Source organism: Hyaena hyaena, unplaced genomic scaffold, assembly GCF_003009895.1.
Source record: "Hyaena hyaena isolate Hyena2069 unplaced genomic scaffold, ASM300989v1 scaffold_8, whole genome shotgun sequence".
In the NCBI taxonomy this organism is placed as follows: Eukaryota; Metazoa; Chordata; class Mammalia; order Carnivora; family Hyaenidae; genus Hyaena; species Hyaena hyaena.
Window position 1 is genome coordinate 6,800,966 of NW_024080640.1, and position 143,617 is coordinate 6,944,582.

At 41.8% G+C, this 143,617-nt stretch overlaps 1 protein-coding gene and 1 non-coding gene across 2 annotated transcripts; one reads left to right on the top strand and one right to left on the bottom strand.

Moving 5' to 3' along the window:
• The first annotated feature begins 2,716 nt into the window (after window positions 1–2,716).
• Window positions 2,717–72,805, top strand: LRGUK (leucine rich repeats and guanylate kinase domain containing). The gene is made up of 16 exons (XM_039243100.1): window positions 2,717–3,007; window positions 10,069–10,176; window positions 12,469–12,550; window positions 16,109–16,209; window positions 19,370–19,451; window positions 28,411–28,535; window positions 33,337–33,480; window positions 40,614–40,694; window positions 42,533–42,619; window positions 44,370–44,476; window positions 49,923–50,042; window positions 57,438–57,534; window positions 61,108–61,221; window positions 63,628–63,829; window positions 64,704–64,799; window positions 70,605–72,805. Exons 1-16 carry the CDS (start codon window positions 2,717–2,719, stop codon window positions 72,803–72,805), a joined length of 4,038 nt encoding a protein of 1,345 aa, XP_039099031.1.
• A 6,081-nt stretch (window positions 72,806–78,886) lies between these two features.
• Window positions 78,887–78,971, bottom strand: TRNAE-CUC. The gene has a single exon. It is a non-coding gene; the product is annotated as a tRNA-Glu (tRNA).
• Window positions 78,972–143,617: the final 64,646 nt, after the last annotated feature.

Below are 143,617 nucleotides of genomic sequence, written 5' to 3' on the forward strand. Positions count from 1 at the left end.
CACCAAGGCCAGGGGCCCTGTGCCTCACAATTACTTCCTGAGAAACTAATTCGTACTTGTGGAGAGGACAGCGTACTAAGGGTCAAGATCAGAGGCTTTGGATCCAATAAGACCTGAGCTGGAACTTTGGTGTGGACACAAACCATGAGACAGTGCAATCTGCCCAGTGTTTTGGAGCATCATTCTTCCCCTTGGAAAATGGGGGTATCCATTCCCACTTCAGAAAGCAATGGGAATAATACACTGACATATGTATAGCATGTAGCATAGGCCTCCTTTACCGTAAGCGTTGCATAAAAGGAAGCAATACTGATGTTTTATACCAGTAAGAGCTTAGACAAAATACTCCCCTCTCCTCATCTCTTCTCCCTCTGCCTAATTCTGTCTTCTCTACCTGGTAACATAACGTGTATAGAGATAATGCCTTCTCTTTTGATGCCCAGAATCCCCAAGTAGGGATTCCTTTCATACAATTCCAGTCTAGGGAGCATTTTGGTGAATGACCAAGAGCAAAGGTTGAGCAATGAGAGGGCCAAACTTTTAGCTCCTGCTTAGCTGCCAAAAACTCAGGTGATTTGGTTGGGACAATTTTTTGTCCCCGGTGGACCATCAAGTCCTTCTTCTATAAAAGGGAAAATTCAATAAGATGAGCTTTTAAGTTATTTTGCATTCTGACATGCTGTGATTCTATATGAAAGGGTCATTCGAGTGAATTCTTTTATTTATCCTTAAAACCATTAACTGATGCATGTTTTTCCTTCCAAGACCTCTCATGTCCCTTTATCAAAACTCACATTATCCACCTGCACAAATGGTAGTCGAACATTCTGGGTTTGGATTCCAGCACCGCCACTAGAATTTGGGCCAGTTACTTAACTTCTCTGGGCCTCGGTTACCTCATCTGTCAAATGGGGGTAGACACAGGGTAAATGTGAAGGTGAAAAGAAAGCACAAAGTAATACCTAACTGCAAAGGTATAGTCTTATCTCCTGCAGGACACTAACCAGTTCTGTTGTTGTTGTTTTGGTGTTTGTTTTTTTCCTTTAACTCAGTGAACTGAGTTGAAATAACTCAGTATAAATATGAAATAAATCATATTTCAGAATGCCTTTCTTTGTGGACTCTGAACATCCTGTTACCATCATACTGGTTACTTGAGGAGTTGAACAAAATCTTTCCCACGTTTCAATTTTTGTACGAGAATCAAGTTTCTAACTTTTTGAAAATTATTCTTTGACAGGTCCTAACTCTGCCTTAAGGCACAGTCCTCAGTAGATTAACATTGGCGAACCTTGCTTTGCTAGAAATGCTGATTAAGTTATTTGAAGAAACCAAAACCACATTGGGTTTCCATTTTTGTACTTTCTGCCCCCTCCTTCCCTATGTCGGTTATCTAGAGCCAGGTCCTGCAGGGGTGAGAGTGAAGAAAAATCCCTTCGAGGTGTCTCTACTGGAAAAAGAAATAAGCAAGCAGCAAGATGAGCCAAGCAAAAAGAGATACTTTCATTGTGGCCTTTACATTTATGACTAGCAAGATAATGAAGGAAGGTAATTCTGAAAGCTTTATGTCAGTTTTAACGGTCCCTCAAGCACTGAGAAAGATAATAGTCAATGGATGGTGTCCATAAGGATTTTTTTTCCTCCTCTCCCCTGACAACCATTGACAGGATCATTTTGTATTTGCAACTGCTTTCACTGAAGCATGGAGAAAAGGGCCCTGTAAGGCCAGGAAGATGAGGGCGACTTCCCTGCAAGGATTTCTATTGTCATCGCTACGGCAATAATAGTTACTATAATTTTCATTCTGCTTTTCCGTAGAGTGTCTACTTTGTGGAGCTCACGGCTATGGGATTTGGGTCACATAAAATCACACTAGCATAAAATCATGCTTTGTAATCTTGCAAGAGTATTTTATGAAACTGCACAGAGAACCTATGCAACAAGATAAAAATAATTACCAATGCAGGTCACTTGACTAATACAATTATTTATGGGATGCTAATAGCTTTTCAGAAGCTTTCAGATACAGTGTCAATTTGACAATCTTTTTTTTTTCTTCTCTTTGGTTTGGTAGACCCATAGCCCGTGTTTCTCCCCAAAGACATGGCTTATCATCTCGGGGAAGGGTTGGGGGGGGGGAAGTAAATTAATTGCAAATCAGCTCTCAGTCCTCATCTGGTAGCTTCTTTTTATTACCTGCAATTAAATAAGAAGGACAGGAACCATGTCTTCTATTTCATTTATGCCCGACCTCGTCTCCTACACCGCGGTCCGTATAGAGTAAACTTTCAGTGTTAATTAGCTTTCAAACAGACAGCATTAGACTAACACTTTCAAAGTACCACTCTGCGGGGAAAGCCTTTGTGAATGAGGCAGGTGCAGGCTCACAGGTGACCTCAGGGTGGGATGAAAAGCCTCTAAGAGGGGCCTCCAGGTCCGGAGGAAACACCTGGAGACAAAGAAAAGGGGTGCGGAGAAAAAAGGTGAAAATGAGAAACACAAGCAAAAAGAAGCAAGGCCAGCGACTGAACGAACGAAAGAGAGCAAACAAAACAAAAAGCAGAGAAGACTCAGACTTAAAGAAAGAAAACCTCAAGCTACAGGGACGGCGCAGACATTAACCGAGGACCCGCGGGGGGGCGGAGCCTACGGCCCAGAATCCCTTGCGGCTCATCCTCCCCCGGCGTCAGTCTCCTAGGCAACCCCGGTAAACAACATGGCGGCCGCCGGGAGCGATCCCCAGTGGCCGAAGCCTTCCTCTCTCGACGCCAGTTCACGACATGGAGCCCAGTCGATACAGTTGCGCTCAGAAAAAGAGCGTCCGTCTCGCTGCTCTTTATTCCCCATGGGGCAGAAGCGAAAAGGCACTTTCCACAAAGCCTCCTCCTACCTGCTCCAGCAGCTCATTCACCGCTCTGTGGAGTCGGACGCGGACGGGGAGGACTTCGAGGCCGAGGCCGAAGTGGAATCCGAGGAGTCCTCCGAGTCCGAGATGCTGAATCTGGAGGTGTGCCTTCCCCCCTCCCCTCATCCCCTCGCTCCCTTCTCCAGGCGTCCGGCCCGGCTACTTGGGCGGACCCTTCATCCTCCTTCCTCGAGCAAACAAAAAAAAAAAAAAATTACTCTGTTGATGTAATCTGATAAGTGCTAACTCAAAGACTAAGTGACTTAGAAGTTTAATGTATTACTTCTGCCAGAGGTATATAATGCATTATACAAGCAACACACGCACCCCAGAGAAAGACCCTGAGAATGTTCAAGCAGCCCGCTCACTGTGGTAGTATTTTCAGAGGTGGAGAACGTTTCTTAAATTCCCATCTGTATTGCCTGGCGTGTGGCTTTGCTTCACATTCTATAAATTCTCTCTTTTCTACAATACCTCTTCTAAACATCCCCCAACTCCACTTCTTTCCTACATTCATCATCATCCTCTTCCTTTCTTACCCTATGGCCTGGTTTTAAGGGTTTTGGGAGGGGCGGGGGGGGTCCCCATTCTACCTTTTATCACTCCCTTCCCTCGGTCTCTCATATATTGTTTGCTTTCCTTCAAAGACATAAATTGATTGCCTTGCTTTGAATAAATGATTGGGTTTTCCTCTTTGTCTTGTCTGTAGGGAAACTCAGAATCAATATTTTTCTCAATGTTAATAGTTTTGGGTTGTGTTTTTTTTTTTTTAGGTTTCTCCTCTCCCCTTTCCTCTTCCTTCATAGTATAAACTGCTTCAAATTCTTTTCTGAAGTAGATAGAATACAGAGAAATAGAATGTTTCCAGTGTCCCCTGTGACATTAATGTGACATTCTGGCTTCACTGCTTCTCATCTTTGCCCATTTTCTTAGCTCTCCTCCTCGAGGCCAAGCGTGTATTTCTTGGTTATTTATGCCTGTTCTCTTTCACCAGTTCCTTTCCTCAGTTGTCCCGTTTCTTCCTATTCACCCCTCTGTAACTTGCACTGCCCCGTGTTATTCCAGTCCTACCATTAACCACCTGTATTATTTTCCTACTTAGGTTCCCTTCTTTTGTAATGTCCTTTTGCCCACTTTCAATATTTGGCTCATTTCTCCACCCTTATCTCCCATTTGGACTTGGCTCTTCTACCTCCGTCTATATGAGCTCATTCTTAAAGTGGGCAATAGAAAATTATTACTTGTTTTATTCATCCCTTGGTGATGCACTTTGCTACCCTTCCCACCGTCTATTGCAAAACTGTAGCAATGTTTTTACAACTTTGAGATGTTTGTATGGTTGCTACCAGCTTCTCCCCCAAAGGAATTCACAGGCGAATCACCGGTTTACTTTATTATTCTAATTAACGCATGCTCTTGGGCTGTGGGGTTCATTAGTGGCGGTGCTAATCTGTCTTCAGTATGCCATTAACAAACCATAGTGGCGGGGGTGTGGGGGGAATGACTTGAACTGGTTATTCCTGGCTTGTAGGCAGGCTGTGTGTGGAAAAGTTTATTATTTCCTCCACTTACATTCTAAGTATTAATATTTATTTTGTGTTCCTACCTCCTATTTTAGCATTTTATGGTACCTCATAAGTTTTAATATGCTGAATAAACTGAAAACTTTCAAAAGGAAAGATTGAGACTTTCATGGTCAGAGATCCATGGCCATCTCCTAGCCTGGTTAAGGTTTATAATGCTATGATGGCCGTAGTGGTTCTTGAGTGCCTATCCTGTGATTAGTCTCCAGAGCCCTAGTGAACTTGAGGAGGTAAGAAGGTAGCACAGACAGGCTGTTCAGAGTACTGCCTTTGCAGTCAGCCTTCGGTTAGTTCTGAGATTTTGAGCAAGTTGTTTCACCTCTATGTCTCATCTGTAATCTGGGAATTCTAAAAATACCTTCCTCACAGGAGATGTGAGAAGTGAACAAGAATCTATGTGTGTACTACTTAAAAATATATGATTTTTACTGTTACTGAAACAAGTAACAATGCTCAGGTTTTTTATCTGCTAACTGTAGCTCATCAAGTGTTTAATTTAGCTGACTTCAAACACACCTTCACTTTATGATTGCTATGTGGGAAGCACACTCTGACTATATCGGGTCGAAGCGTGCAGGCCCACGACAGGTGTCTGACGCATGGAAATTACTCTGCTAGTAACTGAATGTGGGTAATGATACCTACTCGTGGGGCAGTTATAAACAGTAAATTGAATAAGAAAGGCTGTTAAAGCTCTTGAAGAAGAGTAGGCTCCTAAAAATTAGAGAGGTAATGCATAATAGCAATAGTAAAGACAGAAGAAGATGAGAACGTAATTGAGGACATCTGTGGGCCCTACTCTCAAGGTCAGATGGGAATATGAGTAAATCACATCTTCAGCATCTCAAGCATTATACACAGAGGTGTGTACAGATGACAACTGGTTGGCAGGGATCATGGAAGACTTCGAGGGGAGCAGACCCTTGTCTTGGTGGGCGGGGGCTGTGTGGGCAGGGACATGGCAGCTGCTCCTACTGATGACTTACAGGCGAGAACAGCTGAGGTGGGTGGGGGGGGTCAGATTGCAGAGGGTTTTGTGCTGTTTTGCAGACTGAAGACTTGGGTCTCTGAGCAGTGAGGAACTGTCCAGATTACATTAGATTAGACTGGATTGGATTGGATTGGATTGGATTGGATTGGATTAGAAGTGCCCTGATGGTAAGACTGGAGACAGGGAGATCAATGAGAAGACTCTAGCAATGTCTATGGAGGAGAAACGAGTCAAGGGAGTGGGGGTGGGGATGGAAAGGGAGCAAAGATGAAGACATTTAAAATATTTAAGTTATTAATTAAACATTGGAAGTCTAGGATGACTGCTAGGTCTGTGGCATGGTCTGGGGGTGTGTTAAGACCATTAGCCACAATAGGAAATGGGGACAGGTGTGCATGAAAGAGTCAGTTATATGAATCACATGAGACTTGAAATCAGGGAAGGGGGCCTGAGGGTAGGAGACCTGAGATACTCAGCACTGGGGACTGTAAGGCCATCTTGGAAGAGGAGATGAGGGCCGAGGGAAGACCCCAGGGGGTACAGGTATTTAAGGGGCCAGCAGATGAAGAGGAAATCAGGGAAGGAAACTGGAAAGGAATAGAGAATGAGAAGAAGAAGGAACCGTGTGATGGGAAATCACGGCAAGGAAGAGTCATAAGACCATGGAAATGAGTTGTACTGTCCATAGGTTAGGTGGGAAGAGGCCTAAAGAGTGCTCATTGGCTTTGCCCATTTGAGAGCAGTTGGCCCGTGTGGTTTCGTGATGTGGTGAAGGCAGAAGCCTAACTGAAGGAAGTTGAAGAGTGACAGGGAGGGCACCAAAGGATAAAAAAGCGACTCTGCTCTAGCTTGGTTATTTAGGGAAACTAGCTAAAGCAGCGTGTTAGATTGCAGAGACTTGCATGCAGGCTTGTACAGCTGGAGAAGTGACTGGCGTCGGGCCCAGGCAAGTGTATGGTCCTTGAGCAAGGTCCCTGAGGAAACAGGAGGCAGGGGCCCTGAGTGTGGACAAGAAAGCAGTCTGCCCCCGAGACCTCCGTGAACGGCCCTGGAGCAAGTGCAGAACGCCCAGGGGGGTGATATCCGACCACTTCTGCTTTGCCTTGGAAGCAGAGGAGTAGCGCACCTGCCGAGAGCAAGGACTAAGGAGTAGAGGCACCCGATGGCTGTGGGAGTGGATGAAGACCCGGGAGCCAAGGTGGGAGCCAGAAGGCAGCTGAGACAGAGCGAGGGGGGCTGGAACAGCACCAGGCCCAGCTCAAAGTTGACTCTGCAGTGGTACCAGCGTGCATGGTTGTGAGGCCTCTCCCAGCTCACTCAGTAGCTCAACAGCAGGAGAGGTTTATTAACTCATTCAGCCGTGTTTGAGTGCCTATCAGGTCCCAGGAACCGTATTCCCCCTACTTTATGCTTCAGCTGTTTTGAACTCCTTGTGGTTTCACCAGTGAGCCGTGCTCGCCTTTGCCTTTGGAATTTCGTACATGTTGCCCCTTTTCCGTTCCCAGTCTCCCTTCCTGCCCTTTCTTCCCCTTTGCCAGAATAACTCAGTTACTTGGGTAACTTCATTGCTTTCTCCCCGAGCAAGCCTTTGCTAACCTCCTAATCCCCACTAGAACTGACATAAAATGGATGCTTTACTTATAGTCAAAGCACCCTGCTTACTTGTATTGTAATATTTATCAAACGACTGAAATTGCTTGTGTACTTGCCTGGCTCCCAGATTGAATTGTAAATCCCTTAAGGATAGGCGCCATGTCTTATTCATAATTCTCTCCACTGAGCCCAGCATCCTGGCTGGCATGTGCCTGGCATGCTATAAAGATTTTTATCCTGAACGAATGATGAGCATGACTCAATCCCGCCTCAGCGCAGTGGTTGATTGTGAACTTGATTCAGGCTTGGGTGTGTACACGGTAGTTACAGTCAAGGGACGAGCAGTCAGAGACTTGAGGGTAGAGAGACACTGAAATTGGCCATGGTGTACCAAGTAGAGAAGGGAGGAGGAGGGGTCAGATAGTCTCTGAGAAAGGGGTAGAGAAGGGAGGAGGCGGGGACAGGTAGACTCTGAGAAAGGGAAAGCGGAACAAACTGGAGATTTCGTTCTCATAGAACAAGGGCAGTGGATGTTGGAAAGGTTGCAGGACAGGCAGAGTAGGATACCAGGGTCTGAGATTTCTAAGGTGGAACATTTCAGCATGATGACCAGGTCCAGGGCATGGCCATGGGAGTGAGTGGCGCAAGTTGGTAGAGATCAATTTAAAGTGCCTGGAGGTGAGAAAGAAACATGTATACGTGCGTGTGTTTGGGAGTAGCAGGGGCGAATGGCCATCCTCAGCCATCCTGAAGGCATCCAAGATAAAGGTAGGGCTTGTGAAGGTCTGAAAATGACCAAACATCAGAAGGAAAGGCGTGATATTGATAAATGGCAGGAGCCTCAAAGGAGGTGTGCAGGGATTGCCGTGGGGAGGTTTGGGAAAATGCTGACAGTGTGGCCAGTCTCCGTATCGGTGGCTATGTTGAAAAACAGACATTTACCTCCTATCAGTCAGGGGTGCAATATCTTCTCACATCCACGAAATAGGGGGAGTGGGGGAGGTAAACATAAGAGGTGTAGATGGAAAGTTTTGGAGGGAAGGTAACACCCCCACCCAGGCTTTATATAAGAAGTTGGAACTTTATTTAGAAAAGTGAGTGTCTGTTGTGATCAGCACTGGGTATTTATTGTATGCAGGCGATGAACCACCGAATTCGACTCCTGAAGCCACCATTGCACTGTATGTTAACTAACTAAAATTTAAATTTAAAAAATGTTGGATTTCTAACTTCATCAATTAGTAGAAACAACTCATTTATTGGGAATACTTTTATAGTTCGAGGCAAGGCACTAAGAGCTTTATATGCACTATTTTTTTTCATTGTCTCTAAAACATTGAGAGAAGGTAATAACATTTCCTATTTATAGATGAAGAGTATGGGCAAAGTCATAAATTCAAAATGGCAGATCTGGGGTTCAAACCAAGCCTGCCCAGCCCCAAAGCCTATGCACTATCTATTTGCTCCCCTGGGCTAGTAGAAAATGGGTGGGGACAGGGGAGAAATTCTTTTCAGTAGCACATACCTATGTCCTTGTGGCCTTAGTACCTGTGACCTGAGCAGCATTGTTGGTTCCTGAATGGGTATACAACTGGAAAGGGTGTTTTGCCATTATAGTTCACATGCCGGTCATGGTTAGTTATATTGGGGTGACTGGTGGGATTACCGGATTTTGTGTCATCATGCTGGTGTCAGTGTTAAAGTGTTGGTCATGGTAGAGTTGAAGGCAGCACAAACATAGCACTGTTCCGCCTGCTGTCTCTTCTGTTTGTTTGGGGGGTTGAGGGGAGAGGGCATGTTGAGTCACCACTGGTTCATGGCTTTTTTTTTTTTTTTTTAATGTTTTTTATTTATTTCTGAGAGAGAGACACACAGCATGAGCAGGGAGGGTCAGAGAGAGAGGGAGACACAGAATCTGAAGCAGGCTCAGGCTCTGAGCTAGCTGTCAGCACAGAGCCCGACACGGGGCTCGAACCCACAAACTGTGAGATCATGACCTGAGCCAAAGCCAGACGCTTAACTGACTGAGCCAACCCAGGTGCCCCTGGTTCGTGGCTTTCGACGGACCAAGGGCCAACCTTGTTATGGAAATGATTATTACCCTTTGAGTAAATCTTGTAAATTGTACGAATCCAGCAAAACTAGCTAACATAGGAAGCAAATCAAGAACTTGTTTTTTCCAGCAAGAATACCAGATTTAGAAAAGTAATTGCCTTGGGGCTCCTGGGTGGCTCAGGTGGTTAAGCATCCAACTTTGGCTCAGGTCATGATCTCACAGCTCCTGTGTTCAAGTCCCGCATTGGGCCCTGTGCTGACAGCTCAGAGCTTGGCACCTGCTTTGGATTCTATGTCTCCTTCTCTCTCTGCCCCTCCTCTACACATGCTCTGTCTCTGTCTCAAAAATAAACATTAAAAAAAAAGTAATTGCCTTAATTTGGATGTAACCATCCTTTTAGGTATAGGCAAGCAGTCTAGTACAGCGGTTGGAATTGCCCTGGAGTCAGACAGATTCAAGTTTGTACTCTGTTTCTGTCATATACTAGCTATGTGGTTTCAGGCAAATTAACCCCCATAAGTCCCATATGCTGTAAAATGGAACTAAGAGTACCTACCTCAGAGTTTTCAAGAGGATTCAGTGAGTTGATCATTGAGAGCTCTTAGAGCCCGGAACAGAGAAGCACTCAGTCAGTGTAGCTATCACCACTAAGGCTGATGTGTTCATTCACTCTGAATACCTAATGCAAGTAGCCATCTGAAATTCAGTGGCAGTGAAAGCACTGATTCGATAGATATTTATTTAATTATATGTCATATGTATGCGTCCTCAACACAGAATTTTCTTTAGGGCAGGTAAATTTTGGAGGGCTCAGCTCCTGAGTATGTAATAACAAAGTAAATGCTGGCTATGAGGAGGTGGATTGTTTCTTTCCTAATGGAAGTCCTTTGTCCACCTCTCTGGTTTTTGTTCACTTGTTTGTTTGTGGGTTTTTTTGCAGGAGGAATTTGATGGGGTCCTGAGAGAGGAGGTCGTGGCCAGCGCCCTTCACCAGTTGGGGCGCTCAGGTTCGGGCACTGAGCAGGTCTACCTCAATCTAACTTTATCAGTGAGTATGACAAGAGCACCCTGGGCTGGCTACATCTTGATCCTGGTTGGACCATATCTATTTTTTCTGGTACTCATTGCTCTCGGGGTGGCCCCAGATCTCAGAGTCTTGCATTTGACAGAGACTGACAAGAAGAGTGATTATGTAATATGGGGCATCAAAGAGCCCTGGGCAACCCAGGAATCAGGCTGTGAATTCCTTTGTTTCCATTCCCTTCAGACTATTGCTTTTATCTTAAGTAGTCTATATTATAGTAATCAATGCTTTCTTTCCAGAAGTTGAATTTAACTCTGTGAAACCAATCAAAAATTCTTTAAGAATTTTTCTCTCTGATCAGTGCCAGGACTAATATTAATATCTAGATCCGAAGGAACAAAGGAGTTTGGTATTGACTTTCCACTCCCCCTCCCGAGCATATCAAGAAACAAGTAGCTTTGAGCTATAACTCACTTTCCAAAAGATACCTGTTATTAAAGGAAAAACATATTGTTATTCATCAATTTTCAAGATAGCAGTACTAACACATAATCTTGCCTTCTCTTTTATCCTAAGAGAAGCTGTAAGCACCAAGTACTCCGAGTGTTTTCAGATTCTTCCTTTTGTTTCTCTATAGTCGTAGAAAAATAATTCAACTCTTTTTGCTTCCTCATATTGTAGAGTATCCAATATTCCTTGGAGATCCACACAATAAATGCAGATATATAGGTGAAAAAAAGCACACTGGAAATTTGCTATTGTACCATAATTTGGCTAAAGTATACATAATTCACAGCAAGCAAAGCATACCCAGTTGCAATCTTGTTCTGTCTTGGATTTGAACTTGTAAACTATCCAAGAAATGTTAAGTCCTTTTCTTCTGTGCCGGTCCTGTGACCTATCCTTCGAGGACAGCTTCTTAAGGCTGTAATCTTTTGCTGTTTTCACTTTATAACATTTTATGGATGACTCAGCCCATCGGGCAATAACTTACAGGGAACATCCTCTGCGCATTGCCCTATGTTAGGCATCGGAATGGTAGATCATTCCAGCATCCATTATAGCCCCATACAAGTCCATTTCAATCAGTATTCTACTTACGTATGTAGTGCTATGACTTAAATTGATCTACAGAAAAAAAAAAAAAAAGAAAGAAAGCAATCCTTTAAAACTTATTTCAGCTAGATAGGCTGACACTTAACTTACTTTGCCACTGACCTTATTGCATTTGAGATATTACATGTTGAATTGCTTCTTACTGAAAACACTTTCTTAGGGTTGCCTTTCCCCCCTTATAGGTTACACGTTATTTTTAAATTTTTCTTATTATGTGCATAGCCTCTCCTACCAAAGTCATAAGTTTCTTAAGGGCACGGTGTAGGTCTTCTCCACCATTGCGCTGTATTTCCCATTGTGCCCGCCTTGTACATGGTAGGTTTTCAATACACATTTATTACACTATTCTTGCAACCTTCATTGAACTTTATCATCGTTCTATTTGAGAACTTGCTTATCATGATACTTCATTGGCTGGCTGCTTCTGATTCTGACATTGCAGCATAAACCAGTAATAAGAGTCTGTTCCAAGGGACCACATTCCCCTCCAACCCACCTTGAAGTTCTCTTGAAGCAAGATTTTGTGGAAAGAATCCCAGAGAAGGATTCCACAGACTTGGATCAGCTACTTTGACGCTAACTTGCTGTGTGATTTTAGGTCATTTACATCCTTCTCTGTCCCTCATATCCAAATTGCGAATAGTCTGCGCTCTGGATCTCAGTTTTATTTGCTCACATGAGATCACTGTGAAGGAGAAGCTTTGAATAGGAGGACCCTGGGAAAGTGTAGGTGATGTCATTAATGATCTCCTGATTTCACATGAGATCCTTTAGCATTTCATTTTAAATTCCAGGCATCTGCTTTTTCTTCTACTAGAGAAAGGCTTTGGCCTTACTGCTATTATGTGATGTGTTTGTTTTGATTCTGTTTTTTAATAATAAAACTCTGCTCTAAAGGTCTACATGACACTGCTTTAATTTAATTAATTTGCCTTTTCATGTTGTATTTGTTCTTGGTAATACCACTAATTTTCCAAGCTATGTTCTTCTTCAGAGAAATGCGTTTTTAAAAGGAATCTGTAGTCGGCTTTGAGATCTTGTTAGTAGTAGGCGTCAGATTTAGTTCTCTCACTTAATTACTATACTTTTGGAAGAAATTCTGGATTTCTTTCTGACATCTGTTATTTCCAGGTGTCACGAGAAGGCTGAAGACTAACCTGTTCAAGCAACATGAAAGCGTTTTTCCTTTTATTTTCTCAGGGTTGTGATTTAATTGACATTAGCATTCTCTGCGATTATGTTCACCTACAGAAGTTGGATCTTTCCGTAAATAAAATTGAAGGTATGTAATTTTCATTCTAGTAGATTGATGGATCATTCAGTTATTTCCAAATTTGAGCTTCGCAGTATATAATACAGTTTAATTCCACAAAACTTGGTGTCAATGCTATTGTGGCGCCATTTACATATTGATGCTCTACTTGGCCTATCAAAAAAAAAGTCACCATGACTGATGAGTAAAGAAAGAGGCACAGGTCAGCACACATGCAACATTACTTTACGCTATGGTTGAAATGCACTCAGTGATGTTGAAGAGTAGCCCATGAAATGTTTGCTTTGTTATTTCCTTGAATGAGATGGCTCATTACTTCTTAAATGCTTCCTGAATATTTGATGATTCTCTTGTCTTTCCCATTAGTTTATTCAATGCAGATGAATTAGTCCCCACCGCCCAGTTTTCTCCCTTTAATGGATTCTTTTCTTTCTTTTGCCTTTGCGCACATTTTAATTCTGGCCAGCTACTTCTCTTCTTATCTGAGCACCAGGGATTCACACATTTGTTTTTTCCTCTCTTTTTCTGCTGTCTCTATACATGCAGTTAATGCTCAACTCCGCCATTCGCCATTCATAGTTCCCTGTAATGTATTTGATGTGCATCTTGCTCACATTTAATGAATTTAGCCCCATTTTCTTTGAAGCTTGATTCTTATTTCTAATTTTCTGATCTTATTTGAAGTTGAAGTGTCCAGTTTCTTTTCTTGTTACTTTGAACCTGTTTTCCTCACTGATCATCTTTCTCCTCGTTTCTTGAGCCTCTATTATGACAGTTAAATGTTGTGGATGCAGTTTCCCCTGGCAAGTGCCTGATTTCTTCCCTTCCTATAATAGCAATAATTAAAATTCAGCCTTGCTTTTCAGTGGCTAAGAAATACTCCAGCATTGTTTATTCCTCAAACTGTTTTTAACTTGTTACTTTTTTCTAGTTTTTTTAATCTTAAAAATAATTTTTTAAAATGTTTATTTATGAGAGAGAGGAAGACAGAGTGAAAGTTAGGGGAGGGACAGAGAGAGAGGGAGACACAGAATCCGAAGCAAGCTCCAGGCTCCGAGTTGTCAGCACAAAGCCTGATGCTGGGCTCGAACCCACAACCTGTGACATCATGACATGAGCTGAAGTCAGACACTCAACCAACTGAGCCAGCCAGGCTCCTCTAAATCTTTATTTTTTTTAATGGAAAATTACAAACACGTGCACAAGAGACTATTGTTAATGAAGATTCAGATTCAACATTTATTGGCTTATGGCCCATCTGGTTTCACCTATACTCCCTGTCCACCTTCCCCGGGGTTATTTTAATTTTTTAAAAATGTTTTATTCATTTTTTAAATACTTTTTTTTTTGAGAGCGAGGATCTCAGGCAGGCTCCCCACAGTCAGTGCAGTGCCTCCCCAGGGGCTCCATCCCTGAAGCGGAGATCAGGACCTGAGCCTGAGATCAAGAGTGGGTGGCTGAGCCACCCGAGCCCCTCCCCAGGGTTGTCTTAAAGCAAATCCCAGGTATCCAATCAAGGGAAAGTGTTCTCACCTTTATGGCTTGAGCTGCCCCGCCCCCCACTGCTCCCAGGTTAGTTTCATTTCCTGGATAAGGAATTGCTTCTTGCCCTGGAGGCTTCTTACCCTGGCGACTTGAGCAGGGACTACACATTTGGAATGGCGCTTTCCTCCGATCAGTCTTCTTTAAGCATTTACGGTCCATTTTCTTAGCGCATCAAGTGTAAGGCACAGTATATTAAACGTTCTGATGTAGACGAGATTTCAACTTGCATCAGAGTCACCTGGGGGCCCTGTTAAAACGCCGATGGCTGTGCCCCACCCTCCGTTTCTGATTCTGTAGCTCTGGGGTGGGACTTGATCCTTTGCATTTCTAAATTAGTTCCCTGGGGAAGGGGACCACACTTTGAGAACCACCGTTGTAGACACAAGGAACTCCTGCCATCTGGTGGACACGGAGGTCACTGCACCAAGGGGCCTGCCTGGGTCAGAAGCCCCGCAACCTAGACCGTGCATTTTTTTTTCTCTGCGGGACTGATTTGAATGCTTTGGTCATCCATGAAGTGTGAGCCCCACTCGCCATTTCCTTAGCTCCATCTCGAGGGTAGTTACTGCTCTGCCTCAGGACAGCTCCTGGCACTTACCTGCCCACAGAAAGATCAGCTCCAGGGATGTATGGGGGCCGTTGGACCATTAATAGAGTTGAGGCCCCTACTGAATACTAGAGGTGGGGCTGAGCTGGGGAGGACAAATTGACAAGACTTGCGAAGTAATGACCGTTTCTCCTTAGGTTTCCTTTTCCCGGCAGCCTTCCTCGATTCACTCATTAACTTCCACCAAAGTGTTAAAGTTTCCGTGTATTGTCTGTCCTAGAAAAATTCCATAGAGACTGGCTAAAGAAGGGTGTGACTTAGTCCAGAGAAACGAAGTAGAATTTGGCGGGGATCTTGAGAAACGGGCGGGCTGGGGGAGACTTGCTCATGGTGCCTGCTTCATCTGCTCCTGGGCAGGGCCCCAGCTGCCTTCCTCTGAGGGCTCCTAATAGCTGCTTCTATGACCTAGCCTGAAAAGAGAGGGGGATGCCATTATTAGGACTGTTTTCATGCGGAGACCGCGTTCCTGCTGAATCCTCCTCAGGGTCTTTCTCTAACAGCCTCTGCTGTGAAGGGGCGGAGAAAGGCAACACAGTGCATAGCCGTTTTTGTGTCTTATCTATACTGGCATCAGAGCCCAGTCCTGATAACTTGGCATTCGAGGTTTCGAGGTTTGCTTGGGATAAAACACAAAACTCAGACATGCTTCCAAACCAACCCAGAATCCAAGCAAAATAATAGCAATCACTGAAATCCCTTCACATAATTAATGAGATTTAGGATTAAGTCCAGCTACAACAAAATTGAATTTATATCAAAGAAAGTTCTCTAACTGTGGCATTTTCAGTCTCTCTGCAAAGACTTAATTCAGTCACCTAATTCAGTCACTTAATTCCCATCCTTTCCTCCAAGGCTGGTACTTTTTTTTTTTTTTTTAATATTTTTATTTCTAGGAGAGAGAGAGAGACAGCGTGAGCAGGGGAGGGTCAGAGAGAGAGGGAGACACAGACTCCGAAATAGGCTCCAGGCTCTGAGCTGGCAGTCAGCACAGAGCCCAACGCGGGGCTCGAACCCACGAACCGCGAGATCATGACCTAAGGGAAAGTCGGACGCTCAACCGACTAAGCCACCCAGGCGCCCCCAAGGCTGGTACTTTTTGAGGCATTTGGCTGTTAGAAGCGCAGGAGAGAGTGAGCTGGAACGTGGAAGGCGTTCCGGTCACTTGAAAACAGGGATGGGCAAGGTGGGAAGGCAGTGGGGAAGAAGGTTAAAATTAGGAGCTCATGGAGAGCTTTCTACACTTGGTGTGTTTCACACATTCCTATTTTTATCCATTTCACTTGTTCCGAATAATTAAGTGCCTGCAACTAGTGTAATTAAAAAATGTTCTGATGTAACATATGCTGTTTTTAATGACTTAGTCTCATTTTTATTTTATTGGCTTATCTTTTTCTGTATTTGTTTTTTCCCCTCAGATTTGTCTTGTGTGAGTTGTATGCCTTACCTTCTAGAACTTAATGCTTCTCACAACAAACTGACTACATTCTTCAATTTCAAGCCACCCAAAAATCTCAAGGTAGATTTTATCAATACATTCATTACGTATGTTAACCGGTCTGCAAAGTACATTAATAAGCAAAGCAGGACTAAAGTAGGGTGAGAGCATAAGATGTGGGAGTAAATGGTATAAATGCCTGCAATGAAATAAGAAGGGATGTGTGTATCACTTATTTATGAAAAAGGGAGATGGTCCATCCGCAGATAATCTCTTTAGGAAGCTTTGCTAAGACCTAGTGTGCAGACCAAAGAATGAACTTCCTGTCTCTCTCCCATATTTAAATACTGGTTATTATTTGTGTACTTTTAGCACAGTATGAAATTTTATGCCTGGGAAATCTGTGAAAATTTCCTTGGGAGCTCAGATTTTTGCCTCCTTATTTATCCAGCCTTTTGGAGCAATGCTTTCAGATCTGCTCTCGTCGCTGAGGTTGCTTCTGCCTCTGACACAGAACCGAACCCCGTGAGCTGCTTGCTCTGCCGCATCTGTTGTGTTCACGTGCACACGGATCACCTGGGATTCCTGTGAAACTAGGGGTTCCGAGCCAGGGCGGTGCAGTCAGGCCTGAGACTGGGATGTGTAACAGCCTCCTCAGGTCCCACCGCTGCTGCTGGTCCGTGGGCCACACGTGACAGAGGGGTCATAGATTAGTGGTTCCCAGACTTTTCTGCTCATTGCAGTCACATGGAGACTTTTCAGAACTAATGCCTGGATCTCAAGGCCAGAGAGTGGGGCTCAGCTCAGGGCTCTATTTCAAGGTCTGAGTTCAAATCAGGAGTCAGATGCTTAACTGAGTGACCCACCCAGGTGCCCCCTGGGCGTGGAATTTTTAAAACAACCCCAGGTGGCTCTAAATGTGTGTGACATATTTGGGAACCATTGATACAAGCTTGGAATAATCATCTAGTAGACTAAAATATTTCATTAAGTAGTTTAAGGAATGGATATCAGTTACTGCCTTTTATTACCCATTTTATTTTGTTTACAAACAAATTGCCTTAGATCTTAAATGTTCTGCTGGAGCTTGCACAAATGTGAAAATCTGTGTGAAATCAACACCTCATATTGCCAGTGAGATGCTTTTCTTAATTTTTCTTCTGTTCACTCCATTTTTATCAGTAATATTTCCCCCCTTCGAAATGGCAGTTATTGCCACAGTGACATTCCTTCGTCCAAATAAGCCACCTGAGGTACCTGTTTGTACCCAGTGTGGGGCCACATGGTCTCTTTCCCCCTCCTTTGCTGTCCCCATTCAGCTTTGTCCTGAGCCTCAGGCAACTTAGTCATGGCAAACACGGGACCCCCAGCCCTGAGAAAAACTTCCTTGGAAGTGCTTCCTTCCACACCCTTACCTCCTCCTCCCCCCAGGAGGCTTCACAAATGAACAAAAGTATCTCAGATACCCTATCCTTTAAGGTTCTGAGCTCCCCGAGAGTTATGAGCCAAATTATTGGGAACTTTTGAGAAGTGCCAGCAAATTGCCAGACCGCCCTGGTGAGGTATGTCTGCTCCATGCGAACTCCGCGTGAGCCTGGGGACCATGACCAAGGCCCTTCCTGTGGTTCAGTACATTACCTTATTTAATTCTCCCAGTAAAGCTGTGAGGCAGCTGGGTTGGTCCCATTCCACAGGTGAGGACTCTAAAGTATAAAAAGGTCAAATGATTTAGGTCATCTCTGCTGGGAGGCGGCAAGGTGGGTGAGAACCCCATGCCTGTGACCCGAAGTCTGTGCTTTCCCAGTAAGTCAGGCCTGTGTACAACATGCCACCCTCTTGATAAGCTCTGCTTCCTTTTCACTTTATTATCTGTGAGCCTGGTGCAGCCAACCAAGAAGGCATAGGAGAGCAGAGGCTCGTTCTCAAACACTTTGTTTTTCCCAGAATGCTTCTGCAATTAGCCCGGACATAAGGTTCATTTGATGCATAGGACTTTGGGCAAGGCTTCAGGTCCAGTGGAGCTCCCGGGGCGAGTCTGCCATCTCAGGACCCTCGAAGGCCTCTCAGCCCCGCTGGTATCCTAGACACATAGAGGGCACGGTATTGGCGTGTGGCCCCCGCAAGGGTAGAGTTAGAGGCGAGCAGACACAGCTGTGGCACGAGAAGAACGGTGTGCATGAAGAGTGTTCATTATAGAAAGCATAGGTCAGTACGTTTCTTTCTAGTCCCTCATGACTAGATACAGGACAGAAGTGAATATGGAACGCCATCCCGTCATGCTGCACGTGCGTGCGGTCACCGTCTGCATTTGCCCTAGTTGCGATTTGTGTGTGCGTAAAATGTTGTGTTCCCGTTGTTTGGTTTGTTCCATACTAAGAGTATTTTGTTTGCGCGTTACTATTCCTTCAGGCGGTCCGCATGTTTGTGTTTTACTATGTGGTCCTGTTGCCATAGTGTCTGTAATGGGCTTGATCCGTTTTCTTCTCTTGCCCTTTGTGTTTCCAACATGTTTTTTTTAGTTTTCAGTATGGAAAAGTTTTAATATTTAAAGTATTTCGTATTTAACACATGGATAAGGTAATCTTGGTACATGATTGGGGGAGAGATCACAGTTTTAAAAGTTTTATTTTTTAATCACTTTTGTTCATCTTTTGCTAGTGGGTGAGAAAGTCATTGCATGTTTCCTTCGGTCTCTTTTTGAATGGGAACAACTGATGTTGCCTATTGCTTTCCTGAAATAGTCGGTTTTGAGAAAGTGTGTTAAGTGGATGAGATGTAGCCCCAAGGGATGAATAGGAAAGATTTTTCTGGCACTTGGGGGTGATGTGGGAGAACTCACTGACAGCGGAGAAGAAAAGGTGCGGGAATGATAAGAATGTGAGCGCCGTGAGCGCGGTTCCTGGGCAGGAGGCAAAATGAAGGACATGGTGGTAAGAGTGAAACTGAGGGGAATCTTCAAAAGAGACTAAGAAGGTTTGAAGTAACAGCTGGGAAGGGAAAGAGGAACGGCAGGAATCGAACACGTTTGGGTTGTTATGGTGTCTCCCACAGGGAAGGCCCCCCTTGCCCCCAGCACCCCTCAGTAAGGATCCAGTAAGGAAATAGCTACGTCAGCCTTGGCATATTTTCCATACTAAACTCTTAATTGCACATCCAGAAAGGTTATTTTTCTTGTGCAAGGAATTATTGTGGTTAAGCGAACGAAAAATAAATTTTGACAGATTGTTCTTTTTCTCATCAGAAGGTGGATTTTTCCTGCAACCAAATTTCTGAAATGCGTGATTTGTCGGCTTACCAGGCTCTCACTAAACTAATTTTGGACAGTATCCTTTGAATGGGTAAAGCGGAAATTCAGGAGTCATAGAGTCCTTAATAAATGTGTACTTAGATGACATAGAGTGGTAGCAGATAAGAAATTTGCTAGAGATGGTGACTCATCTGAGTGATTAAGAATTGATAGTCACGAAATGAAGAAAGATAGTGTATTTACCAAGGAGTAAGATTTTAAGTCAGGCTTGCCAAGAGCATCTTATACCCAAAACGCTAATAAGTAAGATAGTCATTCTTCTGATAAACATAGGTTAATTTTTATTTCTAGAACCAGATAAGAAGTTCTGTTTTTTTTCTTAATGTTTATTTATTCTTGAGAGAGAGAAAGAGAAAGAGAGAAAGAGAGAGAGAGGGAAAGAGTATGTGAGGGAGGGGCAGAGAGAGAAGGAGACATAGAATCCAAAGCAGGCTCCAGGCTCTGAGCTGTCAGCAAAATGTCTAATGCAGGGTTTGAACCCATGAACCATGAGATCATGACCTGAGCCAAAGTCCTCAGTTGATTGTGCCCCAAGAAGTTCTATTTTAACCGACTCTTCAAATTTACTTAAACTTGTGCCCTATTTTATAGAAATTCAGTATCTGAAAATCCAGGCATGACCGAAAGGAAAAATAAGTAATTTTTTATTTTACAAAAGAATTTATAGTAAGCTCCCTTTGAATAGCAAACTTCTCTAGTGCACTTAAAATTTTCTTCCTTCCTTCCTTCCTTCCTTCCTTCCTTCCTTCCTTCCTTCCTTCCTTTCCTTCTTTCTTTTCTTTCTTTCTTTTAAATAAGCAAAACCAACAATTTTGATGAGCAACCAACTTGAGGAACATCTCCACTGCATGAGTCAGGCTCCCATGCAAACAGAGCATCTGCCTTAGAGCAGGCTTGCTCTGGCTTCGAGAGCCTAAGGCGTTAATTGGGGATCTGTGAGTTTAATGAGCTTCAGTCTCTTTACACCAGAGACTAATGTTTTCTGAGAAGGGAGCAGCGCCTCCTCTTTCTCAGTATCTTTTCTACCCACCTGAGGATTTTTCAGGGTCGAGTGGGGAATGAATTGATTGCCCTTGGGTGCCTCATTCCAGGGACAGGGCAGCAGTGAGAACACTACGCTTGTAATGACACTGAGATGCGGGCAGAACAGAAGGCGTGTTTCCCTGAAGCCCTATGTTGGCGGAAACAAAAACAAAAACCTTGTTCGCAGGTGATGGGACACGTAGAACATAGCGCCACGCAGTTGAGAACTGGTGTGTGAGAACGAGCCACCAGTGGGCATTTAGACGGTGCTCTTGAAGCGAGCAAGTTCTCTTGAGCCTAATGAGAAAATGATCGAAATGAAACGTTCTGATGGCAAACCACGAGTAGTACCCAAGAGCAGCACCTGGCCGTAGACCGGTCACTCGATGCACGGCCGTTGAACGTACTGAACTTGTGCCGAGGTAGAGGCAGACAGCCCAGAAGCCACCTGGCTCCGACGGCACTCACGCCCCCTAGAAGACCACTGCTGGGGGATGAATGGCCTCCGCGCCAGCAGTGCCTGGAATTTCTTAGAAACGCAGGCTCTGGGACTCTACCCCAGACCCCGGAACTGAGAACCTGTATTTTTAACAAGCCCCCCTCCCCCCGCACCAGATGATATGAGTGCAGACTAACATTGGGAAGGGCTGATCTAGAAGTTGGCTGCCCCCAAAACTCCTACCAGCCAGAAGGGAGTGAGCATCCAGAGTTCCTTCTAACCTTCAGGGCACCCTGAATGAGGACAGTTGGGCTCTGTCTCCCCGAAAAATATTCTTCTACGCGCAGCATGGAACTGCCAGAGAGAGCAGCTCCACAGTATTTTGGAGTCCAAATACAGTGTGAAGTTTAAAACGTTTCTATCACGGGACTCTTAAGTTCTATACACATTTATACTTCCATGTAAAACACTAAACACTTGTGACTCTGTAAATGTCAAATATCATGAAGAAAGGAATTAGAGTTTAGTTTTTTTTAACATGACTTTAGATATAGCGATTCAGGCTTATCTCCAATGTATAAAAAGCTGTAATTACTACATCAGAACCAGTTGAAATTCAGAACATGGACACATAATTAAAATGTCATACAGTATCATTTCTCACCTGTGGTGGGTTTTTGGATTTTTTTTTTTTAGTTTATTTATTTATTTTGAGAGCAAGCAGCAGAGAGATAGGGAGAGAGAGAATCCCAAGCCGGCTCCATGCTGTCAGCACAGAGCCCGATGTGGGGCTGGATTCCACAAGCTGAACCATGAGATTATGACCTGAGCTGAAATCAAGAGCCAGATACTTAACTGACTGTGCCACCCAGGCTCCCTTCACTTGTGTTTTTTAAAATGCAAATGCAAGTAATCAAAACAGGCCACCCTTTGTAAGCTATTAATGAAATAAACTTCTTAGCTTACCATTTTGAAAAGATAGTAAGCTCGTCTTTTAAACAGTACCAAGTATGCCTCTTTTGTTCTGTTCAAGTATGTCATACTTGTGTATGCAATTAGATTTTTGAAAAGGCTGAAAAGCTTTGCAATAAAAAAGAATTGTTAAACAACTTTCTTAATGCCAGTACATTTGAAAACTTAGATGAAGTGGATAAATTCCTAGAAAAAAAAATCACCAAAATGCTCATTTGGAAATAGAAACCCTGAGTAGTCCTGTAATGATCAATGCAGTTTATTATAAACTAAATTAAAACCTTCCTATAGAAAAATCCAGCAGACCCAAATTTTTGAGAACAAATCTTCCAATAATGAACAAATTCTTTTAAAGATTAGGAATAGAAGGCGTACTCACAACTGATACTAATGAGATTACTTTGATAACCAGAAGCAGACCAAGAACAATAAGAGAAAGGGAAATGACAGACTCATTTCACTCGTGATCTAGATGTAAAACCCCAAACACATATTTGCAAACTGAATCTGACAGTAGTTGACAGAAGTTAACATACCATGACCAAGTTGTGTTTATCTCATAAGGATAGTTGAATATTAGAAAGACCATAAATGTCATTAACTACATTAACAGATTAAGAGAAATAAGCCATATGATCAGTAGAGAAACTCCAATAGATACAGAACATTTAATAAAATCTAATTTATAATAAAAACTCTTAGTAGGCTAGTAATAGGGAATTTCCTCAACTTGATAATGTTTACAAAAATATTTGAAACAGACTTTATCCTAATTGGGGACACATTCTAAGCATTCTTTAAAATTGGGAGCAAGGCAAAGATCTTACCATTGCCACTTCTATCCGTCATTGTTTTGGGGGTTTCAGCTAGCACTATAAAGCAAGAGGGGAAAGCAAATTGAACGTATAAAGATTGAAAGGAGAAGATAAAAGTCATTTTTTTTTGCAAATGATATGATTGTCCATAGAGACTATCAAAAATAACTTGTAATAAACCACTAGAAATAATAATTTTGAGAGTTCAACAAAGCAGTTGGATATGACTTCAATAAACAGCAATCAGTTGCATTTCTCTACGTCATAAGCAGTTAGAAAGCACAACTTAAAAAAGAGACGCCATTTATAGGAGCAATAAAAATGAATCTTATTAACAGTGAAAAAGACCTGTGGCAGGAATAGAATAAAACTTCATTGAAGCACGTTAAAGACCTAACTAAAGAGAACTATATTCCATGTTTCCAGATAGGAAGATGGGAGAAGATGTATGAAAAGTAGAAAATCAGATAAGGCCAATAAACCTAGGACTAGATGTCAGCCTCATTTGTATTCAGAGAAATGCCACCCATGACCACATGAGACACTACATTCATTCAAGTGATAAAATTTAAGAAATCTAAATATACCAAGTGTTGGAGAACTTGGAGGTCAAAAGGATCTCTTTATTTCTTCCTTTGGGCACGAAATTAGGTCAACCACTTTGGAAAGCAATTTTACGCTCCCTTATGTAGCTGAACATCCAAATTCCCTGTGGCCTGGCACTTCCATTCCTACATACGGGCAGTTGAACCTGCGTGTATCTGGAGGCTTGTATAAGAATGCTCATAGCAACTGTGCTTGTAATGGCAAAAAATTGAAATAGCCCATATGCTCATTGATAAGAGAAAGTACAAATTATGCTGTACTCAGCATATCATATAGCAGTGAAAATGAATGAAATAGATCTCCATGCAGCATAAAAGGGATTACAGAATTTTAAAATCCAGACTGGACTTTGGAGATTATAACTAACTGTTCTTGTATGGAAGAGGAGGCTGAGACCCAGGGAGGCTCGGTGACTTGTCCAAGATCATTTGGTCAGTGGTCGAACTGGCACTAGTCTTCTGAATTCCCTTGTTCACCCCAGGCAATTCATTGAGTAATTACTACTACCATCATCTAGCCGTTTAAAGTGTATGTGTGTTTCATGTCTTAGATTCACTCCTCTAGTGACAAACATTTTTCACTGGCAAGGTGATATAGATCTTTCAGGATTGGTTTTGATTAAAGCCATCATTGTGGTTTTCTCTGCTAAGTGAATTGTGATGGATTTCCTACTTATTTCTTAGTAACTGTTTTCTATACCCCAGAACCATATTTTATGATTGTAGACAAATGAATAAGAGTGAATACTGAACTGGTGAATAATTCATGTCAAGCACTGCAAACCGCTGACAGCACCACCAAAACGTAAAAATATATTGTGGGGCTTTTCCCTCACTGTAAAGTTATGCTTATGTGCCTTTGGGTTTTCTTTACTCAGTTTCTGAGGACCTAAAATTCCACTGTAAAAGATTATTCACAGAAATGTAAAACTTGAGAGCTGCTATGCAGTATGATTATTTTGAGTTCTTTGAGTCTCTTTCTCCCGATAGTGGCCTTTGGAAATTAAAACATACCTCAAAGGGTAAACACAGTAAGCGAATTCATTGTAATGGCTTAGTGACTTACCAAAAGATATGTCTTCTTACTGGGAAGTCCCAAGACCTACATGAAAGAGCACAAAAGAATAATGTTTAGAGGAAGGACAAGTAACATTTCGTGAAGGTCCTTAAAATAAGAAAGTGAGACTTTAGGGAGATAAAGATATTCCTGAAAGCAAGCTGCGAACTCAGAGAGCTCTGTATGGACCAATCCTAGAGACTGACCATCAGCACTGCTGGCGGTCACAGATGATGTGACCCTGGTATTATGGAGTTGGGGGAGCTGTTGGGCCACTGTAAAAAGTACCCTTCGCTCAAGAGCCTGACTAATGTATGGTGATTGAAATTCCCCGAAATTTAAAGGGGAGTGAAGAGTTGGGAAATAGACAGTTTTTCTGAAATGAACTTATTTCTCAATGGGGACAGTTCCTCAAGTCTCTGCCCCAGTGTTGTGAGTAACGGCAGCCGTAGCTGCAGAAGCCAGGGCCACATTTGCAGCGAGGCATCTCAATTCCTTCTCCTTTGGGCCCTTGTGGTACTAATTTCATAAAACTGATTTGCTGTCTCAGTCAAAGCCAGAGATGATACCTAGAGAACTGGGGTTAGCCTCTGATGTCTTGGAAAATTACTGCATATACAATAAACCAGCTTTCCTTTCCAATCCCCACTGTCTCTTGATGGCTTCAGGATTCCTGTTTCCTCGTTTTCTGAGCCTTGCCTCCTTCCCGTGGGAATGCTTCCTGACTCAGCTACCCACAAGCATTTGTCTTTCTCTTCCCCATCGTTTAGACTATCTTCATTTGGGCTACCGCAGAACTGCCAGGACACCAGTGCCCCTGACCTAGAACTTAAACACCATATCGCTTCCTCTGCTGAAGTGAGACAGATGGCCATTTGAAGTTTTCTTTGCCTAATCTTTCTTGCCAAAGATCACTTCTCCGAGGATATTTTATTTCATCTATAGCTGTATGTGAGTCTAATCTCTCGTTTCCCCCACTTCACATCCTTTGTTACAATCTGTGTCTGCAAAAGTCTGGTCTTGATGTTCTAGAATGATTATTTGAACAGCCCAAAGAAAAGGGAAGCAGAAAGGGCATGGTGTTTGTGAGCATTAATGTTTATTTGTAGAGCTATTCTGACAGGGAGCTTTATGAAAGTCGATTTGAAAATGCATATTTGATGACCAGCAAAATTACATTTCAGCCCAAGGACTGAATCTGGAAACTTTGAAGAAAAATTAGGAGTTTCTGGTTCACTCAGCAATATTTTCTCCTCGTTGCTTCTAGTTTCCTAATTTGCCTTTTTCTCTGACCTGGGTCTTTTCAGAAAAGATCCTGGCCTTGAATCTTCCATTTTGTGCCATTTGCCAGCGGGTAGAGGATGTGATTCCTTGGCTTCGTGTGCTTATAATTTGGTAATGATAACAATGCTTTATACTTATGAGGTACTTTATGGGTTTGTGAGCCTCATTTATATCTACTGTCTGATTTTTTCCCATGATCAAACGTTTGGTTTCCATAGCAACCTGGTGTTATTCCCACATTACCGATGAAAACTCTGAGCATAGAGAAGTCACATAAAAAGTAACTAGTAGAGTTAAGATAACTACAAAGAATTATGAAGCAAAATAGATGTGGTTTTTTTTTGATACTTAACGATCCTTCATTCCCCTTTAAAACTTCTTTAAGGGGCACCTGGGTGGCTCAGTCGGTTAAGCATCCGACTTTAGCTCAGGTCATGACCTCACAGTTCGTAGGTTTGAGCCCCATGTTGGGCTTTTTGCTGACAGCTCAGAGCCTGGAGCCTGCTTCCAATTCTGTGTCTCCCTCTCTCTCTGCACCTCCCCCACTCTCTTGCCCTCTCTCTCAAAAATAAACATCAAAAAAATAAAAAAACCTCTTTGATTCTTTGATTAATGGAAGGAAATGCTTGGGGGGTTGGAGGTTGACCAGAAGAGGCTTCGAGGAAGAAATGGTCTGTCTAGAGTGGATATCAAGAATTGGAATTACTGTGACAAATTTATAATTACAGCAACACTGCCAGGTTGCTTCCAAAGTGGCTCTGACATAATGAAGCCTCGGTAGTAGGAAAGAACCTGTTCTTCAGAACCTTTCAAATATTGGCTAAACTGATAGGTGAAAATGGCATCTTGATTTGCATTCTCTTAATGAAGGGCAAACGTGTTTATCAGCCACTTGGATTTGCTCTTTTGGGAATTTTCTCAATGTATTCTTTCTCATTTTCTTTTGGATAGTTCTTTTTCTCTCTATTAAGTTATTGACATTCTTTATGTATTCCAAATAGTAATTCTTCATCTATTATATATGTTGCAAATATATTTTCCTAGCCTACCATTTGTACGTATGTAAGAAATAAGAATATGATCTTTCAAAAAGAAATACTTAAGGGGCGCCTGGGTGGCTCAGTCAGTTAAGCATCTGACTTCAGCTCAGGTCATGATCTCACAGCATGTGGGTTCAAGCCCCGCATTGGGCTCTGTGCTGACAGCTCAGAGCCTGGAGCCTCCTTCAGATTCTGTCTCCCTCTCTCTCTGCCCTTTCCTCACTCACTCTGTCTCTCAAAAATGAATAAATGTTTAAAAAAAAAATCTTAAAAAAAAAAAGAAATACTTAAGAGGTTGGGTTAATGCAAATGTTAAAGAAAGAAGTGGAATTTGAAATTAAGTCCTGAAGAATGGGCGAGATTTACAAAGGGTAGGAAAGCAATGTGAAAAAAAGATAGGAAGTCCTTGGTACATTCCAGAACTACTGAGAAGACCAACCTGGCAGAAATGGGGAATCCTCCTTGAATTATAATGGAGATGAAACTGGAGAAACAGCCTTTACTTAAAGTCAGGGTTATGAAATGCCAGAGGGAGGAATTTGGAAGTTGCCCTGTGAGAATTTTTTGATTGAAACAAGATTTCCAATCAATATCTTGAAAAAATTAACCTGACTACGGTGTGTAAAGTGATTTGAGGCAGGAAGAAATGCCTGTTAGAGGTGCTTGTCGGTCCTAAAACTGAATTAAATGAGCAGAGGAGAGGATAAAAAGGAAGGGAATAATTAAAGAAGTGTTTTAAAGCAAAACATGCCAAGTCTTGCTGATCGATTGGATGCCCTGAAGATTACAGGTGGCTGAGAGAGTGGCCCTGTCTTTGGCTACTTGGGAAGTAACCAAGGGAAGGAGCTTTAATGGAGAGGTGATACCAAATCCCAGAACTTTGCCAAATAGAGACCAGAGAGAGATGAATAGAAGTGGTGATGTTGGGATTGCAATTTTAGGTGACTGTAAAGATGGAACGCAAGAAAAGCAATTAAATTTTATAATAACTAGAGGGGGCGCCTGGGTGGCTCAGTCAGTTGAGTATCCAACTCTTGATCTTGGCTCCAGTCATGATCTCAAGGTTTGTGAGATCAAGCCTTGTGTCTGGCTCTGCACTGGCAGTGGGAGCCTGCTTGAGATTCTCTCTCTCCCTCTCTCTCCACCCTTCCCCTGCTTGCTCACTCTCTCTCTCAAAATAAATAAATACACTTTAAAATGACTAGAAACTTAACATGAGGGAATAAAGACTAAGTTCAGGCCTCATTTATCTTAAAGGGAGAGGAGAAGCCAGTATGGATCGAAAAGGCTGTTGCTGTCGGTATGGTACCCTGGTTATGAGGGTGATAAAGTTTGGTGTGTGTCCCCCACAGGGCGCCCTGTATTCAGAAGTCCTGCCTGTGGGAAGGCACACGAGCTTCTCGTAGACACCACTTAGGAACCAAGGGAAAAACTACTGCCAACAAGGCAGCTTTGAAGCACCCTGAGATGTCTTTGCTTCCTGATTAAATGTGTCCCCTGTGAATGCAAATGCCACTGAGCACACTCAAAAGCTAGGTCTTAAAAAAAAATTAAGCAGTGCCAGTGTTAACTTCTATAATGAAAAAACCTGTATTTCAAGATAGAGCGTTTGTCCTGTACGGAGCATACGTTACTGCTTTATTCATGCTGTCGTCTGATTCTTTTAATGACGGTCTGACACTGATTATTCTTCAGAATGTTCCTAATAATGTTTTCCTTAAACGGAGTCACGGCGCACAGGCAACGAGATAGAGAAGATCAGCGGGCTGGAGCTGTGCGGTGCCCTGATGCACCTGAGTCTGGGCAACAACAAGATCACGTCAATTAACGGCTTAGGCTCGCTGCCAATCAAAATTCTGTGTCTGGTGAGTCTCAGCAAAAGTCGTTTCAGATGGAATTACTAGTGAATGTTTCAGTTAAGTATATGAATGAGAACCTGGGTTGTTCACATTTATAAAGAGCTAATTTTTTTTAGGTTTTTTTTTTAATTTTTTTTTTATTTCTGAGAGAGAGAGAGAGAGCCAGCGTGAGCAGGGGAGGGTCAGAGAGAGAGGAGGACACAGAATCTGAAACAGGCTCCAGGCTCTGGAGCACAGAGCCTGTCAGCACAGAGCACAGAGCCCGACGCAGGGCTCGAACCCACGAACCATGAGATCATGACCTGAGCTGAGTCAGACACTTAACTGACAGAGCCACCCAGGTGCCCCTATAAAAAGCTAATTACTTCAGGAAACGTCACTGTCTTCAGTTTTGTGTGTTCCTTTCCATGCTGTGTGTGTTTGTTACGTGTGGTTGTGTATGCATGTAGGGTCAATATGTCATGCTATGGTAAAATGATTTTCTCATTTGGAGTCCAAATTCAGTTTTTTAAAAGATTCATGTTTTACACTGAGAAAAAAGGAATACTTCAGACAGCTTTTAAAAATACATTTTATAATGTCTCCTTGATGAAATAACATGGAACCATCTTTAAGCAGAATATTTATTGCTGTTAACACTTGATTGTTCTCAAACGAACCACAAGATGTTCTCTGGGCACTGAATTTTGGCAGCCCTTCTTTCCTAATATATGCTAGTTTCCATTCTAGAAAACCAGAATTGGTGCTGAGAATAAAGGAACAGTTCCAATCTGAAATTTGAAATTTTTAAGTATTTTCCCAGAGAGAGAGCTCTTCTTAAGCTCAATAATGTGCTCTGTGACTATGAATGAAAATGCAGATAATTTATTTAAAAATCTGAATTATAAGAGCTCCAAATATATATGTGTGTGTGTGTGCGTGTGTGTGTGTATACATATATATAGTGTTTTTGAAATCACAGTATAGCTCACTAATTTGGGAGTTGATAGTCAGTTTGTGGATTATTTAGAATTCTTCTTCCTTTCTTCCTCTCTCCCACATCTTACCCTTGGATGGCTTTGCTATTTTTTATTATATCTATCGCAAGGCATGCAGAGAGGATTTTGAGCCATGAGGTTGGTACCTTATTAATTTCTTACATGAACTGCCCCACAGGAGAGTGTTGAACTGCTGTTTAAAATGACACCTTGGGTTATCTGCAGATTTACGACATTTACAATATACTCTACCTGTCTTATTTAACCAGAGATAGCGGAAGGTTGGCTAGTGTTAATTTTTCTTTCCCCGAGCTTGGAGCATGAAGTGCTTTTTCAAGAGCCTTCATTCCTTACAGCGAGATAGGTGAGGGCAAAGGACTGGTTCCAGTACCAACCGACCAGAGGCATGGAGAGTTTTAATAATTTCCCTCAGATTTTATGTTTTATGTTCCCCCTGAGGCATGTTAGCAAAGTATAAGAGAAAATGAATTTGAGGGACTCCTGGGTGGCTCAGTCGGTTAAGCATCTGACTTTGGCTCAGGTCATGATCTCGTGGTTCATGAGTTCGAGCCCCATGAGAGGCTCTGTGCTGACAGCTCAGAGCCTGGAGCCTGTTTCAGATTCTCTGTCTCCCTCCCTCCCTGCTACTCTCTCTCTCTCTGTCTCTCTCTCTCTCTGCCCCTCCCCTGCTCTTGATCTGTCTCTCTCTGTCTTTCTCTCTCAAAAACAAACATTGAAAAAAAATTTTTAAAGAAGAAAATGAATTTGGTAAGTTGGTTGGCAAATTTAAAAATTATAAAAGAAAGTCACATTTAAAAATTATGATAATTTGAAGGAGTATTTGACAGTATGTACTATTGAATTTGTACCTTGTTAGAACCTCAGCCTTTCTGTACATCTCTCTTTGTGTCAGCATTCCCGTTAAGTGGAGCATGCTATGTGGAAAGAGATAAGGGGGTGTGCTTAAGGGAAGGGAGCTGAATTCATGATTAAACAAAACAACACATGGCAATCTTATCCTAAGAGTTTGTTTCACCAAGTAAAGTAATCCACCTTGACAATTCCATCTCAAGCACTTTTTAGAAGGAAACATAGAAGACTTATTTTTTTCTACAAATAAATTAAGGGGATTGTTCCCAGTTCCTGCCGCCCCCCATTACCCAAGATGAGCCAGAAAATATGAACTATGCCTTCATTCATTTTCCTTAAAATTCTTGAGAATAGTAAGGGTTCCTTTTACAAATATTAATGAAATACATAAAATAAAATGATACATTTTGTTTCAACAATTTGTTAATGCTTTTATCTTTTAATTTGTGGAATGAGAATACCAGTTGCTTTACTACTGCAAATAATTCATTTTACTGCTTTTTTTTTTTTTTTTTTTTACAGAGAAAGAAAAGAACAACTTGCTATACAAATATACAAACCACTTGTTAACTCTATACTATCAGCTTTCACTGTACATGTAAAGGGAAAATGTGGTTTGCTTACGGTCTGTTCTGTCAGCCACTTCTTTTAGCAAGTAAGGGCAGTGCATTCCACACTTTAAAATTCATTTTGTCTTAGTAAGAGCCACTTACTCTTTCCTTTCCAAACCAGGGAGATGAAGAATATTCCACATTTCATCTTTGAAAGAAAATAGCTTCTCTCTAAAGGCCCCCTTTTGCCTGCTAATCACATTAAAAAAAAAAAAAAAAAAGGCAAAAAGAACTGTTCGTGCTGTAACCAGATGTCTACTTTGAGGGGCGATGTATCAGTTTTTGGCATTGGAGAAAAGGTTTGAGTAGGCGACTTTTAACTCAGAAATTCTGTGATTCTGAATATTTCTCTATCCTGTAGCATAGCTAAATGAACGTTTCTCTGTCTCACTCTATCTCATGCATCTAACACTCTGAAAGCCATCAGAGATACTGTGAAGAATTATTACAGTCTGTCTTCCATAGCTACAACACTTCAAAGTTCTTTGGGAAGAAGTGTATTGTATATAAATTTTATATGTGGGCATATTTTAAATAGGATATCGAGGTCTTATTTCAGTACATTAAATTATTATGGGTATTATGTTGACTTCAGTGAAATTTTTTTCTTTTCTTTTTCTGTTACACTCTCTAGAACTTTTTTTGAACTCTAAACAGTAGGAAATTTTACTTAACTTAGGCAAATGGGGGTTATGAGCTTTTTCCCCTTCTTATTATGGAATCTTTCAAACACACATGAAAAGGGGGAAGAGATTAATGAGCCCTCCATGTATTATCACCCAGTTCTGTAGATTATCAACATTCTATGAGTATATTTTAAAGAGCCATAGAATTAAACTAAGGAATGCAAATCTTGCTCGTTATTGAAGTAAAATGTTATGAAAAATAGGGTGAAAGTGAGCTCTTGCTATTACATGTACCAGGAAACATATACCAGGAAAAATAGTGTAGATGGAAGAGAATGCTAAATTTCATTTTTCAGTTACATACTTATTAAAAGTATTAATAAGTTTAATGCTGGGCATGATATGGTATTAATTGAAACCTCAAAATTGTGTTTGTGATTCTCAACTCAAACTAAAAGTGTGATTTTACTGTGGCATCTTCTTCAAGGCTAAGGAACCCAAGGAGAACTGTATGTTGGAAAATACTCAAGAAAATGCAGATTCTTGTTGCCACTACAATTTGTTGTAATGGGTACATGAAGGTTGGGAAAGGATATTGGAATCTTTCTTTGTTTTATGCTTATTGTCTGGGAAGATGCTTATGCGTGAATTATCGAAGAACTCGGTTTAGTTCTCTATTGCTAAGTAACAAGCCACCCCCAGTGTCGTGGCATGGAGAAATGTTATAGCTAACCGTTTTATCGGCTAACAGTTCTGCAGTCTGGGCTGGGTTCCACGGGGTGGTTCGTCTGCTGGTCTTGCCCCATTCAGCTGGCAGTTTGCTTGGGGACTGGGCTCAGCGGGGAGGCTGGAATGACTGGGTTTTTCCACTCTGTTTAGTCTCAGGGCCCCTCTCCAAGTGATCCCTTCTTCTCCAGGTGACCTCTCCACAGATTCTTTCCCAAACAGCAGCGAGGGTCCTTACATGGCAGTTCTAAGACACAAGAGGAGGTGCGGCCAGGCCGCCTTCATTCATGGACTTGGCACTGGAACCCTTCTGCCGTATTCTTCTGGTTAAGGCAAGTCCTAGGCCCAGCCTAGATTCAAGAGGAGGGACATGCATAAGAGCATGAATAACTCAGGGCATGAATTGGACTACCAAAGCCTCGTGCTATGAAGTGATTACATTTAGAATGTTTCTGAAAACCAAGTGTAAGGAGAATCACACTATTCAAGTGGCTTCATGTGATGGCAATAAAAGATTTGCACTATATTTTGTTTCCAGAGATAAACATGGAGTTGCACTGTCGTTAGGCTTTAGGTAAACAGTGTTAAAGGGACATAGTATTTTTCCAAAATACTACCATGTCAACTTGTAATCTACAAAAAAATCATTGATGAGACATTTTATAACCTCTTGCTTTCCATACTAAGTTTTTGACACTGGTGTCGAAAGCTTACACTACCTAGCTTTTTGCCTTTCCTACTGATTTGAACATTCATCTTTCATTGACTTCAGTGAAAATATTACATTCTGAATCTTCCAGCTGAAAAACTGGGATTTCTTTCTGGGGTGTATGTACGTGTGTTTAGGGAGGTGATTGGTAGAAATCGTGGAAGGCAAGGGAACAAGCATGGCTTGCTGATGCTAAGACATCTCGGCGATATCGAGAATGAAAACTTGGCCTTGTACTTTTTCTTACTAGAAACTTTTAAGGCACTGAATGTATTTTACCAATTTTAGAGCAATAACCAGATTGAGAAGATCACCGGTTTGGAGTACCTAAAAGCGCTGCAGATGGTCGATCTGTCCCACAATCAGATCAGTAGCCTCCAGGGCTTAGAAAATCATGACTTCCTGGAAGTGATCAACCTCGAGGATAATAAGGTAATGTCACACTTTCCCTGCCTGGTTTTAGTGGCTATGTAAGAGGACACGTTAGAACCCATTATTGGTTTCTCAAGGGCTGTTACTGTAAATGCCAGCTTAGACATGTTAGGCCAGAAAGTCTCCTAGAGAAGTAGTTGCAAGACTGTTTTGTTTGTTTGTTTGTTTGTAATAAATACAATTCTTAAGTTTTGCAAATCTGATGATTCTTGATTACATTGATTTAAAGGTTTAAGCTGCAACCAAGTGGATGTGACTTTCTGAAGTAGATGTGTTTGTGTAAAATTTTGGGTAGAAAGGGGGCAGTGGGAGTGTCTGAAATGTCACAGCAGGGAAATTGGAGAGCCTCAGTGGGGTGCTTGGGTGCTCAGTCAGTTGAGCATCCGACTTCAGCTCAGGTCATGATCTCATGGTTTTTGGGTTCCAGCCCTGTGTCAGGCTCTCTGCTGTCAGCGTGGAGGCTGCTTTGGATCCTCTGTCTCCCTGCCCCTCCCCTGCTAGTGCTCTCTCTTTCAAAAATAAATGTAAACAACAACATCAACAAAAATTAAGAAGACCCTCAGGCTGGTGTTGCCCGGGGCTGTCGTTTAAAGAAAAGAGGCACAGGGAGTGAATTCCTGTATTCTATTGGTTACAACAGTGGATGGCCTAATCTGTAGGAGTTGAGGATTGGATTTACTCAGATTTCCATAGCTGGTTTAACACTCACTTAATTTCATATGTTATATAACTTGGCTTTCACTCTTACTTAATTACACTTTCTTTCCCATAAAGCATTTGTGCTTATAATCACAGTATATCTGACTACTCATGCAGTAAGGTCTATGAAACAACTTTTTCCTTAACTGAGTACTTTTATCATATTTTTTGGAAAGACTTCCTAAGGAAGTTGAATGTTTATGTTTTCTTGAAAATGCAAACTTGGGCTGACCCTGGAAGAGACATTGTTCTTACCTGGGGTGGGATGTGATGCTGTGGAGACATTGCTCTGTTCAGGCATGATATTGCTTATCCATTGCCTACTGGCTCTGTCTCCAGTGAACTTGCATCACTTGTCAGTTTAAACCTCAAGAAAAGGCCATCTTTAGGTCTGGGAAAAGGCAGATTTTTAGTCACTGACAAAACTGTTCCTCCTTATTTTTACTTGATTTGTATGTTAAACTCTTTGGTCAACTTCTAAAGTTAATTCCACTTTTGTTCGCGGTGCCGCATAGCTTACGAAGCCAGCACAATCTCTGTCTTGTACGGTTCTAGTATCTTTTCATGAACTTGCCATGAAAATGGTTCTCCCGTATATCTATCCAGGGAGTGTTGCAAAGCAGGAATGCGTTCATCGAATCCCAACTGACTAATGGTTATTGGTAATAATAGTAATGACTGCAGTCATAAAATAATCAAGAGATACTTGGCGAGTACTTGTGCATAAGGCACTGTTCTAAGCACTTTATGTATATAATCTTATGTAATCTTCATTATAACCCTATTATCATCACTATTTTACAGATGAAGAAACTGGGGCATGGAGAAGTTAAGTAACACATCCAACGTTCTATATCTAGCAAATAGCAGCGCCAGGATGCAAATATAGAATAGTTTGCTTCCAGACTCAGTGTTCTCAATCCTGACGGATAATACAGTAAATGAAAGGCTAATGACCCTTCCTTCAGAAAAGCGTGTAGCGTAGTGTTCTAGAAGGGTAATTTCTGATAGAAATATAATGCAAACCATAAATGTGAGCCACAAAGCAATTTTAAATTTTCTAGTAGCCACACTAAAAAAGTAAGAAGAAACAGGTGAAAGTAATTTTTACAATTTATTTAACCCAGTTTTTCCAAAATACTATCATGTCCACATGTAACCTACAAAAAAATATCATTGATAAGACATTTTATAACCTCTTGCTTCATACCAAGTTTTTGACATCTGGTGAGTATATTATACTTACAGTCCATTTCAGTTCATCCCAGCCATCTTCCAAGTGTTAAGCAGCTGTCTGTTGCTAGTAACTTCCATATTGGAAAGTGCTGGTCTAGAAAGACCTCATGAATAAATGTATCATTCTCTTCTATTTCAAGAGACATTTTGAGTTACATTTGAAAAAGTTTGAGGAAGAAAGGGGTCATCGTTTAGTGGAACCAGGAGTTTATATTTTTCAAATGTTAAAGAGACTCCACTAAAGAAAAAATGGCCATGTGTCCCAAAGCGGGAAATCCTTTGGCAACGATGGAGTCCATAACAATAACATAATTCCCTGGCTCCCCACCGGCCGGGTTGGGGAGCAACCAACAGTACTTCGAAATGTTCTTTGAGCCTTCTAAAGATTTCCTCAGAGATTTCTCTGGTACTCCTGAGAATACCGTGTCAGGGATGGAAAATTTATCATTTGACAGAAACAACATTGCTGTTGCTTCTCACATGATTAATCTGATGTTGTATCAGTAGCACTTTCATCAGTGTTATTTACTTGGTTTTAGCTGCTAACACGTTGCAGTACCCTCACACGGTCATTTCAACATCTCTGCTAACTTCCTTTGCAAATGTTTGTCATCAGTTGGTGACTTGGGGACCCTTCTCACTTTCTGTAGTCCATGTTAGATTTGACGGTTGTTTTTACCATTTAAAACGTATCCCCCAAATGTTAACTCTATTATAACCTCAGCCCTTTCTTCTAGAAGCAAGACATTGGTCTTGGAGTTACTCAGGGAATGCTGTTTTACTTATCTGAGTCTTTGTGTCATTATTTCACAGGTCTGCCTATCTACCTACCTATGAGAAAGCCTGAACAGGGGCTTTAGGTCTGGAGAGCATAGTCTAGAAGAGAATTAATTAAACTGCTCTCCCTTGGAACTCAAAGTTTACAGGCTGTTAGGGGTGGGGAGTAACCAACAGGGGCGAGGAGAAGAGGAGCATCCAGAATCTGGGCATCAGTCATGCTGGTGTGACATTCTTAGCAGCAGATGGCTGATGTACCTGTAAGAATAGAATCTTGCTGGCCGTGTTTCACTTGAAGTCATTTGGGGTGCTATACCCCACACCTTCTGCAATGCTCTGTGGCACACACGGCCTTGGGTCTTGGCATTGGAGAAGACACAGCTCTGCTGTGGGGTGAGGTCTTCAAGAGAAGGAGGGCGCATCAGGACAACCAGGATTGGCCGCATGTTGTGAATTCAGCGTGTGTGGGAACTTGAAGCCTGGCTGCTCCTACTTGCTGCCCTTTGCCCTTAACAACCTCTTCCTAGGACTCGAGGGTTAAGCTGGGTCCCTCTCCTTTGACTCTCAAAAGACCAGGTGATCTCAGCTGACATTTCAGTTATAAGTTTATGTAGTCCCTGATTATGGTGTTCATGTTGTTGGCAACATTTCAAGATCTCTCCATGTCAATCACCGTAGACGTCACCATCATCTGAAGTGGGTTCCTGTCAAGGGACTGTACTACGACTCACATAATGATAGCGTTTCTAGGAATTTAAAAAATTCTAAACTTTTACCAAAAAAATGTAAGACTGGACATTCTTGTATCTAATGTTTGCCTGTCTGATGATCTTCAGCCTAAACCTCTTGAGGTGGGAGAGCTGGTCCATGGCTTATGCACACAGAACATATCAGCGTGCCTTTTTAAGAAGAGCATGTCGATTTCCACTCCCATCAGCAGCATGTGTTAAGTGCACGTGTTAGTGAGACACGTTCACTGCAGGAAAGCATCTCCTCCTAACATTTGTGTCGGGTCCAAGCATAAGAGCGTTATGCTATGGGAAAACCAACCCAACTGTTGAAGAGTTCTGACCGAGTGGTGTGAGCCGGTTTTATGTTTCCACCTTCTTGGATAACGCAGTATTCAGAAAATGATCCTTTTATCTTGTAGATGATCCAGATGCCAACCTGATGGATCTAGTCATTGTATTGACAGAGCATACATAGCTCTGTCAATAGCATACATAGATCTGTCAATTGCTGTCAGCAGATTAATGCGTGCAGCTTCTGTATGGTCACTCAGATTTTACCTTTCATATTATGTCTTTCAAAATGGAAACCTTTGAACACAGTGCATGTGATGTTCCCCTGACTTAGCTTTGGGAGTACTTTCATTTTAGCTACATTTTGTGTTTGGAGAGCTCAGGAATTATCGGTGACTGCCTTTGGAGTGCTTCAAAGATACACACAGAAATGGCTTACGGAGAAATAGAAACGAAAATGTGATTTTTATTTTTAAAATAAGTTTTAAATTTTAATATCTACACTTGAGATAAAATTGTAATTATGCTAATTACAGGAAATTTAAGTAAAATTCTTTGTCGTTAGTGGGAAATTCAGGAACTCTGGAATCCACACTCTACCTTGGTCAAATTAAGGGACTGTCAAGCAATCTTTTATCCCCTCACTTAAAAAAAACTTTTTTAATCTTTATTTTTTATTTTTGAGAGGGAGACAGAGTGCAAGCAGGGGAGGAACAGAGATGGAGGGTGACACAGAATCCAAAGCAGGTTCCAGGCTCCAAGCAGTTAGCACAGAGCCCAACGTAGGGCTCGAACTCAAGAACCACGAGATCATGACCTGAGTTGAAGTCTGATGCTCAACTGACTGAGCCACCCAAGCACCCCTTTCCCTCACGTTTTAAAGTGGTGAAATATAACCCACACAGAAAAGGGTATAAAACCTAAGTGCAGTTTAAACAGAAAAAATTTACAGTGAACACCGTCACACCCATGTCAAGAAATGTGTCTTAGTTTTCATCTTTCCTTAAAATAATTCTCTCTTCTTGAAAAAGCCATAGCGCTAGCTACCCATGCACATGCAGTAAGAAGGCTTCACCAGTCACAGACGGCCAGGCTAGCGGAGGTAGCACTGGGGAGGGCGGGCTGGGGAGCAGGAGGGCGGGTGGGGGGGGGAGGTGAAGAGACCCAGGGAGCCCTCACATGCATTTTTGGTTCTGTTCCTCTGATTATGCATACTCAGTTATTTCCGCCTTAAAATAAATAATGGCTGAGATGAGGAACAGCACCCCATTCTTCACCCAGAGAGGGAAAAAGAAAATGGGGCCATGCGTGTTCACATTTGAGGAAGGGGCAGGCAGCAGTGTTCTTGTTCTGCATTTGGAATACCCATTAGGAAGTTGGTTAGACAGCAGAGCAATTTCTTTTTTTTTTTTTTTTTTTTTTTTTTTACAAATATTTTTTTGTCAAATTAGTTTCTACATAACACTCAGTGCTCATCCCCAAGTGGCCCTCCTTCATGCCCATCCCCCCCTCCCCCCCACATCCATCAGTCCTCAGTTTTTGTCAGCATTCAAGAGTCTCTCATGGTTTGCCTCTCTCCCTTTCCCCCACCATTTCCGCCCTTCTTCTCCCCCTTGGTCCTCCGTCAAGTTCCTCCTAATCCTCCTATACGTGCAAACATATGGTATTTGTCCTTCTCTGCCTGACTTATTTCGCTCAGCATAACACCCTCAAGGTCCATCCATGTTGCTACACATGGCCAGATTTCATTGTTTCTCATTGCCATGTAGTATTCCATGGTATAGATAAACCACATCTTCTTGATCCATTCATCTGTTGATGGACACTTAGGCTCTTTCCATGTTTTAGCTATTGTGGAGAGTGCTGCTATGAACATTGGGGTACATGTGCTCCTATGCCTCAGCATTTCTGTATCCCTTGGGTAAATTCCTAGCAGTGCTATTGCTGGGTCATAAGGGAGTTCTATTGTTAGTTTCCTGAGGAACCTCCACACTGTTTTCCAGAGGGGCTGTACCAGTTTACATTCCCACCAACAGTGTAGGAGGGTGCCCGTTTCTCCACATCCTCGCCAGCATCTAGAGTTCTCTGATTTGCTCATTTTAGCCACTCTGACTGGCGTGAGGTGGTATCTCAGTGTGGTTTTGATTTGTATTTCCCTGATGAGGAGGGATGCTGAGCATCGTTTCATGTGTCTGTTGGCCATCTGGATGTCCTCTTTGGAGAAGTGTCTGTTCATGTCTTCTGCCCATTTCTTCACTGGGTTGTTTGTTTTTCGGGCGTGTAGTTTGGTGAGTTCCTTATAGATTCTGGATATTAACCCTTTATCTGATATGTCATTTGCAACTATCTTTTCCCATTCCGTTGGTTGCCTATTAATTTTCTGGGTTGTTTCCTTGGCTGTGCAGAAGCTTTTAATCTTGATGAGGTCCCAACAGTTTATTTTTGCTCTTGATTCCCTTGCTTTTGGGGATGTGTCAAGTAAGAAGTTGCTGCGGTGGAGGTCAAGGAGGTTGTTTCCTGCTTTCTCCTCTAGGGTGTTGATAGTTTCCTGTCTCACGTTCAGGTCCTTTATCCATTTTGAGTTGATTTTTGTGCATGGTGTGAGAAAATGATCTAGTTTCATTCTTCTGCATGTTGCTGTCCAGTTCTCCCAACACCATCTGTTAAAAAGGCTGTCTTTTTTCCATTGGATATTCTTTCCTGCTTTGTCAAAGATCAGTTGGCTGTATACTTTTGGGTCCACTTCTGAGTTCTCAATTCTGTTCCATTGGTCTATGTGTCTGTTTTTGTGCCAATACCATACTGTCTTGAGGATGACAGCTTTGTAGTAGAGGCTGAAGTCTGGGATGGTGATACCTCCCGTTTTGGTTTTATTTTTCAGTATTACTTTGGCTATTCGGGGTCTTTTGTGGTTCCATACAAATTTTTGGATAGTTTGTTCTAGTTTTGAGAAGTATGCTGGTGCAATTTTGATTGGAATTGCATTGAATGTGTAGAGTGCTTTAGGTAGTAATGACATCTTAACTATATTTATTCTTCCTATCCATGAGCATGGAATGTTTTTCCATTTCTTTGTGTCTTCTTCAATTTCCTTCATAAGTTTTCTATAGTTTTCATCATACAGATCTCTTGTATCCTTGGTTAGGTTTATTCCGAGGTATTTTATGGTTTTTTGTGCAATTGTGAAGGGGATCAGTTTCTTGATTTCTCTTTCTGTTGCTTCATCATTGGTGTATAAAAATGCAACCGATTTCTGTACGTTGATTTTGTACCCGACAGCAGAGCAATTTCTAAAGTAAGTTGAAATGAGAGGATCCATTCTAGCTCCTCTTCCACTGTTTTATATTATTTGTTGTACATTTAGTCTCTTGATAATATTTTGTGTCTTTGATTAAACAGATTGCTGAGCTGAGTGAGATAGAATACATTGAAAACCTACCTCTCCTTCGAGTTGTGAGCTTTCTAAGAAATCCAATTCAGGTGAGAGATCTTTATATGGGGGAGGGGGCGGAGGGGGGGTGAGGACCTTCTTGGAACTCTTCTTCAAGAAGTACTTTGGATAAGGACCATCTGGAATATGAATACACTGTGTTTACCTTCACTTTCTGTCTCTCATGAAACAATCAGGAGGGTTAGGCAAAGTCACACTGGCTGTCGATCAGAGGGGAGCCTGGAGTTAGTTCCCTGCTTGGCGTGGTCACGTGTGACTCATCCGGGGTGGCAGTAAAAGATTACAGACGAGCTACTAAAATTGGAGCAATGTCCTTTTACATTATACATTTTTTTTAAAGGTTTGTTTATTTTTGAGAGAGAGAGCGTGTGCTGGAGAGGGGCAGAGAGAGAGGGAGACAAGAATCTGAGGCAGGCTCCAGACTCTGAGCTGTCAACACAGAGCCCAGTGTCAGGCTTGAACTCACAAACCATGAGATCATGACCTGAGCCAAAGTCAGACACTTAATGGACTGAGCCACCCAGGCACCCCTGTCCTTTTACATTATAGAATGTATGAAGCTGGAGGCATAGACACAGACTCTGGTTCCTGCTTTGTAACAGGGGCCAAAATGTTTAAGATCAGATACCTAAAGTAATTTGTATATGGTTGTGAAATTGGTGGTGCTGTAAAAAGATTATAGAAAGAAATACTGTAGTTCCTATGGATTTTCCCCTCTCTGCTATTCAAAGATCCACAGGTGTTTTTCAAGCCCCTCTCTTTCATTGATGGATCCTCTCTCCTGGCTTCCATCCATCCCTACTTGTCCATTTGTCTTTCCACCTGACTGCTATACTCTTCCCTTCCCAGAGACTGTTGAATTTATATGTATCCCCTCTGTACCTTCCTTTTTGTGTGTATCATGATGAACGTGTCTGGACAGGCAAAATAATAAAAAGCAAAAGCAAAAATGAAAAATGAGACTAAAAAATGAATCCATTCTTCGGTATGGAAATAGCAGCAAGAAACCTAAAAGCATCTCTGGCTGAAACATGCAGGGCTTACAGAGTGGCCATCAAGCTCTAGTTTCAGAGCCACGAAGAGTATTTGTCCATGTGCGTAAATAAACACCACAAACCCTTACACACACACAGCAGCAGCACCCCCACCCCCAGCTCACACACTGAAGGACATAAAAGATACCTTTACAGATTCATTTCATGTGCATTTTTATCTATGAGCTGCGTGGCTCACAAATATCTTTCTCTTCAAAGATGTAGCTTCTTATTATGAAACTTTAATTATATTGTAAAAGCCAGATAATCCTAACACAGCAGGTGGTTGGGAGCAATAAGGAATTTGTTCTATAGGTGAATGTTATTTATTATTGTAAGACAAGTTCATAATAAATGGTACAAATGAACTCAAAATAATACTAAATAAATGACAAAGTAATCCTAAGTAACGTTCATCATCTGCAATAACGAAGTTCTTTGGAGTTAGAAGATAGGGTTTGGATCCCCGGCCCTGGAAGCTGAGATGAAACACTTCACCACCCTGAGGCTTAGTTAGTTCCTCTCTAGGAATGAAGGTAATCATATCTGCCCTGCTTACGTCACAGGGAGATTAACAAGATCACAGGTTGTGAAGAGGTTTGTAAGCTCGAAGGCACAGTCTGCATTTTATAAGGGGGCTGGTGAGCATGAAGCTGTAGATAGCCTGAGGGAAGGGCGTGTGTGTGTGTGTGTGTGTGTGTGTGTGTGTGTGTGTGTGTGTGTGTGTGTAGGATATGACAGAAGCCCAAAGACCTACTCGCAGAGCGGCATGCTGGGGCTTGTTCATGTGATAAAGGAAGGCAACTGAGTATTCCTCTTGATATTTTAAATAGGAAAAGTCTGAGTATTGGTTCTTCGTGATTTTCATGCTCCTGCAATTGACAGAATTAGATCAGAAGAAAATTAAAGTGGAAGAAAAGGTATGTGATCATATCACTCCCCACGTGTATGAGGCTCTGCTACCCTTGCAGGATCAATGTCAGCAATAAACAGCACACATAGCGATATGTGAATTGACTGTTGGTTTAGCGAGTGTTTCCTTACTCTGTCGTTTAGCTGCCTCCAAGGCTGTGAGCATCAGTGCAAATGCGGCCAGAGCCCTGCCATTGCGGGGAACAGACTGGCGGTGGGGACAGACACCGTGCTCCCAAGTGTGTGCATGGCCGCGTGACGGCCATCTATTAATTTGGATAACTGTCGTCTCTGGAGGGTGTGTGATTCTCAGTTACTCTAAACATTTAATAATGACATTTACTCTATGCTGCATATAATCAAAAGGTACTCCAGTGAATCACTGTCCTGCTATTTTAAACCCTTAATTCTGCTCTTTAAAATCATGACCCCCCCCTTGGACACACAGTTCCCGAGTAGCCAGACCTCAAATGCTATCCATCTGCCTCCCTGCCACTGTACCTGGGCTGGCACATTGTCATTCTTCAGTGACTGGTGACAGCTGAAATCCACACTAATGAGGGATTTTTTACACTAAGTACAAACTTGAGAAGAGAATGAAAACAGGTGTAAATATGTAGAGGCCCAGATACTCCATTTCGTAAGTGCCTTTCTGAAATGGTGGTTAAAAATAGTTAGGGGGCGCGCCTGGGTGGCTTAGTCGGTTAAGCGTCCGACTTTTGCTTAGGTCATGATCTCGCTGTTCGTGGGTTTGAGCCCGCGTCGGGCTCTGTGCTGACTGCCAACTCAGAGCCTGGAGCCTGTTTCAGAGTCTGTGACTCCCTCTCTCTCTGACCCTCCCCTGCTCACGCTGTCTCTCTCTCTCTCTCTCCTAGAAATAAATAAAACATTTTAAAAAATTTTTAAAAAAATAGGGATGCTAGTGTGTTATTATTCTCAAACTCACAGGCACTGACTAGATTGGTCTTTAACATTTTGCAAAGAGAATGTGGTTGAAGAGCATGCATTAAGTAAAGGTGTGGCACGTGAGGATCATGTATTTTGAGGGTGACAAGGACCAGACTTTAGAGACATGTACGTTATATGGGGAAACACCCATATCTTTGACGAGAGGAAGCTTTCTGAAAGGAGAGGAGGTTTGGGTAGAAGATGAGATCATTGGATTGGTTCTTGGTGAGGTGGCATGAGAAACATATCCCTACAGTATCCACAACCTGGAATCTAGAACTATGTATTTCATTCCTTCAACTCCTACTAAAAGTGTAATCTTGATTTTTTTTTTCCCCTCCCAAACCAGAGAGCATAAAGAAATAGGGAACTCGGAGATCCCAGGTCCCTATTATATTTTGTTATTTTTAAGTATTCATTTTTTCATATTTTGTGAGAAAGAGAGAGAGAGATGGAGGGAGAGAGGTCATACAAGCTGGGGAGGGGCAGAGAGAGAGGGTAAGAGAAAATCTCAAGCAGGTTCTGCGCTATCAGAGCAGAGCCCAGTGCGGGACTTGAACCCACAAACTGCGAGATCATACCCTGAGCTGAAACCAAGGGTCAGACACTCAACCGACTGAGCCACCAGGTGCCCCAGGTTCTATATTTTAAAATAATTGTCATTATTTAGGTTTTAGGAAAATTAGAGACGTGAAGACTGAGCACAAAGGTCCGTGAGCACACGTCATGTTCCATTAAAGAAAATCTGGGACTTGTCTTCTTTTTAGAAATGACATATGTTTTCCTCTTGCATTTCTAATTCGGGAAAAGGTTGCAGCAGTGAATAGATACAACCCTCCCCCAGAAGTGGTCGCCGCCCAAGATCACCTGACCCATGTCCTCAACAGCGTGATGCAGCCGCAGAGGATCTTTGACAGGTATTCGTTAGGGGTCCCCAGGGTAGAGCTCGAGGTGGAAAGCACAGGACAATGTCCTCATCTTCCCTAGCCCTCCGTTTTGCTGCTCACACCGTTCTCATCTGCGCGGGCAGGGTCTTTATTTGGCCATCTCAGAGTGATGGTCATCATACGCTTGAGTATGGGGTTCGCTCATCGGTGTTTTCCCAAGTGTGGAGAAGAGTACATCCATCTTCCCTTTCTCAGCTAGCCCCTTGAATGCTGGCTGGCCCATGACAGAGGACTGTGAAACAAAATGTTTCAAAATCTGTCACCTTTCCTGCCGTGGGACAGAACCACAGACCTGTGTGTCATTAAAAGAGAATTGTGATGCTTTCCATCCACTGTGAAGTTTTCCTTCACCATGAGTGCAGGCTAGCTACCCCTGTCAGAGAGCCTGCATGAACGCAGATGATGAGGGAGTCCATGGAAGGGAGCCCAGCTGGCTGAGGGGAAACCCGAGATAGACTTTATACTGATGGCACTGTACTTGTGAGCCACCCGAGATCCTAGAACACGTGAACAGTCTCTCACCTCTAAGTTCAAAGGCAGATGTGCCACAGTTTCCCTGTTTCTTTTTAAACAACCCATTGGAGCGGCGGGCCATTTATGCTAAAAGTGTATTGCAGAAATTCTATCAATCCCCAAAGGCATTTTAAAAATACTTGGAAAACTCCCTTCATTATAAATGGCTTCTCTTCTTTATGTAGTGTTCGCTTCTGTACTTCATGTGGCTGGTTTCCCACAGAGAGCACAGTGTTTTATTTTGCATCCAGGACATGATTTTTTTACATGTAACTTAATAATATAGACATTGACAGTTTTATAGATTTACGGTAGCCCTCTAGGCGAAGTGATTCATCATTTATTTGCATATATCTGGAAAGGCACATTTGATTTAAAAGAAGGGCATTTATGTCCTCATTGTATTTCTTTCCTAGTTTATGAGATTGCTAGTTGTTTCATGCTTTAGGGTACATTTATATAAAAATATGTATCAAAGAAATTTACAACACTGTCTGAAAAACACGTACTTCTTCATCACTTCTGGCTTGCGAGTTGACAAGAGCAAACGGCCACGCAGCTCCAGAACGGAGCGGTGTTCATGGTGACAAACTCAGGGAGACGGGCAGGCTTACTGTTGCCCTTCCCAGGCGGGGCCAGCAGGGAACCCCAATTCTTGACCATGGGACTTTCATGCTGTGTTATTGGGGCACCCGGTCCCTTCCCCTGGCATGACTGGGGTGAGGATGCATTAGTAAAGTTACATGGCAGGATCTTGCCTCTGGCCTGGTAGTCACTCATAGCTTTCTTGCTCTCTGATACAAGTTCTCCGAGCTCACCTTGTACAAGCCCTGTCCAAACTCAGCAATCAACCGCTTCTCCCAGAAGCCCTGGTTTGTTTCAGTGAGAAATGGTACTTCCCAGTCACGATCTGGGTGGCTACAGCTACTCATCGCGACTGAGTTGCCTATTGTTGTTAGGGTTTTTAGTGGACAGATCTAGGAATGTATTTCTTCCTTCCGTCTACCCATCTATCCATCCACCCACTGGTTTAGTCTATCTGTCCTCTTTATTTATATGTCTCTATCTAAATCTATCCAATCTGCTTATATCTAGTCTACATCGAACTAGATCGATCTGTATCTATTTACAGATAGACGATAAAATATCTCCTGAATTCCTATTGATACAACACAATTTCAAGACGATTGTTGACTGAAATTTTTAAAAAAATTTTTAAATGTCTTAATTTATTTTTGAGAGAGAGAGACAGAGACAGAACGTGAGCAGGGGAGGGGCAGAGAGAGAGGGAGACACAGAATTTGAAGCAGGCTTTAGACTCTGCACTATCAGCACAGAGCCCGACATGGGGCTCGAACTCACAAACCACAAGATCATGACCTGAGCCAAAGTCAGACACTTAACCGACTGAGCCCCCAGGCGCCCCTGATGAAACTTTTACTTATCTTCCCTCCTCCTATCACATCTGTGTCCCCCTTTCCTCCACAGCCAAAGACACAGAGGGCGATGGATTGAGAACATCGCATAATTACTTTTTTAAAATCCCATATTGCAGCACAACAGTATCAGTAGTAATACTGCCACCAACACGATTACTGAAATCCTACTTTACCGATGCTCTTCCCATTGCCCCCCCATTTCTTTATTGCAATAAAGTATATATAACAAAATTTGCCATTTTAACCATTTTAAAATGTACAGTTGAGCGGCATGAATTATATTCAAACTGTTGTGCAGCCATTACCACCACCTGTTTCCAGAACTCTTTCATTCTCCCCACCTCGACAGAAGCTGTAACCACTAAGCAGTAGCTGCCCACTGCCTGCTGCCCCCCACCCCTAGTCCCCGGAGACTTTGTACCCATTTTCTAGCCCTATGAGTTTGCCTACTGTCTATATTTTATGTGTCAATCACCCGCTTTAAAAATAGTGTGCAGTGTTTATATTGTCACAACTTCTATCCATCACACACCATGCTTCCTCCTTTGCTGTCATTTGGCCTCAGTTCTGGGGGTAACTGCACATATATTGCTCACTGCTAGCCCTTATTTTGAGGTCTCCTCACTTGGTTGTGTGAAGCTTGTTCTCTAGTAAACTCCTTAGGATGTCTCTGGGGACTGGTATCCCTTGAACTCTTGCGTGTCGATAATATTCTCTGCCCTTTATACTTGAAACTCATTTTCCCAATATTTAAAATCCATGGCTCACACTCTTTTCCATGAATATATTAAAGATGTCACTCTTTTTTGGGGAATGCAAAATATCCATCAAAATCTGATACACGGTGTTCTTTCCCTTGTAAGTCATGTTCTCTTTCTCTAGCTGAATGGGTTTTTTTTTTTCTTTAAAGTTTGATCATTGTGCTTGACTGTATCTTAATATTATTAGTTACTGGTCCTTTGGGGCTAATACTCCCAGGTATGCTGTGCGCTTTTTCAACGTGTAGTTTATTATTATTATTTTTTTTTATCTCAGGAAAGTATTCTTGAATTACAGGCTTTAATATTTGTTCCCTTCGTCTGCTTTGGTTTTCTCTTTCAGGAAAAAGATCTCCTTTACTTATATTCAGTGTTTGTCACTTTTGACTTTTTTTCTCTTTGGTCATTAACAAAAATTTTACTTTGAGGTTATTTTAGATTCGCATGCAGCTGTAAGAGATAATACAGAGAAATTCCGTATGTTTCCTCCAATGGTGATATCGTGCCTCACTACAGTAGAATATCACAACCAGGAAACTGACATCGATACAGTCCCCTAGTCTGATCACATTTCATCAGCTTTGCATACACTCGTGTGTTCACTTAGTTTTATGCAATTTTATCACAGGTGTAGCTCATTCGGGCATCACTAAGGAAGAGTTCTGTCACAAGGGTCCCTGTGCCTCCCTTTTAGAGCCTTGGCTACCTCCCTCCTCATCACCCCTAATCCCTGGTGACCAGTGGTCTGTTCTCCATCTCTACTCTGTTGTCATCTCAAGAATGTTATACAAATAGAATCACGTGGTATATAACCTTTTGAGCGTTGTAGTTTTACTTAGCCTTATTTTCTGGAGATTTATCCAGGTTCTTGGATATATCAGTACTTCAGTCCTTTTTATTGCTCAGTTGTATTCCTTGAATGGATGTACCACAGTGAGATTAACCATTCATCTCTTGAAAGACACGTGGGGTGATTCCATCTTGGGACTACTACAAATCCAGCTCTTACGACCATCGATGTACAGATTTTTTTCACGTACAGTTTCAGTCCTCTTGCTTTGCCGTGGATGCTCCTTGGCTCTTGGGGGTTCCCTTGTTCTCAGGGCTGTCATCTGCTGCCCTGTTGTTCCCCCTGCACAGATTCTGGCACTGTGCAAGGCTTGCGGGTTTGTGGTGCATGCAGATATACTTCCTCATTGGGTTTCGTTATACATGTCATTCGTGGGTGTTTGCTCTCAGCTTTTTTCTGTTTTTCTGCAGATGTTCAGAGTGACTGAAAAATTATGCCACCACCACTTCCATTCTTCTTCATAGAATCTACACCTCAGCCCTGTCTTTTTAAAATATATTTTATTCTGTATTGCCATAGTTGTGGCGTGAGTGAAATTCACACACTTCAGCCCACCTCGTGGCAGGAGATTTTCATTCCTATTCCAGTCTTTCGGGCCCAGAAACCATGTCTAGATTCCTGTGTTAGCTCTTACCTATTAGCTGTTAACTTTGAGCAAATTAACCTCTCTGGACTTCCGTTTCTTCATGCGTGCAGGGGGGATAATGATAGAAACATCTTCATTAGCATCCTGTAATCATTAAATGAGGTAATGTGTGTAGGACTCTTAGAATAGTGCCTAGCACATAGTGATTGCTCAGGTAAATTTTAATTTTTACTATTTTCGTTGCATATCTGTGTTCTAATTCAGTAGGTATGGATGTTAAAGCTTACCTCGCGCAGAACTTTTGTTTTGAACTTCTTGGGGAAATATTTATACCAACCAAGAACTAATACATCTTACCATATTTTTTCCTTTTAAAAATGTTGTTCAAAGAGTGCCTGGGTGCCTCAGTCAGTTAGGCATCCTGCTTTGGCTCAGGTTCCGATCTCACGGTTCGTGGGTTCGAGCCCCGCATTGGGCTCTGTGCTGACAGCTCAGAGCCTGAAGCCTGCTTTGGATGCTGTGTCTCCCTCTCTAGCCCTCCCCTGCTCGTGCTCTGTCTCTCTGTCTCTCAAAAATAAATATCACTGGGGTGCCTGGGTGGCTCAGTTGGTTAAGAGTCCATGACTTTGGCTCAGATCATCATCTCACCGTCCGTGGGTTCGAGCCCTACATCAGGCTCTGCACTGATAGGGCCTGCTTCACATTCTGTGTGTGTCTCTCTCTCTGCCCCTCCCCTACTTGTGCATTCACTCTCTCTCTCAAAAATAAACAAACATATAAAAAATAAATACTGTTGGGGCGCCTGGGTGGCTTAGTCGGTTGAGCGTCCGACTTTCGCTTAGGTCATGATCTCGCGGTTCGTGGGTTCGAGCCCCGTTTCGGGCTCTGTGCTGACTGCCAGCTCAGAGCCTGGGGCCTGTTTCAGAGTCTGTATCTCCCTCTCTCTCTGACCCTCCCCTGCTCACTCTGTCTCTCTCTCTCTCTCCTAGAAATAAATAAAACATTAAAAAATAATAATAATAATAAATAAATAAATACTGTTAAAAAAATATTCAAACAAATTTACATACATGTGGATTTTGCTTGTTATGGATGCTGTGAATACTGTTGTGGGCACATTATTATCAACTTGCTCAGGAAAGCAGGACGTGCCTTTTCCATAGCGCCCTCACGCAGCAAGGGCTCAGTCATTGACTGAAGTGTGACTGTGGTGTAGACTGGGCGGGTGTCTGTGGAGCAGGTCCACACCCACTGACTGCCTGTGTTCCAGCACTCTTCCTCGCCTGGATGCTCCTTACCCGGTCCTGGTGCTGGTCGGTCCCGAGGCCTGTGGCAAACGAGAGCTTGCTCACCGCCTCTGCAGACAGCTCAGCACTTACTTCCGATACGGGTGAGTCCTCTGTTGGCTGGTAAGGCTGTGAAATGTTCTGGCTCATTCGGGCTATTAATTTTATGTGAGCTCACAAAGGTCCGTAGGAGGCTTCTCAGCTTCCTTGCTGTTGATGACACTGTCATACACCCTGCATCTTGTACTTTAATCCCCCACACGTTTAACTTCATTCATTGACAACTAAAATCACTGTCCAAGGTTTGAAAATGCACGTGTTTGTTTTTTTTTTTTCAGGTAAATACTTAACAGTCTGATCTTAAAACTTATGCTTGAGAAAAATGTTAACAATTTAAATTCTAAATGTATACACAGAGATGTTCTTAACTTTTGTGCTTCAGGTAAATACTTAATGTTTATAATTTTAAAATATTTTAAATTAGAAAAGAAAGCCCTATTACAAATACTTAGAATACAGGTAAGCAAAAGTTTAAAAAAATCATCGATAATCTTCCCTGCAGGGAAAACTTAATAATGGCATTTTTCATTTGACAATTTTTTGTAGTGCGAATGAAGATTTGCTTTTATTTATTTATTTTTTTTACAAATAGTTTATTGTCAAGTTCGTTTCCATATAACACCCAGTGCTCATCCCCACAAGTGCCCTCCTCCATGCCCATCTCCCCCCTTCCCCCCACACCCATCAGTTTGTTCTCAGCATTCAAGAGTCTCTTATGGTTTGCCTCCCTCCCTCTCCCCCACTATTCTTCCCCCCTTCTTCTCCCCCACGGTCCTCAGTTAAGTTCCTCCTAATCCTCCTATACGCGCAAACATATGGTAGCTGTTCTTCTCTGCCTGACTTATTTCGCTCAGCATAACACCCTCAAGGTCCATCCACGTTGCTACACATGGCCAGATTTCATTGTTTCTCATTGCCATGCAGTATTCCATGGTATAGATAAACCACATCTTCTTGATCCGTTTGTCTGTTGATGGACACTTAGGCTCTTTCCATGTTTTGGCTATTGTGGAGAGTGCTGCTATGAACATTGGGGTACATGTGCCCCTGTGCATCAGCACTCCTGTGCCCCTTGGGTAAATTCCTAGCAGGAAAACGCACGTGTTTTTAGTGAAGGCTGGTGGTGGTGAAACACGGGCTCATCCTGTTACCATGTGACGTGACAGCACGGGTGGGCACTGCCAGGCGTGTGGGCCGGTGTGTGTACCCGCCCTCTGGAGTTCCACTTGCTTCTTGCCACACAGGTCTTCCTCTTTTGAGGGCTGTTTCAGGAGGAAGGAAAGAGACATGGCAGCATTTCCCCCTTCCATTCCCCTGGGCCAGCATTCAGTACCCTCCAGTTTTCCAGAGAAAATGTTTTGCTCTGTGATTCCCTAATGGCGTGATTAAAATAGAGGGCAATACCAAAAAACAAAAAAATTAGGACCATGCAAAAAAGTCTTCAGCCGGCCTTACAGACTTCCTAAAGGCTTCTGGGAGTCAGATTTAGAGTTAACCACTCCCTATGGTCCTTTAAACTGGTTTCCTCTTACTTTTCACAGACGGCAAAGTACTTACTTCTAGATTAGTAATGTTTGTTGGTGACCGGAAGAGGGGACTGCAAAGATATTTAGGACAGCCAGCAAAATAAATACAAAATCTTTTCTAATGCCTTCCCTGCCCTTAAGCTATACATGTTCGAACAATGTAAATACTATTTTAAACAGGCCCATTCATTTAGATATCTCAAATTACATGCCTCATTTGGACAACCGGAGGATTCAAATATACAGAATGATTTATTCGTTAATATATTTTAAGCACCCTGAAGTAACAAAAATAAAATAAAAAAATAAAAAATAAATTAAAACCAAGTAGTAGAATGAAAAAGCATCGAGTGCCATCCTGCCTGCATAGGGGTGCTGAACCTATTTTAAATCATAAGTGAAACACAGTGAACACAAGGTCAGACTAGGGCAGAAAGGTGTACCCTGACTCTTGTGCCAGTATGTAAGTCTGGAACCTTTTAGCAAACCCAAATGGCAGGAACGAAAGCTTTCTCCGATTAGAGTTCCTTTTAATTATGTCCTAAATGGTGGGAGCCAGGCCCTTCACATTTGTTTGTGATCCACGTTGCAGAGTCAGATGTGTTCTCAGAGGCGTTTGTTACCTCATCACCAAAATCATGATGCAGCCTGCCTGTGTTCTCATGTGCTCACCCAGATGGGCCTTCTCGTTATTCATTTTTTTAAAAATATTTTTATTTATTTCTAGGAGAGAGAGAGACAGCGTGAGCAGGGGAGGGTCAGAGAGAGAGGGAGACACAGACTCTGAAATAGGCTCCAGGCTCTGAGCTGGCAGTCAGCACAGAGCCCGACGCGGGGCTCGAACCCACGAACCGCGAGATCATGACCTAAGCGAAAGTCGGACGCTTAACCGACTAAGCCACCCAGGCGCCCCTCGTTATTCATTTTTATTAAATTTTATTAAATCCTGGTTTCCCACCTACTAGAATGCTTGTCCATCCTGCGTGTGGTTGATTGATTTCATGTTTATTTTCCCTACGCCTCTGTAAGCCCAAGGAGGGTATGGACAAGTGTCAGCTTTGCCCACCGTTCAGTTCTCCGTGTTCAGCGGACTACCAGGAACTTAACACCTGCAGGAGAAACACTTGTTAACTGAGTGATGGATTGAGTGAATAGATGAATGAAACAATGAAGGGTATCGTATGCCACATTTCGTGGGAAATTACTGTGATAAGAACCTAGGTGATTTTCCCCAACTGCCATTGACAGATATACAGAGCGGATGGATGGGTTCATCCATTTGTTCACCCTTTCTTTCAATATATATTTATTGAGTTCTTCCCATGTGCTTCGTCCTGTAGATACAGTAGAAACAAGATTGATAACATCCTTGCCTTAATGAAGTTTGTCGTCCGGTGGGGAACTCAGACCTATAATTAGCATCCTGTACAGTTTGTATGGAGACACAAGGCAGCAAAACAAAATCTTACAAACTAGCTTGGTGCCTATGGTGTTGGTCTTGGCACTGCTCTCTTTCTCCTCTGGGTAGAATTAGTGACAGGTGTGGGAAGACCCTCCTAACTGCCTCACTACCAAACACACGGCCATTTACCCACCCGTTTACCCATTATGCGGCCATTCACTGGCATCCTCACAGAGGCAGAGATCAGGGCTTGCCCAATGGCACATCATCGTAAGAATTCCATCAAGGCATGGATCAAAGATCGTATCATTGGATTAAGAAGAAAAGAAAGCAGATAGCTGGAAATGTCATCTGTTGAGAAAGTAAGATAGTCCTACTTTATATACAGCAGCTTTCTAATTAAAACAAATGATCAAACCAAAGCATATCCTCAGAGGCAAGTCATTCCTCTTGTGTAGATCTTTTTATTCTTTACCCAACATAATTTTTATTGATTTTTAATTACATGGGAAAAAAAAGGCATGGGTACATTTTCATCATGAAACATATAAGTATTCACAAAGGCACTCTCTCTGCCATTTGTTTGAATCTTTTCTTTCCCTTCTATTTCATTTGCTCTTGGTATTTTGTCTTCCTTTGTACATGACATTGGCCCACGACCGAGACCCCCAATGAAATTCTCATGCACCAAGTTGCACATCCAGACATATAAATGTGAGAAGGATAACAGCGTAGCATAATAAGTATTGGTGTGGCTGAGAGATTTTGTTCTTGTTTTAGGTTCTGATTTTTCCATTTGTTCTTGGTTTTAGAAATGGGTTGGATGTTCTTTCTTTACCTGTATTAGTTACACGTGGCCTGGATATATGAATTGCCTGCCTTCAAAATCTGTTTCCAACCTTAATGTTACCCCACAAATCAGTGGCTCCCTGGAAGAGTAATGAATAATGAGAGAAAGGTAAAACAATGCCAGTATTACCTTGTGCACCTTCCAGATTTAAGCCCTGAAAGTGATCTAAATAGTCATGAAAGGAAAACGTTAGTCTTCTTCCTTAGATCTCTAATTTACAGCAATCTCCATTTTTGTAATCTTTTTCGTGATGTTGACTACCAAGTTTATTTTACTTTTATTTAGTACTAGATCACAGTAAAAGGCCATAGCTGTTTAGCTACGTGAGATCTATGAGCTACAGTTACCTAAATGCCATCTAGTCTAATGTCTGTTTATTCAGATACGACAGACTAGTAGAATGGTTCATTCATTCCTCTGTCCAGTGTTTATTGAGCACAGGCCATGTGCCACGTTCTGGCAGTAAGCTGTAAAACAAACAGACGTGGCCTTGCCCTGGGACCTTACAGTCTAGCATGGGATCCCGACAGCTCCATGCTGGCTAACAAGGTAGTTTGGTGGGTGCTATGACGAGGGAAGTAAAGAGCCTCTGGGATAGGAGAAGTAGAAGGTAAGTGGGATGTGGGACTTGAACAGGTGCCTTCCACACAGAACGATGGGTGCATTCGCTGAACTGAAAGTCCACTCTGGAATACAGCAAGACTTGAAGTACAGAGGGAGACAGCAGAAGAGAAAACTAGAAAAGTAGACATGAGTCTGATCATAAAGGTTCTGTAAGCAAGGGATTTCATGACAACCAGTGCATTCCAGAAAGTACGCCCTGCAGGCACCTTGGCAGAGGGTGGGGCAGGGAAGACTAGAGACATGGAGGCCAGCTGGGGTATGGTAATAGCTGAGGATGGCTTGAGTTAGAAAGTAGCTTGTGGATATAGGCAAGTGGATGGGGCAGTGGCTTCCTGGGATTTGATATTCAGACAACGTGTGCTGGAATCATATGTGCGGATGACCTCTGTAAATGTCCAGCAGTTAATTGACATATATTTACACTGAGCATTAGGACCAGTTTAATTTTCCTGCCGGCTGTCTTAGGAAGACCTGGGCTTTTGTGGATAGCCTTTGAAAGAGTTCACTTACCAACAACATGGCGTGCTGTCATGTGCTTGAATTTAGATGTGCTCACAGCCAAACCTCTGCCTAAATATTTGCAGTAACAAGAAGTTTGTTATGTCCTGAGGCCATCTGGTGCAAAACTGAGATTCTAAAACTGCATACTTCTGAATGAAACTGAAAACGTGTCTACTTCCTCATCCAACTGCGAGCTCTTCTTAGACATCTTTTCTTCCTATTGCATTTCCCTGAATATTCTACCGTTCCATTGTTTGATCTGACCTTGCAGGTCCCCTACCCTCCTGAGTATCTCCTCCCCTCCACAGACCCAGTTTGTTAGGCTCCTCCACGACAGCTGGCCCATGAACGGGCCTTTTGAACGTCTAACATCACTCTGAACTCTCAGGACCAGTCTCTAACTCAGTTCTTTTCGTGTGGCTCCTTTTGCAAACCATGACCTAACTGTTCACCGTGACGTAGTCAATTGACATAGTCAATTCATTAGTAGGTAATAAACTCAAGGAAATCTAAATTACAAATAGAATTGTACTTAGGGGACAAGAAGGATACTAAAGGCGATGGCCCAAGCAAATTTCTTTGTCTAAAATTTGTCACCCTTTTTTTTTGCTGTAAGTGAGTTTAGCCAAACACTGCTTCCACTCTGCAGTAGATCCTTTTTTCAGATGCTTGCATTTGGGCAGCCTACTTCACAGTGAGCATTTCTGCACGTGAAAATTGGATGACAGGACTCAAAAACCCACAGGTCATCTTAGGTCCTTCTTAATAGAAGTTTCCACAGCGGATACAGGCTCTGTCATCCGCATACACCACATCAGTGAAGCCTTCTCTTTATTTACCTGCCTAGAAGCTTCAAATTACTTTTTTGCTGTGTCTTCCTTTTAGAAATTCTGAAAAAATGCCTGCCGCTCAATTCCTTTGTTGGAAAATGCAAATCCAGCACAGTGTGTAAAGGCTATGCTAAGGGTGTACTGCGTGGGATGGCAAGTCACTGATTTATCTTTCCTGATTGTCAAGGACACCAGTAGACAGAGGGTCTCAGGGCCCTGCCAAGGTGTGTGAAGAGACGCCAGTGTATTCACACAACCAAACAAATGTCGCGGTGTTTTGACGGTCTTTTCTTAGAAATTGCTCTCTTTCCCGGGTATATAATTTAAATAGAATGTTAAGACCTTAAAACTTACTAGTCTAGTTAATTCTTGATTATAATGGAAGAGGAACAGTGGCACGAATTATCAAAATTTGGCTTTGGTTTTGTAACGGAGAGGCTTTTGAGGGTCGTGGCTTTACCCGCTTAGCATGGTCGTAAAGGGAATTGACGGGGAGTCATCCTGGCATTGGTGCTTAGTCACATCACTTAATTCCTGTGCCTCAGTTTCACCATCTATAAAATGAAAACAATAACCCCCACCTTGTGGGGGTTTTTTTGTGAGGAATAAATAAAATACCATATTCAACGTCTAGCTGTTTTCCTCTCTTGTAAAACCGTGGGATAATACAAAGATCAGTCTGCATTCCCAGAACATAACACTAGCACATTCAGAATGGGATGGAATCGAGAGTCCTGGGCTAGTTGGGACCCTGTCGTCTAGTTCTGGGACTGACCCTGGCCTGCTCGGGGGCCTTAGCCTGGCCATTTTTATTGTCCTCTTCAGCATAGAGTTTATCACGTCTGTTCTCCACTGCCCAGGTCTCATTTACTCATTCGTGCTATGGATACTTAGTGAATGTCTGCTATGGGCCAGGCGTGGGGAACGCAGGAGCAAGTAAGATGAACAAGAAAAAGTTCTGTTCTCATGAGTCACACAGGGGAAAACCAGACATATGGTTAAAAGAAGGCAGTCTTGGTGATAGAGGGTAAGGGGGAGCTGGGGATGGGAAGGGGCACTGTTGCAGTCAGTGATCAGAAAGGGCCTCTCTGCTGAGCCGAGAACGCCATTCACAGGTCCCCATGGGAGGCTCATCCCTGGTATCAAGTCCTGGCAGCGCCAAGGAGATGAGGTCCTGAACAAGGAACTGGGTGGGATGCAGTCGGTGGCAGGCACTGAGGCCAACGGGCATATAAGGAAGGGGTGCGTAATCAACGATAGGGGGTCAGAAAGGCTTGAGGGTTGGTGGGGAGGAGCATGTAACTTGAGTCCTGGAAGACAAGTGGGCTAGCCAGGTGGAGGAATGAGGAGGGGCGCAGGAAAGTGCCCACAGAGCAGAGAGGGCACTTGGGTGGAAAATATACGAGCAGTAAACACTGTTCTAGGGCCGAAAGTTGTGTGTGATATCAGAGGCAGGTGGTTCCAAGGTGATAAACAGCAAGTAAACTTTGGGTGTTTATAATCCCGAATTTGTGCAATCCCTATAGAGTCGGAGCAGCCGGCTGTAGTCTAGCACTTTGGAATCACAGCGTTTTCACAGCCGTGTTGCTTCACAATTGATGATCCGTGGATCAATTTCAACTTTTGAAAACCTACTCGTACCAAAACCTTTTCCATTTCGAAACTCAAGCTGCAAGAAGTAGACCGGTTATCTCCTCTGTTTTCAGGGCCTGTCACACCACAAGACCACCTTACTTTGGAGAAGGGGATCGAGTCGATTATCATTTTATCTCTCAAGAAGTTTTTGATGAAATGGTAAACATGGTAAGAATGTTCCCCTTTGTATCACACAAGAAATACATGTTCTCTGCTAGAAACATTAGGAACTGGCGATGAAAGGGAGAAAGTTTTTGTGCCTGTTGTGAGAGAGGTGTCCTCCTTGGATTGTTTTTTTCTTAAGCCACTTCTACACCCTTGTGCACGTGCTGCTTTGTTTTACAATCTTGGAGGGAATGTTGTAATTTTTCCATAAAGCTAAATGAGTAGACGTTTTAAGAACATAGAAGAGCTCTGCGAAAAGTTCTCGCGATCTGTGTTTATTGGGTGCTACCGTTACTGATCAGACTTCATGCAAGGTAGGCAGTTCTCACAGACCTGAACTGATGTCCGAAACTTGTGAATTGAACATCCCTCAGCATTGGGAGTGTTCTCTCCAGGGACCAGCCACTCCTGTTTGCTAAAACTGATCTTTTCTCATTGTTGTGACCCTAAGCACCATTTCATCATGGTGTGTCCCATTCAGTTGGCTGTACGCCCTGACCTTCCATGTTATACTCTGTGCACAGAATTGTGGTACGTGTAATAATGGAATCTGCCGTTTCCACAAGTTTAGTTTTGAATGGCCAACTTCCCATGGAGTGCATATTTTCTCTTGCAGTCACAGAGAAACCCAAGTGGCAAAGGCCTATAGTCCTTTGGCCATTTCCCCTCTAACCTTGTCAAAAGAGCATCCTAGAGATTCTTTATAATCTTCTCTCCTCGGGCTGTATATTGGTAATTCAGTTTAATGTATCAAGAGTACTTTGGGATTTTCTATTTCTCAAAGGCTTAGTAGAGATAGGAAGCATTACTAGTAAGTGGCGTTAGTAAGAAGCAATCTTTTAGGACTTTTTGGATTGAAAGGCAGCTGGTTTCTGAAATTCATGTTTGTTTTTCATGTCAGAGTGTGAGGCATCTTCCCTTGGTTCAGGTTCATCTGTTCTCAGTACCGCATCTGTTTGCACCCTGATGTACCTTATCTTATCGGTAACAACGAAGTCTGGTTCAATTCTTAGTCGAAGGTATCGCTGTACTTGTGTGCCATATTTGCTCTTACAGTTTGACTCCCTCTGCAAAATCCTCGTGTGTTTGAGAAGTGCTCAGTTTTACTGCTTCTGCAAAAATGTCACTTTAGTATAAGATCATTTTCTTCAGCTTGAATTTTCTTTCTGAGCTCCTTTTTTTTAATTTTTAAAAAATTGTTTAATGTTTATTCATTTTTGAGAGACAGAGTGTGAGCAGGGGAGGGGGCAGAGAGAGAGGGAGACACAGGATCTGAAGCAGGCTCCAGGCTCCGAGCTGTCAGCGCAGAGCCCGACGCGGGGCTCAAACTAGCAAACTGGCAGATCATGACCTGAGCCGAAGTTGGATGCTTAACTGACTGAGCCACCCAGGCGCCCGAGCTCCCTTTCTTGAAAGTGTGCTTGAGACAGTTTCGTGAAGAGCCAAATGTACAAGCTATAAATTCGTGACACGTTGTCAGCTTCGCCAGTCAGAGCGACACACTCAGCCTTCTGTACACATTACCCCCCTCCCCCAACACAGCCTGTCCCGGACACCTGCTGCGGACAGTCACAGCCACCACTCTGACCTGCAGCCCCGCACACCCTCTCCCATACATACTCCTCCACACACCCCCCATCATTGCCCCACCGTATGCCTACAGACACACGAGTCTTTTTTAAACACACAAATGCAGTCACTTCCCTGCAGATATACTACCTGTCTTGTGGAAATAGGATTATTGGAGCCTTCTGAAATAGGATTATTACCGTTTATGAAGAAATCCGCAAGCAGAAAGAAATGGCAGGAAGATCCCCAGCCAGAAACTAGAGGACCACTTCATCTCAGTTCTTTAAAAACAAGTTCGACAGGGCCTGTTTTATATATAAAAGTACAATGCCAGCTTCCTCCCAACTCAGCATTTTTCCAGAAAATACTTTTGGGATCCACAGAGGGAGGCTCTTGTACACAGGTAAACAAACTCATAGTGTATATCTGAAAAGTGACTCAAGAATACATTTTGAAAATGGCGTGACAGTAAACAAGATAAAGTATATACCTGATGGGACATTCAGGTATCTGTCTATACAGATGACAGTATATATATTAGAAAATGACGTAGTAGTTGTTCCAAAGAACAAAGAAGGTATGACATTGAGGAAGTAAAATATCGAGGATATTTATTGTTGAGTTTTAAACTTTTAGAATACATGATACAAATTACTTTAGATTATGGGATGTGTGGATTTTCCTCATCACCCCTCCCCCATCACCCTAGAGACCCACCCCACCCCAGGAGGTATTCTGTGTTTCATGGACTCCCATCCCTCCGATCTCCAGAACCTCCGGGCCCAGACAGGTAGCATAAAGGACTCCTCACTGCTAATGTCCTTTTTTTTTTTTTTTTTTTTTTTCCTTTTAAACATTTATTTACTTTGGAAGGAGAGAGAGAGAGAGAGACAGAGCGTGAGCAGGGCAAAGGCAGAGAGAGAGGGAGACACAGAATCCCAAGCAGGTTCCAGGCTCTGAGCTGTCAGCCCAGAGCCTGACTCTGGGCTCGAATTTGTGAACTGTGAGATCATGACCAGAGCTGAAGTCAGACGCTTAACGGACTGAGCCAGCCGGGCGCCCCTCACTGCTACTGTTCTTAATGATTGTGCTGTCGTTCAATGGGATTCGACTGGGATTCAGCCTTGCAGATTTTCATTTCATCATTTATGTGAAAATCCTGTGCACGAGGAGCCACAGGTGCCAAGATCATTCATATTTTAATTTTTTGGTCATGAGCTTTGCAGTTCAGATTAGACCCAGTGGTTTAATAAATCTAGTATTGTCAGAGAAAAAAACAGTTTTGAGAGGCATGTTTTTTTGTTGCTGTTGTTGTTTTTTAACCTGGACTGTTCGGCAAGGGAGTCCAGCTTTGGGAAGAACCAGGCTTCCAAAATACAGATAGAAGGCAAATGACTAGAGGGCACACAGCAATTATGTTGAATAACATTTGGGGCAGTTGCAATAAAAAGCTGTGTTCTATAATGGAAACACAGCTGGTCTGTTTTTCAGGGCTTATCTCAGGATGCAAAGGTTTTCGGATGTCCCTGTAATTCATGGCCTTCAGGCTTATCTGGGAATGCAAGGCTCTGGAGGGGAGCTTTTTCTGGGGTACCTGGTATGCTGGCATCGCCAACGTGGCTGAGGCAAAGGGCGGGCTATCAGTTTTGCTTTCTCAGCAACGACGGCTCATGGTGCACCACTGGCAAGGAAGCAGGTAAGTTAGCAAAATGGTCTGTTCTACCATAAGCTCTGGTGAGAGCTTCACTCTCCCTGGATGTTTGGTCAACAGATGACCATATTTCCAAAAACTTAATTTTTTTGCCCTTGCCAGCTGAGAATTCCTGATAAATTTCTCTACCACACTTGGATGGGAAGTTTCATAAGCCCATTGTCAGCCTCCTGTAATTGGTAATATTCGTGGGTTTTATGGAAGCATATGAAAGTAAGACATCAAATAATTTTATTTATATTAAGGTTGAATATGGCAGCTGTTACATGAAAATCTTTGTACCTCTCAAATTTCAGGGGAAATTCATCCTAACATTTAATTACGGTAATCACAATTACGGATTAAGTAGGGACACCATAGAAGCCATCGCAAGAGACGGCTTAGCAAGCTGTGTTCACATGGAAATAGAGGTAAGTGTTTTTCTTACTCTGTATTTTTAGTGTGTGTGTGTGTGTGTGTGTGTGTGTGTGTGTGTGTGTGTTTATATATATACATTTGGGGTTGAGAGACGGGCTACTGTATGCAGGGAGCACACTGCCAGGCACAGCGGGGAAGCTCCTCATTGGTATGGGGGAGGCCAGACATGAACAATTAAATGGTAGGCATTATAATACAAGACATCACATTCATATACTGTGGATAGAAGTGGTCCTCAGGATGTAATTCCTAATTTATTTCCTCACTAAGTTACCCCTTTTCTGTTAGGGTGCCATCTCAGTTTATCTAAAGTGCTGTTAGGTAAAGCTGCTTCTCACAGGCTGCGGCTGGTGTGCTGCATGCCGCCCGCCCCCCCAAACCTGCCCGGAGGAGGCTCTGTGTGCTGGCTGTGTCATCTGATTCTCCCTGGGAGGCGTGTGGGCCATGTGGGCGGGGACTCCAGTTACTCACCGATCACAATTTTTCCAGGCTTTGAGCAATTTACACTTGCAGATTTCAGGATTCTGCCCCCATTCCCCATCTTCCCCAGCGATCTTCTGTAATTAGAATATACAGAAATTTGTTTCCAATCCAGATCCCGGGTAAAACCATGACTACCTCATTTATTTGTTTTAAAAATATATACCTTTAAAACAGGGAAGGGGACAAAACCTAAGAAACTCTTAAATATAGAGCCAACAGAGGGTTGCTGGAGGGGTTGTGGGAGGGGGCATGGGCTAAATGGGTGAGGGGCATTAAGGAATCTACTACTGAAATCATTCTTGTACTATATGCCCACTAACCTGGATGTAAATTTAAAAAAACAAATTAGTTAATTAAAAAAAAAAGATACAGCTTTATTAAATATGTGAAATCTTTAAAGACCCTTGCTTGACTATTTAAGGTAACTTCACTGAGCTAACAGTTTTGTAGTCAGTAAAAAAAAGTTACAAAAACGATTCCCTTAGATCAAGCTAACAGACCACAAAATCCGGGCAGGCCTGAGTCCTTTATTATGGATGCTGAATCTTCTTTAAAATCGTTTCCTTTGTGACTTGGCCACTTGGCCGAGCAGGGGACTGTGATTGCTTCTTGGCTCCTTGTATTTGGTGTGTTGCCTCACTTCAGTGAGACCGGTGGTGTGTCTTCCAGCTCTTTCGTTTTTCTTGCTTCAAAATCCTGCAATTCTGACCTCTCTGCAATCGATTGCTTTTGCATCTTTAAGGAGGTTTTCTTTCTTTCAACGTGAATAAGCGGGGTGGGGGTGGGGGGGTAGGAGGAAGACCTCTTTTCCCCAAAAATACCTTCCCTCAGACCAGGCAGAAACTTCCCAGCTCCTTTTGTTTACCTTTGTCCTCCGGGCGCTGGCTTCTGTTTCCCCTTCTTCCTCCCTGCGAGCTTTCTCCTCCTCATTTCCAAGAGGTTGACTCTATAAGCCAGGTCTTCCTTCCCTGATTCTCCCAAGGGAAAGTATTTTTTTCCAAACTGCGTTGTCATTGACACTTACAGAGATTGTTTTTTTTAAAGAGCCTGTATTTCTTCCCCCACTGAATGCTTAAAACACAGATTTTGAACGGTGAGTTAAACTACTGATGATGGGATCGAGGGGGAAGGAGGTTTTCAGAGTTCATTTGGAAGGGCTCTTGCGTTTCACCTGAGGAAACTGGTGCTCAGGGAGTTTGCGGGATTTGCCAGCAGTCTGCTGGACCCGGAGAGCCGCAGTCACCACCCAGCTCCGCTTCTCTCTGTGAGCTCCAGGCTACGCCGTGGCACCCTTGCTTGGCGGTCCCTTGCTCTGGGTAGAAGCTGTGAGATGTAATAGGAACCAGTCACCCAGGTTGCTGGTTTAGCAATAGGAAGGGTCCCAAGGAGGCGGCCAAGAGGTAACAGAGTAGCCTTTTTTCTCTGGTAAGATCTTTGTCTCCTGGAGCTGAAAAGGCACTCTGAAATGTATCCTTCAAATACTTTTCCCTGAGGCTCCTGGCTGACCCAGTCTGTAGAGCATGTGACTGTAAACCTTGAGAGGGATAAGTCCAAGCCCCACGTTAGGTATAGAGGTGACTTCAAAATAAAATCTTAAAAAAAAAAAAATAAGGATGCAACATTGCCATGAATGTACCTGTTTGTGTCTAGCAATTTTCTTTTTGAACCATCATGTATATTAGGGTGATTCGTTAGAGGATAACTGGGTAGAATGCATTCTTTTATTTCCAATAACTGTATTTGATGAACAAAGAAGAATAATCCAACTTTGAGACATTTGCAAGAAAATAATAGCTAATTATACAAATAAATCCTTCAATGCAAGACTGCTTATTATACAGTTGTCAGATGTCTCCAAAATGACATCTAAATTGTGTATCTGTTTCTAATTTATTACCTTTTTCTTAAACAAACAGGGTGTAAGAAGTTTGAAATATTCCTACTTTGAGCCTCGGTATATCCTCGTGGTACCCATGAACAAGGAAAAATATGAGGGATACTTGCGGAGAAAAGGATTATTCAGTCGTTTAGAGATTGAATATGCCGTCTCCAGAGTGGACCTTTATATTAAAATCAATCAGCAGTTTCCAGGATATTTTGATGCAGTGATCAATGCAGGTTAGTAACTTTCAGAGAAGTTTTATTTTTGAAGTGTAAGGTCACTGGGGAAAGATCTGCTCCAGGATACGTTCTCACCGTTGGCTGCCTGCAGTTTCCTGTGGTCGTAGGGCTGGGGGCCTCCATCCTCGAGGCCGCGCCTGGGTCCTATGCACGAGGGCCCTGCCATCGTCAAGCCAGCGAGATGCCACATCACATTCTCCTCTGCCTTCCTCTTCTACTACAGGGAAACTGATTTCCTTTATGGAGCTCGTGTATTAAGAGTTGGCCTGGGGTGCCTGGGTGGCTCAATCAGTCAAGCATCCGACTTTGGCTCAGGTTATGATCTCATGGTTCATGAGTTCAAGCCCCACGTCGAGCTCTGTGCTGACAGCTCCGAGCCTGGAGCCTGCTTTGGATTCTGTGTCTCCCTCTCTCTCCGCCCCACCACTGCTTGTGCTCTGTCTCTGTCTTTCAAAAATGAATAACATTAAAAAAAAAAAAAAAAAAGTAGGCTCACCTCTCTCTCTGTCTCAAAAATAAATAAAATCATTAAAAAAAAAAAAGAGTAGGCCCACCTTGGGTAGTCTTCCTTCTGACTAGCTCAAACTCAGCTGAGAAGTAGCCTTCATCCCTCCTATTTGCAAAAATCCCTTTTGCCATTTAATGTGACTTGACCCCAGGAATCACATCTCTTCACGTTCGCACGTTCTGCCCGTGCTCAAGGGAGGCAGTTATAAGAAGGTGAAGTGTCCTTAGGGGCTCAGAATCCTGCCTGCCACAAGAGTCATAAAATTAGCTATAGCTTAAAAACCATCGCCACCAACAGTTGCAAACTGACTGTATTTAGATAGGATTCTGTTGCTTTAAAAGTACCTTCTCTCATTTTCTGTAGACGATCTGGACGTTGCCTATCAGAAGCTGAGTCATCTCATCAGGGAGTACCTTGGATTGTCTGAGGAACCGTCCCAGAATTTGGCTCCAACTGCAGGTACTATCCTGTCCCTTCTGTGCAAGCACTTCTTGTTTTCATCGAAAGGAAAACAAATCTGTGAGTTGCTGTGTGACTTAGAGGTTCATGATAAATAAAGACCAGCCTCCCGCTTCAGAACTCAGCCTTCCAGAAGTTTGGCTCCCTTCAGGAGCTGAGGTGATGTGCTCCCTGGCAGTTTGTACTTAGCATTGCTGCAATTCAGTAGATTTTTCCCCCCTTTTCTTTGCATTGCCTCAGTTCTCGAAATGTAGTATCAGAAAGTGTAGTGGAAGCATGGCCAGAGGAGGGGAGGTAGGGCGTGCTCCCCCTCCGCCTCCTCCCTTGGGCAGCCTGGTTGGCTGTTCCGAGCTTCTCGGGCTCTCTTGTTAGATGGAACAAACGCTCCCCACCTGCCTCATAGAGCACGTGCAGCAAACGATGTAGCTTAGAGGAGTGCATTTCCTCGGAATCCAGGAAATTCTAAAGCCCCAACTTAGAATTTTGATGCATGAGTGTTTTGAGATGCATTTGGAAGGTTCTCCCTAATCCACCTCGCCCCCACCAAGATGGCTACTAGGAACAAAACGACGCAAAAATAAGTGGTGGCAAGGGTGTGGAGTAACTGGGAACGTAAATTGGTGCAGTGCGTATGGAAAGCAATGTCATGGTTCCTCAACACATTGAAAATAGAATTGCCATATGATCTAGCCATTCCACTTCTGAGTCTGTACTCATTGTGGCTTATATGTGCAGTGGACTGTTATTCAGCCCTCAGAAAGAAGGATATTCTGACACATGGTACAACAGAGATGAACCTCGAGAACATTCTGTTAAGTCAAATAACCCAGTCACCAAAAAACCCCACATATACTGTCTGATGCCCCTTTTATGAGGGACCTAGACTAGTCAAATCCATCAGGACAGAAAATGGAATGGTCACCAGGGGCTGGCGGAGGGCAAGTGGAGTGTCATTGCTTAACAGCTACAGAGTTTCACAATCGCAAGACGAAAAGAATTACGGAGATTGGCTGCACAACAGTGTGAATAGACTGAATGCTGCCAAACTGCACAGTTAGAAATGGTTGAGAAGGCAAACTCTATTTTTTTGTGTTTTTACCACCATAATGATAATAAGAATAATTTTAAAAAAGGTCCCCCAGTGGACTGACGTGCGTTCACAGAGCACGTATTGTAAATTGTTCACATGAGACCTGGCTTGCTGTGCAGATGTGCCAGAACTTTGTGTGTTCACGTGCTTTAGCCTTTGTGACTCCTTGGCGGGCTACGATTTTGCTGGCCACGTGGTAGCATGTTGTGTGGCCGGCGTGTTGCCCCAGCACTGCTCTGATCTCCGCATCAGGCGTCGGTCCTTTAGAAAGCTGTGCCGGGCAAGGTGCACGTTACCTCTCGTGAGGCTTTGGTAGCCGGATGGAAGTTTCTCCCAAAGAAATCAAGCTCTCAGTTTTAAATCCTTGCTAACCCAGCAACCATCTGATCTTTAATTTGGTCCCCCGGGTAGACCTGTCCCCGTGGGGGGCTGTCTCCTACGTTAGAAGCCCCCGCCCCGATCCCAGAGCCAGGCCCATCTCCCACTGTAAATTAATAAGTTGGTGTTCTGGCTTTTAAATGAGCCCCTTGTGGGTTTAGATAAGCACGAGTCATTCCCCTGTTCTGAGTACCCGAGGGAGGCGTGTTTGTCCATCGGTGGCACAGAGGGCGCCTCTGAGCTGGGGAGCCCGAGCAGGACTCTGCGGCCGCGGGGCTCTAGCACTCCTTCCTCTGCAGCCGCCAGGACGCCGGCTACCGGGGACAGGGGTCATCTGCACATTGACAGCCCACATCATATGTGCATGGGAATACAGGCTCCTGTTTCAGAGGGTGTAATGACACTTCATTAATTGGACCAATTAGGTTAGGCCTGTCTGATTTAATGAGAAGTTTGAATTTCAGAATCTGTTAAAACATTATCCCTCCCAGATACGTGTAATAACTGAAACTGGGTCACTCAGTTATCAACTAATAGAATCTCAGCTTTAAAGAGTCGATGGGGGGCACCTGGGTGGCTCAGTCGGTTAAGCGTCTGACTTTGGCTCAGGTCATGATCTCACAGTTCGTGGGTTCGAGCCCCACGTCGGGCTCTGGGCTAACAGCTCAGAGCCTGGAGCCTGTTTGAGATTCTATGTCCCCTCTCTCTCTCTGCCCCTCCCCTACTCATGCTCTATCTCTCTCTGTCTCAAAAATAAAAATAAGCTATAAAAAAAATTAAAGAGTCGATGGGAGGGTTTATGATTAACATATCAATTCACTGGTCTCAGTAGACCCCCGTTTTTCTGGCAGGTTTAGTGTTTTAGAAAATAATGTGTTAAGAAGCCATACAGCTCATTTTATTTAAATAGTTAATCTGTGGAGGAACTTACCTTTTTCACTTGGTGGTTTAAGGATAAACTTGCACACAGGGCGCCGGGGTGACTCAATTAAGCGTCTGACTTCGGCTTAGGTCATGATCTCATGGTTCGTGAGTTCAAGCCCTGCATCGGGCTCTCTGGTGTCAGCGCAGGGCCTACTTCACATCCCACGTCCCTCACTCTTTCTCAGCCCCTCCGCTGGTAGCACTCTCCCTCACTCCCAAAAATAAACATTTTCAAAAAAAAAAAAAAAAAGAATAAACTTGCACATAAAGTGACTTTGTGAGGCCCAGACATTATTCAAGTGAGTATTTAAAAATTCTAATGACGATGGTCCTTACGACTAACCTGTTAAAGGATCTCTAGTGGTTCAAGAGGAGAGCCGGTGGCCTCTTTGAGTTTCAGGCTCTGAAGTGTGTGCCACGGAGCAGGGACCAGATGCTCACCGTTCGCTGCAGGGGAGCAGGGTGCACCCACAACCACCTGAAAATGAGCGTCAGGACCCCCCGAGAAGGACCAGAGCCGCAGCAGGGCCACCGCCACAGGCCTGGCTCCCTTTTTTCCCTTTGTTTCCGCTTGGAGCTGGGTCACTCTGATTTTAAGTTCTGTAGTTTAGGTATATTTACATAAAGGCTTACATGACTTACATGGATGTAAATGAGACCCCCTAGAAGAAAAGATGGATAATTTTGGTAGAGTGGAATATTTTTTAACATATAATTGAGCTGTCAAAGGTAAGATATTAGAATAAAAAGAACTCTTTGAAAGACAGTCCAAGCAATTAGAAAATTGCACCAGAAATGGGAAGCCTTAGTTTTGTATTCTAAATTTCACCGGTAATCATGAATTTGATTAGAGAAATCACTTTGAACTCCCATTTCTTTCTTTTTTTTCCACCTACATTTTATTTTGAGAGAGAGAGCGGGCAAGCAGAGGGAGGGGCAGAGAGAGAGGGAGAGAGAGAATCCCAAGCAGGCTCCAGGCTGTCAGCGCACCCAGCCGGACAAGGGGTTCATTCTCACAAACCATGAGCCAAAATCAAGAGTCAGATGCTCAACCGACTGAGCCAGCCGGGCACCCCGAATTCCCGTTTCTAATAAACAAAGCCAGCTACATAAAATATTATGGAACATTTTAGAATTTGCTGAGGTTTCTCCCAGTTAGATTAGATGGTCTACGTGTTAGACTTCAGTACAAATAGAAATCTGGTGGCCGATGGCATTTTTTTCAAGGAAGCAAGAATCCTGTATTGAAGCCAGTTGAAAAATATTTTTAAATACCTGGAATAATACATTGCTTTATCTCTAGTAATTTTATGTGGCTAAGTTGTCACTGAGAATGTAATTTTAACTTCTACTCGTAATGATGAAAATGGAACAGACTCATCAGTGTAAGCCTGGAGTCTGTCAGTTCTGAGTATCACAACCCCATCAGCCTGGACCCAGAAATGCAAACCTTTAGCAGAGAAGACGCTAACTGAGTTTCCATTAGATGCACTTGCAAAATAGTAACTTCAGGTACAGAGTGATTATGAAACCTCAAGAAATTGAGATGCTCCGTTAATTAAAAATGTTTATCAACCGAGGTGCAGATTATCTTACTTTTCCCCCTATTGCAACTCAGGCAATATTCGTTTCTAAAGCATGAAGACTAAAAGAATCCTGAGCCAACAATACAGTTTTTATAAAATGAGAAAAAGCTCACTCTGTTCACAGTTCAGTATAAGGGATGTCTTTCCCCTCCATTTGTCTTTATACAGCCTATTTCTGGAATATTTATTTGGTGCTTCCACTAAAGCTCTTAAAAAGCCACCCTGAGTTCTTGCTGTAGAGATCATAAAATAAAATTATATTTGCAAATCATTATTCAGAATTCCGACTAATGATAGAGGAAAATGACGATGGTGATGATGAGTCAAATGGGCAAATGATGAGTCAAAATGAGCAATTTACTAGTCTATAAGTGGTGCCTTTATCTCTAATAAAGGGCAGGGTATCATTTGCCAAATGATACGAGTTGTTAAATTGTAAAAATGGGGGAAAAATCCTTGTATGTCTGATCCTAGGAAACCAGGAGGGCTTACGAATGGAAAGAGCCTTCAGCATTGGGTTTCGCTGTTCTTATACCTGTTTTCTTAAATTACATTTTTGTGGTCAAAAAAAATAACAAAAAATTAGCCATTTTAGCCATTTTAAGTGTACGACTTAATGGCCTTAACCACATTTGCGGCGTTTCATAACCATCATCCCTGCCTCTTTCCAAAAGTTTTCATCCTCCCCAAAGAGAAAGTCTGTTCCCATTAAGCAACGACTCCCCTCCAGCCCCTGGTAACCTCCAATCTATTTTCTGTCTTTGTGACTTTGCCAATTTTAGATATTTTCACCGTTTTCTTTTTTTTTTTTTTTAACCTTGTTTCTTGACTAAATTTGTGTTTAATTTGTAACCGTCGTAAACTAGGGCGGTAGGAATGACGAGCAGGGCGTCCCCTCAGAAACCCCACCGAGAAGCAAGCTTTCCCATGTCCCCACTGTTCCTCGGCCCCTCCCCAGAGACAATCTGGTTCTCCTGGAGGTGCAGGGCGCACGCCCAGACTAGGAGGTTCAGTGAGGACCTGGAGTAGTCCAGGCTCTCACCCTGCTTCGTGGGGGAGAGGGGGCCAGTGGCCAGGAGCCGGGTTCGCTTCTGGGGCTGGACCACCTGGGGTGGCCTTGGAGGTGTGACTTGGTTTGCAGCCTCTGAGTATCAGGTCTTCCCCCCCCAAAGTGAGTGGAGACTAGTTTCCTCAAAGCTGCTCCACGCTGGTGTGCCACCTGTGACCACCAGCCTTTTGGAGCCAGGTCCTTAGGACTGAGTTAAACGTCACAGGGGCCACCAGAATATGTCAGAGCTTCCGTCGTAAGTAAGTGCCGCCGAGCTTCCGGTGCCTTGCCAGCTAGTGGTAAACGGACATTCTTCCTCCGGGAGCTCGGTTTCCTGAAGGGAACTGCCGTTAAACAAGGACACAGGCGGGACTTCACCTGGCTTAGATGTCCCCCTTTCTAGTTTCTACCATCACAAGCAGCGGTGGCATCTCAGGTGGTGAAAATTTTAAATCCCCTTCGCTTAAAGGTTGTTCTTGCCCCTCGCAGACCCGGATGTGAGTTTTGGTTCTGTGAATAAGCCTCTTTGTGTTTATTTATTGAAGCTCACGGTTTCAGTTGACTAAAAGGGTTCCAAGTTCTAAGCAAGAGGAGTCCAGGCACTGAGCATCCCCAAGGGCAAGGCATGGTTACAGCTCTCCTGGATGGCTCCTTTTATTCTTTTCAAGGCCTATGCGCATCAAAGAAGGAAAAGTTGTGGGGTTTTTGTTATTTCTAAAGGTGCACAGTTACTTGGTGTGTGTCAAGATGCTCTCAGCTAACTTCTTTTTATATTAAAGCAGGCGCTCTCTCTAGCAAGAAGACCCCCTCTGGGGTGCCAGCACACCTGGTCCCGTCCCCACGGCGCCTGGCAAAACTGCAAGCAGATGGCCAGTTAACCGAGCATCACTCTGGAATGCAGATTCACGCGCAGGTCCCTGAGCACCAGAACCCAGCTCCCTCCCAGAGCCAAGCGCTGACTCAGGAGGGAGCACCGCATCAAGAAGAGCACCCTCCTGGCAGCCACATCGGTGTCGTGCCTCCTCCACAGCCCAGCTCGTCAGCTCTTGGTTTTCCCCAGCAGGCCCAAGACTTATCCCCAGACCAGAGGGAAGGGGACGTCCAACAATCAGATCTTTCTTCCCAAATCATAACTACGAATCCCCGTGAAAACGAGTCCCAGACATCTGAGGGGAAAGCAGGGAAAATAGGGCAGGCTTCCGTCGCTCCTTCCCAAGGGCCTTCTCAGCACCCTGACCCACCTCCAGCCCAGGGCCCTCAGCCAGATCAGGATGAGGAATCAGGGGAGGCCAAGGTGACCCTCGCTCACCCTCCCCTGCCTGAGGCTCTGCAGGAATCTGGCCCAACATCCCTCAGCCCCCAGAGAACCCAGGATGAGGAAACTGAGTCAGCCAGTTGGCCACCCGACCGTGCCCATCATGAGCCTCCAGGAGGCTCTTCCCACCCTAACGGGGCCAAAATACCAGGACCACCTCTGGAAGATTCTCAGCAACCTCTAGTGGAGGGATCCCCAAAAGCAGAATTGGTCCGGGTTAGCACTCCTTACCCAGAAGTGCCACATCCTCAGGGCCCAACAAACATCAAGCAGACCCAGGACGGGGACGACCCAGTGACTTTGCTCCCGAGAAGCCGGCTGGCTCCCACCAGGCTGCCCCAGCCTCGGGTCCTCGCTCCACTCCAGAGTCGGAGGCCCACACCCAAACTCCTCTCACCCAGCACGGAGGAAGCTTTAGGCACAGCCTCAGACCAAACCGTGACGCCCTCCCCCAGGCCTCCACTCGCTCAAGAAGGGGACCCCAGTAAACTTCCTCCCATCAGCCCTCCCCGTTCCAAACCACCGCAAAATCTGAGCCCCCATCAGGACCACGGTCCTCAGCAAGTCCAGGAGGAAAAGGTGAGGGAGGTGAAACTCCCTCTTATCAGTCCCCTCATCCAGGAGCATGCGCCACAGCCCGCCCCCGATCCACCCGAGGAAGAGGGGTCTCAGGTGGTCAGGCTCCCGCACATTCCCACTTCTTTCTCCGAACAGCAGCTGCCGCCCAGCACAGGGGCTCACGGTGCTTCAATGCCTGCAAAGGAAGGGCAAGCCCCCAAAGCAGGCCGCTCCTCCGGCAAGAAGATTTCAGATGTGCAGGCCTTACCCCAAAACCAAGAGCCGGTGCAGCAGACAGGAGCTAGAAAAAAAAAACTCCCTATCCAAAGAGAGACAATTAAAGGACCAGGGCATCTGAAAAAGGCACCGCCCAGAAGCCATCAGACAGCCTTGCAGCTGGAATCCCAGAGTAAGCTGACTCCCCCAGAGGTACCCAACCACCCTCACCCCAGCCCTCCTCAGGGGACCCAGAGAAGAAAAGCCAATGCACCGGAAATTCCTGAGCCACCCCATGCTGAACCATTGCCTAAGGATCCCCAATTACTAGAAGAGAAACGGGAAAAGGTGGAATATTCCAAAACAAAGACTCGTGCCAGCCTTCCCCCAGATGACCTGCTTCAGAAGGTAGCTGGGTCCAAAAAAGGACCATCCTTGATAAAGGAGAGTTCTGAAGGATTATCTCAAGAAAATGAAGCTACTCTGGGTGGTGGTCAACTGCACGGAGGACCTCTCCAGAGTGAAATGTCCTCTATAGAGTCAAGACCAGATGATTCCGCCCCCAGGGAGCATCCAGGGAGAAGAGAAGAGGTTCACACAAGGGGAAGATTTCAGAAGAGAGAGTCTTCTTTGGGGTCCCCAGAGCAGGCCTCTACCCAGCAGCCTGTCAGAGACACACAAGCCCATCAAGGGACCAGTCAGGCCAGAGAGAGCGCTGTCCAAAGGGACGGTGCTTCCAGGCAGCAAGCCAAGGACAAACACAGCCAGAAACACGGGGGCGCACCTGGGGACCGAAGCTCTGCCGCACCCCAGAATCGGGTGTCTGCTGAGGAGCCGGGCAGCCGGAAAGGGAGACTGAGAGCTCGGGGCAGTCAGAGCAGCAAGGTGTAGCCATCCCCCGAGCCACTCAGTCTTTAACGTCGGTGCCCCCCCCCGAGACTGTGCGGTCACGGGAAGGAAAGCTATGGCCAGGGCACTGTGAGTCTGTACACCAGCTTCCCCCTGCAACCCCAAGTAAGTGTGGGCGGTGGGCACCAGCCCTGTCCCAGCCACTGGCTTCTTAGAAGGTGGCCTGGCTGTGTACCTCTGTGCCTTTCTCATGGCTTGTCATTGTAGCCTGGAAGGGCAGCCCCCAGAGGGGACACCCTGGCAAGTCGTGCCCCTATGCCAGCTGGAGAGCTGGTCCTGAAGCTTGGGGTCAGCAGGGAGCCCTTGTATCTACACTTGTTTGAATCCCAATATGCATTCCGACTCTGGCTGCAGCGATGACGCGTGGCCATCATGTTTTGTTTTACTCGTCAGGAAACTTCACTTCTAGATGAGAAAATTCTTGCGTGCCTCTTGCATCTTTGAGGGGTCCACAAGGAGAGCTCCCAGAAAAGTCTTCAGAGTTTCTGGGGCTTGGTCGCTCCCACCGTTTCCAAACCCACAGTTAACTTATGAGAATCTTGGGAAGGGCAGAGGGGCAAGTGCTTTACGTGTATGACATTGCGATTGATGAGTGCTTCTTCGGGTTTGCGTTGGCTCGTGTTACCTGAAACTTAACTTTTGCTTGGAATGTATTTCAAAGTGAATACCTTCCTTCTCTCCCTGAATAGGAACCTCATGTAAATCAGCCCCTGCCTTCATTATGCCAAACCACCTGGTTGAATCAGTTAAAAGGGTTACTGGGGAGAAGGTTCAGGGGAATTACTTTTTCTTTAGCGACTCATGCCATCAGGATTCTTTTGCCGGCAAGCGACAGGAGCCCAACCTAACCCAGCTTACGGGAATCTGCTGGAAGGGAATGGAATATTTCACACAGCCAGACCATGGGGAGGATGGAGGTGCTCCAGAGCCTTAGACTTGGGACAAGTTATTGAACATGACCTGGACTCTTGTCATCTCTGGTATTCTGTTACCGACTGGACTCTCATCATTTCTCATCTCTGTTTCTTTCTCCATGTTGGCTTCATTCTCTTTGATACAAGTGACTATGTATACATTTCTGCACGTGGCAGGGAGCATGGCCACCAATACCTCTCAAATTTTACATCTGGTTTTACATCTGGCAGCTTCCACTACTAGAAAGGGATTAATTTACATGTTCCTTAATCCTAAAGTTTAAAAAAATTCAGGGAAAGATACTGATTAGCCTGGCTTGGATCAGGTGCTCATTCTTAAATTAGTCTACCCTGGCCAGAGACAGGGTCACATGCATGTAACCACTGGGCACCCCCACCCCCTGTCAAGCGTATGAAGGCTACATTCCCAGAAGACAGTAATTGTGAGCAAAGCGGCCAATCCAAGATTGAGCTCCTAAAAAGTTACAAAGATATTTATTGAGTGCTTACTATGTATGTAGCAGGATCCTAAATTGTGTTTGGCATCCTGTATTTAGAAAATACAAAAACTTGAGGACTAAATGCCTGTAGAAATGGATCTTATCATATACACGAGGTACACATCCACACAATTGTATGTATGCCAGAGGTTATTTCAAGTTCAGGAGAGGAAATTGATATTTTTAAAATCCAGGATGCAGAAATCCTCTTGGAAAAGCCTCTGTTACACCAGTAATTACCCTTTGATTTATCTGGTTTGTCAAAGATGACAGTAAGAAGGTGAATATTTTTTTAACATGTCGTAACTTTTATTGAGTTGGTCCAGTGATCCAAAGGATTGACTGAGCACCTCCTATGTGTCAGACACGATGATAGTTGCTAGACACAGTGGGATAGTGAGGACTCTTTAAGGAGCTCTTTTATCAAGGGAGACATGCCAGGGTTTGTTACAGCACCAAGTGATCAGGACACCTGGAGGCCTCGCAGCGAGCTCGGCTAGGTATCAGGTCCAATAGACAAACCCAATTATTAACTTTTCCAGAATGTCATAAGGATATCAAGAAAGGACACTGAATTCAGCCTGGGACGAGAATTGGATCAGAAAACACTTCCAAGGGGAGATCCTCCTTCAGCTAAGTCATCAAGGTTGCAAAATTAGACTGACAGGAGAGAGAGCGATGGTTTCTTAGAAGAGGGAATAGCAGGTGCCTCAGCATGGCGGTCGGAGTAGGCAGAGGGTTCCTTCTAGGGACCCGCATGTCGGGACAGCTGTAGGTATCCGTAGATCCAAAGGACATTTTGCGCTATGCTAACAAGCTTGGAAACTTGATCTCCTAATCATGGGGAGCCATCAGATCGTTAAATTTTTATCTTAGAGGCGTGGGTCTCGACTTGGCATAGAGGATAAATTTAAGGCAGTCGATACAGAGGGCAGGAAGGATGGCTGGGAAGCTATTGCAGTAGTCCTGGCAGGGTGGTGAGGGCCTGAAACAAGGCACTGTGGCAGGAATGGACAGATGGAGGAAGCATTTGGATTGGACACGCAGGGTGAACAGACTATGAAAGAAAGGGAGAAAGTAAGGATAATTACCCCCTTTTTAAAGAGCTGTACGTGGGGCATTTCAGAGACACCCCCCAACACCTCACTTAGGTGAGAACTTCAGAAAAGACTAGGTTTCCTCCTTGGGCAAGTGGTTCTGAGGCTCCTTAAGCATTTGGGGCTGCATTTTTATTAGTGTTCTAAAGGGATGTAGGAAGCCAAGTTTCTCTTTGTTTGACTTAGAGGAAGCTCTAGCTCCCTCCCCTGGGGTTCATGGTGGTGTACACTTTGTGTTCGGATGGTGTATAAAAATGTCCCCAATTCAGGGCAACTGAAGGGACTCGTAAAGATCATCAACTTCTCCATGGTGAGTGGCTTATACTGCTTTTATTGATTTTCTTGGTGTAATGAAAACTTCTGATTTTGAGTCATCTAAGAATTGTCATGTTCCATCTATACTTACAGAGCTCATATCACTGCTCATATCACTTCCGTTTGCTATATTCCTCAGCAAAAGCAACTCTATTGGAAAACAAAAACATTGCAAGCTTTAGTCACTCGATTAGCTAATACAATCTTTCACTTTTTAAAAGAAGTCTGGCACCTAGTATTCAGATCCACAGAGATAATAGTTCCACTGGGCATAAGAACCATCTGCAAATATTTAAAGAAGTAAATCGGTTATTGTCAAGCCTCAAAAGAGAACTGGGCAAAGGGCATGATTGGGTAGTTCACAAAAGAGGAAAGAAAAATGGCCAAAATATGTGTCCAAAAGTGTTTAACTTTCACTACTTCTAGAAGTTAAAACAAAATTTTGGGGGGGGGGGTACCAAACTGGCAAAGATGGAAAGTAAATTAATGCCTATTCTTGGTGAGTTAAGGGTAAACACACTTTCCGTTTCAATACTGAGAATAAATTGGGGCAACTCTTGGGGGGACAGTTTTACCTTATGTCAGAGTCTTTAATTTTTTTTAATGGTTATTTATTTTTGAGAGAGAGGCAGAAAGTAGCATGTGAGTGGCGGAGGGGTAGAAAGAGGGAGACACAGAATCTGAAGCAGGCCCCAGGCTCCAAGCTGTCAGCACAGAGCCTGATGCGGGGCCCAAACTTGTGAACTACATGATCATGACCTGAGCCAACGTCAGGACACTTCACCAGTTGAGTCACCCAGGTGCCCCCCCAGAGCCTTTAAATTTTGATTGTCTTTAACTTCGTAATTTTAATCTAAGACTTACCATAAGGAAGAAATTGATGTAGAAGCACGTTCATATTAATGTCTTTATAATGAGATCTGAAAATAATCTTTATAATAAAATCTGGAAATAGTCATTTGAGATTTGAAAACTAAGCTATGGGAAAAAAAAATCCTGGTATAGCCTTATGCGAGTATGCTATTTGCCGTTATAATCATGTTGTAGGAGAATATAGAGAAGAGTTAAATATTTGTTACGTATTTGAGGAGAAAGCAGGGTCAGGAGGTGTAGCCAGTGTGGCTCTGGGTTGTTGGATTATGGCTCTTATTTATTTTCTCATTTATGCTTTTTAGTGTTGTCTAAATTTTCTACTATGAGCCTGTGTTTATTTGGAAAAGGTTGTATAGAATTAAATTCACATGTATGAAAATCTGTCTTGTGAAAGAGCAACCTTAGGGTCTAATTCAGTTTGGCATAATGAAGAGCTTTCTAAAAGTTAGGAGTCATGTACAAAGGAACAAATAGGCTTTCTCTAGAACTTACAGGCTCTGTGATGGGAATCATACAGGAAGCCTCCATATGTGGGTTGATTAGTCGAACTGGATAAAACTTAAGGTTCCCTTGGGGCGCCTGGGTGGCTTAGTCGGTTAAGCGTCCGACTTTCACTTAGGTCATGATCTCGCGGTTCGTGGGTTCGAGCCCCACGTCGGGCTCTGTGCTGACTGCCAGCTCAGAGCCTGGAGCCTGTTTCAGTCTGTGACTCCCTCTCTCTCTGACCCTCCCCTGCTCACGCTGTCTCTCTCTCTCTCTCCTAGAAATAAATAAAAAAAAAAAAAAAAAAAAAAAAACTTAAGGTTCCCTTTATGATATGATCCATTTACTGGCTCGGCCAGCTGGCTATGAAGAACCCAGCAGTCTGAATATATAGGCTTAGTACTAGGAAATCACATGCAGGTAGACCTCATTAGAACAGTGACTTTCAAACTTTCAGATCCAAAATTTATAACTAGGAATACATTTTACAATATCATGGCCTACACACGACACACGTAGGAGACAGAAGTATAAAAGTGATACACCCTGGCATTTTCTGTTCTACTCAGTCTTAGTTTTTGAAAATGCTGGTCTTACATAACCTACTAAATTGATTCCATAATTCAGTTTGCAACATGCCCTTTGAAAAACCCTGCCCTTCCGCCTCTGGAGCTTTGATCCGTTGCTGTTCCTCGAGGCTGTTGACCAGTTGCTTCCCTGCTCAGTGGCTTGATGTGGGATGGGTTGACGTGATTTATGCTGAACTCTTTTCTGGGACAATAGCAAGGATCTGGTGTATTGGCAGCTTTGCTCTCTGTCCGTAGGAGGCCCCAGAGAGAATATATCCAGAATTCATATGCATAAAAAGAAATTCTTATGTGAAGTTAAAAGAAACTCCCCCCAGGGGCGCCTGGGTGGCTTAGTCGGTTGAGCGTCCGACTTTCGCTCAGGTCATGATCTCGCGGTTCGTGGGTTCGAGCCCCGCGTCGGGCTCTGTGCTGACCGCCAGCTCGGAGCCTGGAGCCTGTTTCAGTCTGTGACTCCCTCTCTCTCTGACCCTCCCCTGCTCACGCTGTCTGTCTGTCTGTCTCTCTCTCCTAGAAATAAAATAAAACATTTAAAAAAAAAAAAAAAGAAACTCCCCCCAAAAATCTTGATCAGTAGTGTTTTCTGCACTAAGTACTTAGCTGACTCCCTTTTCTTTTGCTCCATGACAACCCTGAAATCATCTTGTTACCATAAAAGGCCCTCCCAGTTCCACTTTAGACAATTGCACTATTTATATAGTACCTGGCACACTATGTTCATAAATGAATTTAATTAATAGCTTAGTTCAGTCGGAGAGACATAATCTGGAAATCACTTTTCTTTATTGACCATTCAGAAAAGAGAAGAGCCTAACAGTTTCCTTGTGTTGATGATAGATAAATGACGTCAGACCACCAAGTCTTTCATCCTAAAGGTGATGATGAGAATGCAGGCATGATGAGCAAAAGCTGGAGGTCTTTTTTTTTTTTTTTAATGTTTTAATTATTTCTGAGAGAGAGAGAAGGCATGAGCAGGGGAGGGGCAGAGAGAGAGGGGGACACAGAATCTGAAACAAGCTCCAGGCTCTGAGCTGTCAGCACAGTGCCTGACATGGGGCTCGAACCCATGAACTGTGAGATCATGACCTGAGCCGAAGTCAGGCGCTTAACTGACTGAGCCACTCAGGCGCCCCTGGAGGTCTTTTATTTTTTTATTTTTTTTATTTAAAAAAAATTTTTTTTTAATGTTTTTATTTATTTCTAGGAGAGAGAGAGCATGAGCAGGGGAGGGTCAGAGAGAGAGGGAGTCACAGACTGAAACAGGCTCCAGGCTCTGAGCTGGCAGTCAGCACAGAGCCCGACGCGGGGCTCGAACCCACGAACCGCGAGTTCACGACCCAAGCGAGAGTCGGACGCTTAACCGACTAAGCCACCCAGGCGCCCCTGGAGGTCTTTAAAAAAAAAAAGTTTGTAACCTTAGGAATTCATAATTTCCGATGACACTAGCAGTCACTTGTTGGAAATTCCAGCGCTAGTCCAATCTAGTGCTGTGACCTGGGCAAGTTACAAAGTTCTCCTGTAGGGATAACAGTACCTACCTCGAGATTATTGTGAAGATTGAATGAGTTCATATATTGAAAACCAATGTCTGGCACATAGTGAGTGTGCATATGAGTGTAAACTGGAAAAAAAATTTTAAATAGCATCTTCTCATGAACTGGATTTAACAACACTGTTCAAAATAGGTAGAAATATTTGGCAAAAAAGATGGCCTTCTCTGAAACTCCTTTAAAAAACACTTTAAACAACCTTGATTGAATTAAGGAGCTTAAACAGAATTAGGATAATATTGGGAAGAAGTAGTTCAGCAAAGTGTAACTGAGAGCAAGAGATTCATGAGCTTTCACCTACAGCTTGGAGAAGTGAGTTGGGGAAACATCAGTTCTGAGGTTACTACGAAATTTACTTGTGATACACACATGAAAGGCTTGTCATAGCACCTGGCCCATAATACATGCTCAGTAAATGTTATCTGTTATTTTTACTATTGTTATTTCTTTATCGACAAAATCAAAGTTTCAGATTGGTTAGACAGTAAATGCTATCACATTATTTGACTCAGAAATAAACTACCGGATAGTGGGCATTTTGTTTGCCTTTTGTAGTGGGTCGAGACAAAGACTGACTTCTACAAGCTACTCAACCTAAAGACCTTCAGTTTCCATGGACTGAAAAAAGCGAGGAAAAAAACAAACAAAAAAGTGTCTTTTCTAGAGGAATTGGCCCATGAAGTAACGTCTTTGAAAGAGCCGTTCTTCAAGGATGAGCCTTAGGAAGTACCTCGCACTTACCAGGAGTGAGAGTGCAGAGTTGGGTGGAAGTCACATCACCAGCCTCTTTATCAAACATCATACTTAAAGGAGAACAAGGCTTTTGTGTGTATTCATGCTCCCTGAAGGTTTCTTTCCCATTTCCTGCTTCTCCTTTCTCTTGCCCAAATACTATACACATGCAAATCTTCTGTATATAGTTTCCACTCTTGAAATTTACCTGTTGTGTATCTTTCCATCAAAGCATCAATTAACTACTTCACAATCAACTCATTCATTTAAAATTCAGGGTGCTATTGTTATATGTTTTATTTTAAGTTTATTACTTACTCTTAAGTAATAAAGAGTACCCAACGTGGGGCTCGAAACCTTGAGTGAGATCAAGAGTTACATGCTCTTCAACTGAGCCAGCCAGGCACCCCGGTTTTATGTTCTAATTAGGACATTCTTTTTTTTTTTTTTTTTAATGTTTTTAATTTTATTTCTAGGAGAGAGAGAGAGAGAGACAGCGTGAGCAGGGGAGGGTCAGAGAGAAAGGGAGTCACAGACTGAAACAGGCTCCAGGCTCTGAGCTGGCAGTCAGCACAGAGCCCGACGCGGGGCTCGAACCCACGAACCGCGAGATCATGACCTGAGCGAAAGTCGGACGCTTAACCGACTAAGCCACCCGGGCGCCCCCTAATTAGGACATTCTAAATACAGGATGCAAATACTGAGCCCATTAGTTCAGCTGTACTAAGGAGGTTTCAAAGTGTGAAGTACAGTGGAAGGAAACATTTTATTTTGTACCTCATTCTCTCCTGATGAGAATACACACTCACATACTTTCCTTTGTCCTGATATAGAATCTGTTCTTTAAGTAGCTGATTATTCCTTTGATTGGAAACCCAAGAAAAGAGCACTTTACTGTTAGAATAGCTTAATAAGTATATTCATTTTACATCACAAACGTTAATACTCTATTTCCTTAGACTGGGATGGTAGCTTTCTACTATAAAAGCTTATTTCGCTGTGGAAAATTATTATGGGTACTGTGTAAAATGGTTTTCTTTTAGATGCTTTTATCCCTTTATTGGAAGCACAGATAGATAAGACTTTTAAGACTTAATTCTGTCCTAGAAAAATAGCTTTTTTCAGAACGTTTAGTTTTGTGATAATACTTTCTAATGAACTGAGCTTTTCCTTTAATTTTCCACCACAAATTATGTAACTGTCTCATTAAAAATGAATAAATACTGTATCACAGATGATTGTGCTTTAATTTGGTTTGGGCCTTTTTTATGGTTACATCTTTCAGTATTGAGGCTCTTGTACAGTGATTTTACAAATATTTATATTTTATGTATGTATATGTATTTAATCATGGTAGGGATAAATGACTCTTGTTAAAAAATATTCTCACTGTTACTAAATAAACATTTTTTTTTAAAACCCATTTGAGTGGGGGGGGTGGATGAATGATACTGAAACCATCTGGCTGAGAACTTTTGTTTGAAAATTAAAGCCTATTTCCAAGACATGCATTTCTAATTGTTTTCAAAGAGAGACCGATTCTAGTGTTGATTCATTTTTCCCCCAAGGTTTTGTTTAAATGTTAAAAAAATTTATAATTAAGAGTGTTTAGTCTCATATTCTTGAACAGGAAAATGACTTAGTTGTTTTGCTATGGGAGTAATCTGATTAATGTAGAAAAATTGGTTATTAAAATAGGGATTTTTGTTTCTCAAAATATTCTCCATCTGATTCCCCAATTCTGATTTTATGACTCGTGACATGGCTGTGGCCAGTACTGTCAGATCATCAACATTTCTAATTTTCTCTTTTGTGCAGTAGAAGGACTTGTTTAGTTTATGTGATGATATGATACTAAATATATACTCAAAATGTTTTATTCTGAGGTACATGGCTTCCATTGCATTTGTTATTTAGGTTGGATTCTATGCTTATTTTAAAATGCTTTATGCAAATTATTTTAAACCACTCGACTGCAAAGGGATAGAAGTCTAGATACAAGGTCTAAGCCACTTAGAATTAATTTGAGATGTACCTCCAGTTCCAGATAATTCATTTATATTTTCCTGTATTTAATAATGGTGCTAATCCATAAAATAACTTTAAAATCTGCCATGCATCATTAAATTCAGTTGTGCTTCACTGTAGGTGTTTTAAATTAACTAGACTTTATACTGATGAACTTGGTTGCTTATGTGGACTGTATGTATAGATTTAATGTTGCCTGGAAGTTGTCTTCAATTTAGATACTTTGGGTAAGATTATGTTCAGTTGTTGTAAGGTGTTATAACATTGGTGATTATATATATGTGTGTTTATATATGTATTTAATTGAAAAGCAGAATCTCTTGTCCATTGATGTATTAAGACGTTAGAAACTCCTTTAAGAACTGTATGAAAGTCTTCATTATAGTAGTTCCAAGCCATTAAAGTGGTGGCATTGCTATGTAGTTTAATAGTAATATAAAGACATTATCGTTACCCAAAATGTTTTATCATTGAGAAACCATAAAGCCATTATGTTGTTGGAATTGTAGCTACATTGTATCATCGGACTGAACTTGTTCACACACCATAATACAAATTGTTTATGTCTCAGAAAGGTAGAAAAAGGAGCCCTGACACTAATACTGTATTTTGAGCAAGTGTGTGTGTGTGTGTGTGTGTGTGTGTACACTCTCACACATATATACACACATACATATATATGATAATTTTGTGGAAATTATCTCAATGAATATAGCTTCTATTTCTTTGAAAATTAAGGAAATTAACATAAAATTATCTTAACTTTTCTCAAATTCATCTGATCTTTTCCACAATGCTCTCTGTTCTTATAATCCCATCAGGAGAACAAGCTCTCTATTTCTCTCTCTTTCTGTCTTTCTCTGACTCTGTCTCTCTTTCTCTTTCTTTTAAATGAGCATGGGATCCATCCTCTCCATCCCATTTTCTCCCCCTTGCTACAGCCATGTTTGTTTGTTTTTTTAATAATTCAATTATGTTAAACATGCTCTTGGGTCCTTATACAAAGCACTTCTCTCTGTGTGATGTGGTTTTGCCTCAGCTACTTGAAATCTTCTCTTGTGATTTTAGAGCCCTGTCCAGATGTCTCTCCTTTAGAAAGAACTTCTCTGACCATCATGCCGTCTCTCACTCTGTCCCCTTCTCTGGCTTCCCATTGCTTCATTGCACCTCTTACTACCTGGCACCTGATGTGTTATTTGTGTCCCAAATTAGAATGTAATTCCCACCGATCAGGACTTTTTATCCACTGTTATATCCCCAATGTCCAGAGCACTGTCTGGCACATGGGAGGTGCTCAACCAATATAGATGGAATGGCTTGTCCATCTTGAAGATTTAACAAAGAAGACTGGAATTTCTCGGGCGTGGACTTGCTCATTTGTCTCATCTTCTGAGTCTCTCTCTCACTCAAGGCAGGTGCTGGGTTGTGGAGCTTCAGCGTTCCCATGTGATTACTTGCACTCATTGACAACAGCCTTTTCCTTATTTTATTGGCACGCAGTAGCCACACAATTTGGCAGGAGATCGAGTTCAGGTCCCATACCAGCACACAACACAGGATCAGAGGCCTGATTTCCCCCAGGTGTTTGCACCCTCAGTCCAGATGAGACACTGTGTGCGGGCGGGCACAGTCCCTAAGGTCTATGGGCTGAAACTTCGAGATGCCCCCACCCCCCTTATCAAAGAGCCCAGTTCTTCTGCATCAATAACACAGGGACTGGCCTCTCTCAGTCCCCAAAACACTCTGACTTTTTGGCATCAATTCCCCCTCTTCTGACTTGGGACCTTGACTTCCAGCACAAGGAAATTTTTCTTTCTTGGCTTCTCAACTTCGCTATGTATACGAAACAAATTTATAGCAGATAGTGGACATGTGGAAAAAATTTACTTTAGGATTTTAAAAAATTAATGCTTTTTCTTTTTTAAAGTTTATTTATTTTGAAAGAGAGCAAGTGTGAGCTAGCATGAGTAGGGGAGGGGCAGAGAGAAAGGGAGAGAGAGAGAGAATCCCAAGCAGGCTCTGAGCCATCAGCATGGAGCCCAACGCGAGGCTCGATCTCACGGGGCCCAATCTCACCAACCGTAGGATCATGACCTGAGCAGAAATGAAGTGTTGGATGTTTAACCAACTGAGCCAACCCGGTGCCCCTATTTTCACATTTCTAAGGCCATATTCCTGAAAATGTTGATGTTTGTACATCTCCAAAGGCACTTAAGCCAGGGCTCTCTGTAGATGAATAGTAATAAACTTTTAGATTCTTTATATTCTAGATCTCTGGACATTCTAATGTTTTAAAGGAAACTTTCAGCATTATTTATAAATAAATTCTGTTAAACGGTGACCTCACTGATATCCACTGCATTCTTTTTTTAACATTTCTTCTTAGCATTGCATGTTTTATTTTCTTTCTAGCCTTTTAGGAGAATTTTGTCAAATGGAAAGTAATTATCAGTGTGACTGCTCAGTTACGGATCTGGAAGGTATCGTATGAACCACGGTTTGAGTTACCTTTATAAGCCTGCACTGATGAGCACTAAGTATACGTTCAGGACATGTCTACTCAGCGCTGTGGCCTGACTCTATTATAATTGATAATAACTATTACCTTGTTTTCTAATAGTTGTGATTATCTTAGTTTTCAAGTTGAAAGGCACAGACTTTCAGTATTCAGTTATGCTGTGTTTTGGACCATCCAGAGATAAAGCATTTCCTTTCCTTCAGAAAGTTCCCTCATCCCATTATCATGCCTTTTATTTTTAAACTTTGGTTTCTTCCCTATCAGATGTTGAGACGCCTCAGCCGGAATCTAAAGAGTCTTCTAGCAAGTTCACTCCTTCGAGTGTATGTGATTTCCTGGATGCTACAGACAGAAACTACTTTGTGAAGTTGTGGGCCAAACTTTCAGCCAAAAAAACTTCAGTGGTAAGAAGGGGTGGAGGGGGGTGGGGCCGCCACTGAGCCATACACGGGTCAGGCCAGGAGGAGATTTGGCATTTTGAGACTAAGTTTTGCCAAAGCTCTTCTCTGAGTGGTATCAGCCAAAGACAAGTTTTTCATCTCTTTCTACATTTGTGAGAATAGACATGGGCTCTACAAAGAGCAGCCAGTGTAGCTTTTGTGAGTACCTTTCCCCAGCTTCCCAGGCAAAACTCAGCTCTTCTTTTTGGCAAGAATAGAAGAGAATTACGATAGAATAAACATGGTAAAATACGTATTCCGAGGGAAAACTTGCTTCCTTGGGGTAGATTTTTGAGCGTTGTCGTGCTGAGCCTTCAGAGTGAGCCCACTCGGAGGCCATGGTTTATAACTTCGCAACACATGAGTCCATCCTGTAACTCTGCTCCAGTTCATTTCTTTGACGACCCAGATAGGTGTGTGCGGGAGTATCGAGTGCATTGTTGTCTCTGCAGAAAGATTAGGTTGCGCTCATTTTCTACCTAATAGTTTTATAGGATGATCTGAGAATACGAAGAGGCCTAAATCATGGCCAGTGCCATCACCACAGGTTCGACAGGACTTGCCTTTTGGTTGTCAGCTCCTACTTTGTTTTTTCCTTAAGGCTAAACTGTTCTCTTTTTTTACATTTATGTATTTAGTTTTGAGAGAGAGAGGGAGCGAGAGAATCCCAAGCAGACTCCAGCGCAGAGCCCAACTCGGGGCTCAATCTCATAAACCGCGAGATCATAACCTGAGCCAAAATAGGTTTTGGTTGTTTACTTAGAACAGCCACCCCAGAGCCCCAAGGCTAGGCTGTTCTAAGTAAAGAGTCACATCGTGTTCTAAAGTCAGTGCCATGGGCTGCAGTCAAGAGAATCAGGCTACTGAAGACGAAAAGTCTCAGGCTGCCACGTATACAGGCATAGCCATGCAGTCTACTTGGATTAAGTCATAAGATGACACTGTTAAGGGTGCAAGACACAGTCCCTTCAAGTCGGCTTCGGTAAGAGGCAATTCCATATAAAAATCACGAATGAGTGGATTCACAGTGCGTCACGATCATGGATGAAGTACAGACCTCACAGGAACTGACCAGCACTGGGATTAGAGAGTCAGGTGCTGGGGTTTCTCTGCCTTCCAGAGGCATCGAGTTCCTGCATCCCTGCTCCTACTTCTCATGTGCTCTGTTGTCTTCTCTCTCCGGGCCAGCCTCCTCCACTCAGGCCACACTCACTCACTCACTCACTCACTCACTCATTCACTCATTCTCACGCACACCTGCCCCGACTCTCCATGGCCTCTTGGCTCTGTGCTCACAATCCCTGGCCACTTCTCTGTCTCTTGAGTTCATATTGTTGAAGCCTAGAGAATCTAACTGCCCCAGCTGGACTTGCACACCATTCCATGGAGATCGTATTAGACAGCGTGTCCAGTCACCTGGGGTAGAGCAAAAGGCACAGATACAGATGAGGGCTTCTTGCAAGAAACAGAGTGGGTCCAAACATTTCTAAATAATAGGAATTCGTGCCATGATACTTCAGTGCAGGAAACATCCTATTTTTCCAAAATAATTTAAATCTGGAATTGTTCCCACTCACCAAGATCTGTGGGAAGTCAAATATCAGTCGTTAGGAGCTGGGATCATTCCCATTCTTTGGATCACATTCCAGAATCTTGAAGTTTACACCATCCTGGAAAATTGGGGAAGGACCCCTGGCCTCCAGACCTCCCTGGTCACCATGGAGACGCCCCTAGTCCAAGAGCCCAAGTTCTACTCTGAGCTAATGGTGCTGGTATTCTCCGTATCCTCTCCTACCAGTAACTTTGCCTAGTACTGACCCCCTCTCCACAAGGAGCCTATCAGCCTCGACCCTTCCATTCTGGGGAATCTAGCTCTTTTCACGTCTGTCTACTCCTTTCTCTCTGCCCTTGTTATCCTGGCCTTGGGTCGTATGACTTTATGCTTGTTGGGGCTTAGATTTTCTCTCTCTTCTTTTTTAATGTTTTTTTAATGTTTATTTTTGAGAGAGAGAGGGCGCAAGCAGGGGAGGGGCAGAGAGAGAAGGAGACACAGAATCTGAAGCAGGCCTCAGTCTCCGAGCTGTCAGCCCGGCGCCCGACACAGGGCTCGACCCCACGAACCGCGAGATCATGACCTGAGCTGAAGTTGGATGCCCAACTGACTGAGACACCCAGGCGCCCCTGGGGCTTAGATTTTTCAAATGTAAGTTCTCCCGTAGATCCCCAGGACATGGCATGTCCATAGCGTAAGCTCCAGAACACAAACCCTTGGCCACACTTACTCCTTCGTGATGAGTCCGTGTCCTGACAACCGTAACCGCCTCGCATCCCAGGTGTGCTGTCCTGCCGCACAGCCTCACACACCCCGAGGAGAAACTCACACCGCACATGCCACGCCCCTCTGCCAGTTAGTGGGTATTCGTGATTTATTTAAACATGACCAGTCTGAATTTTACTTGTTAGAAAACTTTCAGGCTTCATTAAAGACAGCTTTTGTCTGGTGAAGGGCCACTCAGGTATTTAAGAGTGAGAAGAGAGGATAAGAAGAACAGAGAAGAGGGGGGTGGGGGACACCCCATACACACACTATATGTTCTTAGCTATGAGAATTCATGGCCAACATGTCAGTATAAAATTAATGAACAGTATGGAGAAACTGGAGAGGGAAGGATATGATAAAAACGCAATGTGATGGTAGAAGGGGGCACCATGGTGGTACATGGGGAAGGGGGCAGGTGTCACAGACCACTGTGGTCCAAAGGATTCCCGTGAACCTTTACCCAAGTCGTTCCTTACCTGTAGTCACCTCCCTGAGAAACCATGCAGCCCTGTAAGCTGGAGCATCCACAGTCTGGTCAGGAACATCTTTCGTGTTAGAGGGTTGGCAGTGACTGACCCATGATGGTAACAATGCTCAAACCCCCTGCAGTCTGGAGGTTCTGGTATCTTTACTTGTCAAAGGTACAATGTAACAGTAGTTTCACAGAGAAGCAAATCACACCCTCCACCCCCCGCCCCCCAACCACCAGCTACATTCTTCAGAAATACGTGCAAATTACTAAATTACCACTGTCATATATAAGGGGTCAATGTGCCTAAGGCTATTTTTAGTGCCTTATTTTCTTTTAAAGATTATGAATTCAGTGCTATTTTTAAATTTTAAGCATTTATCAGATTTTAGGTTATTAACCTTTTGCACAGCTGTTAACAATGCAAAGTGAGCAGTATGACAGCAGAGGCTTATAGAGACATTACCATGTTATGTTAGAGAACATAAATAGCCTTTACAACATTTGTAATTTGGAAAGGGCTTTCATGTAAATGATCTCCCATACCTTTCATTGCAACCTTTTGGAGAAGATGTTATTTTCCTCATTTTACTTTCCCAACATAAATTTCCATGTATTTTTGAAGCCTTTTTAGTGGATTGAAGAAAGTAATTGCGACTTCCTCTGTCAAAAACCTGTGTCTTAAATTGTTCCCCCCCCCAAAAAGTAGAAATTTTTGTGCTTTTTTGGTATCTTAACCGTAGATTTAATGTGTTCATGTTTACCTTTAGAAACTATCAAGGGAGGGGCGCCTGGGTGGCTTAGTCGGTTAAGCGTCCGACTTTCGCTTAGGTCATGATCTTGCGGTTCGTGGGTTCGAGCCCCGCGTCGGGCTCTGTGCTGACTGCCAGCTCAGAGCCTGGAGCCTGTTTCAGAGTCTGTATCTCCCTCTCTCTCTGACCCTCCCCTGCTCACGCTGTCTCTCTCTCTCTCTCTCCTAGAAATAAATAAAAAATATTAAAAAAAAAAAAAACTATCAAGGGAGCCATTTGACAGTAATGGATAGGTGGAAATTTCCTTTTTGGGTTCTGTTTCTCTGAAGCTCCTTCCCACTCATGTTGAAGACGATGTTCTTCCTCTCTGCTCATATCCACCCCAAACCCTCTGTGCACATGAGGTCTTTCAGTGTCATGCCTGTATTCAAATATTCCACCTTTTCTTGTGCACAGTTTCTACCTGCATGTTGTCACATTGTGATTACAAAATTTAAGGTGGATTGTCTATATAAATGTGAAAGACAAAGCAGTAATACTTATAGAAGATAAAGTAAGGAGATTTTTATGACTTTGAGGCAGGTATAGATTCCTTAAATATAATACTAATTACAAAGGAGAAGTTTAAAAGTTTAAAACATTGAGGAGCATTAAAATTAGAAACTTAATTTATAAACCAGTTTTTAATGTTTCCTTATTTTCCAGAGAGAGAGACACACACACACAGAGTCAGAGTGTGAGCGGGAGAGGGGCACAGAGAGAGGGAGACACAGAATCCAAAGCAGGCTCAGGCTCCAAGTTGTCAGCACAGATCCGGATGCAGGGCTCATACTCATGGACTACTAGATCATGACCTGAGCCAAAGTCAGACGCTTAACCGACTGAGCCATCCAGGTGCCCAAAATTTATGTTAATTTAAAAAGAAAAACCGTATTAAAGAGAAAAAAAAAGACAAACCACAGAGGGGGATGATATTTGCAGTAACTATAACTGACAAAAGGCTTTTATTTAGAATATATAAAGAACTTTTCTAAATTATTAAGAAAAAAATAACTCATGGAAAAATCTCTTCACAAAGGATAATGTCTAGATGGCCAATAATCACGTGAAGAGATAGCCTCATTATCGGGAAATGCAAATTGTAGCCGCAGTGAGATACCACTATGCATAAACTAGAAGTGCTAAAATTATAAGCTGACTGTTAAGATGTGGAGCAGAGGAAATTCTTATAAGACAACTGATAGGAGGTTCACTTTGTATGCTTTGGAGAATAGGTGAGCATTATCTACTGAAGTTGAACATACATGTACCCCATGCCTCATAAGTGGTATTCCAATAGAAATGTGCGACTGTGTGCACCAAAAGATGTGTACAAGAATGTTTATTGTATCCTTGTGCATAGCAGTCCCAAACTGGAAACTTAAGCGTCCATTAGCAGTAGATAGGCCAAATAAAATTTTGAATATTCATATAGTGAAATAAGTACAGTAATGAAAGCAAACAAACTTCACTCCATGGATATATCTCTCAAACATGGTGTTGAGCCAAAAAATTCTTGACTCTAAAGAATACATACTGTATGGTTCTGTTAATATATAATTTAAAAACTGGCAAGACTAGGGGTGCCTGGGTGGCTCAGTTGGTCACGTGTTGGATTTGGCTCAGGGCATGGTCTTGCAGCCCGTGAGTTTAGGTCCTGCGTCAGGCTCTGTGCTGACACCTCGGAGCCTGGAGCCTGCTTCGGATTCTGTGTCTCCCTCTCTCTCTGCTCCTCCCCTGCTCATGCTCTATCTCTCTCTCTCAAAAATAAATAAGCATTGAAAAGATTTTTTTGAAAAAGAAATTGGCAATACTAAACCATAATACTTAGGGATACGTGGTTAGGTGATACAAGTATAACAAAGAAGTAGATACCATAAGGTCAGGAGAGTGCTTATCCAGGGAGGCGGAAGAAGGTGGTAAAGGTTGAAAAGGTTCTGAGGGATGCTGGCACTTGTGGGGTTTAGGAGGGCACCTGGTGCAGTAGAATGAGTGTCATTGGTTCGCTCATTAGCTGGACAAGCCTCAGTGAGTTACTTAACCTCTCTGGGGTTGAGTGGGGTTTCCTGCAGCCCTTGAAAAATCAAGGGCAGGGGTGCCTGGGTGGCTCAGTCGGTTAAGCATCCGACTTCAGCTCAGGTCATGATCTCATGTTTCATGGGTTCGAGCCCCACATCGGGCTCTGTGCTGACACCCAGCTCAGAGCCTGGAGCCTGTTTCAGATTCTGTGTCTCCCTCTCTCTCTGACCCTCCCCTGCTCATGCTGTCTCTGTCTCTGTCTCTCTCTCTCAGAAAGAAAGAAAAACATTAAAAAAAATTGAAAAATCAAGGGCAGTGTACAAGGTGGGAGTCCGAGGGTGATGCTGAAGTCAAAACCAGACAAAGGTCTGACTCCACGACTGGGCTACAGAGTTTGAAGAGAGTGAGGAATCCAGACTACAGTAATAGACCACATTGGGGTGGGAGCAGTTAAGACCTGAGACTTACTTTCCTGTCCCACTGGATGTAGGTCTGGGAAAAGGGGAAAAATGAGCTGAGGGAATTATGGCCATGTGTGAAAGTAGTGTCCATAGTCTGTGCGATCGTTGTTGGAGGCTGAGTTCATTCTGTCATTGCTAATTTAGCAAGCCTAGGAAGAGTGTTTGCCGTCTTAATCATCCAGTCCATTCACATTTGCAGAAGACTCCCTTCTCCTCCCCTTTCTTTCCCTAATGTGTTCCCTTCCCCTTCTTCCTTCTCACTCATTCGTCTTCCTTTCTTCTCACACATCTTCAACTTGTTGAATTCCTACTAGATGTATAGGATCAGGGTGTGCTTTTCAGTACATATCAGGCATTTGCTTCCTGGCTCTGTTCTAGACACTAGAACGAAGTAGAGCTCATCCCTGCACTTATTGAACACATAGTCTAGCAGAGACACCTCTCATCTCTTCTCGTCAGTGTATCTCTAGCCCTTCTTCTCCTCTCTTCTTTCTCTGAGTAGAAAATGGGCCAACAGAGGATGGAGATAGGCTCAGTTTTACTGCCACCTAATATATTGACAGCTGTTTTTTGTCCCTCATCTCTGGGATCACTGGGACCCCAATGGCTTGTCTTTGTTAGGAAAGAAATGTCCAAGAGTATCATTCTTTGTTCTCCAAGTCTGAAAAACATCTGTTGACATCATTTTTCCTGCTTGTGACTCTATATAGCTTATCAATATAAAATGTTTTCAATGAATATGAGCATAATTTCCTAGGAGCTTAAATGATAATAAAGTATTCAGTTTATTTCTTCACTCCTTGCTTATACAATCCTTGTTGTTTTATTTCTTCTTTTTTCTCAGCTTAAATGGTACTTACTCTTACTTTTCTGAGTGACTCCAGAGCATATTCATTTGAACTTCTCTGAAAGATTCCTGGAGAACTGTAAATATAATTTTGATCAGCCTTACTTCTTAAATGCAATTTTCTTTTAAGGTTTGAGTACCAAAAAACAAAAAAAACAAAAAAGGGCACAGCTCTTTTCTTACTGACTCAAAAAGTACATAACAAACACTGTGCAGTGAGAGGTTTTTGTTTATACAAGACTCACATTATTACTATTGATTACAGAAGTCAGAGTTCTTGTGTTTTCTCAGATAACACTATACCTCATTTTCCCTTGCCGACGGCAACCCCCTTTTGCATGGCTGGCTCCCTAGAAGGCGTACATGAAGGTCAGAATGGCTTAGTGAACATTTTCTTTTCTCTTTTTTTTTTTTTAAATATTTTTATTTATTTCTAGGAGAGAGAGAGAGACAGCGTGAGCAGGGGAGGGTCAGAGAGAGAGGGAGACACAGACTGAAACAGGCTCCAGGCTCTGAGCTGGCAGTCAGCACAGAGCCCGACGCGGGGCTCGAACCCACAAATCGCGAGATCATGACCTGAGCGAAAGTCGGATGCTTAACCGACTAAGCCATCCAGGCGCCCCTTAGTGAACATTTTCTGCTCTGGAACTGCGACTAGAAATTTGTCTTCCAGAAAGAAGCAGCTTGATTTTCAGCCTTCACTTGTATCTGTTTCTTCAGCCAGGTCTTCTGACTTTCTTAGGGAATACCGTCACTCGTGGGGCAGGCCAGCTTACTGAGAGCCAGTTCTCCAGGAAAGAAGTTGCTGAATGATTGATTTCTTCAAAGCCAATTTTGCAAATGTACGTGTGGGGCAGACGAGGCCAATCCTACAAAGTACCTGACTGTATGAAGGCCAGTGACAAGATGGATCTGTGATGACAAAATATGGGGCACCTACATCCACTAAGCACCACTTGCTTTCGATACAAGGAGGAAGCTCAACTCAGGGAGCTTGTCCAAGATCACACTGCGTAGCAGTGTCTGTTTAGACTCCAAAAGAAAAGTGCTTTCTGCACTCACCAGATTTATTCGTTGCAATAACAATGAAGAGATGCTCTGTCTCCTCTACCACCTGGTCACCAGGTAGCACAGACCAGAGAGGATCAGCAGTCTAAGAGCTTTTATCAAGATGATGGTTTCCTCCTAGTCTCTGAAGGTGACCAATTAATTTTTAAAAATCACTCATGATCATTATGTTCTTGATTTGTGCATATCGAACGGTATCTACCCACTACATTTTATAACCTTATTGAAACTCAAATTATCCTGCCTTTGGCCAGTGAGAGCCTCTTCACGTTGGCTCCTGTGTCCTTTAACATGACCTATGTTGACTTTGGTAGCCGTCTTGCTCTCTGTTAGGACAAGATATTCTGTGCGCTTGTTCATTACCAACTCCGACTTGCAATCCATCTATTCTCCAGGAAGCTCTGGTTTCTTTAAGTGGAAGATGTTAATGCAAGTCGCTAGGCATGGAGTGCTCATTGCTCTTGGGGTGGTCGTTGTTTCTAGGCCTTTTCTGTGGATAGAGCAAATATTTCATGAGTTCAAGGTTTCCAATTCAGATTCAAGACTTGAGGATTTTTACTCATCTTCTCTATGACATGTCTTTCTTCTACACTGAGAATCCGGATTCTGAAAGACATGGGAGCTGATAGAACTACAATGTCATAAACTTCTCCCTTATTTTTTTTCCAGATCACTATAGAAGAGTCTCAGGATGACAATGCCAGTACTACTAGCACCCTGTATAAAAATGGAAAACGGGTTAAAAATATTTTGTTTGCTAATGTTCTCCACCCACCCCTCCAGCCCGGTTTGCTTAAGGCTGTGTTACAGCTACACTCTCAGTGCACAGTCATATGCTTGCTCCCTTTTAACTCTCGTTTTGTCTTAGTTCTTAAGTATGTACACACTTAACACCATTAGGCCTCAAGCCAGTGTCTCTAATTAGTTTTGTTGTTGAGGCTCATTCTCTGCTAGGTCCAGAAAGGACTGGGGGCAGCATTGCCTGCCGATGACCATCTGTCATACTTTAGATTTGAATTGTAGTTTTTACAACCTATCTGGTTTCCTTGTTTTGGTTTCTTTATCAAGGGCTCTTATTGTTTGCATGTTGGATCTTCTTTGCCTATCTTAGGTATTTTTCATCTTCTCTTGAATCTTTTTACCTCTTTCTTCATTTCTTTTTGAGTTTAAAAAATTTCCTTCGTCCACTTTCTATTCCTCTGAAGACATGTGCAGTTTTTATTCACTCTTACATTCCTTCTGTTTTAGTTTTCATTTCTGAAGTGACTTTTTTCCCTTATATTTCTAATTCTTTCCTGAGTTTTATCAGCTTACTTAGACATTTAAAAAATTGTAGGGGCGCGGGGCGCCTGGGTGGCTTAGTCGGTTAAGCGTCCGACTTTCACTTAGGTCATGATCTCGCGGTTCGTGGGTTCGAGCCCCGCGTCGGGCTCTCTGCTGACTGCCAGCTCAGAGCCTGGAGCCTGTTTCATTCTGTGATTCCCTCTCTCTCTGACCCTCCCCTGCTCACGCTGTCTCTCTCTCTCTCTCTCCTAGAAATAAATAAAAATATTAAAAAAAAAAAAAATTGTAGGGGCGCGTGGCAGACTCAGTTGGTTAAATGTCTGACTCTTGATCAGCTCAGGTCATTATCTTGTGGTTCATGAGATTGAGCCTCCTGTAAGGCTCTGCTCTCGCTCTTTCCCTCAAAATAAACATTTTTAAAATCTGTAATTCATTTGTTCCTTAATGTTTGTGTCATTTCCATAATGTATTGTAGTTAATTTCAAAATAGTCGATTACAGATTTTTTCTGTTTCATGAGCATTGTATGTAGAGGTGTTAGTCTCCATTTTCTCTTTTTTCAAATAATAGCTTTGGGATTTTAGTAGAAAGTTTCTCTTTATTTTTAAAATTTTTTAATGTTTCTTTTGAGAGAGAGAGACAGAGCATGAGCAGAAGAGGGGCAGAGAGAGAGGGAGACACAGAATCTGAAGCAGGCTCCAGGCTCTGAGCTATCAGCATTGAGCCCAACACGGGGCTCAAACCCACCAACCATGAGATGATGACCTGAGCCAAAGTCAGGTGCTTAACTGACTGAGCCACCCAGGTACCCCAAAAGTTTCTCATTTTTATGTGAAATTAGTTCTCTCGAACTTTTCTAAGGAAGCCTGGTTCTTTGAGGTTGTGTTAAACTATACAGCAGTTTTCTTTTAGGGGTTTGCTGGCTCTGTTCCCCTCTACCACTTTGGTCTAGACTTTCTCTTTACTTTGTCTCTGTTTTTCTGTCCTAATTTTTATTCTTCTCCCATCAGCTTTTCTTTAATATGTGGCCCTGTCTTAGGAAGAAACGACAGTGGGTCATTGTCAAGAAGTCACAGTTGAAGGGCGCCTCTGTGGTTCAGTTGGTTAAGCATCTGACTTTGGCTCAGGTCATGATCTCCAGTTTGTGAGTTCGAGCCCTGTGTCGGGCTCTGTGCTGACAGCTCAGAGCGTGGAGCCTGCTTCAGATTCTGTGTCTCCCTCTCTCTCTCTCTCTCTCTCTCTGCCTCTCCTCCCCATCTCACACTCTGTCTCTCTCAAAAATAAACATTAAAAAAAAATTTTTTAAGTCACAGTTGATGCAGCTCCTTCAGGACTCACTGTGGACCCCTTCTTCTTACCCACTGCTGGAGTGGGAACAGGCCTCCCTGCATTCCAGCCGTGGCGCCCAGCAGTGCTGCTGTTCTCTCCAGTGAAGACTTTTGACCATTTTGAAGTTCTATTCTCATGTCTTTTAGTCCCCCTGTTCCTTTCTGTGGCTTCCTCTCACATGGACACTGGTACCAGGTGGTGGTGTGGCTTTATCACCTATACTGGGGGGCTGGGGGGCTATCTTGTCACCTAATTGTCTTGTAAATATTTTGATATTTTTTTTAGTTTGCTATCTGCTTGTTGTAACTAGTTTTCGTGTGGGAATTCTGGAAGTGCTGTCATCTTCCCAATCATGATATCATTTAAACCAAGGATTAATACAGCAAAAAAAATAAGGGCGCCTGGGTGGCTCAGTTGGTTAAGCGTCCGACTTCGGCTCAGGTCATGATCTCATGGTTTGTGGGTTCGAGCCCCGCGTTGGGCTCTGTGCTGACAGCTCAGAGCCTGGAGCCTGCTTTGGATTCTGTGTCTCCCTCTCCCTCTGACCTCCCCCACTCCTGCTCACGCTGTCTGTCTCTCTCTCAGAAATAAAATATTTTTAAAAAGTAAAAAAATAAAGATGGTATAAAGTAAAACCACAATAGAAAATATTTGTGCTGCTATAGAGTAATTTGAGGAAAAATAACAACAAAATAACCTGAGAGTGATTAGCGCAGCAAAGTTGGCCAATATATAGTAATTTTATAGTCATATGAAACAATGTAGGTGTATTTATGGAGTTATTTAAACAGCTTTAAATGGTGAAATTTAAATAGTGTTCCTTCCTTCCTTCTTTGTCCCATTACAGACCCAGTCCCTACAGCCTAACAGATATTTTCTCATCCTGCTCAGACAGAACCACAGTGCTAATGGTTAGGGAAACAGTAAAATGGCCTTTGTGACCAAATATACATCTGAGAGCCTGTGTTCAGTGGTTTTACATGTTCGCTCTCAATGTGTCATGGTGTCTAAGGAACAATTTCAAAAGCTTGACTCAGAATTTCTCAAGCAATGCTTGACAGCAGATTCTATTCCAGGTCCTAAAGAATGGCAGACATTATTCACACTTTATATTATCTCCCCAGACATAGGCTGTTGTACATTAAAGACTTACACTGAGCTCCTACTTTTCACTAAGGTGCGCACGCCGTGTCCATGGGAACCCAGGAGTGGCCAAAGGGTCCCCTGGTCTCCAGGGAATGACTCATTTCCCAGAAGTGCCCACTGTGCCAACCTTGGCATCACCCCAGAGCAGGACCACGCATGTAGATGAGTTTTTGTCATGCAAAAAGTGGTTTTAGAATCCCATCAACTTAACCCTTAAAAGTCGAGTCTTGAGAAATTCCCACAAGCCCATGCAACCGCCTGAAACGCTGCTAATCCCCAAGGCTAAAGTAGGTGTTAGCCTGGAGTTGTGAGCTCACAACCACGCCGTTGGTGTGTATTCTTCCGTGGGCATACTTGTTTGTTGTCATTTCCTATGTGATCATAATTAAATATCAATGTAGAGAGGAGGCCGGGAGTGACATTAAAATCAAAGCAGGTTTATTTCAGATTAAGTTTCTGCAAGCAAAGATTGCTGTTTAAATAAATGTTATGATAAATCCCTTTACGCATGAATCTTTTATGTAAAACAAATGAGCACTTGCTAATTTGTCTTTCTCTAAATTAGGAATTTTATATGTCAGGTTTGCTTGAAGTGAGGAAATCCAGTAAACGGACAGTTGCTAAAAAGATCACACTCTGTTAGAAGATCTGTGCGTAGATACACGTTGTATTGTTTATAAAACAGCATGTGCTACCTTTTTTCTCCATCTTTTAATTTTATTTCATTTTTTTCATTTTTTATTTTTAATAAAGTTTATTGAGAGAGAGAGAGAGAGAAAGTGAGCATGAGTAGGGGAGGGGCAGAGAGAGAAGGAGAGGGAGAATCCCAAGCAGGCTCCATACTGTCAGCGCAGAGCCCCATGCAGGGCTTGAACTCACAAACCATGAAATCATGACCTGAGCCAAAATCCAAAGAGTCAGACACTTAACCACCTGAGCCACCCAGGCGCCCCTTTTCTCCATCTTTTCAAATCTCCTTTTGCCACCAAAGTATAAACCTTTTGAATGCAGAGACTGTGCCTTTCATATTTTTGCATTCCCACCAAATGGTTAAGTATATAATGAGGGTGACATGATGGTGAAACACGGGAGTAAGACCTCTCGCTTTGTCCTATTTCAGGGTTGTATTTAGTCCATCCATTAACTGCTCTGTGTGCTAAGATCAGGGAAGACTAAAGAGACAATAATAATATATGTCCTTGAGATAATCTCATTGGAAAGATAAATCTATAAACATTCATAAGGAATTGCCACACTATTATTTAAATATCAAAGTTGATATATTAAACTGTGGTCTTTATAAAGCTATATTTTATTTATAAAGTTTGTTTTCTTTCCACTGAACCAACACCAATTGTTTCTTAGGTCTTCTTTCCCTTTTTCTTTCCACATATTTGACAATCTCTAGTAAGAAGACAGTGATTATGGGTACTTTTACCATCTGACATATTTTTAACAGCAGTGTATTTTTTTTTCTCGTCATATTTCTTGCCTAGGAAAGAGATTCTATAGAGAGACAGTATGAGACAGCCCGAGAGGCCCTGATGGGAAAGATACCTCCTCATCACACAATCTTGTTTCAAAGGTAGTGATTTATCACATTTATTTGCACCTGGACATCTTTAGATTGATTCTCTAGTATCCAGATACACTCCATGAATCCTAAATCGTCCACCTAAACAAGGGCCTCTGTACTAAAGTAGAGCCAGTGATAGAGTAGAAAATCTCATTCTATAAGTTGTATTTTCCTTTCGTTTATATATTTTTAAAAAAGACATAATATGTTCATAGCTACTAGAAAATGATGGCTTTTTAAAAAATGGTATTTCTGGTGGAAGTTGAATATGTATTATCAGCCTTTACCAAGCTGTTCATCACTGAAGGTTAATTATAACCTGCTGAGTGTCTTGTTCATGTCCATCATGACTCTCAAACAATAGTGATTATTTGTGAAGTCATTTGTTTAATGCATCCTCTCCATATTAAACTGTAAATTCCATGAGGGTGGGAATTATTGTATCTTTATTAATCAGTGAATTATCAGTTCTTAATATGAAAGATTTTATTTAGTTCATTCTGCATAGTAGTCTTTGTGATGTTAATGGCTATAATAATTACCGTACTATTAATTGTTATATATTAAGAGGCACATTTAGGCTTTAATATTTACTCAAAATGAATAAGTAGGTCATAGGATGGCTATAAAATGTTTGCAGTTTTCTCATTAGTGTTACAGGTTTTTTTTTTTTTAAGTAATGGCAGTCTCATTTTAAAAATTTCTTTAATATTTATTTATTTATGAGACAGAGAGAGAGAGAAAGAGCAAGAGCAGGAGAGGGTTAGAGAGAGAGAGAGACATAGAATCCAAAGCAGGCTCCAGGCTCCAAGCTGTCAGAATGGCTCCAAACTCACAAGCTGTGAGATCATGGCCTGAGCTGAAGTCAGACACTTAACCTACTGAGCCACCCAGGTGCCCCTTAATGTTACAGGTTTTGATATTCTGAATTCTCTTTTCTATCTCACATTTTAGAAAATTTGAGAAACAAGTATGAAGTTCCTGTTTTCAGAAAGTTAAAACACTGACAAGACCTTAATTATAGCATTTTAAAAAGCTTTTTAGAATGCAGTGATTCAAGAGAGCAGAATAAAGAAGCCATTTAAATTTTTTTCAATTTCACTTCTTTCCATTGTCTATAATTTTAAGCTATCTGTTGAAAATCTTCAACCAATATAAATGAAACCAAGTTTTGTCTATTTGTTACATGTCCACAAAGTGTGATGAATCTTCTCCATATCAGTCGGCTCTCTTTGGATAATCTGATTCAAATAATAGGCTGTGTGGTATATACAGAGTTCTACTGAAGGGCCAGGAGGGTGATGGCCAGGAGGTGATGTCTGCCGGAGCATCAGAGCTGGGGTCTGTGTGACCTCTGACCAGCAGCGGGGCCATGCTTGTTAAAACACTTGGGACAGAGAAACTAAGCAGTTTTAAATATGACCTCCAAATAGGTCATACTAGGACAGATAGATGCTTCGAATTTGCATGCAGTTGGACTACTGTGCACACGGCAACTCTATTTTGCAAGTCTGAGGTGAATAGCAACAGGATTTTTTCACTAAAAATGGTTAATGATTCTTTCCAGTCACTCTGGGGAAACAGACTAGTAGAGATGAAAAAATATCTTACCCTAGAGTTCAGTTGAGATGATTAGAATTTTTAGAGATACTTTATTCTGGTATCACTTCAAAGCATTGTATTATAAACAAAATTCAGAAGTATCAATTTCAATTTTAATAGCAGTTGATACGTTGCTGGACCTCACATCACAGATGGACTAGGGTTTATAATAGAATACATAGAATACATACTAATCAGTAGGAGGATAATTTGCCTACATTAGCGACTTGATGGACAAGGAAGATTCAAAACAATACAAATTTGCTTAATCTACAAATTAGAATGTAATAATGCTAGTGTTTTAAGACAAGCTCTGGAGTACACGTTGGAGTTGGTATATTACATTGCTCCAGAGAGATTTTATTAGCATTTGCATTTATGTGGATAACATTGGTCAGTACTTAGGTATTACATGTATATATGGTCGGTATCATTACAGAATTCTTGCAATTTTTCTTTTTCTGATTTCAGGGGTCTGGTACCAGCACCTGTTATCAATGGTCTACATTATTTTACAGCTTTAGAACTTCAGAAAAGTGTTGACCTTTCTGAAGCTTCTTTTAAAACTCCCTTTGGATCATATTCTTCTGAAAAGAGGTGAGTTGGGTTTTGTTGGATATAATTGATTCTTTTCTGATGATCAGTTAAAATCATGGCACTCATCCCTAAGCTTCAGAGAAATCCTAAAACTGGGAAGCAGGGCCCCACCTTCCACTGTGGAATTTGAGAGGAGTAGATCCTGGTTCTCTAGGGAGGACACAGGCATATAAGCTGAGTCATGGTTGAAAGCTTCTCCCTGGGATTTTGAATCTTGAGGGAGTGACGGAAAGATGCAACGGCAGTTAGAGATCATTCAAGACACCAGTAGTGGAAGATCAAGTATCCATTGTGGAGTGCAGGCCATGATGATCTGCCAGTCTCTTCCGATATTGAGACTTGGCTATGAACTTGTCACCTAGGTTACCTTGCTTCCTGCCCAGGTTTTAGGTCTGATTTCTGTTTTCCATTAAGTCCATAAACTATGCAATAGCTTCTCAATAACTCTCTTTTAAATATTAAAATTATCCAGAGTTGATGTTTGTGATCCGTAATCAACATCTCTGCTTAATATAGTGCCATGTTTCTAAATGTTTACCAGCTGATGTCTAACATTGAAAAAGGGGGGGGGGATTTCAGGGTTCCAGTACTTAATACATCAAAGTGTGGTTCAAAAGCTGAGTATATGTTAAGTTGAAGACACAAATAGACCACAGCAGACACTCCCCCACTGAATCTAATGCTTGGCCTTAGCAAGTATTCTGTTACATTCTGTTGCTGCTTCAGCTGTGTCTACTTCTACAATTGGCCATCTCTCCATCAGTCTTAAGTCCAAACTTCCCAAGCAAAGTTTGGGTCAAAGATTGGGTCAATGACTACCTGGTAGGAGTGTCGCTCTTGAATAGAGATCTGTAGAAAACAAGCTGATCTACAGAGGTCTGAAGGAAGCAGGCTGATCTACAGATTGCTTGCACCTATATCGAGCACCCATCCCTTATCTGATTATCTGTGGCCAGCCCAGACCAACCAAGGACAGAGAACTAAGCAGAGAACTCTTCAGACAGGGTGGGTGGATTTGGCAGTCGCTCTGGAGTGTCTGAATACACGGCAATGTAATAGATAAGAAATGTGATGGGAAAGAAGTGCACTAAAATATTAACAGTGGATATTTCTCTAGGGTTAGCAGTAATTTTTATTTTTGTCTTTATCCTTTTTCTATAACTTCTAAATTGTGTGCACAGGATATATATTTTATTTTTATAACCTAAAAAGGCTATTAAGAATCCATGACGATTTGATGAAATATTTCATAAATGGAAAAAATTGGCCCATTAGATACAATTAAGTTTCTCACATTACATGTTAAAACAAATGTTAGTTTGTTAGTTAAGCTCTAAGGAGTTAAATACAAATCAATGCCTATAATATAATAAGGTTGAAGTTGAGATGCATATATATATCCAACATAATTAGGCTTAAAAATATTCATGTGTATGTATAGGGGAAAAAATACTGAAAATACATCTAAATAGTATCTTCTGGTAATGAGAGATTATGACCGATTTTTATTTTCTTTGTTCTTCTCCCATATTTTCAATGGTGAACATTTAATCAATTTTGAAGTATTAATATAACTTTGAAAAGTTGTTTTAAAAACCTGGCACACCAAAGGATATTTTATAAGGGCACGTGTCATGATACGAATTGACAGTTTAAAGAATGAGTGATGCTTTCCTTTATTTCTGACTTCTATTGTTGTAACATTTGGATATCCTTTCATAAGCTTGGTGATGAAAAATAACCATCCCTTCTAAATGGTTCCTCCAAGCCTATACATTTCACTGGATACTAGGGACCTAGTATTATGATTAGAAAATTAACTTTCTTTGACAGTGTTGAAACTGTGGATCTTTGAGGATTTATTCAAGCTCTGAATTTTTAGTACACTAGGTTGATGAGAATCCAGTGAGAAAGAGAAGGTCTTAGTTCGGGCTGCTATCACAAATTACTGTAGACTGGGTAGCTTGAACAACAGTTATTTCTCACAGTTCTGGGTGCTACGCAATGTGAGATCGGGGTCCAGCATGGTCACGTTCTGGTGAGTGTCCTCTTCCTGGTTCGTAGATGGCCACCATCTTGCCTCATCTTTACACGGTGGAGAGCAGAGCGAGGAAGCAAGAGCTCTTGTGTCTCTTCTTATACGGGCTCTGACCCTATTCCTCATAAGCTCCCACAGGTCCCACCCCCAATATCATCATATTGGCATTAGGATTTCAATATATGAATTGAAGGGAGGGGATGGACACATTCAGACCATGACAGAGAGAAAAAGAATGCTTAACAAGCAGCACTGGGCTTATACATCATCCGTCTCCACAGTGAAAAGTGTGGGTCAGGCCTACTCTTGAGTCTGAACCTTCACTTGTGGTAACGGACATGTCTTTTAACTCCACCTCTTCTTTTACATCTGTCTTTCGAAACATTTTCATTTAATACTTTCTTTGCTACAAAGGAAAGGTAATTGTTGAGAGACAGAACTTGCTCTGTAATCCTCCCTTTTTTGGTGTGTGTGTGTGTGTGTGTGTGTGTGTGTGTGTGTGTGTCTGTACGTGTGCACGCACATGCTTAAGTAGGCTTCATGCCCAACATGGAGCCCAGTGTGGAGTCCAATGTGGGGCTTGAACTCTCAACCCTGAGGTCAAGACCAGAGCTGAGATCAAGAGTCAGACACTTAACCGACTGAGCCACCCAGGTGCCCCTGGTGTGTGTTTTAAATGCACACATACTCTTTTTCAAAAGTAAGAGACCAAAACGTGTTATCAGTCGAATCATGCCCTGTCTCTCACCAAAGTCACCTGTTGGAGTCCTAACCCCCTCAGAATGTGACCTTATTTGGAAATACGGTTATTGAAGATGTAATTAGTAAAGATCATACTGGAGTAAGGTAGACCCCTAATGCAATATATCCACATAAAAAGGAGAAATTTGGATACAGAAACATACATAGGAAGAGTGTTTGGGGTGATGTAGAAGCCCAGGAATACCAGATTGCCAGGAAACCACCAGAAGCTAAAAGAAAGGCCTAGAGCAGATTCTCCGTCACAGCCCTCAGAAGGAACCAGCCCTGCTGACACCTTGATCTCGGACTTTTAGACTCCAGGACTGTGAGACCATACATTTCAGCCACTCAGGTCGTGGTGCTTTGTTACACCAGCCCTAACAAACTAATATGTATTAAAAATCCATGTGACGGGTTTCTTGCTATTTTCTTTCCATGCCTCCTTCAACATACTACATTTGTGTTACTTTAGAGATTTGGCCATAAGATCTAAGAATTATTGTGTTTTTTTTTCCTAAAAGAAGGAAGAATACCTCTATGCTTCTATAGTTTGGAAGAGAAGATCTAGTCTATAAAACATAAATGCGTCTAACATTGTATTTAACGGAACAATACTCAGTCTACTATGCTTCTAGAGAGAAGCTCCCAAATAGGGTTAGTAATGGCATTTGCCCACTGCAAGAAGAAAGAGCTCTTCAGTCACTGGGAAATCCAAAAGTTGCCAGTATTGGTCTCAATTCTTTAGGGAGTATGTCTTAGATAAGCTCAGTTACCTTACGTGGGAACAAGAGATTGGAAAACAAAGTCTTGTAGGAGCATGGGTGTTCTGCCCAAAGTGGGGCTAGTATTCTGTGAAGGGATTCCAAAAACCGTTGTCTAACAAAAAAAGACAAACCCAAGAACTCAGTCCAAGCTGATAAGAAGGCACCCCCCATCCCCTGGCTCCTTCAAACAAGGAGTTCCACTTTTCTATCTGTTGATAACAAGTACTCAACCCTTCTAAGCAGAACCCTAGCTGCAGGTATATTGCTCCATCCTGGACTGACTATGCCTGGGGATGTTGGGGCCATCTAGCCCTAGCTGCAAGTGACAGGTAGAGCAGAAGGCATGTGCCCATGCCCAGGGTGGGAGCTGATTTTAGATTCCAGCCATGGACTGCCACCCAAGTACTACAGCCTCTGCTTGCCATTCAAACATAACACAGACGGCATGAGTGTCCTCATATTGGACGTGTCCCTCAGTATGCCTTACATCACCCACTACGTTTCCTCCTGGGTCAAGGACAGCCCCAGACGGCTAATTGGACTGCGCTTCCTGGTAATAGGGCCTTGAACCCCTGGAGACACTTCATTAAAACTTGCTTCTACCCTTTTCATCTCTGCTACCATCATAATCTCATCCTAGTAGACAGAGATACCCTCATTAAATGACAAGCTTTGTCCTGAATAGACCCAATTTGCATCAGCCTTTGCTACTGCCAGATATGAACTTAAGTTAAATGTGAAGTATGAACAAGTGGAGGTCAACCTGAATTTGACATTTGATCCTAGAAATGTACTTCTGTGCTAAGAGAGTAGTTATCACATTGGAACTGGAGAAAAGGAAGCATAATCATGGCCAACTACTACCAGGCCCTGCAGTAAATAATTACCTATTAGTTTTCAACATTTTACATTATTTATTTTTTAGTTTTTTTTAAAGTTTATTTATTTTATTTTGAGAGAGAGAGAGAGAGTGTGTGTGTATGTGTGTGTGTGTGTGTGTGAGAGAGAGAGAGAGAGAGAGAGAGAGAGAGCAGAGGGAGAGAGAGAGAATCCCAAGCAGGCTCCATGCTTTCAGCATGGATCTCGACACAAAGCTCAGACCCACATGAACTCATGACCTGGGCTGAAATCAAGAGTCTGCAGCTTAACCAACTGAGCCACCCAGGCACCCCTCAACATTTTAAATTGTTCTTTGGCTAAATCATAAAAAGACAAAATTATGAATACAAAACTTAATCTCATTAACATTGGCAGTGAAATGTAGAGTTCAAATGACCATTGAGGAGGTAAGGATGGAAGGTCAGTATGCATCATCTGTTGTTGTTGGAATGAGAAATGGAGATTTTAAATTCAATACATGGAGATCTAGTTCTGACAGATGGAGGAAATGAAAATAGTGGTAGAGCTATTTGAGGGGGAAAATAGGGGAAGTGTTATTAAGTGAGTTGAATCCTTTCTGATCATAGCAGAAATCCATATCTGCTAAAGATAAGTTTGAAACTGTTAAGTCAATAAAGGTCAGTAATAGACTATTTAGTCATAAGATTACTCTCAGAATATCTAAAAACAGACATGGTTAGAAATGGTTGACTCTCAGAAGAGTAAAAGTGGTATTGGGAGAGGTAGGGCTTGGATTGTTAAACATAAATGTTTATGTTTAACTGTTATCGAAAGAGAAAGAGAGCATGAACAGGGGAGAGGCAGAGACAGAGGGAGACACAGGACTTGAAGCAGGCTCCAGGCTCTGACCTGTCAGCACAGAGCCTAATGAACTTGAATTCACAGACCTGTGAGATCATGACCTGAACCAGAGTCAGACGCTTAACTGACTGAGCCACCCAGGAGCCCCATGATTTTCTTAATAACCTTTACTCTATGTTCCTTTATTGGAAGAGTAAGAATGCAGTTTATAATACATATAACAAATAAAATATGTGTTCAACTGTTTATCAGTAAGGTTTCCAGTCAACAGTAAGCTGTGAGTATTTAAGTTTTTGTGGAGTTAAAAGTTATACGGGGATTTTTGACTACACCGAGGGTCAGCACCTTTAACCCTCATGTTGTTCAAGGGTCAGCTGTAATAAGTTGCTCAAAACGTCAATGAAATGTTTTTGGATAAATCAGAGAAAAAGTGACCAAGGAAAAGATGAGTACATTTTGACTGTCTGAACATTTCAAGTTTCTCTAGGTCCAAAACAAATGTGAAAGGAAAACAGCAAACTCTTTAAAATATAACAAAAGAGTTAACATTCAATCAATAAAGAATTCATGCAAATTCATATGGCAGATAGGAAGATAGATCCTCCAAAGGTCGATGAGGAAAAGACGGTTTACAAATGACAGGAGACAAGCTCATTAATAAATGAATAAATTAAAAAATTCAGGTAGACTGTTTAATCTTGGTGGGAACACAGCAGCAAAGCCCAGCTATGTCCCAGTGCTCTGCCTCCTCCCGACCGTGGACCTGTCTCCCCTGGGAGGAAGCCAAGAGCACGTGAACCCCAAAGCGGGGGGTAACCTGGTGGCAGGACGTGCACTGGCCCAAATACAGGAACATTGGACACCCCAATCCCACCCCAACTTTATCCTGGAAAGGGCAAAATCACAGCCCCCCAAAACTAGCATTGGGGGTGCCCGTTGTGTGACCCAGATCAGGCCCCCTAATATACTTTCATTTACTCTATCCTTGAAAGAGCAGGAACTGTCATATAACAAATTGCACTTGATTCCAAAGTCCTAGGAATTAGTATCTGTGCCTTACTCTTCTGTACACTCCAGCACCCATCACGATGCCTTGCTCTTAATAGGTGTTCAGTTATGTTTTGCAAGCTGTAGGAGAGGTTTATGCTAATACAGTATTTCATAGGTCCGCTGCTATCTGGCTCTTGCTGCAGATACTGCAGAAAACTTGAGCTCAACAGAGATGTGCACCAACAACTGAAATGACTCAATAAAGGTAACCCAGTGAAGTCACAGGCATAGATTGTGTGGCCCTTAGTAGTTTTGCATCTCAAAGGTATCGTTTGCTTTTCATTTTTCAGTGGCAAGGGATCCCACATTATCAAGACCTATTATTCTACGCTATTTCATGCCTATCGATGGTCCGAAGAAATATCCTTTCAGCCTCCAGAGGGCAGCATTTATTCACACGTAGGATCAGGAATAAGTGAAAGTGAGGTAGCTCGGACCCTAAAAGGTAGGAGTCATTTTACATATGGTTCTCATATAAGTGTTAATGTTATGATTGTATCTATTTCCCACTATTTGCTGATTTTTTAAATTTAATGAGTGTTTTAAGTCAGAATCTCTCCTCTGAGGTGGGGTGGAGTTTTTTGCCTCCCATTGGTAGAGATGAGAAACAAAGTTCAGAAAGGTCGGGAATATGCCCAAGGTCACTTACTTAGGTGACTTAGAATGGGCTTAGAATACACTGCCCACAAGGACCTTCTGGGGTCAAGGGGCCCATGCTCTCTGCAGCAGGTCTTTGATGACTTAGGCCTCCTTCAGTGAAGGTGGAGGAAAAGGTTTCAAGTTGCTGGCCCATCCCCTGCTCTGGGAGCCTGGCAGAATCCTGATGGTTTTAGATTTAAAGGCTCGGGGGGCCTACCCATGTCACCCCCTCTATGCCCCTGTTCTCCAGGCACCAACAAGATGGGGTTCTTGTCTGTGGGCATAGCGGCAGTGTTCATGAATAACTGGAGTAAAGACCTTGAACAGTGTGAGGAGACTGAAGGGCTAGAGGTGATGTGAAAAAGGGAGAGAGTGACCAGTGTTGGGATAGAAGCGGGGGCTCTGTGAGCAGCGGATAGAGCGGTGAGTATTTCCGGGGATTCTGGAGGTCCTGCGAGCTGGCAAGGAGCCCCCTGTGCAGCCTGGGGTAGGTGGCAAAGGTCCGCCTGAGCCCAGAAGAGAGCCCTCTGACTGTGATGTGAGAAAGAAGTAAAGCACCAGATTCCAGGTATTATGATTATGACTTTGGATGCACATAGGCAGAAGATTGTGGTCATTTTCTACAGGGATGGTTTCTGGAGATTTCTTTTGTTCCTTTGAAAGGGCCATGCTTTCCTCTTTATGTGCCACGTGATTTGTTGTTGAAAAGTGGGCATTTGAAAACACAGCCTTCTCTCCAGGTCTGCAGATAGTACTGGGGCAGGAGAAGACCTTCACTAACTAGCGGGGTGTGTTCTGGGCCCACGGTCTTTCCAGTCCTTTTCTGGGCATTTATTTTTCCTGGACCACTGTGTGTGCTTTTTTCCAGTTCTCCAATGTACACAGGTACTGTTTAAAGTCTTAATTTCCCTAATAGTCTCACCCCAACTTCTTCTTGGGGCCTTATGTTCTATTATATTCTTCAGTTAGTAATTTCTTGGCCCAGCTGCATGTGGATCTGTCTCCCCCGCCCCCTTCCACCTTGTGCGTTTTCACTAGCCACGCCCACCACTTCCTGCAGTGTCACCTGTGTGAGATCCCAGCTATGCCACTTTTGGCCATCTGAAACCTGAGTTTGGTGACCCAGATAGGTCAGAACATTGCTCTCCTCTCTCTCCTCTCTCTGGTTTATAGGAGGAGGGTGGGGCAAAGGTGAATTAAAAACAAACAAACATGGGGGCCTGGGTGGCTCAGTAGGTTGAGCATCCAGCTTTGGCTCAGGTCATGATCCTACGGTTCTTGAGTTTGGGTCCCACGTTGGGCTCTGTGTGGACAGCTCAGGGCCTGGAGCCTGCTTCCAATTCTCCCTCCTTGCTTGTCCTACCTTGCTTGCACTCTGCCTCTCTCTCTCTCTCAAAAATAAATAAACATTAAAAAAAATTAGAAACAAAAACCTTGAAATTCACTACTGGTGTGTTGGTTTCGGGGGTAGGTAGGGGATGGCAAAGAGAAAGAGAGAGAGAGAGAGTCCCAAGCAGGCTCTGTGGTATTAACATGGAACCCAGCTCCGGGCAGAATCTCACAAAACTTGAGATCATGACCTGAGCTGAAAGCAAGAGAATCTCACAAAACTTGAGATCATGACCTGAGCTGAAAGCAAGAGTCAGACACTTAACTGGATAAGCCACCTAAGTGCCCCTTTCTGCTTTTAATGTGGCCTTTTCTTTATTGGGCATTCACTTGCTTGCTACGTATGGCTCTTCCATTGATTTCCAGAGCTCCTACCAAGTTGTTTTAGTTCATCTGGTTGGTTAGTGTTCGTGTCGAGGGGAACAAGGGCCTGGAGCTCCCCAGTCTGCCATCTTGCCATTGTCTCTGGGGTGGTTTTCTTAGCAATACATCACACGACTGGTTCTGAGTCACTTAGGCTCTTCTATCTTTTCCATGCAAACTGCCACACTAGGTTTCCATTGTATAATATATACACACTTCATTTTTTTCTTACATGGATGCAGCTTTTATTTTCATCTTTTTTATAATTTTGGTCTCAGCCCCACATTTTTGTCTAATTCGATCATTTTAGGTATTGATTCATCTTGCATATTTATTACTTTATGGGTTTCTCTAAAACCAGCAAGCTTGCTATCTACGCCTTTGTCATAGTCACTGACAACAATAGGATCCAGGAATTGGCCAAGGGCAGTGGCCTGTGACAAGTCTCTGGAGACTCAATTCCAGGGAGAGTCGACTTGGCATGTGACTCCTACTCACATCTCTCTAGTGCGTCTATGCGAGAAACTCCGATATATGCCTTGCAGAAATTAAGACAGACTATCTCAGTGGTGTTGTCTCACTCAGAGGTCGGCAAGTTTTCTGTAAAGGGTCAGACCCTTCTGCAAATACTCAACCCTCCTGTTGTGGTGTGAGAGCAGCCATAGACAGTATGTAAACCGATGGTCATGGGCTGGGTTCCAATAACTTTATTTACTAAAACAGACCAGATTTGGCCTATGGGCTATAAATTTCTTCACTCCTCCCCAAATAAAAGGGAAATTAAGTTAATTTGAAATAATATTTCTTTCCAAATCCCTTCTTTTTTAAACTTTTTTTTAATGTTTATTCATTTTTGAGAGACAGAGTACAAGCAGAGGTGGAGCAGAGAGAGAGGGAGACACAGAATCGGAAGCAGGCTCCAGGCTATCAACACAGAGCCTGATGCAGGGCTCAAACTCACAAACTGTGAGATCATGACCTGAGCCGAAGTCAGCCACTCAACCGACTGAGCCACCCAGGTGCCCCTTTCCAAATCCCTTCTAACACTTAACACTCACTCCGGTATTTTCCAAATGCACCAACCATTTCTTTCATAAACTTGAATTTGCTTGAGGTTTAAAGTCAAGTGTACTGGTTTTTAAATCCTTGTTCCCATTTAAAAAATGGCAATATTATTTATCTCCAGTACATTCCTCACTGTCTGTGCATTCTCTAAGGCCAAACACTCCAAAAGCACTTATGGGACCAAAAGTTGCACCGAGGGATACAACTTACCTGCGTGTGGAATGTGAACTGATTTAGAAAGAAGGCTTCCACTGTCTTCTTTCTTCTTCAGGGCCTTTCTTCTCTTAAGATGTTTTTGTTACCCTTCCCAACTTAAAAAAAAAAAATCTCCATGTTAGGTGGAGAGCGGAGAGTGCATGGGGAAGAAGCAGCAGCAGCAAACAAGAGGGGAGTTTCCTTTTTTTTCTTTTTTTTTGTCCTCTGCCAACATAATGTGATCTCAGGGGCATGCCATTCTTGCTCTGAACATACCTTTAAAAGGCCCATTTCCCTTGAATGATTCGGATTGCTTCCATATGCCCAAGAGATAGTCTTCCTGATCTTTTGATACAGATCAAGCCATTTCCCTCACTCTATAGAATGCTCTGCCTCACTTTGTCAATCCCCACTATGTTGCTTCTCCCCAGTGAAAATTCAACTTTCTTTGGCCACCATGCTCTACCTTCCGTCTCTATCTTCCAAACTCCTCTTGCTTCCCACAGTCTCCAGTAGAACCTAGCTCCGTGGTGCATCCATGGTGTCTTTTTCCTTGGTGAACAGACTGACCTTAAAGCACAGTAGATGAAGGTTTTACGGGGAAGGACTGTGTTTCTGTGCTACGTCGGGTTAGGTGTGACTGTAAAAGAATATGATGCCAGGTACTGTTACAGAGGGTATGAGCAGGAGAGAAGAGTAGCACAGGAATTACTTGCTTTTGCACCCTTCTGATCATCGGGCAAGTCTACACAACCAAAGGCTCGTCCAGCCATGCACAGGCTATATGTTAGAATTCATCTCTTATTTCTATTATTTGGATATCATTTGTTCCCTAGGGTTTGTTATGAATTAATTCTAAACAGTATTCTGGTGCTTATAACATTGCAATGTTGATTTTCCTTTGTCTGATGTGCCAAGAGGTTAACTATATGTACTGTCTTTTTTTTCCTTAATGTTTTACAGGTCTACATAAAGAGTCATTTCCATATGAAAAAGTATCTGCCCAACACAGAAGACACACGATCTCAGGTGTCAGTCAACCAGGTCTCAACACCAAAGTCATCCTCCCTCCAATCCCTCAGGGCCGCAAGTGGACCAGTGGTTGACATTTGATCTTAACATATAAAACTTATTCTGATCATATCCAGTCCCTGTGTCTTACCTGGCCATGGATCCTGTTTCCTACTCAACCAACTACCTACAAAAGAATGTTCTTAATTCTCTCAGTCAATTTCTTTTGTGATTCTCTGAATAGTGTCTTTTTGTTAATGTAAATTATTTATTCCTAGCTTTTAGAAATGTAATTTCAGTTTTTTTCTCATAGCTATTAATGATTTCTCCAGCTGCTTCCTGCTCTGAAATATCAGATGGCAAAATCTCCCAAGATCTCTGCATTGCTGTGTACCTAGTGATTTTTGGATATATCCAACTGGGATTCTGCTTTTGAAATTTCAATGTGTCCATTTAGAACACATTGTATACTCTAGGGGATTGAAATATTTTGTTCTTCTGATTATGAAAGTGTTGTTGAGTTCCATTTAACTTCCATTTAACTTGTGACCAACAGGATATTGACTGCATCTCTCAAAGGGAATTAATTAATGTTTTTTTCATGGTTCATGGTTCTTAACTTGCTTTAGCAATGTGAAGGAATAAGAACTATCATATATGTCTTTTAGTTCACCCTTTTCTGACTCTGATTATGTTCTTCTTGTCTTTAGACATATTTCTAAACAATTTTCATCATCTGTATAGTCTTACTACCTACTGTTTACAGGAAAAAAAAAACACTGGGTACTTATAGATAAGGCTGATATTCAGCTGATACATTCGAGTAAGATTATCCTGGTTCTTAAAACATTGAAACACATCTCTGGATTGATACATCATCTCTTCTCTGAATTCTCTGTGCATGAGGATTCATAGAAAACAGAAAAATCTCCAACATCTGGGACTAAACAAACTCCTTTATAGCCCATGCATCTATGAGACTTTTCAAGGAAATTTAAAAGTGCATCAAGCTAAATGAAAATACACCATATCACAATGCGCAGGATGCAGCCAAGAAAGTGCTGAAAGGGAAATTGATGATGATGAATGCATATGTTAGAAAAGAGGAAGAATTATAATTCCAAAAAGATCCTACCTCAAGAATCTAGAAAAAGAGCAAAATAAACCCAAAGTAAGCAGGGGAAATAAGAGCAGAAATCACTGAGAATGAAAACAGAAAAACAATAGAGAAAAATTAGTAAAATAAAAAGGTGGTTCTTTGAAAAGATTAATAAAATTGACTGCCCCACTCTTGTCAAACTGGCAAAAATAAATTACCAATACTGGAAGTAAAATAGGATGAAACCACAGACTTTGCAGACATCAGAAGGATAATAAGAGGATACTACAAACAACTCCACGAACATAAATTTGACAAATGAAACAGACCAATTCCTCCAACTATAGCTCACGCACTAGGGGATAGATTATTTGAATAACCGTATAAGCACATTAAATAAATTGAAGAATTAATCTGAATTGAGGAATTATAATTAAACTTTGAAAAAGAAATCTCCAGGCCCAGATGGTTTCATTGGAGAATTCCACCAAATATCTATAGAAGAATTCAGACCAATTCTATGCAGTCTCTTCCAGAAAAGGGAAGAGAAAGGAAGGGTTCCAACTGATGAGGCTGATATTACCCTGATACCAAATTAGACAGGCAGTATGAAGAAAGGAAACTACAGACTAATATTCATGAATATAGATGCAAAAATCCTTAACAAAATATTAACAAATAAAATTCTGAATTCATAAAAAGAATTATATACCATGACCCAGTGGGGCTTATCCCAAGAATGCAAGCTTGGTTGAGCAGTTGAAAGCCACCAATGGAATCCACTGTAATAAGAAGCTAAATGAGAAAAATCGAATTTCATGAAGTCCAGCACCTTCTCATAAAAATCTAGAAATAGAGGAGGCCTTCCTCAACTCGATGAGGAATTTTTACATATGTATCTATCCTGAAAAATATATACTTCTGTTCACCAAGATTTTACACTTCATATTATACTGTTCTATTCAACAATTAACTTTATTCAACATTATATATGTGGAATTAATCCATGTAGATTGTGTTGTGGTTTTTTTTTTACTGTTATGTAATATCCCACTGTAAGACTATACCAGCTTATCCATTTCCCTATTGATGCTAAATTTGCTTCCTTTACTTTTTTTTTCCCTATAACAAAGGATGCAGCTAAAAACATTCTTGTCTAGGAGTTGAGTTCCTGTGTGATGGCATGAATATCTTTACCAGATATTCCCATGTTGGTTACTCTGATATACCTTCACCAACATCTAAGAGAGTTCCTATTTTCCTGCATCTGCCCTAGTAAGTGGAATTTACAGCCTTTTTATTGCTAATCCAATGGCTGATGATATAAGTTCATTTTGCATTTAATTTGAATTCCTCCAATTACTAATGAAGTTGAACATTTTTTGTAAGTTTAGTGGCCCCTTATAGCTCCTCTTCTGTGAATTGCCTATTTATATTTTGTCTGTTTTAAATTGGATTACTATATTTTTCTTATCAATTGGCAAGATTTGTTTATTTCAGAATTCTGGTTATTCATTCTTTGTTAACTGTGTGTATAACAGGTGCCTTTTCCAAGTCTGTGTCTTCTCTTTTCATTTTTAAAATACTGTCTTAATGAATAAAAGTTTCTTTAATATGGCTGAATTTGTCAGTGTTTTTCTTTATGGCATGCACTTTTAATTTTTATGTCTTACGGATTCCCTCCCAATCCCATAGTCATAACTATAATCTCCTAGATATTCTAAATTCTTTTTGTTTTAATTTTGCATTTCCAATTTAGGTCTATACTTTCCATGGAATGGATTTTTGTGTATGATATGAGGTAGGATTGACTCTTTCCCCTCAGGTGTCCCATCCCTTTTTCTCTTTAATCTGTTAAGCCATTTCTTTCATATATTGTTTTCATAAGTGCTGGGGTCTCTTTCTGGGCTCTCTGCTCTAACTTACTCTTATATTTACTATATATTTGTAATAAGGCTTACAGCATGATAGAACAATAAGAATACTTCCATATTCTTAAAAATTATCTTGGTTGTTCTTTGCATTTTGCTTTTCCAAGTAATTTTAGAATTTGGTTTTCAAACTCTGCAAATGCCCTGGCTTGGAGTTGATTAGAATTACATTTAATTCATAACTTTGAGGAGGCTTGTCTTCTCTGTGATATTGGATATCTCTAACTATAAATATGATCCATTTGTGTAGGTTTTTAATTTCTTTAAGTTGTATCATTTTCTGTGTAAAGGACACATTTATCTTTAGTGAGGTTGAGATTTATTCCTAGGTACCCTCTTTTTTCCTGATTATTGTAATATCCTTTGATTATATTTTCTGTGACTGGTACATAGAAATCATGGGTATTTAGTCTAACAGTACACTTGTAGATATTTCAGGATTTCCATCCAGATATCATCATCAAGAATGACATTTCTTTCCTTTTCTTTCTATTCCTATTATTGTTCTCTTTTTATTGTTTTTCTTTTTTTCTTCTCAAAAACTGCACTGGAGAGGATCTCCAATACAATGTTGAATAGAAGAAATTGATGAGCATTCTAATCTTATTTCTGATTTTAAAAAATATATATTTCTAAAGTTTCACTCTTAACTATGAGATTTGCTATAGATTTTTGGCAGATAAACTTCTTTGGGGAAAAAAATGTCTCATTTAATTCTCGATTTATTATGCATTTTACCATGAAGGAGTATAGAAAAGAAAGTTTTCTTTGTAGGGCACAAAAAATGAGCTGTATTAATTTAATGATACCAATTATACTATTCAAACCATTTATTTTCCTCTTAGTTTTTCTACTCCTACTGAGATGCTAAAAAAAAACCTACAGTGATAGGGTCCCTTCCTTTCATTCCTCCTTCCCTTTCTGCATCTCCTGCTGACTATAAAAAAATTAGTGGTACATAAAAGAAATGTTTATAGAAGCATCAAAAGTAACATCCCACAAATTAAAAAAACAAGCAGAATATATAATATTATAATCAAAGTAAGAAGCCAGGATAAAAATCATTAAATGATACATAAAACACTTTTTACATTAAACCAGGTGCATCCCATTACTAAGATATAACAGTCATGAGCCCTTATGAACTGACTGAATCATATAACATCAAAATATATAAAGCAAAAAGTGTTAGAAATGTAAATTATTTTCTATCTGAATCAAAACATTATCATCTATAAAACCAGGATTAAAGCAGGAGCACCTGTTGGGGATTCTTGTGATGAGTAAACTAGATAATGAATGTGTAGTGACTAAGAAAATCTCAGAACATAAACTCTTCACTTTAAGCTCAAATCCAAGGTGAAAGAAGCTTTAGTTTAATTCTCCGTCAGATCAGGACAATGTCAATCACTCCCATTTCTCCTCTCTTGCTTTTTTTTTTTTTTTAACCTGGGCTTGCATCCCACTTCCAGAGGTTACAGGATTTCAAGACATGGGAGGAGGCATCTGCATTAATATGAAAGCCTTGGGTGTTGGCTGCTCTTCAGGGCCCGCGCCTGTAGCTGCTGCAGCATCCCTTCGTTCTGGCTATTCCAGGTATGTCAGTCTTTTTTTAAATGTAACTTTGTTGTTTTCATGAAAGCACGTAATAAAACAGCTTCTCCTTTGTGTCATTCTGGGGCCAGAGGACTGTCTCAGCCCCCTCTGCCTTGACATTCACACAGTCTTCTTTCCCTGATGAGCTCCCACCATGTGGGTATATTAGGGACTCCATGGACAGGCTCCCTGGTGCAGCTCATAACGGGAAGCCAAACAGTGGGCATAAGTGGCTCACATTCAAGTGAGGTTTTTATTATATCCAAGATCCAAGACCCTGAAGTTATATCTCTAGACTAATGGTTCTCAACACGGTCTACGCCATGGTCTGCTTACTCTCCATAGCTTGAAGAACTCTCATGCCCAGGCTCCGTCTCAAGTCAGTTAAATAAGAATTTATGGGCATGAAAACTTAGGCATTGTATTTTTTTAAGTCCTCAGAGTGGTTCCAAGGTAGAGCCAGATTTCAGACCCATTGCTCCTAGAGTGAGGCTTTCTAGAGTGATTGATGGGGTGGGGGTGGGGGAACGGGGGGAAGGCTTCTGGAATGATTTTGTTAGAAGTTTTTATTTGCCTTCATCCATTTATGAGCTTTACCACACTCTAATTAGCATAAAGTGTGTTATAATTTTATCACTACTAATTGGATAATTGCCAAATGATTTGTTATTTGGATTACGTTTAATATTTTTCATATGCTTATTTCGGTTAGTAATTTCTTCTTGTGAATTATTAGTTCATGCCTTTGTTACATTTTTAGCCTGAGATGTTAGCATTTTATATTCTTGTGAGAGCTATGTCTGTTAAATATTAACTATTTGGTCCCCATTAAATATCATAAATTCTGTTTTCTAAAAACTTTTCTATGATGATGAAAGGCACAGAAATATCTACATTGTCCAATATGGCAGCCACTAGCTCCATGTGGCTATGGAGTGACTAAGATATGGTTATAGACTAATATGTGGCTAGTGTGATTAAGGAGCTGAATTTTTAATTTTACTTTTAGTTAATTTAGATGTAAATAACCACATGTGACTAGTGGTTCTCATATGGAACAGTGCAGTTCTAAAGGGTTTATCATCACATTTTGGGGCTTTTATTAGCTTGACAGTTATTTGGAGAGGTTTTTTTTTTTCTTAGAAGTTCTAGTTTCAGTGAATTATAATGAAGAAATACAAATATGCTTTATGTTATTTATAAACTTTATTCACGTTCATTATGCCCTGGCATGTACTCAATTTTTAAAAATCATCAATGGGCTGGGGGGTGGAGGAATAAGATGGCAGAGCAGCATAGAAGTTCTCTGCTTCTCTCATCCCTGAAATGCAGCTAGATCAGCATCAAACCATATTGCGCTCATAGAAAATTGATCTGAGGATTAACACAACAATCTGCATAACCTGAGCCACAGAACTTGGCAGGTATGCAGTGCAGAAAGGTGAACTGGGGGAGAGAGAAGCCACAGAGGGTAGGGAGTGGTATTTGCAGAAGGAGGACAGAGAAGGGGGGAGAGTACAGGAAAAGCACTCTCCCCCACAAATGTAGCTGGAGAGAAAGAGTGGAAGCACCCACAAATGCCTGAACAAAAGGGAGAAAGGAGAGAGTTTCAATATCGTTAGGACTCTGTAAACAGGGCAGAGCATCAGAAAATCCACAGCCCAATACCTGGCAGGTATCTGGTGGAAAAGGCAAATCCCCAGGAGTTAGCAGTGAGGTCCAAGGGGCGCATGGGCCCTATGGCCTCCCCACAGGCAAAGATCCCAGCAGACCCTGGAGAACACAATTGTTGGTATTAGAACAAAAACGCCAGGGTGCAGTGAAACTTGACACGGGTTGTGTGTTGTGATTTAACATAATCCCTGAAATGCTGCCACTACACAATCACAAGAACTTATTCTGGGGCAAGCCCACATCCAGCCACAAACTCTGAGCCTCTACAGCAGCGTTATTGCAGGAATGTTCCTGGGGGCAAGCCAGCATCCCGCCTTGCTCAGCAAGACCCTCCCCAAGAGGGTTGGGACAGGCCCAAGCCACTAAACAAACCCTGCAAGAAATTTTAAGGGGGACTCTCTGAGAGGAGAAAAGACAAAACAAAACAGAAAAGACCAAAAGTAACAAGGACTAGAAAGAACCAGAGAACACCACCAGAAACTCCAACTCTACAGGCAACACAATGACAATAAATTCATATCTTTCAGTACTCACTGTAAATGTCGTTGGTCTAAATGCTCCAATCAAAAGACATAGGGTAACAGAATGGATAATAAAACAAGATCTGTCTATATGCTATTTTTTTTGTTTTTTTTTTTTGTTTTTTTTACAAATAGTTTATTGTCAAATTAGTTTCCACATAACACTCAGTGCTCATCCCCATAAGTGTCCTCCTCTATGCCCATCCCCCCCTCCCCCCCACATCCATCAGTCCTCCTACACTGTTGGTGGGAATGTAAACTGTCTATATGCTATTTAAAAGAGACCCATTTTAGACCTAAAGTCACCTTCAGATTGAAAGGAAGGGGTGGAGAACTGTCTATCATGCTAATGGTCACCAAAAGAAAGCTGGAGTAGCCATACTTAAATCAGACAGTCTAGATTTTAAAATAAAGACTAACAAGAGATGAAGAAGGGCATTATATCATAATTGAGGGGTCTATCCACCAAGAAGATCCAATTATAAATATTTATTCCCTCAATGTGGAAGCATCCAAATATATAACTCAATCACAAACATAAGGAAACTCATTGATAATAATACCACAATAGTAGAGGACATCAACACCCCACTTACAGCAATGGACAGATCATCTAAACAGAAAATCAACAAGGAAACAATGGTTTTGAATGACACACTGGACCAAATGAACTTTAACAGATATATTCAGAATATTTCATCCTAAAGCAGCAAAATACGCATCCTTCTCAAGTGCACATGGAACATTCTCCAGAATAGATCACATACTGAGTCATCAATCAGTCTTCAACAAATTAAAAAATCTAGATCATATGGTATATATTTTCAGACCACAACACTATGAAACTCAAAAACAACCACAAGAAAAAATTTGGAAAGATAGTGAATATTTGGAGCTTAAAGAACACCCTACTAAAGAATGAATGGGTTAACCAAGAAATTAAAGAGGAAATTAAAATATACACGGAAGCCTATGAAGATGATAACACAATAGCCCAAAACCTCAGGATGCAGCAAAGGTGGTCATAAGAGGGGAGTATACAGCAATACAGGCCTTCCTTAAGAAGGAAGAAAGGTCTCAGACACACAACCCAACTTTACGTTTAAAGAGCTGGAAAAAGAACAGCAAATAAAACCCAAAGCCAGCAAAAGCTGGGAAATAATAAAGATTAGAGCAGAAATCAATGCTATTGGAAAAAAAAACACAGTAGAACAAATCAATGAAGCCAGGAACTGGTTCTTTGAAAGAATTAACAAAATCGATAAACCCTTGGCCAGTTTGATCAAAAAGAAAAAGTTAAGGACCCAAATAAATAAAATTAAGAATGAAAGAGGAAAGATCACAACCACCACTGCAGAAATACAAAATTAACAAGAGAATATTATGAACAACTATATGCCAATAGGGAAATCTGGAAGAAATGGACAAATTCCTAGAAACATATAAACTACCAAAACTGAAATAGGGAGAAATAGAATTTGAACAGACCCATATCCAGTAAAGAAATTGAATTAATAATCAAAACCCTCTCAAAAAACAAGAGGCTGGGGCCAGATGGCTTTCCAGGGGAATTCTACCAAACATTTAAAGAAGAATTGGGGTGCCTGGGTGGCTCAGTCTGTTAAGCGTCCGACTTCAGCTCAGGTCATGATCTCACAGTTGGTGGGTCCAAGCCCCGCATCAGGCTCTGTGCTGACATCTAGCTCAGAGCCTGGAGCCTGTTTCAGATTCTGTGTCTCCCTCTCTCTCTGACCCTCCCTTGCACATGCTGTCTCTCTCTCTCTCTCTCTCAGAAATAAATAAAACATTAGAAAAAAGTTTTAAAGCAGTAAAAAAAAAAAGTTAACACCTAATCTCTTAAAGCTGTTTCAAAAAATAGAAATGGAAGGAAAACTTTCAAACTCATACTATGAGGCCAGCATTACCTTGATTCCAAAACCAAAGACCCCACTAAAAAGGAGAACTATAGACCAATTTCCCTGATGAACATGGATGAAAGATTCTCAACAAGATATTAGCCTCCCAGATCCAATAATGCATTAAGGGAATTATTCACTATGATCAAGTGGGATTTATACCTGGGATGCAGGGCTGATTAAATATCCACAAACCAATCAGTGTGATACATGACATTAATAAAAGAAAGGACAAGAGCCACCTGATCCCCTGAGTAGACACAGAGAAAGCATTTGACAAAATACAGATCCTTGATAAAATCCTCAAGAAAGTAGGGATGGAAAGATCAAACCTCAAGATCATAAAAGCTGTATGCAAAAGACCCATCACTAATATTATCCTCAATGGGGAAAAACAGAGCTTTCTCCCTACTACGGTCCGGAACATGGCAGGGATGTCCACTCTTACCACTGTTATTCAATATAGTATTGGAAGTCCTAGCCTCAGCAATCAGAAAACACAGAGAAATAAAAGGCATCCAAATTGGCAAGGAGGAGGTCAAACTTTAACTCTTTTCAGAAAACATGATACTCTATATGGAAAACCCAAACGATTCCACCAAAAAACTGCTAGAACTGATCCATGAATTCAGCAAAGTCACAGAATATAAAATCAATGCACAAAATCAGTTGCATTTCTGTACACCAATAATGAAGCAGCAGAAAGAAAAATCAAGGAGTTGATCCCATTTACATTGCACCAAAACCCATAAAATACCTAAGAATAAACCTAACCAAAGAGGTAAAAAATGTATACACTGAAAAGCATAGAAAGCTTATGAAAGAAGTTGAAGAAGACAGCAAAAAATGGAGAAATATTCCAGGCTCATGGATTGGAAGAACAAATATTATCAAAATGTCAATACTACCCAGAGCAATCTACTTAGTCAATGCAATCCCCATAAGATAACACCAAAATTCTTCACAGAACTAGAACAAACAATCCTAAAATTTGTATGGAAACAGAAAAACCCCAAATAGCCAAAGCAATCCTGAAAAAGAAAATCAAAGATGGAAGCATCACAATTCCAGACCTCAAGATGTACTACAAAGCTGTAATCATCAAGACAGTATGGTACTGGCACAAAAACTGACACTTAGATCAATGCAACAGAATAGAGAACCCAGAAATGGACGCACAGACATATGGCCAACTAATCTTTTTTAAAAAATATTTTTTAATGTTTGTTATTGAGAGACAGAGACAGAGCACGAGCATGGGTGGGGCAGAGAGAGGGTACACAGAATCTGAAGCAGACTCCAGGCTCTGAGCTGTCAGCACAGAGCTCGACGCGGGACTTGAAATCATGAACCATGAGATCATGACCTGAGGTGAAGTCGGACACTTAACCAACCGAGCCGCCCAGGCGCCCCCAACTAATCTTTGACAAAGTGGGAAAAAATATCCAATGGAATAGACAGTCTCTTCAGCAAACGGCGTTGGGGAAACTGGACAGCGACATGCAGAAACATGAACCTGGACCACTTTCTTACACCATACATAAAAATAAACTCAAAATGGATGAAAGACCAAAATGTAAGGCAGGATGCCATCAAATTCTGAAGGAGAAAGCAGGTAAAAACCTCTTTGACCTTGGAGGCAGCAACTTCTTACTCAACACGTCTCCATCACTTAGAGGCAAGGGAAACAAAAGCAAAAATGAACTACTGGGACCTCATCAAGATAAAAACCTTCTGCACAGTGAAGGAAACAATCAGCAAAACTAAAAGGCAGCCAATGGAATAGAAGATATTTTCAAATGACATATCAGATAAAGGGCTAGTACGCAAACTGTAAAGAACTTATTATCAAACTCAAAACCCAAAAAACAAACAATCCAGTGAAGAAATGGGCAAAAGACACAACTAGACACTTTTCAAAAGAAGACATCCAGATGGCTAACAAACACATGAAACAATGCTCAACATCACTCATCATCAGGAAATACAAATCAAAACAACAATGAAATACTACCTCACACCAGTCAGAGTGGCTAAAATTAAACTCAGGTAACGACAGATGCTGGCGAGGATGCTAAGAAAGAGGCACCCTTTTATATTGCTGGTGGGAATGCAAACTGGTACAGCCACTCTCGAAAACAGTATGGAGGTTTCTCAAAAAATTAAAACTAGAACTACCCTATGACCCAGCAATTGCACTACCAGGTATTTATCCAAAGGATACAGGTGTGCTGTTTCAGGGGGGCACATGCACCCCAATGTTTATAGCATCACTATTGACAATAGCCAAAGTAAGAAAGAGCCCAAATGCCCCTCAACAGATGAATGGATAAAGAAGATGTGGCATATATTTATATGTATGTTTATATAAATATATAATGGAGTATTACTTGGTAATCAAAAAGAATGAAATCTTGGCATTTGCAACAACATAGATGGAACTAGAGTGTATTATACCAAGTGAAATTAGAGAAAGACAAATATTATATGACTGCACTCATATATGGAATTTAGGATAAAACCACAAATGAACAGAAGGGAAGGGAAGGGAAAATAATATAAAAACACGGAAGGGGGACAAAACAGAAGAGGTTTCTAAATACAGAGAACAAACTGAAGGTTGCTGGAGGAGTTGTGGGTGGGGGGATGGGCTAAATGGCAAGGGACATTAAGGAAGACACTTGTTGGGTAGAGCAGTGGGTGTTATATGTAGGGGATGAATCACTGGATTCTACTCCTGAAATCATTAATACACTATACGCTAACTAACTTGGATGTAATTAATTAATTAAAAATCATCAGTGGAATCAAATAGGAAATCCGTGGTATAAAATTTTGCTACATTTAAAAATTCAATTTTACCAATTACATTATTTGTACTACTTAGATATACATTCTTTATTAACTTTCTCTGTCAGGTGATACTGATATTTTAGTATGTGATTGTAGTTGTATTTCTGTCTCTTCTTACTTAGCAAATAGTTTTTTGCTATATAAATTTTGGGGTTATGTTAATCACCTCATAAATGCTCAGGACTGTGATGTAATTATGGATTTCAGCTTGTTAACGATATAAAGGGATTCTTTTTTGTTTCACTGAATCCTTTTTGCTTTGAACTTTCCTTTGACAATATTGGTGCCGCCTCTTATTTTTGTTTGCCTGATACATCTTATTCTCTATTTTAATTTTTGTCAATGTAATTTGATTTTTGGTCTGACTGTTGTAAGAAACATACAGTTGGATATTCTTTAACTCATTCAGAGTCTCTGACTCTTCAGTTATGAAGCAAAACAATTTTTATTTATTTTTAATGTAGATGAGTTCAGTCCTATTTCTGTCACTTCATTTTATATGTTTTATGGTGAGTCTGAGACTATGTTTTTGCTGTTTCACTTATTGGTTTATGCCTTTTGCTGCTTATTTTGCTCTTTGCATTTATAGTGCTTTGAAAGGTATATTTTCCCCTACTGTAATGTGATGCATGGAATTTAAAATGCTTTTATTCCCCTCACCCCATCCTTTCCCATCTCCACAATTATAAATTTAACTAGGACTCAGTTTATAGATCATGACCCCTCTTTTTGCCAAATAAATCTTCAAGAGCTGTTTTGGCCTTATATTTGGTATTAATGTTTTTTTATTTCTCTCTGGATTTTTCAGTAGTTTCAGTATTTACTACCAGTTGTTGTATATGATGATTTTCTCATTGTCAGCTCCTTAATCTAAAGTCCCAAAGGGAAGGTGAGGGAAGGGGAATATTTCAGAAAATAGTTCTTAGTAATGGAAGGATCTTCTTGATTTCTGTATTCCAGTAGAAGAAATGAGAGTGACAGGTGACTGCACTTGTTAACATTTTTCTAACAGTTTTTCTATTTCCCAAGTATATTTTCTGTTCTCTTTTCCTTCTGCTCTCCCTAGGATGCTGCATGTGATGGATAAGAACAGGACTTGGGCACATGGGCTTACCTTTAGATTTTACTCCTAGTGCCAGTTACTTTTGTTTTTGTTGTTTTGTTTAGATTTTATAAGGGGGTTGTCTTTCAGAATTCATTGAATGGGAAGTTAGAATAGGTAGCTTCTTATGTGCTGCCATATTAATCTGGACACCTGCATCTCCATTTCTAGAAAGGTTACATTTTTAAAGAGCTCATGATGATGCATGTTAGTAATGTATACCACCACATTCCAAATAATTTGAGGACATGAAAATTGTGGTACATGCAATTCAATCAACAGAACATGGAAAAGTAAGGATATTAGGGCAAAGAGAAAAAGAGACAGTGTTTAATATATCAAGTGCAAACCCTCATTATTAGAGGTAGGTCACAAAAGCTTCCCAGTAGTCACTGTAAGAAAGGAAGGATGATCAGTTCCATAGTGTCAGGATTGGCAGTGACCTTAAGATGAAGTCAGATGGTTGCCTGGGGGAGCACAGCTTTTCTGTACAGTGAGACTTCAGAGGCTCTTCTCCCCCACTTCTCCCAAAGGGGGCACTGTGTAAACATGGGCCATGTCCTCAAGGCTTCCAGGCATTAAATAGTCTTGAATTTAATGCAGCTATTTCTTGTAATGTCCTCCAGTGTAGACTCTGTAATACAGAATCATAATGCCTGTGTGCCCCCCTCCCCTTTGAACAAAAACATTTTTAGAGGCGTTATCTAAATATGTAGGGAAGCACTATAAACACAGTGATGTGAGACTGCAGTCCGAATTCCTGAGTTCCAATTCTGAGTCAGCATTTTGCTGGCTTCTGACCTTAGGCAATGTTTTTATTACAATTAACATACAGCGTTATATTAGTTTCAGGTGTACAATATAATCATTCAACGATTCTATACATTTCTCAGTGCTCATCATGATAATTGTACTCTTAATCTTCTTTATCTATTTTACCCATTCCCTCACCTAGCTCCCCTTAGGCAACCACCAATTTGTTCTCTGTATTTGTGTGTGTATTTATACACACACACACACACACACAAACACACGTGTGTGTGTATTACCACAGTTTCTTTATCCATTCATCTATCAATGGACACTTGTGCTGCTTCCATATCTTGGCTGTTGTGAATAATGCTGCACTAAACATACGGTACCTGTATCTTTTTGATTTCTTGTTTTCATTTTTTTTTTATAAATACCCAATAGAAAAATTACTAGATCATATGATGATTCTATTTTTAACCTTTTGAGGAATCTCTATATTGTTTTCCAAGTGGCTACACTAGTTTGCATTCCTACCAACAGTGCATTCCTTTTTCTCCATATCCTTATCAATAGTTGTTTTTTAGTATTTTTTTTATTTTTTATTTTTTTATTCTGGCCATTCTGGCAGGTGTAAAGTGGCATCTCATTGTGATTTTGATTTGTATTTCCCTAATGATTAGTGATGTCAAGTGTCTTTTCATGTGTCTGCTGGTCATCTGTATGTCACCTTTGGGAAAATACCTATTCAGGTCCTTTGCCCATTTCTTAATCAGATTGTCTTTTTGGTGTAGTGTTGTATAAATTCTTTATATTTTGTGGATATTAACCCCTGTCAGATATATCATTTGCAAATATCCTCTCTCATTCAGTAGGCACCTTTTTGAATTGTTGATGGTTTCCTTCACTGTGCAAAAGCATTTTATTTTGGTGTTGTCTCAGTAGTTTAATTTTGCTTTTGTTTCCCTTGCCTAAGGAGATGTATGTAGGAAAATGTTTCTATGGCTGATGTCAAAGAGATCACTGCCTATGTTTTCTCCTAGGAGTTTTATGGTTCCAGGTCTCATGCTTAGATATTTAATCCATTTTGAGTTTATTTTTGCATATGATGTAAGAAAGTGGCCCATTTTCATTCTTCTGCATATAACTGTCCACTTTTCCCAACACCATTTGTTGAAGAGACTGTCTTTTTCCCTATTGCATGTTCTTGCCTCCATGGTCATAGATTAATTGACCATAGAAGCATTGGTTTATTTGTAGATTTTCTATTATGCTCCATCAATCTATGTGTCTGTTTTTGTGACAGTACCATACTATTTTGATTGCTATAGCTTTGTAGGGTATATTGAGATTTGGGATTATGATATCTCCAGCCTGTTCTCCTTTATTGCTTTGGCTATCTATTTGGTGTCTTTTATGGTTCCATACAAATTTTACTATTATTTGGTCTAGCTCTGTGAAAAATGTTATTGGTATTTTGATCGGGATTGTATTAAATCTGTATATTCCTTTGCATAGTCTGGACATTTTACCAATATTGAGTCTTATAATTAATGAAGATGGAAAAGCCATTTGTGTCATCTTCCATTTCTTTCAACAATGCTTTCTAGTTTTTGGAGTACAGGTATTTCATTTCCTTGTTAAGAAGTATCCCACTACTTCACTGTATTCATTTATTACTTCTAGTAGTTTTTTGGTAACATTCTTAGGGTTTTCTATATACAGTATCATGTCATCTGCAAAGAGTGAAAGTTTTATGTCTTCCTTACCAGTTTGGATGACTTCTATATTTCTTTTTGTAGAAAAGGGATGTAGATATGAATAGAGATATGTTTCCCCTAAACCTACTTTGTTGAGAGTTTTTGTCATGAATGAATGTTGTAACTTGTCAAGTGTTTTATCTGCCTCTATTAAGATGATCATATGGTTTTTATCCTTTTTCTTGTAATGTGCTATATTGCAGTGATTGATTTTGCAAATATTGACCTGTCATTGCAACCCTGAAATAAATCCCACTAGACTGTGGTGAATGATTTTTTTTAATGTCTTGTGTTCAGTTTGCTAATAATTTGTTGAGGATTTTTGCATCTATATTCAGAGATACTGCCCTGCGGTTGTCTTTTTTTCTTTTTCTTTCTTTCTTTCTTTCTTTCTTTCTTTCTTTCTTTCTTTCTTTCTTTCTTTCTTTCTTTCTTTCTTTTTTTGTATCTTTGTCTGGTTTCAGTATCAGGGTACGGCTGGTCTTGCAGAATGAATTTGGAAGGCTTCCTTTCTATTTTTTGGAATAATTTGAGAAGAAAAGGTATTAACTCTTCTTTTCATCTGTGAAGCCATCTTGACCTTAGGCAATTTACTTAACTCTGTTTCTTCAACTGCTAGGCTCAATCATGGAGGGACTGAGGGAAATGTCACTTCACAGAACTGGGAGTGGCATGGGGCCAGGGTGAAGGGATGTAATGAATCTGCTGTACAAAAACTCTTCAGGTTTCCAGCCTCAAGTCCCCAATCCCCTGTGGTGGGTCGTAGAAGAAAATTAATAATCAGGTGGTGGAAAATTGAAGGAAAAAAAAAGTATTGATTCTAGGAGGCACATTTTTTGCATTTTAATATCTTTAAAATAAGGCACATTTTAAAATTGATGGCATGCCACTGTTGAATTGGCAGCATTATTTTTCTTTCTTGGTGGAATAGAAAATGATGTTATATATTATAATTTATAACATCTTAGATTCAATAAAATATGGTAGTGATAATTCTTGTAAGAGACCAGCTTTTCCTCAGAGGCAGCCAAGGTCTGTTTGGGGAGGGAGAATGGATCCCTCTACACTTCCGGCAATCTAAGAGGGCTGCAGCTGTCCTGTTAGGATGCTGTCAGAGAAAGTGTTCAGAAACATAGCTCTCCCATCTTACGAAGAAGCTCTACTAGCTAATTCATGTGTTGTTGATCTTTTCCAAGTCTCTCATCATGAAGGGAAGGATTGCATGTACCAGGAAACTCCTTTTGTCAACAAGGGAGAAGAGTCAAGCCACAAACAAATATAAGAATATGGATTAGAGGAAGGTAAAGAGCAAGTGGACAGCCTGTTTGGGTCCCCTCCAGTGCCACTTCCCTGTGGTTATGTATATGTATATGTGTACATATAGATATATGTATCTATACATACAGATAGACTAATGAGCCAGGACTCATGAGAAAATCAGCCAGGACTAATGAGAAATCATTGTCAGTAGACTTTTCCTCTAACTTTTCCCTCTTATGTGGTAACACATTGTTGGCAAGGCTGGCCCCAAATCTAACAGGAAGAATATCAGAGACTACTGTGTTGGAGCACACAAAACCCCACATTGCATAGGAAGGGCAGACCAAATAGTTATACCATCTCAGTTTGGAAAGAGGCTATATCTACCTTCAGGGGAAGTTTATATCCTGTTCCCTCCAGAATTGTCTACGTAAAATGTCTATCTAATGATAAATGCTCCATAAACATAGCGATTTTTGCTTCTATAAGTACTTTTGGCAAGACAGTTTGGAAGATAGGGAGGATCTATTATGGCAAACCAGAAACACTATTCTGTTTCATGGTGCCAGGGAATGCGGGGGTGGGGGAAGACCTAAACATTCCCTCGTGGGTTGAGTGATCAAGCATCTCAGTTAGCTTGGGGCTGTCTCACTTTATGCCTACTGTCCCAGCAAAATTATAAATGGGACGCACTTTCGCTCTCAAAAGCATCCTAGCGTAAATACTACTTTAAATGATCACTTTACATGTGGGTTATGTGGGGTCAGTTTTTCCATTTCCATTCATACAATGTGAGAAATTAAATAATTTAAATATAGAAGGATAAAAATTGAATTAGTGAGAGACCTAAAAATTTAGAAACAAGGATTTCAAAACCAGGAAATTAGGAATAAGAAACACAAATTGAAAAGAAAAGAATAAATGAGAAATACCATAGTAGACAAATTTTCACATTGGGCTTGTTAAATGAAAAGTATTTGGGACACTAAAAGAAAAAATTTTAAATAAAATTTCAAAGTAAGTGTTTTTAAAGTGTTACATTAGGACATGTCATGATAAATATTAAAAGACAAAGTACCCAAGGATTAAACAAGTTGTAAAACAGGATAAGAGTATAAATAGAAAACAAAACCGTAAAAATAGATCCAGAAAAAAGCCACCAAAATAATACATATCTTGGTACATAATATACACACATATATTTATATTTATAACAAATATATATACATCGTATTTTCTCCTTAGTAGAATAAGCCAAAAACTAAAAGAGAATGGGGAAAAAATAAAAACCAAGGCACTACTGGAAGTCAGCAAATAGCAACTACTCTGTAGTCAGGGGCCTCTCTCCCAGTGTAGGGGCCAAGCAAAGTCCCTGGTTGAGGAGAAGTAGCATGAGGGCGCCCAGAGAATGACCTGGCTCCTATAGGGGCCAAGGGAAGGCTGTCTCAAGATGGGCCACTTTGGCTTGAAGATTATTTTTGAGTTAAAAACAATCAAAACCCAGCAGATTCAGCAAAAGCTCTTTACCTCTCCCTCAACTGCCTAAAACTAACTTAGATAAAGAACCTGCTCTGGGGTGCCTGGGTGGCTCAGTCGGTTAAGTGTCAACTTCAGCTCAGGTCATGATGTCACGGTTCATGGGTTCCAGCCCTGCATGGCGCTCCACACTGACAGCTCAGAGCCTGGAGCCTACTTTGGATTCTGTGTCTCCTCCCTCTGTCTCTGCCCCTCCCCTGCTCCCTCTCTCTCTAAGATAAACATTAAAAAAAAAAAAAAAAAAAAAAAGGACCTGCTTGAGGAAGAAAGCCATTACCATAGATAACTACATTATGATATAAAACTAGGTCTAGGGAGGGACCTAGCAAGGCCTGTTTGGTCAAAGACTTCTATGTCCCAGCAAACACACGTTTACCATTTATTCTTTCTCACCTTCCTGTGTATGTATTATATTCCTTCCCTTTAAAGTCCCAGACCTCTGCCTCTTTCTCCTTAGTTCAGAATGACACATATATCTCATTCTGTCTGACTGCCTTCGGAATCTCAAGTCTGTGTGGATTCCTTGTACTTAGGAAATTAAATTTGATTTTCTTCTGTTAATCTGGCTCATGCCAATCTGATGCCTAGTCCAGCTGGAAGGACCTTGAAGGGCAGAGGAAATTCTTCCTCCTCAACGCTGGCATAGTCGGCAGGATAAAATTCCCTGGCTGGACATGAATCAAATGGTCTACACCCTCTTCTACCCAATCCCATTAAACATCTCATAACTGTGTTGGTGAGACACTGTATATTTGAATATATGTTGCTTATGCATAGGCATTGTATGGTTTTGTCTTCAGACTCTTTTGAAAAGTGGTCATGTGTAAAAACCTAAAGTGTCTGATTAATGAAAGCACTCCAATCCTAAACTATGTTGATAATGAAGTTGTTTACAAAGATGGTGAAATTGACACATAAAGAACAATCCCTCAGTATAATAATTAGCCTCACACCAGACAGAATCTATGGTGTATCACTGCTTTTTAAAAAAGCATACACAGCAAGTTTTGTTAAACAAGAACTATGAAAAATGAGAGCAATTTGATCCACTAATTAGAATGCCTCCATCAAATCACAGTGCCTCAGCTAAGGTCACGTACCACTTGCTTGCATTTAAGGAGGAGAAAGGTCTCCTATTTTGTACTTTCTCTTATTTATTAACATGTGAAAAGTTCCTGGTTTTTTATTAACCCTAGCAGTTGTTGGCATAAGAGATTAGTTTAGCAATTTGATGAGCTGAATTCCACAGCATGTTAAATTAGAATCCGAGACACTAAAGGCCCAAATCTAATTTCACCCTAGTTTATAGGGTTCTCTTAAAAATTCTGTTATCCTAATGCATACCTCTAATTCTCTAACTCTTATAAGAAATAGTAATTCCTACCAAATGCAAAGTCAGAGAGATCCTCAATTGACGCAGTGGAATATGTAAGTTCTTTATTTACTGGATCATTGACATTAGGCGCAGATATCCAATCTAATATTTCCTGAAATTGCAGTCCTTGTAAATTGTGGCAAAATTTTTGATCCATGAGTTTTGCTAAATAAAGTTTTTTTTCACTTGGGCCATTAATTTAACCTAAATAAGAACTCTGTTTGCTTGTAACCGTGGAAGGTTCTTAAAAACCCAATCAGTATATGATTCAGAAGGCCAGATAAAAGAAAAACAGTAAAGGCAGGGAAACGTATTTTGTTTCTTTATAGGTATGGCCAGGAGTGACTTCCGGTCCCAGTATAGACACATTTTCAGCTTTAAAAGAGAATGCCAAATTATCTTCCAAGTCAGCTGTACCAGTTTGCAGTCCAAGTTAATATACTCCTTGTATACACTGGCTATTTTCTGACTTTTCAATGTCAGTCTGATGAATGCAACATGATATATCATTCTGCTTTTAGGATGCATTACCCTAATTAGGAATGAGACTGAGCACCCTTTCATATCTAGGGGCCATTGGGTGGTTTTTATTCTGTGAAATACTGTTCATGTCATCTATTCTTCTATTCAGTTGTTTGTATTTTCCTTACTGATTTCAAGAGTTCTTTATTAATGCTGGATATTAATCCATTATCAGCTATATATAACAAACATATTCTCCTCATTTCTACCCTACTTTTTCTCCTTTTCTCTTTCCTCCCCCCCTCCCTTCCCTGTTACTGTTCCCCAAAATATCTATGGGTTTGGAACAAGAGGGGGAACAATCCATGTCAGCTCACCCCATCACATTCTACAGAAATTCCCTGTAGATGCTGCCTCTTAAATTTCCACATTCCTATAGCATTTTTGGCAGTTTTTCCTAATAACTTTTTGGAAAACTAGACAATTTTTTTTTTGACATGTGAGTTATTCATTTTCATTTTTAAATTTTTTTTAATGTTTTATTTATTTCTAGGAGAGAGAGAGAAACAGCGTGAGCAGGGGACGGTCAGAGAGAGAGGGAGTCACAGAATCTGAAACAGGCTCCAGGCTCTGAGCTGGCAGTCAGCACAGAGCCCGACACGGGGCTCGAACCCACGAACCGCGAGATCATGACCCAAGCAAAAGTCGGACGCTTAACCGACTAAGCCACCCAGGCGCCCCTATTTTCATTTTTAAATTGTGGAAGTAAAATAATTTTTTTATTTCTCCTGCTGAGTGCCATTTGTAATTAAACCAATTTCTAATACTCCTCTAAAACCTTAACTAACTGAACACATAATTTTTGAGTAATTGCATAATTTATGGGCAATTTGATAGCTTTACAATGCTTAGCAAATTTTAATAACATTTGTTAGAACCATTTGCATAAGTGGTATTCTAAGAGTCAAGGTTTTCATCTTGTTCTTATTTTTCCTTTCGCCAAGCTCTTAATTCTGCATGAAATTTAACATGACATCTACAAAGATTCTTGTTTTCAATTCTAAGGTTAGATCTATGCTCTTTCAGTGAATTATAAATTCTCCAAGGAGAGAGACCCTGTTGATTTTGTTCCCTAATGTATTCCTGTGCTGCAGTATCATAGCTGGCACATAATAGCTCATTTATAAAATACTTGCCTAATCAAGCCTGTGAAGTCTAGATCCACAAAAATTTGGCCATTTATCTTTAAGAATCTAAAAGTGTTCATAGACTCTGAACCAATACATCTGCTTCAAGGCATGTATTCTAAGAAAGAACTCTGATTAATGCAGGCAGATTTATATACAAGGATGTTTATACATTCCCTATTGATAAGTTTGGGAACATAAATGTGAAATGTTCCACAATAATGAGTTTTTTCAAATAGTTATGCGACATTCACATAATAAAATGTCACGATGTCACTAAAACTCATGTTTTTGAAAAATATATAAGAAATGCATACAAAACAGTGTTCAGAAATAACACAGAACACAGAACTGCATATGTAGTATGATCCTAATTTTGGTAGATGATATGCAGGCATAGAGAAAACTGGAAAGAAATACACCAATATTTTTCAGTAGTTGTCTTGGGTGGTGAGACTCACCAATAAGCATGATTACCACATTAGACTGTAAACACCTTAAACTTAGTACCGAGTTGTTAACAGCTTGTTATTGCTTTAGTTTAGCACTGCACTTGTGAATTATGGTACTCAACAATTAATTAGAATAATGCACTTAAAAACAGTAAGAATCCTTAATCCATCATTGATCATGTATTCTTAAACTTCATTTTGCATCATATAGTTCTGCTTGCAGACAGGCGATTGGTGGGCCATGCCAGCCACATCTACCCAGGCATTCCAGATCCTGGAAAAGGCAGAGGCCCAGGGGCACATTACATACCTTTCACCAGCCTTTAAGTGCCTGCAGGCTGTCATGACAAAGTGTATTTGTGGAATTTATGCCTTAGTCGTGTGAAATGAACTCAACATGCAGTGCATGTGCATCTTTGATCGGAAATAGATATATTTCCATTCATTTCTGGTGGGAGATTGTCAAACACGAGGCAATAAGCATGTGAGCTCTGCAATGTCTTCCATAAATTATCGATGGTTATTGCATCTTGGCTACTTAAGGATGATTTGGAGATTGGGGACATATGTTTTCATTAAGAAATATTCTGATTGTGTCATATTACCCAGTGACTGCTGTTGAACAAGAAAGGCAGGAAGACTGGAAGGCAAACTACATTTGGGTCTATTTGGGTCCCAAGAATTGCAGTTTGGAAGACACAGGTGAGCAGGAATTGAAAATCTGTTCCAAAGCAGAGAGCAAAGAGGCAGGCTTAAAAAGGCAAAGAGGAGACATCCAGTAAAGCCACGTAAAACTGTTTGTCAAGCATTCTGATTGGTGTTGACAAGCTGAAGCTATTCTTATCTACACATGATTGGTTGCTAAGGGCTATCACTAAGCAAAAAGTCTGTTTCTAGGTAGAAGAAAAAAGTTCATTTCTTGACAAGGCAGCATTGCCGCCGGTACCCAAGGATGTTTGTGGTTTGGCAGTGACCTATATTTTAAAGTTTATCTTTTCTTTCAGGTGGGGATGTGCATAAACTCTGCTTCTTTAATGGCCCTTGCTGACTCCATTTTAAATAGCTGTCTTAGCAGTACTGACTCCATTTTGAAGTTTCTCTCACACTACTAAGATCTGATCCTATGAGGAAAGTGTGTGATTCCCACTGGTGGCTTGTTGTGGGGTCTGCTTCTTCATGCCTTCCTGGGCTTCTCAGTTACAGGTCACAAGTCCTTCTGGGCAGAAATGATGAAGAGGACTTTGGGAAAATAAGAATTGTATTCTAGTGTCCCTAAGAGGGGGTCCTAAAAAAGTGTGACGGCTCTCAGGAAAGATCTTCTAAAATTCCTATAGCTACTTAGGAAGGAGAACTGCTCCTTCAGGGTCATTCTACAGTCAAGTATGGATGCAGCAGCAGAAGCCGAGGGGCCCCCAGATCACACTGGGCACTAGCTGCACCCTGCTGTGACTGAGGTGATGGTGAGGGCGAGGGTTCTCTTGGAAGCTAGAATACCGGGCAGACAAACAGAAGGCTCTAAACCAAGCCCTCTTCTTCTCCCAAGGTGGGAGGAACAAGATCTGCACTTGCACAGTGTTCCACAGAGCATTCTTCACTCTGCCTTCATTACCACCCTAGGCCCCGTGCTCCCCCCGCCTGCGGTTAATCCAAGCATTTGGACCTAGGGAAATACGAAGAGTAACTAACATAGCCAAGAGGAAAGAAGACAGTGTTTCCAGGGCAGGCACTGAAACTGCAGGGTCACTGGGCTTTGGGAACCCCAATACCCAAGGATGCACAGAAATCAGAACCCCTCATTCATTCTCTAGACATCACATATACCTCCTGGGTCTTTGTTCAATCCCAAGGAGATGCAGGAGCCATAACCAAGATGGAGAATGAGACACCCACCAGCCCGACAGGAATGGGACTAGAAATCAGTTCTTTAAGTCAATTTCTTTGTATGAGTTCTATGTGACATTGCTTTCACAATGCAGTCTGTGGTCTAAAATTCATACCCTTTACGCTCACAACCACTGGGGTGGTAGGGAGTATGGTTTTTGAGTACTTGATAACCAATATGTCAGGAAAAAAAAAAAAAACCCAAGTCATGTCAACAAATATTTAATCCCAACAAGTCGAGAAGCCTTTTGTCTTCCAGCACATGACAGCAAAGTGCTAATCTTATCACCGGCAAAATACCTTCTGTCACTGTCAGATGCCTCAGTTTTCTGTTGCCCCTAAATGCCACCCGTGGTTATATATTCTCCCAAGTAGGCTCCTCTTTACATAATTAACAACCTTCTGCAGTGGTTAATGGATGAGGAAAAAGCTCTCTAAGGAGCTGATCTTAATTCATCCTGTGTCTCCTACAGGAAGACACGTGCTTCTGTGCCAAAAGTAGACATGACATGACGGGGAATTTATACACGGCCTTTATGGGGTAATTTACTGGCAAACTTGGGTGTATATTATTGTAAACTGCTGCAGCCCGTGTGATGACAAGACTAAGAAGGAAGGGTGAATAGCTAATCTTGTCGGTCCAACTGTTTTCTTCCTTGATAACATTTGTGTTATTACACTGGGTGATGAAAGATTGTAATTGGCTGTTGACACTGATTGAAGGAAGAAGACGTTTTTTGTTTTGTTTTTTTAAAAGGAGAATTAATTAGCTTGGTGAGGGAGGTAACGTAATTCAAATCTGCAGCTCTCCACGCAGCTGCAAAACAGAAGTGAACTGTCAAAGAGTGTTTTCATCTCTTTCTTCCCCACCTGTTCCTCTCCCTTTGATGACATCTTTCCCTGGATTTAACACATGTAAAATGGGCCCACCAAAGAGACAGAGTGGGGGCGGGGGATAGGGAGCCTTCAAAAGAAAAAAAAGAAAAAGAGAATATGTAGCTTTTAGGATTCACACCAGAAACACTGCAAATGTGTGTGTTCATTTGCATGTGTTTAAGCTGTGTTTGATGAAAATGCCAGAGACAGACAGACTGAGCCAGGCCAACTCTCTGTCACTCACGCAGGCCTAAACCAGTAACAAACAAGTGAGACTGGCTGCTTGCATGGCAGTCAGAAGAAACGGATCTTGGGAAGTCGACGCATCTTGGTTTGTCTGGTTCAGTCCCCAGGTACTGAAGGGGCATGTAAGCCTATTGTCCTGCAAGATGCACTATCTGCTTGTACCAATAACCAACATACGGTCCCTTTTCGCCCACAGAGAGAACATGGGACCAAAAATTGGGATTGATGTGGTGTGGACCCACACAATTACCTCCCTCACAAAACTTGTGAAATGTTTGTTTCTTGTTTCCACAGCTTTAAGGACTGCGGGTCTAGAAGTTTGAGATTTCAAGGGAAGAATGCTTTTCCCAAGGGATGCAACAGAGGTTCAGTTGGGGAGGAAGTGGAGAAGGCCACCTGGTCGCTTTTGGCTTCTTAGATCACTGGGGCCAGTGGGCAAAAGGACTGCAATTACTGTTTGGGGGAATTTGGATCCTGATTATGAAGGGGAAACAAGGGTCCCGCCATCCCACAAGGGTAAGAAATGTTTGCAACTCAGGGCGCTCCCTGGAAAACTTTCTTGGTACTTACGTGTCCAGAGAGGTTCAAGTTAATGAAGACAACACCACTGGTCCAGGCAGGAACAGGCTCCAAGCACTGCAGGAGGGAGGCCTGGGTCATCCCCATAAAGTAGAGACCCTTGAGAAGCTGAGGAACAGGCAGACAGAACATAGTGCAGGAAGCGGAATAAGAAAGTTGTAAACCTAAACCATGGCCTTGAGAACAGTTTCTAAAATGAAGACTGTCACAAGCCTGCCTATTTTGCCCTTTGCATTGTTGCAAATATATTCATGATTCAAATATATTGCATGAATATATTAGTGCATTATTAGCAAATTAATTTTACCACCAGTGACAAATTCCTCCCCCTTTTCATTTTTTACACAAGACGGGGTGGTTAGCTTAATCTTTGGTTTCAGGTTAGGGGACAGCAAAGGGAGTTGCAACTGAACTGGGGATGGTGCCTTTGGATGGGAGATGGCCCGTCGCATCTGGCAGGAGTGGGCTGCTTCACCCGATCGTTTGTCTGGAAGTTAGATATTACTGTTTTATAGACTGGCCATGGGGTGGATCGCCCGAGAGCCATCAAGCCATCCCCCCCTCTAATTCTGATCTCTCCCTGTCCCAGAGGGTTTGAGGGTCTTAGAGTACACATTCCCCAGAACATTCGCCAGCAGTGCTGTGGGATGGATTCCTCTAACGACATGTATTTGTGTGATGTGGGAGGCAGAAGTGAGACCGAGGCATAGAATCGATCCTCTGGCAAGAGTGGGCAGACAGGCGGGATTGTGCAAATGTGCCATTTCATAGCAGCTGCCCCTCACTTGCTTTGAGTGGTTTAAGCCGCCCCAGTCTGCCTACCTCCTGTGAAAAATAAGCCATCAGGTTAAGTTAGGGTGATTTGGGTCTCTGTCACATGCAGCTACACCTAATCCTGATAAAATTTGTGTAAAAAGGATGGCAGTTTCCATTTTTTGCTAAAATTACATGTGCAAACACATCTGCAGAGACCAGTGTTTTCTAGAATTAAAATGTGAGCAGTCCTGAAATACTTATTGTTGTTTCAAAGGGGCATATTAGACAATCCCGCGGATAATGAATGGCGCGTTACTCCATTTGTGCCAAAGATAGTCAATCACCAGAAACGAAAGCTCTTGTAATGATCCTTGCATAATGGTTGCAGGTTTATTATCAAAGTATAATTCAGGGATGGCATGTATCCAGGTAGATGAGATAACATAATTTAAGTGCTTTCTGATATAGAACTTGATTAACGCACACATTAAACATTCTATAAAGTATAGCTACTTAAGTAAATTGTTGATAAAGGCCCTTGTGACTTAATGACCTAAGTTTCCATCCTGCATATTTGATATTATTGATTAACCTGAAGGTCCTGTGGTTCAGATACCAGGAATAATAGGGACATTCTGATGTGAACATTTAAGAACCACAACTGTTTCAGAGTCCTGTTTTGCCACTAACTTTCTGGTTTTTATTTTCTTGCTCGCATTACAGAACGGATCATAAGCTCTCAGAGGAAAGGTAGAGAATGAGATGTGAATTCAAAGACACATGTCAACATTATCGGCGGCAAAACTGATTCAAGACTAATTGCTGACTTTTAGCATGTAGAGATTCATGCCAGTCTCTTACTAAGATTTTGGAGCTGGTATAGTGCTGTGATTAAGAATGTAGATTCTGGAATCCTTCTTCATGGGTTCAAAGCCCAGCTCCAACCACACATAGATTAACTGAGGCATTGGCTCTTCTGTGCCCCAGTTTCCTTATGTGCATCTAGGATAATTTTCTAACTCCAGTGATTTGTCATGAGGATTAGGTTGAGCAAAGTGACTCACATGGTAAATACATGTTTACTGTTAGTACTATGTCACTCCGTTTAATTGTCGGAATGAAATACATTATTGTAACAATGTTAAAGTCCCTGGGAAATTGATACAGATGTGTGGCCTTCATGAACAGAATATGTTCATGCAGTAAACTTCATTTGAAGCTATTATAGGAAATAATAAAACTCCAATAATTATCATAAGTTCCTTTAGCTTCAGAATGCATCTGTGCACCAGTCACATGCAATAATGAAGCCAGATGCTGAATTCTTGAAGTGCTGATTAAGAAACAATCAGACATGAACATAACAATTTTAATGATGGGATGATTTTTATTAAGTTAATCTGCAGATAAAGAACATCACTGAGAAGCTTTGGGTATTAGCCAGATGTGCTCCCTTTTTCTTTTACGAAGTTTTGACATTAGTACACACTCAGTTCATTGATCTCTGCTCATTTATGATGGTGGCTGGAACACCGAACGTCAGACAGGGACAAACAAATGGGATCTTTTTGGACATTCCTATGTGCTTGAGCCCTTATGAAATGAGAGAAGTCTGCAGGCTGAGCTACTGCTGTGTTCGCTACAATTACTCTCTGCTGGGCCGCTGGGGTCACAAGCCCCCCTGTAGAAGACTGCGCCACCGGTGAGACACACAGCATGCTGAGGAGTTGAACTTGACCATGATTTGATCTCCCAAAGGGTTTTTTTTTTTTTTAATTTTCTGGAGGCTTGCGGTTCAACACATTTTGGAGTTCACCCTCCTCTATGTCTGTACAACTTGAGCGTCCTTTTGTTAAAGTTGTGCTGTGGTTTTTAAAGAGATGAATTCTTTTCTATGTTTGTTTATTTTTGAGAGAGGCAGACAGACAAAGATGAGGAGGGGCAGAGAGAGAGGGAGACACAGAATCTGAAGCAGGCTCTGAGCTGTCAGCACAGAGCCCGATGCAGGGCTCAAACCTACGAACCTCGATATCATGACCTGAGGCGAGGTCAGATCTTTAACGGATTGAGCCTAGGCATCCCTTAACAGGCTGGATTTTAATCATGCTACACATTTAATGCAAAATCTCCCATTTGTTTTTTCTTTCTGTGTTCTGGATCTAGGGGCTACCAAATGACATCAAAAATAGATTAGGTGTGGCCAACTGCTTGGAAAGTTGCTTTCATGTTAAGATTTACTTAAAAGTAACAGATTGGAGATAAAGAGAACTGGCCATTGCAGCATTACAAAAATCAGTGTGTTTCTATTAAAGCAGAGGGTTGAAGAGATCTGCTACAGCACCTTACTGCCACGAGCCTCTAAAAGCCCCACACGTAGGCTGATCTTCCTCACACTTGTAAAGTAGAAGCAGACCTGCAGCCTGAGAAGTGGTTGATGATCGGTCCAGCTGCTGAGTATTAGGAAGACAGCTTGCTTACAATCATTTGTAGTAAAATGTACCCGCACACACCATCCAAGGCCAAAATTGGAGAGCTTTTTGAAACAGCGCACAGCACTTGAAAGGTAATGGTGATGGGAAACACCTGCAAGAAATGTATCACTTTTATTAAGAAACGACGTACAATTCAAGATGAAAACCAGGTGTCTGAGAAGTTGTTTCAGAGGTTAGAAAATTGCTCTTTAGAAGAAATCATGGTAAAAAAGACCCATTCAGTTTGTTTGGCAAAACATTTTATTCTACAAAATTTCACTCTCCTCCTTAACTCTCTGCACAGATAACTCATAAGGCTGGAAGCCTGCGTTTGAGATTTACAAGCTCAAAATCTGAATATGGACTAACGTCTTTTAGGCCTTCTACATACCCTCCTGGTATGCAGCCTCTTCTCCCCCAGTCTCTGTGCTGAAAGCAGGATACTGAACGAAGAGCAAAGAAGCTGGATAAATGCAATCCCCTCTGCCCCTTCCCATCCCCCCTCCACTGAATTTGTTCAGAAATCTCACTTTAGAATCATCCCTTTTTTTGGAGGAGGATGCCATTCTCTGGATGAGAGTAACTAGCACAGAAATGACCTGTGACTGCAAGTGGCCACAGACATTTTCACCGTGCTGGGGAAAACCGTTCCTTCTCTCCTTGGTTCACAGGCATCTGCCTGCATCTCAAAAGATATAAATAATTCAACAGGCCAACGAATTATTACAACTTTTTTTTTCCTGAAAAGGTATGGGTCTTCTTTTAAATGTAGACCAAGCTTCACCCCCTCGCCATCTCTGGTTCCCTTGCAGTCTGCCTCACTTGGTTCAAATTGGGGATATTTTGTAGAATGGTTAGCAATTTAAGTAGGTAAAGCTCAGGGGAGGTGTCTCAGAATGGTACTGAGCATAGACAAATAGACACTGAGCTCCAGGCATCAGCCAATACCGGTTCTGAAGATGAAAGGTTCCCTCCAGGCAGCCTACTTCAAAAACTTGAGAATCTCTAATGCCACCCTGAGAGGCATCTCCTTGCACTGAGCATCAAATGACGCAAGGTGCTAAATTCAGAATGCTCTTCCCCACCCTAACACCACCAGGCAGTCAACACTCCCTTGGGTATGTCCTCCATTCCTTCTTAGAAATGTTAGAAATCTTATAAATGAATCTTAGCAAGGTTTCCTCTTATTTGTTTTCTCGCCAACCAGCTAATGAAGAGTGGGATCATATATCAGGAACCAACGGATGGTTTCTCAGAAATCTGATGGAATAAGAAATCTTGGCAAGCATTAATTTATTCTCTGAATGCAAGTCAGACACTGGGCTGGGGCTGGCACCACAGAAATGGAAAAGATGTGATCCCTGGTTCCTCCCTCTTCTGTAGTATCTATTAGCAGGAAGCTTCTAGAAAGGCACACTACAAAGACTCCACCCTAGCTTGGTATGTACTGAATATCTTCCAATGTTTATGATTAATTTTTACTTACAAATATTGTTTATAATCATTTTGTCTTAAAGATCTATTTTTAAAAAATGTTTTTAATGTCTATTTTTTGAAAGAGAGAGCAAGTGAGCAGGAGAGGGGTAGAGAGAGAGGGAGACAGAGGATCCAAAGCAGGCTCCAGGCTCTGAGCTGTCAGCACAGAGCTTGATGCAGGGTTTGAACTCAAAAACCATGAGATCATGACCTGAGCAGAAGGCGGTGCTTAACTGAGCTACCCAGGCACTCAGGGGGTTTTTTTGTTTTTTTTTTTTTTAATTTTTAAGTAATCTCTACAACCAACATTGGGCTCGAACCCATGACCCCGAGATCAAGAGTCACATGCTTCTCTGGACCAGCTAGGCACCCCTTGTTTATACTCATTTTATTTTTTTTTAAATTTTTTAATGTTTTATTTATTTCTAGGAAAGAGAGACAGCGTGAGCAGGGGAGGGTCAGAGAGAGAGGGAGTCACAGACTGAAACAGGCTCCAGGCTCTGAGCTGGCAGTCAGCACAGAGCCCGACGCGGGGCTCGAACCCACGAACCGCGAGATCATGACCTAAGCGAAAGTCGGACGCTTAACCGACTAAGCCACCCAGGCGCCCCTGTTTATACTCATTTTAAAATGTCACTTCAATCATAATAATATCCTAATAGATTTTATCTACATTTACAGTTGTTTCAACCTAAGAATCTACTGTCACCAATAAGATCTCCTATTTTCCAGAATAAAGCTATTGAGACCAAAACGCTTTGTTTATCTAAGGGCAGAAAGTCATAATTCTATTTACTGCAGGCCAAAAAGAAACAAACTACAACATAGGACCTTTACGACTGGGATCTTCTCAATGTGTATTTATGCATCCGCTCAGGTCTTTGTCACGTTCCCCTGCAGGGGCCAAGGGCAGCCCACCCATAATGTACCAACCACAATGATATACTAATCACCTTGAATTGAAGCTACTTGGTAAACTTTGCAAGGATACTCCGACCCTCCTTGGTCCCTCTGAAAGCAGAAAATAAATCTCCCATATGAGAGGTACCCTCCCTGCACTAAGAATGTTTTTTTAAAGACATCGTTATCACCAGAGATAGGCACTTCATAGCAAAGAAACCTGTAAATAAACCTTTCTACTTTTTGACTAATCTTCAGCCCAAATTCCACTTAGAATTCCATACTAAAACTCCCAAATATCTGTTTTCTTTAACCTGTCAATTTCTCACAGATTTATCCTTCGTCTGAAATGTATAAAAACGGCCTGCCTTGCTCATTTCTTTAGGTCTCCCTTTCTTTAGTGGGTCTCTGCACAAAAGAAAAGGTGGTGATTTTCTCCTTTTAATCTGTGTCATATGACTTTAATTCTTGGTCCAGCTAGAAGAATCTTGGGCAGAAGAAAATGTCTTCCTCCTCTTCAATTGGCATAGTTGGTGGGATGAACCTTCCCTGAGTACTTGCTGTGAAGATTCTGTAGCTTTGAGATCTTGGGACATCTGGCAGAAGGTAAGACTTCTTACCACATTGGTCTCCCAGAATCTGTCTGCAGCGAATGATGGAGCGAGAATGGTGAGGATCTTTATTTCTCTTTCTAAATTTAGATTAGCAGGAGAAAATATTGTGGAACTGGTTCCTTGGGCTTAGCTACTCCTGCTGGGGTGCCCTTGGTTTTACTGATCCATTTCCTCTAAGAGACTGTCACTATTTTCCTTTGTGTCTTTTGTGTCATCATGAAAAGGAATCACCAAACTTGAGGAAGCTCCATTCTGTTTCCACAGTGGCTGCACCACTTTGCATTCCCAACAGTGTACAAGGGCTCCATTTTCTCCACATCCTCATCAACACTTGTTATTTCTTGTCTTTTTGATTCTAGCTATTCTGGCAGGTGTGAGATGGTATCTCCTTGCAGTTTTGATTTGCATTTCCCTGATGAGTGATGTTCAGCATCTTTTCATGTGTCTGTTGGCCATCTGGATGTCTTCTTTGGAAAAAATGTCTCTTTGAGTTCTCTGCCCATTTCTTAGATTATTTGGGGGGGGGGAGGATGTAAAGTTGTATAATAAGCTCTTTACATATTTTGTATATTAATCCTGAATCAGGTATATCAGTTGCAAATAGCTTTTCCCATTCAATGGGTTGCTTTTTTATGTTGATGTTTATAATGGTTTCCTTTACTACACAAAAGCTTTTTATGTTGCTGTAGTCCGATAGTTTAATCTTGCTTTGGTTTCCCTTGCCTGAAGAGATGACCTAGGAAAATGTTGTTAAGGCCAATATCCAAGAGATTAATGCCTATGGTTTAAGGAGTTTTACTCTTTCTGGTCTCACATTTAGGTCTTCAAACCATTTTGAGTTTATTTTTGTGTATAGTGTAAGAAAGTGGTTCAGTTTCATTCTTTTGCATGTACCTGTCCAGTTTTCCCAACACCATTTGTTGAATGGACTGTCATTTTCGCATTGTACACCCTTGCCTCCTCTGTTGTAAGTGAACTTAGCATATTAGCATGGGTTTATTTCTGGGCTCTTTATTGTGT

Bases quoted from the DNA above. Each gene is read 5' to 3' on its own strand.
- LRGUK (XM_039243100.1), top strand. From the start codon at position 2,717: ATGGCGGCCGCCGGGAGCGATCCCCAGTGGCCGAAGCCTTCCTCTCTC. The intron at 50,043-57,437 runs GTGAGTCCTCTG...CTCTGTTTTCAG, and splicing joins AGCACTTACTTCCGATACGG to GGCCTGTCACACCACAAGAC. The intron at 64,800-70,604 runs GTACTATCCTGT...TTTATATTAAAG, and splicing joins GAATTTGGCTCCAACTGCAG to CAGGCGCTCTCTCTAGCAAG.